Source organism: Python bivittatus, unplaced genomic scaffold (genome assembly GCF_059951505.1).
Source record: "Python bivittatus isolate LINGU-HERP-01145 unplaced genomic scaffold, Pbiv_v1 ctg000340_np1212, whole genome shotgun sequence".
Taxonomy (NCBI): Eukaryota; Metazoa; Chordata; class Lepidosauria; order Squamata; family Pythonidae; genus Python; species Python bivittatus.
Window position 1 is genome coordinate 777,945 of NW_028277056.1, and position 140,072 is coordinate 918,016.

The 140,072-nt window shown below is 50.9% G+C and overlaps 11 protein-coding genes, 2 non-coding genes and 2 pseudogenes across 13 annotated transcripts; 4 read left to right on the forward strand and 11 right to left on the reverse strand.

The window, feature by feature from the left end:
- Positions 1-7,908: 7,908 nt before the first annotated feature.
- LOC107326622 (olfactory receptor 51V1-like) lies at positions 7,909-8,859 on the forward strand. The gene has a single exon (XM_088140869.1). The coding sequence runs from the start codon at positions 7,909-7,911 to the stop codon at positions 8,857-8,859; it is 951 nt and encodes a 316-aa protein (XP_087996995.1).
- Positions 8,860-17,004: 8,145 nt separating this feature from the next.
- Positions 17,005-17,967, forward strand: LOC148216013 (olfactory receptor 52P1-like). Its single transcript, XM_088140835.1, has one exon. It carries the CDS (start codon positions 17,005-17,007, stop codon positions 17,965-17,967), a length of 963 nt encoding a protein of 320 aa, XP_087996961.1.
- Positions 17,968-36,748: 18,781 nt separating this feature from the next.
- Positions 36,749-37,699, reverse strand: LOC103056687 (olfactory receptor 51V1-like). Its single transcript, XM_007444903.2, has one exon. The coding sequence runs from the start codon at positions 37,697-37,699 to the stop codon at positions 36,749-36,751; it is 951 nt and encodes a 316-aa protein (XP_007444965.2).
- Positions 37,700-49,370: 11,671 nt separating this feature from the next.
- Positions 49,371-51,523, forward strand: LOC103065213 (olfactory receptor 51G2-like). The gene has a single exon (XM_007444485.2). It carries the CDS (start codon positions 49,374-49,376, stop codon positions 50,346-50,348), a length of 975 nt encoding a protein of 324 aa, XP_007444547.2. The 5' UTR covers positions 49,371-49,373; the 3' UTR covers positions 50,349-51,523.
- An 8,986-nt stretch (positions 51,524-60,509) lies between these two features.
- RPS11 (ribosomal protein S11) lies at positions 60,510-62,896 on the reverse strand. Its single transcript, XM_088140351.1, has 5 exons — positions 62,740-62,896; positions 62,516-62,647; positions 62,334-62,409; positions 61,910-62,039; positions 60,510-60,678 (listed from the first exon to the last, which is right to left on the reverse strand). Exons 1-5 carry the CDS (start codon positions 62,752-62,754, stop codon positions 60,555-60,557), a joined length of 477 nt encoding a protein of 158 aa, XP_087996477.1. The 5' UTR covers positions 62,755-62,896; the 3' UTR covers positions 60,510-60,554.
- On the reverse strand, positions 61,529-61,623 carry LOC112543028 (small nucleolar RNA SNORD35). The gene has a single exon (XR_003086491.1). It is a non-coding gene; the product is annotated as a small nucleolar RNA SNORD35 (small nucleolar RNA).
- LOC103065453 (small nucleolar RNA SNORD35) lies at positions 62,120-62,207 on the reverse strand. The gene has a single exon (XR_003086492.2). It is a non-coding gene; the product is annotated as a small nucleolar RNA SNORD35 (transcript).
- Positions 62,897-65,958: 3,062 nt separating the features above from the next.
- On the reverse strand, positions 65,959-69,561 carry LOC103051084 (olfactory receptor 52P1-like). The gene has a single exon (XM_088140350.1). It carries the CDS (start codon positions 68,063-68,065, stop codon positions 67,115-67,117), a length of 951 nt encoding a protein of 316 aa, XP_087996476.1. The 5' UTR covers positions 68,066-69,561; the 3' UTR covers positions 65,959-67,114.
- Positions 69,562-73,475: 3,914 nt separating this feature from the next.
- Positions 73,476-74,480, reverse strand: LOC103058988 (olfactory receptor 52J3-like). Its single transcript, XM_007444690.2, has one exon. The coding sequence runs from the start codon at positions 74,478-74,480 to the stop codon at positions 73,476-73,478; it is 1,005 nt and encodes a 334-aa protein (XP_007444752.2).
- Positions 74,481-81,416: 6,936 nt separating this feature from the next.
- Positions 81,417-82,372, forward strand: LOC148216015 (olfactory receptor 52K2-like; annotated as a pseudogene).
- An 11,209-nt stretch (positions 82,373-93,581) lies between these two features.
- On the reverse strand, positions 93,582-94,580 carry LOC148216016 (olfactory receptor 51G2-like). The gene has a single exon (XM_088140870.1). The coding sequence runs from the start codon at positions 94,578-94,580 to the stop codon at positions 93,582-93,584; it is 999 nt and encodes a 332-aa protein (XP_087996996.1).
- A 6,626-nt stretch (positions 94,581-101,206) lies between these two features.
- On the reverse strand, positions 101,207-102,163 carry LOC148216017 (olfactory receptor 51G2-like). Its single transcript, XM_088140836.1, has one exon. The coding sequence runs from the start codon at positions 102,161-102,163 to the stop codon at positions 101,207-101,209; it is 957 nt and encodes a 318-aa protein (XP_087996962.1).
- A 9,226-nt stretch (positions 102,164-111,389) lies between these two features.
- On the reverse strand, positions 111,390-112,379 carry LOC103052661 (olfactory receptor 52K1-like). The gene has a single exon (XM_007445374.2). It carries the CDS (start codon positions 112,377-112,379, stop codon positions 111,390-111,392), a length of 990 nt encoding a protein of 329 aa, XP_007445436.2.
- Positions 112,380-119,922: 7,543 nt separating this feature from the next.
- LOC103048664 (olfactory receptor 52K1-like) lies at positions 119,923-120,911 on the reverse strand (annotated as a pseudogene).
- A 5,854-nt stretch (positions 120,912-126,765) lies between these two features.
- LOC103048439 (olfactory receptor 52K1-like) lies at positions 126,766-127,722 on the reverse strand. The gene has a single exon (XM_007444067.1). It carries the CDS (start codon positions 127,720-127,722, stop codon positions 126,766-126,768), a length of 957 nt encoding a protein of 318 aa, XP_007444129.1.
- Positions 127,723-140,072: the final 12,350 nt, after the last annotated feature.

Genomic DNA, 140,072 nt, shown 5'->3' on the forward strand with positions numbered 1-140,072 from the left:
CGCCCTGGAGCAGTCCCAGGGAGAAAATCCATCAAGACCAGACAAGGACCAGAGGACAACTACCAGAGATAAGAAGGTTAACAGTTACTCGCCATGCAGTAAGTCACATGTGACCAGCAACCGAACAGGTCAGTGAAGGGCTGAGATGATGTGAAAAGCAATACATGGTGGATGCTTCTGGCAATGGAGAAAAGGACAAGCGGTACAGGGCTCTGTTAGAAGACCCCAATCCATGCATGCAACTATCACCAACAGAGAGCTCCTGTCTTCCCCAATCCTTGAAAATTCCCTGAGCCTGGGTGTAGCAGGGCAAGGCGGTATGCATGTGTATGCACATGTGCACGTGTGACGCTTAAGCAATTGTAAATAATAAAGCGTTTGTAGGTTAACAGAGACTCTCCGTGTGCCGTGTGTTCCCTGGAGACTTCATGACTGCTTAAGATCCTGAACTCGTGTGTCTCCACTGAAAGTCTGTAACTCTAAATGGAGGCATTTCTAAAGGGCCAAACTGAGATCTTCTCTCAGCCAGCCAATGTCTGTGGAGTCCTTGGCATTCTCTGAGCTTGGTTCTTTTCTTGCAAACATTCATTACCCAGCTAGGTAACATCTTCAGTGCTAGAATGGGATGGGGTTTGCTTATATACAGTGGCACGCCCTGCCAGTGTTGGTGGGGGTGGGGGTTTTGTTTTGCTCCTCTGGTAGTTCTTTGATTGGCATATGTTTGCTGCTTGATTGTATAACTGGTGGTAACCTCTGCTTATCTGGGCGATGATTGCGGGTGATTGATTGCTGGTGAGGCGATCTTCTGGCCTTTTGTCTCTTTTGAATGGTATGTAGATGCTGTTTATGTGTCTGTTAATTGCTGCTTTGTAGAGATAAACAGCATCTACATACCATTCAAAAGAGACAAAAGGTCAGAAGATCGCCTCACCAGCAATCAATCACCCGCAATCATCGCCCAGATAAGCAGAGGTTACCACCAGGCACACAATCAAGCAGTGAACATATGCCAATCAAAGAACTACCAGAGGAGCAAAACAAAACCCCCACCCCAAAGCAAGGGGGACTGCTAAGATCCGCATGCCCTCCTAAAAGAGAGAGTGAGTGTTTATGAGCCACTAAATAAGCCAGAGTTGGGTGTTTGGGCTGACATAAGGGTGACATCGGAGACTCAAAGGTGCAACACCCAAGAAGTATGGCAAGGAAGGCCGAAGGGGCCAGGGAAGGACTGCATTCTCACTCTTCATCTGGTGAGCACCTCATCTGGAATGGGTATAAGTCCTGTACCTATTCTCTGATCAACTGGGGCTGGCCTGATGACGTTTCAGCATCCGGACACCAAGACCAGTGCTTATTCACCTGTGAGGCTTTGCTGAGGTTTCAGGGATCAGAAAGAACATAGGAGGCGACCCAAGGTGCCAATAAGAAAATTGGAGGTGGGCAGAGTAAGATTTGAGAATGTGGTTCTCTTGGATGCACCCTTAAACACTGGAAACAGTTTGGAGGGGATCCCATGACAAAAGAAAATTTGAAGTTTTACACCAATTAGAGGATGGAGCAATGTGTCCACTGAGTGGCAGTTTGAAATATAATGACATTTTACAGCTGTATGTGTTTTGCAAAAGAAATGGGAAGTGGGAAGAAGTTACGTATGTCAGTGCTTTTATGTCAGGGTTAGGGTTAGGGTTAGGGTTACATAATTCTTAAACCCAATGGCTTGCGTTTTGGGAAACAAAAGGCTCAGGCCCCAATTTTTATATATACCGGAATGCCCCTTACCTCTGTTGGGAAGAGATCTGTTGTGTGAAATGCGGGCAGAATTAACGTTTGATGAGAATAAAGTGACATTGATTGTGCCGATGGACCAAGGTTGGAGGGTGCAAGTGGCTCTCGTGCAATTGCCTCCACCTGAAAATAAAATACCGACAGAAACTTTGGATGCTGTGGTACCTTGGGTGTGGGCAGATGAAAAGGCGGGGAGAGCAAAGGATGTGATCCCAGTACAAGTGGATTTAAAACCAGGAACTGTGCCCCCCAACGTGAAACAGTACCCATTAAAATGGGAAGCAAGGAAGGGGCTCCAGGCTATAATCAAGAAGTTCATCGCCTATGGGTTAATCTGGGAGTGTAACTCAGTCACAACATTCCAGTATTAGCAGTACAGAAGCCCTGCTCTACTGAGTATTGTTTCGTGCAGGACCTAAGGGCAGTGAACCAGGTGACGGTTACACTCCACCCTGTGGTGCCGAATCCATATAATCTGCTTGCTACCTTACCACCTGGGGGAACGTGGTTCTCAGTGTTGGACTTGAAAGAGGCTCTCTTTTGCATCCCTTTGGCTCCGAATAGCCAGGAGATTTTCGCTTTCCAATGGGAAAGCCCAGACACATGATACAAAACTCAGATGTGTTGGACTGTATTACTTCAGGGGGTTAAAAAATAGCCCCACCCTTTTTGGCAATGCACTAACAGCAGACCACCAGCAGTGGAACCCCCCCCCCCCGGAGGGTGACATGCACTTGCTTCAGAACATGGATGATCTGCTGGTTTGTACAGAGACTAGCCAAGCTTGCGACCAATGTACAATTGCACTGCTAAACTTTCTGGGACAGGCAGGCTACAGGGTGTCCAAAACTAAGGCTCAGATTTCACAAGAGACTGTTACTCATTTACGGTACACTACTTCTAAGGGACAGCAAGCATTGCTCCCAGAAAGAAAGGACACCATTTGCAGACTGGCTGAACCAAAAACCCGGAAGCAATTTAGGGTTTTTTTTGGGTATGGTGGGTTTCTGTTGTATCTGGATCTACAGTTTTGGGGTAATGGCAAAACCCCTTTATGAGGCTATCCAAGGAAAAGGCTGTGACCCATTTGAATGGACCCTGGACTGCAAGTTTGCTGGGTAGCTGGCATTGCCCCATGGCATATTTCTTGAAGATAATGGACCCAGAAGCAGCAGGATGGCCAGCTTGCCTATAAACCACTACCACCATGAGTATTTTAGTAAAAGTTGCAGAAAAATGGACTCTTGGCCAACCAATTACTATATAGGTGCCAAATTCGGTGCTAACAGTGCTGGAACAGAAAGGAAATCATTGGCATACTCCAAGCAGGATGGCCAATTGTCAGGCAACACTCCTGGACAATCCTAAACTTTACTGTAGCCACCAGCACCACACTTAACCCCGCAACTCTCCTGCCACAAAGAGAGCAGGGAGAACTTGAACATGACTGTGTGTGAGTGATTGAAATTACCTTCTCCAGTTGCCCCGATTTGAAAGACACCCCATTACATAATGCAGAGCTAGAGTATTTTGTGAATGGCGGCAGCACGGTAGTCCAGGGAGAAAGAAGAGCAGGATATGCAGTGGTCACACAGTGGGAAGCGGTAGAAGCCAATCCTCTACCCCTTCACGCCTCAGCTCAAAAAGCAGAATTGTTGCAATGATTCGTGCTCTCTCCCTAGCTGCTGATAAGACAGTTAATATTTATGCAGATTCTCGATATGTTTTTGGCATTTTACACGTGCATGGTGCTTTGTGGAAAGAAAGGGAATTACTGACTACAGCTGGTAGCAGTCTTAAACATGTACAAGAAATCTTGATGTTGCTGGAAGTTATAACCTACCCAAAGGAAGTAGCTGTCATGCATAGCAGAGCACATCAGAAAGGAAGTGACCCTATCACTAACGGAAATCGAAAGGCTGATTAGACAGCTAAGGCAGTGGCCCTTAAAGATATTTGGAAGGCCAAGATTGAAGCCTTAGTGCCTCAAGTTATTTTACCAGATGACCCACAGTACACTGAGAAGGAGCAGCAAGCAATAGGTTGGAAAGCTGTCCGGTGTTCCGATGGTTGGCTAGAGACTCCCTCAGGAAAGATTGTGGTATTGAAAATCCTTATATGTCAAAGGATACAGGACCTTCTTCAATCTAGCCATCAAAGCGCAACTGTAATGGAAGACCAATTGTGAGCCCAGGACTATATGTGGAAGCTGAACGAGTGGTAGCACAGTGTGAAATCTGCTTAAGGAATAACCCTAAAATTGTGAGGAAAAGTCCACCGGGGGCACAACCAGAAGGAGCAGGGCCCGGGGACGCCTGGCAAGTGGCCTTCACAGAATTGCCTAGGACACAAGGATATCGATACCTGCTTGTTTTTGTGGACATGTTTTCAGCATGGCCCAAAGCCTTCCCCTGCAGGACCAACAAAGCCAGAGAATTGACCAAGCACTCACTAGCACAGATCATTCTGAGGTTTGGGGTGCCCCAAATTGTGGGATCAGATTCCAGGCCACACTTCGTCTCCCAAGTAACCCAGCAAGTGTCAAAGGCCTTGCAGATTCGCTGGAAGTTACATTCTGTTTGGAGACCTCAGAGCAGTGGGTAGATTGAACGAATGAACCAGACCCTCAAGCGTCACCTGCCCAAATTCTGTCAGGAAGCCCAATTAAACTGGCCACAGGCTGTACCATTAGGCTTAATGAGGGTTAGGGTATCACCTAGAGGAATTAACCCTTTGGAAATTCTATATGGGAGACCCTACCCAGTGGCTTCACTAGTGGCACATGGTACTCAGATGACTGTTGGGGGAAAAGAGATGCTAAAATATGGTCTGCCTTTCTACTGCCTTTTCTTCTCTCCACAGATATACTCATGCCCACCAGTCTCTGCCCTTAGATGCTCCAGTCCACAAAATCAGACAAGGAGATCAGGTCTACCTAAGATCCTGGAAAGACGAAACTCTGCAACCACAGTGGAAGGGACCATTCCAAGTGTTGCTGACAACCCAGACATGTCTAAAACTAGCCGGAGTCAAGCTGTGGATTCACTATACCAGAGTAAAGCAGGCAGCAGAACCAGACACTCCACTGGGAGAGTGTCCAAAAGCAGTGGACAATTGGACCTGTAGAAGGTGTGAAGTATTTGTTCAAACAATAGGTGAATGGGCAGTGAACTGGGACCTTACCCATCTTTAGTACAACACCACATTCTTTTCAAACTCCTTCATATGTACCCCCTGTATATGTAGGTAAACAAAGCAGACCCCCTATGTTATATGAATATTGGGTTCTTGTTACTGGAGAAATCGATAACAGACTCTTTTTGTACCTGCCCTTTGAAGTGAGGCAGATCCCTTTGGGGCACCTGTTGGTGATTTACTTGCGGTTTGGTTGCTTCTTCTTTCCACTGCCTGTGCCTGGGGCATTGAAACTGACTAGGTGGAATGGTGCATGCCGTGCCAGGCTGAACCTGACAGAAGTAAGGCAGATCCATTTGTGGTGTGGGATCAAAACGCAGGACACAAATGCAGAATAATCAAGGCTTCACTGCAGTGTTTATTGAGCAGTACATACTGGAGGGGGACCCCACCAGAAGTTAGTGGGAGCCACTCCCCCACAGGCAAAATGGATGCTCTGATATTTATACAGTTCTATGAGAAGGGGAAGGGAAAAAGAACGTATACGTATACACATACATATTCATATGATGATGCAGGCATACCTATATAAGCAATAGTTCTCAAGTTACTCTCTGCCCCTCTGTTATCTGTTAACTGCTAGTAAAACAATAGTGTCACAGAGAAGAAGACACAAATTAGTTCAAGGTGCCAAATGCCAGGAAGAAGGCATCCTTCCTCAGGGCAGATGCCCAGGTTGCTATGGGGATGTTTGTGATAGGAGTTTACAATCGGCCTGGTTCACATCAGCTTCAAGGATGCTTCCATATGCCTTTATGTTTCAATCTTATTAAGGCGATCCCATTCATCTGAGGCCTCTAAAACTTGTCTTTTTCACCCAAAGATTCACCCAAATATATATTTTTCTCACAGTGGGATGATTAATGGCAAGTGAATTGAAGCCCCAAATTTGGGTCTTCGGTCCTCCTCAACTACCCCCACTGGGGATAGTGACTTTTCAAGGGAGAAGATACCCCACAGAATGGTGGATGGTAGTTGCTAAAATAGGGCTTGAGATGGGATTTTATTTTGACCTATGTATGTATTCTGGAGAGGGTGTGGTCCTAGACTTCAGCCCAGGACCTGCTCTAACCCTCTAAAATGAGAGAGGTCCCAATTAGCCCCTGTGGAAAAGTGATCATTTCATAGGTGAGCGCCCAACCAGGGTTTTCTTGTTAAAAAGAGAAGCTGTATCTAATCCTTTTATAGCCATGGGAAATCTTTATCCAGCCCATGGAGGCACCTTGGTTTATTCCTATTTGTTTAATGTGGAGCTTATTCTTTTACTTTGCACCCTGTGTCTTGGATAAACCTCGTTCAATACAACGGCCTATCTGTGTCTGCCCAGTAATGTGCCAAGATGAAAGAGCCAGAATTTGTGATTTCCCTGGGTTCAAAACCTTTACTTGGTCATCTTATAGGCTGCGCCCAGGCTGCGAACACCAAGAGATTATGGCTACGGGGCAAATGGACACCTCCACTGCATTGCATTCTCACCTCGGATAGGGAAGGATGAAAGGACCCAAGCTTTCTGGGACAACATAGAGTCTCTGGCATGGCCTTCAAGGCAATATTTGTTCCCACTTGGGAACTTGCTATTGGGTTTCTGTTGCTCACTTTGCATGTTCTTTGTATTGTTTCGTTTGCGGATTTGACGCAAACTGGAGACGCCTTATATGGCAAGTAAAGGTCAGAACTAAAGAAATCAACTTCTTCAAGTCCCTCAAAACCTGGTTATGCCATCAGGCCTGGGGGCCCTTAGGGAGCGGTAAGATGCTGAGGTGGCTCTGTTGTTATTTATGTCTGCTGTTCTCTCTCAGCCTTGTGCTTTAAATATTTTTAAAAAAAAAATAATTTTCTTTTATATATTAACTTTTTTACTGTCTTGTTGCAGACCACCCAGAGTCACTTTCTTGTGAGATGGGCGGCCACATAAACTTGACAAATAAATAAGTAAGGCAGACCATGGAGATGCTCAGCAACAGCTTAGCGAGGCCCACAGATGATAGACTGGACGATGAAGCCATCCTTCTTATGTTAGGACACTCCCATTCTGGGATTGCAGCCCTGTTTGTTGGCCCTGCCTTCACCTGAGAGACTGGATAAGGCGCCTCTGCTGAGGCCCAGGGCTGGGAGTTGATGGCAACACAGGGAGCCAAGCGACCGTGACTCAGTCTCCACGGGATTCCCCCTCTAGTCTTGGCTGCAGAGTCACAGATGCCTCACCTCCATCACCATCTCCCTTTTATAAGGACTTGCAGCAATCCAGTCTACCTCCAGTGCTAGGAGTGACCCTCCCTCCAAAGAAGAAGAGGGAAACCAGTCGGCTTTTCCATTCCAGCTTCCAGCACAGCATCTCTCGGTTCTCTGGTGTGGAGGACAGCCGAAGGCCTGTTGAAAGAAGCCTTGCCTCGATGCGCTGAAGCAGAAGACATTCCCCATTCTAAAAAGCAGGAAGAGGCTCCGCTTCTTGGTTCCAGAAAAGTTGCTGCTGGGTCCATCTTCTAGCCCAAGAAGAAGTCAGGCAAGATCTTCAAGGGGCCCCGGGCTCAAGAGTTCTTCAGTGAAGGACATTCGCCAGGAGGTTATGCGGTAGTCCAGCATTCTACGGGGATGTGGATTTCGTTCCATCCTTCAGGGTGAGCCCTGAGCATTTCCTGCCACGCGAGATATCAGGCCAGAACACAGAACTGACGTTTTTTTCATGAAACCTGCCTAAAGAATGGAAAAGCCATACCACCCTGGTCCTTTTTTGCCGCTGTATCACACCCTTCTGCACCCTTTGCCCTCTGTGCTGTGGCCTTCTCTCTCTCTGTTCTTGCTTTTCTGTCTCTGCAGGGAAACAAGGTGCATGAGGGGAGGGTTGGTGAGGGGAGGCCAAAGCTTGGCACAGACAAGGGCATTAGGAGATCCATGAAGGGCAGTGGCAGGTGCTCCTCGTGACTCACCATGGCATCGGTTGCCCTTACCAATGTCAGCATGGCAGTGTTTGCCCTGGGTGGCTTTCCTGGGCTGGAGTCCGCTTACAGTTGGATTGGCATCCCTGTCTTCTCTGTCTATTTGGTCACCATGCTAGGCAACTGCACCATTCTCTATATCATCTGGGTAGAGCCAAGCCTGCATCAGCCCATGTATCACTTCTTGGCCATGCTGGCTGCCACTGACCTGAGCCTCTGTGTTGTCACGGTACCCACAGTGCTGGGTGTCCTCTGGTTCCAGCTAAGGCAGATCAGCAGTCAAGCTTGCATTGCTCAACTCTACTTCCTTCACTCCTTTTCCTTCATGGAGTCAGCTGTGCTCTTTGCCATGGCGATGGACCGCTTCCTGGCTATCAGCTCTCCCCTGAGGTACTCCAAGCTGCTGAGCACCACCAGAGTCACACATATTGGCCTTGCCCTCCTTTTGAGGAGCACTCTTCCCATAATACCTCCCATGTTTTTCCTTGCAAGGTTCCCCTACCACCCAGCTGCTAGATTGTCTCACTCCTACTGTCTGCACCAGGACCTGATTCACTTGGCTTCCAGTGACACCACTTTCAACAACATTTATGCCCTCAGCCTTATCCTCCTCACCATGGGCTCAGACCTCCTCTTCATTCTCATTTCCTACAGCCTAATCCTGAAGACAATTCTGGGCATGGCCTCCAGTGGACGCAGCCCTCTCAAGGCCCTGAACACCTGCGTTTCTCACATCTGTGCTGTCCTGGTCTTCTACATTCCTGTGCTTGGGCTCTCTATAGTGCACCGGTTTGGGCAGCACGCACCACCGCTCCTCCACATGCTCATGGGCAACACCTACATCCTCTTCCTGCCCCTTATGAATCCACTAATTTACAGCATCAAAACCAAGGAGATCTCTAGCCGGCTCCTCCGAATGCTCAGGAACCTCTGGACGATTTAGCAGAAGGGAAGGCAAGGGGGCCTAAGCTCTGCACAGGAAGAGAATGGCACACTTCTCTTCTTTGCCTCCTGCAGGCAAATCCTTGAATTGTTAAGTGAAGTGGCAGTGACCTCTTCCATCTGTTGACCACCGTGTTGTTCTGCAGATTTGCTGGCTTGGTTTGGTTAGAACCTCTACAAATTCTATGTCTGTTGCTTGCCATATTTGCATAGATATTCCATCAATTCCTATGGCCTTCTGACTTTTTAGCGATCAGAATGCCGATCTAACTTCATCTTCTACTACGAGAGGTTCTTATAAGTAGGGAATATTTTCTAAGCTATCTTGCATAAGAACATAGTTACTGTACAGAATTTCAGTATACTCCTTCTATCTTTGATCTTCTTGGAATCAGTTACTCTCTGGGATCCTCGAGCATACTAATTCAGGCTGGGAACCTGCTTCTAAGTTTGGAGATCTTTTGAAAGACTTTCTTTATTTTTCTATGCCTGTTTCCATCTTCAGTGTCTTTATAGATGTTCTCGTAATACTGCTTCTTGCCTCTTCTAACCGCTCTCTGAAACTCTTTGTCCCGAGGGGTGCCCCATCCTCAGATTTCCTGCCATGGGGAGAGCAGTCTTGTGCTGTGCCACTGAGAGCACAGAGACGGGCCAATGACTCTTTGCAGGCCCAGATTTGCATCCTGCTGACAAGGTGGACAACCTCAGTTGCTACTTGAACAACAGCAGGCCAGGCTTTCTCAACTGAGTCCCCATCCAGATGTGCTGGCTGTGGTTGGAATTTGAGGGACTGCAGTCCCAATGTATCTAGAGAGCATCAATTTGGAAAAGACTGGCACATGCTAAAGTTGCAATCCTATGCTCAGACTTTCCCAGATGTAAATCTCACTGAATTCAATATGACCTTCTTCTAATCAGGCATGTGTTGGAATGCACTGTCAGCAATGGATCCGGTACGGGTTGAGTGGAGTTTTTCCTAATCCCCTTGGTTCCTAATAATTTAAAAGGGGACAGAAATGTTCCACCTCTTCTAAGGAATGCCTAATTTTGAGCCCCTCTGTCACATCCACCTGCACGTTCACACTTCCCGTTTTCTATAAACGCGTGCTTCCAATATTTAATTAAATTATTAATTAGTTAAGCTACATAGAAATTGCCATTCGTGAGTTATAATGTAAGATTGTTGTCTGTTATATGCTCCATGTTTTGTGCTTTTGTTTTCAGGTAGTTTGTGTTGCCAAATGCAAAAGAGTGCCCTAGGCATGTGTATCTCAGAGAATGCTGTATTGCTGTGCAGTTGAGCATTCTGGCTGCTGAATGCAAACGTTTGCGCTTGTTCTTCATTGAGCTTTGCAGCAAAGACTGGGTACTGTGCAACTGGACCATGGAAAGGATTCAGCAGGTGCATTAAGCAAAACCTAGGCTGTCAGGCTGCCATTTCTTGTTCTGCAAAGTCTGCTGGTGCCCTCCCTGAGAAGAGACAGAGCCAGCAATCCAAATCACTCACCCGTCACTTGCTCACATCACATGGGCAAGGGGATTTTCTAAATGTGACACTAATTTTCCTGAGTACAAAAGCCACACCATTCATGTGCAAATGCACTGTCCCAGGAAACTTCTGGGTTTGTGGAACCTGGCGCGTGACGCCCAATTAACATGCAAGGCGGAAATGTCTTTTAATAGCTTTATTCTGCAGATTAAAGGGCACTTGGAAATTAGCTTTCAAAGCAAGCGTGAGTGCTCCATCTCAAGCACGGGAATTTAAACAGCTACTATCAGAAACTCATGATATCATCAAACAGAAATATAGTTAAAACACTTCTACGAAGGTGGGTCCTAATGCCCAGGGTGGGCGCTGGTTGTTGCTGAGGGAAATATGAGCTGAGCTACCAGTCCCTTATCTATATAGATTAGAAACACTGCCTTCTACTCTTCCATTGCTAAATGATGAGGTCGTAAAGTGCAACGACATCACTTAGCGATGGCAATTCCTGCAGTCCCCGTTGCTATCGTTAACCGAATCCCACGGTTGTTAGGCAAGGCAACTTCATGCCAGCTTCCCACAACCAAGTCCATGAGAAAACTGGCAGGAAGTTGCAAGTCCCACGAGACTCACAAGCAGGCCAGCAAGGAGGGTGGGAAGGGTGTAAGGGAGGTGTGGCAAGGCTTGGTAAGGTGCATGGGGGTGCGAGGGAGCCATGGTGAAGCTCTTGGAAGGTGCGCGGGGATGTGCAATGGAGCCAGCAGTGTTGGGGAGGCCTGGAGATGCTTGGCAATGAACGGGGAGGATAGGCACACAAGATGGATTTGTGTAAAGGCCTTCCTGGTCACACCAGGCAGGGGATGAGAACCCTGGAGGACCCCCAAATGGCACACCATCCAGAACAAAAGGAGGGAAGCCTCCAAATCAGGGGCCCTAAAACCCATAGCTGCATAGCCTTGCTAGGGTTGAACCAAAGCCTCTTCCTCCCCATTCAGTCCCTCAGAGCCTTCAGACCCTCAGAACCTGTGTCTGCTACCTTGAAACAGAACACCAATGGTAGATATATCTTTGCAGCATCAGATTTTCTTTTTCCCTCAGGCCCACCTGGACATCCTTCTAGCTTTCATCCAGATGCCTCCTTAGCCCCAGGGCTGCCCATCATGGGTGACTCTTCTACCTACAAAATTCAGCATCATGCAAGCCATGGTATTCCCTGTGACCCTCTATGGAAGTGGAAGTTGGACTTGAAGAAGCAAGCTAGGTGTCAGATTCAGCTGGCGCGGCACAGCTAGGAACTTGCCCAGCCGTGCTTAGTCAGTTTCACCACTTGAGCACTAGCAAGGAAAGGGGAAGTGAGAAACCGCAAACTGATTAATGGGCCAGCTGGTGCCACTTTACTAAACCGCAAGTGGATACTTTGTGTCAATGCCAAATTGCCCTGGGCACTGCAGACAAAGGGGAGAGCAGCGGATTAGAGATAAAGCAATCAGCGCGTGATTGGGAACTCCTGGCTTTGCGAGCAACAGAAAGACCCAGCAACTACAACAACAACGCCATCGATAGAAAGCAATCAAGAACACAAAAGAGCTGGACTGAATCTGGCATTTGAGTAAAGGGGGGGATTTGTTGTTTAGTCGTTAAGTCGTGTCCGACTCTCCGTGACCCCATGAACCATATTGCGCCAGGCCTTCCGGTCCTTCACTGCCTCCCTGAGTTTGCTCAGTTTCATGCTCATTGCTTCAGTGATGCTATCTAACCATCTCATCCTCTGCCGTCCTCTTCTCCTTTTGCCTTCAATCTTTCCCAGCATCAGGGTCTTCTCCAAAGAGATCTCTTGTCGCATTAGGTGACCAAAGTATCTGAGCTTGAGCTTCATTATCGATCCTTCCAATGAGCAATCAGGGTTGATTTCCTTTAAGATTGACTGGTTTGATCTCCTAGCAGTCCAGGGGACTCTCAAGAGTCTTCGCCAGCACCACAGTTCAGAGGCATCAATTCTTCGGTGCTCAGCCTTCTTTATGGTCCAGCTCTCACAGCCATACATTACTACTGGAAAAACCATAGCTTTGACTATGCAGATCTTTGTCGGCAAGGTGACGTCTCTGCTTTTTAATATGCTATCTAGGCTTGCCATAGCTTTCCTCCCAAGGAGCAAGCGTCTTTTAATTTCATGGCTGCAGTCTCTGTCTGCGGTGATCTTGGAGCCCAAATAAATGAAGTCTGTTACTGCTTCCATTTCTACCCCTTCTATTTGCCAGGAATTGATGGGTCCAGATGCCATGATCTTAGTTTTTTTAATGTTGAGTTTCAAGCCAGCTTTCGCACTCTCCTCTTTCACCTTCATCAAGAGGCTCTTTAGTTCTTCTTCACTTTCTGCCATTAGGGTGGTATCGTCTGCATATCTGAGGTTGTTGATGATTCTCCCTGCAATCTTAATTCCAGCTTGTGATTCTTCCAGCCTGGCATTTCTCATGATGTGCTCTGCATATAGGTTAAATAAGCAGGGTGACAGTATACAGCCTTGTCGTACACCTTTCCCTATTTTGAACCAATCGGTTGTTCCATGACCGGTTCTAACTGTTGCTTCTTGGCCTGCATACAGATTTCTCAGGAGACAGGTAAGGTGGTCTGGTACTCCCATCTCTTTAAGAATTTGCCACAGTTTGTTGTGATCCACACAATCAAAGGCTTTTGCATAGTCAATGAAGCAGAAGTAGATATTTTTCTGGAACTCTCGTGCTTTCTCCATGATCCAGCGAATGTTGGCGATTTGATCTCTAGTTCCTCTGCCTCTTCGAAACCCAGCTTGTACATCCGGTAGTTCTCGGTTCATGTATTGCTGAAGCCTAGCTTGTAGGATTTTGAGCATAACCTTGCTAGCATGTGAAATGAGTGCAATTGTGCGATAGTTTGAGCATTCTTTGGCATTGCCCTTCTTTGGAATTGGAACGTAAACTGACCTTTTCCAATCCCGTGGCCACTGTTGGGTTTTCCAAACTTGCTGGCATATTGAGTGCAGCACTTTAACAGCATCATCTTTTAGTATTTTAAATAACTCAGCTGGAATACTGTCATCTCCACTAGCTTTGTTGTTAGCAATGCTTCCTAAGGCCCGCTTGACTTCACTCTCTAGGATGTCTGGCTCAAGGTCAGCGATCACACCAGCATGGACATCAGGGACATTAAGATCTTTCTTGTATAGTTCTTCTGTGTATTCTTGCCACCACTTCTTAATCTCTTCTGCTTCTGTTAGGTCCCTGCCTTTTTTGTCCTTTATCATGCCCATCTTTGCACTAAACATTCCTTTCATATCTCCAATTTTCTTGAAGAGATCTCTAGTCTTCCCCATTCTATTGTTTTCCTCGACTTCTTTGCATTGTTCATTTAAGAAGGTCTTCTTATCTCTCCTTGCTATTCTCTGGAAATCTGCATTCAGTTGCTTATATCTTTCCCTTTCACCCTTGCTTTTCGCATTCCTTCTTTCCACAGCTATTTGTAAAGCCTCATCAGACAGCCATTTTGCTTTCTTGCATTTCTTTTTCTTTGGGATGGTTTTAGTTGCTGCCTCCTGTACAATGTTACGGACCTCCATCCATAGTTCTTCAGGCACTCTGTCTACCAAATCTAATCCTCTAAATCTATCCATCACCTTCACTGTGTACTCACAAGGAATATGATCTAAGTCATACCTGAGTGGTCTAGTGGTTTTCCCTACATTCTTCAATTTAAGCCTAAATTTTGCAGTAAGAAGCTCATGATCTGAGCCACAGTCAGCTCCTGGTCTTGTTTTTGCTGTCTGTATAGAGCTTCTCCATCTTTGGCTGCAAAGTATATAATCAATCTGGTTTTGTTATTGACCATCTGGTGATGTCCATGTGTAGAGTCGTCTCTTGTGTTGTTGGAAAAGAGTGTTTGCTATGACTAGCTTGTTCTCTTGATAGAACTCTATTAGCCTTTGCCCTGCTTCATTTTGTACTCCAAGGCCAAACTTGCCTGTTATTCCGATTACTCCTTGACTTCCTACTTTAGCATTCCAATCCCCTATAATGAAAAGGACATCTTTTTTTGGTGCTAGTTCTAGAAGATGTTGTAGGTCTTCATAGAAGCGGTCAACCTCAGCTTCTTCAGCATCAGTGGTTGGGGCATAGACCTGGATGACTGTGATGTTGAATGGTTTGCCTTGGATACGCACTGAGATCATTCTGTCGTTCTTGAGGTTGTACCCCATTACTGCCTTTCCCACTCTCTTATTGACTATGAGTGCAACTCCATTTCTTCTAAGGGTTTCTTGGCCACAGTAGTAGATATAATGGTCACCCGAATTAAATTCACCCATTCCCGTCCATTTCAGTTCGCTGATTCCCAAGATGTCGATGTTCAATCTTGTCATCTCATGTTTGACCACATCCAGCTTGCCTTGGTTCATAGATCTTACATTCCAGGTACCTAGACAATATTGTTCTTTACAGCATCGGACCTTCTTTTTGCTTCCAGATACATCCACAGCTGAACGTCCTTTCGGCTTTGGCCCAGCCGCTTCACTCTTTCTGGAGCTACTTGGAATTGCCCTCTGCTCTTCCCCAGTAGCATATTGGACACCTTCCGACCTGAGGGGCTCATCTTCCGGAGTCATATATTTTAGCCTTTTAACATTGTCCATGGGGTTTTCTTGGCAAGGATACTGGAGTGGGTTGTCATTTCCTTCTCCAGTGGACCACATTTTGTCAGAACTCTCTGTCATGACCTGTCCGTCTTGGGTGGCCCTGCACGGTATAGCTCATGGCTTCACTGAGTTACGCAAGCCCCTTCGCCACGACAAGGCAGTGATCCATGAAGGGGAAGGGGGGGGATTACTGCGGGTAATCTGTAACCAAGCAATGGGGGCTAAGCATGGGAATGGGGAACTATAAATTGTATTGTAAAATGTGCCAAGCCAGTCCTAGCTTTGTCTGTAATTACGTACATTATGCTTGAGTAAACTTCTTTGCTGAACACACGTGTCATGAAAGTTTCTCTGAGTCGAATGGGGTAAACCTTACACTAGGAAGAAGACCATGGACAACCAAGAAAACCAAATGATGGATCATCAGACAAATCAACCAGAATTCCTACTGGAGGGCCAAACTATCCTACTTTGGACACACCACACCGATCAAGCTCTCTGCAGAAGGCTCTAATGCTGGGAAAGGTGGAAGGAAAGAGAAGAAGAGGACGACAACGCCTGGATGAGACACAGTCAAGGCATCACCTGAGTGCTCTCCCTGATTCAATGGTTGCGTTGGACACCAAGAATGAAGCTGATTTTATTCCTTCTTCCGTTTATTGTACTCCAGATGCTAAATAGCACCATGAGGCTCATCCATTACAGCTCTATTTAGATACAGGTTTTAAAAAATGTACTGTGCGTTTTTCATGCCGTGATTAATAGAATGCTCCCACTAACTCCCTTGCACAATACTCAGTTCTTCTCTGAACACCTGGGTTTGTCTCAGCGCGAGACACAATTCTCTTCCAAGCTCTCCTGATCAAATGGGATATGCTTTGGACCAAGGCAATCTTCCAATTCTTTGTGAAGCGTAAATTCAATATCCCTTGGCCTTCTGTAAGTGAGATGGCTTAACGAACAGGGTTTTTGTTTTCCGCGACCTGAGAAGGTCACATAGAGAGGGGGGTGTTTGCTAGTCCTAACCAGCACCATATTTTCTCTTGCACTATTTCCTTGGATTTTCAACACAGTGGAGCAAAGGAAGAGAAAGAGCAGTGTGCTAGTGTGTTGCCTTAATGCATCAGGGGGAACAGGAAAAGCTGGATTAACAGGGTGACTAAGGAGGTGGCCCCCCAGTCCCCCCTTGTGCCCAACTGCTCCTCCTGCCAACGGGCCGTGCCAGTCTGCAGAGGCTCCTGCTCACTCAGCTATCTTCAGGGCCAGCAACGCTGGAGGGGGAGCTCTTCGACCGCCCTCCCCTTGTCTCCAGTGATCTGCGTACACACATCCCAATCTGCTGGGCCTTCTGAGAGCCCCCAAAGCAGCCCGCAGCTTCTCCTGAGAGGCAGGCTTAAAGAACAACAAGGTGGCAGAACAGCAGCGACATGCTGAGGGTGGGAGCTGGCCAGGATCCCGCTTGGGCTGTTCAAGCCTATAAAGACTCCTTCCTCACGGAAGGAGCAACACTGGTGCTACACAACCAGTGCCCTGGAGGATGCACGACACCCCCATTCTACAAGGACTTGAGAAAGGCTGTTGCTGCCTGGTGAGTTTTTCAAGCTCGGCAGATGCAACAATCCAGGCACCCTCTTGGCTAGGGCAGTGGGCTGCCCGGTCCAGTTCCCACATCCGCAGCCAACATTTTTCAGCTCATTCGTAAAGCTGTACCTTGAATCCCCCCGGCCCACTGCTGCCACTGTGGGACCGGAGCTGCCCGCTTCTTTTGAAGCTCCCCCAATTTTCCACTGGAGACGGGTTCTGGGCAGGGCACAGGGCTGGCCCACGCCATAGTTTAGCATGAGCAAGACTTCTGCAGTGTCGAAGGAGAGTAAAAAAGAGAAGGGCTCCTGCAGCTCCAAGCACTTCCCACCTCTCTGTTCTTCTGCTCTGATTGACAGGTGCTATGATCTTCAGTGAAGCTAGTGGCCGAAGTGGTTGGTGCATCTCTGATGATCTGAATGATGGTCAATTTGACATACTCCTGGCCTTCTGCCTTTGTGTTGCAAGGCATCCCAGGGTTGGAGGCATATCACAGGTGGTTCTCAGTGCTAGTCTGCATCAGCTATGTGATCATTATTACTGGGAACTGCATCATTTTACTGGTGATAGCATCAGTACCAGCACTCCACAGGCCCATGTTCTACTTGCTCTGCATGCTGTCCACTATTGACTTAGCAAGCTCTACCTCTGCAGTGCCGAAGATGCTTTGCATCTTCTGGTTCCAGGCTGGGGAGATCCAGGTTGATAGCTGCCTGATCCAGATGTTCTTTATCCATGCTTTGTGTATTATGGCATCAGCAGTGCTCTTGGCCATGGCTCTAGATCGTTACGTGGCCATCTGCTTCCCTCTCAGATACACTTCTTTCTTCACGGGCTCACTAGCTGCCAAGATGGGGGTAGCAAGTGTTGTCAGGGGAACCCTGTTGATGTCTCCATTTCCTTTCCTGGTGAAAAGGCTGTCCTTCTGTCGGACAAATGTTATTCATCATACGTACTGTGAGCACATGGCTGTGGTGAAGTTGGCCTGTGGAGACACCAGCATCAACCGTGCCTACGGGCTAAGTGTGGCCCTGATCGTCATTGGAGGGGACTTTCTATGCATTGGCCTCTCTTACTTCTTCATTGTCCGTGCAGTGCTCCGTCTTTCTTCCATTGAGGCCAGGTTCAAGGCCTTTGGCACCTGTGCTTCCCACCTCTGTGTCATCTTCATCTCTTATACCCCAGCACTCTTCTCTTTTTTCACCCACCGCTTTGGCCACAATGTCACTCCCCATATTCATATCCTACTGGCCAACCTTTACCTTCTCTTTCCTCCTATGTTGAATCCCATTGTGTATGGAGTGAGAACCAAGGAGATTCGGGAACAGATCATTAGAATATTTCTGCCAAGCAGGAACATGGTCAAATCCAGATCTGTCTGAATCGGTGCTCCCCAAATCTTCATCTCCCTCTTGCCACATTAGCTGCACCTAGACAGTGTGATAGGTTGGGGATCCATGGAAAAGTAGGCAGTGTTTGTAGGCTGCCAAGGTTCCTCAGCTATACAGTGGACTTACCGTTGTCTTCTAGAGGTCCACCAAGCCATGCAGATGATAGAAATTGCTTTGGCTAACAGTGATGCCGAAATGTATAATGTCCAGAATTTCTCCAGTCACCGTGCTTGCTTATGCCATTGTTAATGTTCAAGAAATAAGACATTGGGAGAAACAGGTGAATAGAGTTTGAGGACAGATGCAGATGTGCAGTGTGGACAGATGGACCTCTGCTCAAATCCTGCTTGGGTCACTCAGAAGGAACTAGACAGATCCAACTCAGGAAAAGCAAAGAAGGAAGCCTCTGCACCAGGTCTGGCTACTAACTACCACAAAGAAGAATCGCCCTGGAGCAGTCCCAGGGAGAAAATCCATCAAGACCAGACAAGGACCAGAGGACAACTACCAGAGATAAGAAGGTTAACAGTTACTCACCATGCAGTAAGTCACATGTGACCAGCAACCGAACAGGTCAGTGAAGGGCTGAGATGATGTGAAAAAGAATATATGGTGGATGCTTCTGGCAACGGAGAAAAGGAGAAGCAGTACAGGGCTCTGTTAGAAGACCCCAATCCATGCATGCAACTATCACCAACAGAGAGCTCCTGTCTTCCCCAATCCTTGAAAATTCCGAGCCTAGGTGTAGCAGGGCAAGGCGGTATGCATGTGTATGCACATGTGCACGTGTGACGCTTAAGCAATTGTAAATAATAAAGCATTTGTAGGTTAACAGAGACTCTCCGTGTGCCGTGTGTTCCCTGGAGACTTCATGACTGCTTAAGATCCTGAACTCGTGTGTCTCCACTGAAAGTCTGTAACTCTAAATGGAGGCATTTCTAACAGGGCCAAACTGAGATCTTCTCTCAGCCAGCCAATGTCTTTCTTTGCTTCAGAGCAACAGCTGAACCTTAAATGCCAGCAAATTATTATGGCCAGGTTGTTCATGAAGATAGAAACTTTGACACCATGTTTCTGATGCAGTTCCACAACAGCTGCTGCTTCTCCAACTCAGAACGGAAACAGCCCTGTTAAGTACATTGTCAGCAGACCAAATGCCCAAAGCCAGCCATTTTCCAGGCCTATGCGCAGATGTTATGAGGGGTGACCCCTTTACCCATTTACTGACTCTCCTGTATGGCTGTGATGCCACAGATGGATTTGAGTGATCAGCTGGGCAGCCACCAAGTCTCCCAGAATGGTGGACCAAAAGGCTTCATGCAAACCTTTTCTTTTGGGGTAGGTGCCCCCTCATTTTATGGAAACAGTTGCTAATTGCAAGGTTGATATCACATGAGGCTGCCCACAGATACGACTTGAGAAACTTTTTCTTCACATGTATAACCACCCAGTCCAAATCTAGGTGTTGTCCTACTTTTGGTAGTCACTTTCCATCACCTGCAGACATTAGCTTAAAGCCCCTGAGATCAGGTTTTAAACATTTTCTTCCCTGTCCTCCTGTAGTGCCAAGGGCCCCTTTTGCCATGGGCCCCTCAGCTCTAAAATCCATCCCATTGTCGAAGAATCAAAACCATTCCTGTTGGCCCCAGCTGTGCAGTTCATTTCCAGTATTCTTCTTCTCTTGCTGGGCCATGTCCTCCAAGAAAAAAAATGTTACTTGTGCCCCCAGTTCCTCTCCTTACTGCTTGCACTTTGTAGATGATGGGACAGCCTGTTTTAATTTAGTTTACAATGCATTGTATTGATAAACTACTTTTATCCATGTATGCTTTTGTTTATTATTTAAGCGCGTACTATGTCTTGTATCCATTGGGAGTACCTTGACCTCTGGGCAACTTGCTTGTTGGGTAGATATGACAGCAATAGATGAAACCCAAACCATCTGCCTATCTATTTAGGAATGCTAGCTTGGTAAGGTAATAGGACCCTGGTACTGAGTTACTTGGGAATGTTAACAATGAACAATTAACTTCCACCATTCTGGGGAGCATCTTCTCCCTTGATAAATCACTATCCCCAAAGGGGGTGATTAAGAAGGACCCAAGATCATAATTTGAGGCTTCAATCCCCTTCCCATTAATCTTCCCAAAGAGGGATCTGCCTGACTTCAAAGGGTAGGTACCAAAAGACTTTGTTATCGATTTCTCTAATAACAGAACTCAATATTCCTATAACATAGGTCATTCGTACTGTTTATCTACATACACGAGGGGTACATATGAAGGAGGTTGAAAAGGATGTGGTACTGTTGTAAAGGATGGATAAGGTCCCGGATCACCGCCCATTCACCTATTGTTTGAACAAATACTTCACACCTTCTACAGGTCCAATTGTCCACTGCTTTTGGACACTCTCCCAGTGGAGTGTCTGGTTCTGCTGCCTGCTTTACTCTGGTATAGTGAATCCACAGCTTGACTCCGGCTAGTTTTAGACATGTCTGGGTTGTCAGCAACACTTGGAATGGTCCCTTCCACTGTGGTTGCAGAGTTTCGTCTTTCCAGGATCTTAGGTAGACCTGATCTCCTTGTCTGATTTTGTGGACTGGAGCATCTAAGGGCAGAGACTGGTGGGCATGAGTATATCTGTGGAGAGAAGAAAAGGCAGTAGAAAGGCAGACCATATTTTAGCATCTCTTTTCCCCCAACAGTCATCTGAGTACCATGTGCCACTAGTGAAGCCACTGGGTAGGGTCTCCCATATAGAATTTCCAAAGGGTTAATTCCTCTAGGTGATACCCTAACCCTCATTAAGCCTAATGGTACAGCCTGTGGCCAGTTTAATTGGGCTTCCTGACAGAATTTGGGCAGGTGACGCTTGAGGGTCTGGTTCATTCGTTCAATCTACCCACTGCTCTGAGGTCTCCAAACAGAATGTAACTTCCAGCGAATCTGCAAGGCCTTTGACACTTGCTGGGTTACTTGGGAGACGAAGTGTGGCCTGGAATCTGATCCCACAATTTGGGGCACCCCAAACCTCAGAATGATCTGTGCTAGTGAGTGCTTGGTCAATTCTCTGGCTTTGTTGGTCCTGCAGGGGAAGGCTTTGGGCCATGCTGAAAACATGTCCACAAAAACAAGCAGGTATCGATATCCTTGTGTCCTAGGCAATTCTGTGAAGGCCACTTGCCAGGCGTCCCCGGGCCCTGCTCCTTCTGGTTGTGCCCCCGGTGGACTTTTCCTCACAATTTTAGGGTTATTCCTTAAGCAGATTTCACACTGTGCTACCACTCGTTCAGCTTCCGCATATAGTCCTGGGCTCACAATTGGTCTTCCATTACAGTTGCGCTTTGATGGCTAGATTGAAGAAGGTCCTGTATCCTTTGACATATAAGGATTTTCAATACCACAATCTTTCCTGAGGGAGTCTCTAGCCAACCATCGGAACACCGGACAGCTTTCCAACCTATTGCTTGCTGCTCCTTCTCAGTGTACTGTGGGTCATCTGGTAAAATAACTTGAGGCACTAAGGCTTCAATCTTGGCCTTCCAAATATCTTTAAGGGCCACTGCCTTAGCTGTCTAATCAGCCTTTCGATTTCCGTTAGTGATAGGGTCACTTCCTTTCTGATGTGCTCTGCTATGCATGACAGCTACTTCCTTTGGGTAGGTTATAACTTCCAGCAACATCAAGATTTCTTGTACATGTTTAAGACTGCTACCAGCTGTAGTCAGTAATTCCCTTTCTTTCCACAAAGCACCATGCACGTGTAAAATGCCAAAAACATATCGAGAATCTGCATAAATATTAACTGTCTTATCAGCAGCTAGGGAGAGAGCACGAATCATTGCAACAATTCTGCTTTTTGAGCTGAGGCGTGAAGGGGTAGAAGATTGGCTTCTACTGCTTCCCACTGTGTGACCACTGCATATCCTGCTCTTCTTTCTCCCTGGACTACCGTGCTGCCGCCATTCACAAAGTACTCAGCCTGCATTGTCAGAGTCTGCACACTCATTCCCAAAGTTCAGTAAATCTTCTGGAATCTAATTAGTTCCAGTAAAGATTTCTTTATTAAGAGAAATATACAGCATCTATAAGTTGTTGAGTCTAAGCATTCCTAAGCAAAACCTTCCCTTTTAAGCCCCCTTTTCCCCCCTTCTACTTTCTTTTCCCGCTTGAAATTCTTCATGCCTTTCTCCTAGTCTCACGGTTGCTTGACCTTGTTGGCACCTCTGCAGAGATAACAGTAGCACCTGGCTTGGCATCTTCCTCCCCCCTTCTCCTAATTTTGATGCCAGGAACAAGCAAGCAGGCCTCCAATTAACACTTTAACCATTTAACTCTCAAGTATGCATTGCTGGTCTAAATTAAATGAAACTATGATTTCTAGCTTGTGTAGATCCTGATATGCATTGGTGATGGGGTGTCTTTCAAATCGGGGTAACTGGAGAAGGTAGTTTCAATCACTCACATACAGTCGTGTTCAAGTTCTCCCTGCTATCTTTGTGGTAGGAGGGTTGCGGGGTTAAGTGTGGTGCTGGTGGCTACAGTAAAGTTTAGGATTGTCCATGTCAGGTTCGGTCAGCACGAGGTTTCAGGGAAGCACGGGGCTGCAGGGAAGCTCGCAACCAGACCACGCGGAATCCACCGGCGGTAGCTAGCGGGGAAAAGAGGAACCGAAAGCGCCGCTAATTAACGAGCCACCTGCGGCCAGCTAAACAGGAAAACCGCAGCGGAAGCTTTTAATTACGAACTGATAACGGCGCGAGCAAGCAAGGAACGGGGCCGCAGGGCAGCGAAACAAGATCGCAACGCAGCACAGAACCTGCGGTCTGCACGTAGCAGGGAGGGGCCAACCCAGCCGGAGGGGGACTGGCAATCAAGGACAATGGACTCTGACCGACCCTGCCATCATGAACGATCAGGGGGGACATTGGGGGCCTAATAGCCCACAGCCGCAACGCGATCACGAGGCGGGAAAAGCGCGGGAAGGGGGAATATAACAAGTGATGCAATTGTACCAAGCCAGTCCTGGCTTTGCTTGTGACTACTACGTTACGCATGAGTAAACCTTCTTTGTGAACCACACGTGTCACGAGAGTTTCTCTGTCGAACGGGGCAAATCTCACATAAAGCCAGGACTCACCGTCAGCGCTACCCGGTACCACCGAGGAGCGTTTTCTTTCTCAATACAGGCATGACCAGCGACGAGGAATCCGTGGGTCAGCTGGAGCGCGAGGGATCCAGGCTCGCGGAAGGGCGGTCGGAGCCGCCCGGGAGCGACGGGGCAGCGGCCAGGGCCGGGCGCACTCCATCCGAGCGGTGGTCGATGGGCGTGAATCAAGGACCAGACGATTCGGGCGTTACGATGACCCGGGGTTCGGGATTCCGGAACCGTGAGTGGAGCGAGAAATTCGCCCGACTAGAGGAGAGAGTCGAGCGACGCCTAGACGCCGTGGAGGCGATGCTCCAGACCCTACTACAGAGAGTGGGGCCACCGGCGGTGAACGAGGAGGCGAGCGACAGGGGGCGGTCCGACACCCCCGCCGGCACCACCCACGGCGCCCCGGTCGGAGGACCAACGGGCGGCAGACGCCCTGAGACTTCGAGGTATCACTGGGAAGTTCTCAGGGGACCCCGAACAGCTGCCGCACTTTCTGACGCACGTCAGGGGGTTCATGCAGAGGGGTGGTCACCTATTCGCTAGAGACGAGGACAGGGTATCCTACGTGGCCGAGCTGCTAGATGGCCAAGCCGCCAGCTGGGTGATCGGGCTGTACGATGCCAACGCGGCGGAACTACGGAGTTTCCCGGACTTCATGCAGGCGCTCCGGGACAGATTCGAGGACACATTGAGCGCCAAGCGGGCGGAGGACGACATCCTACAATTCAGGCAGCGGGGCAAATCGGTATCGGAATATGCCCTGGAGTTCCGGAGGTTGGCCGAGAAGCTCGCGGACTGGCCGGAGTCCCTGAAGGTGAAGTATTTTAAGAGGGGACTCAACCCAGAGATCCTGGAACGGGCACTGGGGCGGGACGACCCGGCCACAGTGAAGGATTGGATCTGGCTGGCCGGAACGGCGGAATCGGCGTGGCGGCAGATCCAACAGAGCACAAGACGACGGGACCAGACGAGGGACCGGCCGAGGGAGAGGACCCCGAGGAGAGACGGAGCGGTCGACGGCAGTCCACCGGGAGGCGAGAGGCGACCAGAGCCCCGAATCTGTGTTTCCGATGCGGAGGCAGAGGCCACCGAGCGGCGCAGTGCCCGACGGAGCGGGAAGGCGCCCCACCACGGCCCGAAGTCAAAACCCCGCGTGCGAACGGGAAAAGGACCGGTGACCGACCGCGGAAGGGGGCAGTGGCGGCGGTGACCGAGAAAGGACGCGGGGGTGGTCGACCCCGGAGACAGCATCCTCCGGAGAGGACTCGGAGCCGGCGGGAAACGAGGCGCGCTCGCACTGAACGGCGTCCCAGTGCGAGCAGGGGAGTCGAGGCGCGCGGACCCAATAGGAGACGAGGACTGCCCACCGTTCCGGGTGAGGATACACGTCCGGGGGGTGAGATCCGGAGGGGAGGCGCAGCTACGGGCGCTACTGGACTCGGGCTGCACCCACTGCTTGATGCACCCAGCGGTGGTCTCGGGGCTCGGGCTACAGCTGAGGCGCCTCCGGGAGCCCATTTCATTCAGCCAGTTAGATGGCACGCTGGCAGGGGGGGGGCCAGCTCAGTATTACACCGAGCCGGTCCAGATGACGATCGGGAGTCACCGGGAAGAACTGAGGTTCGTGGTGGTCCCGGTGGCTGACTACGCGGTGGTATTCGGCTTGGCGTGGCTGCGGCGGCGGAACCCACGAGTCGACTGGACGGCGGAGGCAGTGCGGTTCGGGGTCGACAGACCGGCGAGGGGCGAGAGCAGAGGGGACCGAGCCGTGGAGACGGAGGCAGCCGCAACCACCGGCGGACAAGCGGAGGGTCCGGGACACCGGGAGACGGGGCGAGAGCAGATGGGGCCCGAGACCCGGGCGGCAACAGCAACAGCAGCAGCAGCAGCGCCGGGACCCCGGAGACCCGCCACGATCCCGAGGCAAGGGGAGGCAGCGGCGACTGGCGAGGCGACCGCAAAGCGAGGGGCCGGACCCGGGGAACCCCCGACGGGCGGCGGAATCCCGAGGCAGTATCGAGACCTGGCGGCAGCGTTCGGGGAGAAGGAGTCTGACCAGCTCCCACCACACCGGCCCAGTGATTGCGCCATCGAGCTAGAGCCAGGAGCGACCCTGCCTAAGCCAAAAATGTACTCCCTGTCAAGGAGGGAGATGGGAGCCCTGCGCGAGTTCATAGACAAGAACCTAGCACGGGGATTCATCCAACCCGCGAAGTCACCATTAGCGGCCCCGGTGTTATTCCGGGAGAAGAAGGACGGCTCGCTCCGTATGTGCGTAGACTACCGGGGGCTGAACGCAATCAGCACGGAGTACAAATACCCCTCCCCCTGATGAAGGACTTGATGTCGCATCTGTCGAAGGGGAGGGTGTTCACAAAACTGGACTTGCGCGAAGCCTACTTCAGAGTTAGGATCCGCGCAAAAGATGAGTGGAAGACGGCGTTCAACACCCCGCTCGGAAGCTACCAGTTTTCCGTGATGCCGTTCGGATTAAAAGGGGCCCCGGGGGTATTTATGCAGCTAATTAATGAGGTGCTGCACGACCTACTCTACCGGGGCGTCCTGGTCTACCTGGACGACATCCTCATCTACACCGAGACCCTGGCGGAGCACGTGAGCCTGGTGCGCACGGTGCTCCAGAGACTGCTGAAGGCACAGCTGTACGCAAAGCTCTCGAAATGCGAGTTCCATCGAGAGCAACTAGACTACCTCGGCTACCGAATATCCAGCCGGGGAATTGAGATGGACCCGGCGAAAGTAAGGGATGTCCTGGGCTGGGAAGCGCCGCGAACCCGGAGGCAACTCCAAAGCTTCCTAGGGTTTGCGAACTTCTATCGTCAGTTCATCCCGAACTTCGCCCAAATCGCCCTTCCCCTAACTGACCTGCTAAAAACCAAGGGCACTGGGAAACCCCCCAAGCCCAGCATGGCACTCGCGTGGACTGCAGAATGCCAGGGGGCGTTTGAGGAACTAAAACAGCGGTTCACCGCGGAGCCGATCCTGCGCCATCCCGACCCAGACCGGCGGTTTATAATACAAGTGGATGCATCAGACGTGGCAACGGGAGCAGTCCTGCTCCAACCCAGCCCGGAGTGGGCCATCCACCCGTGCGCCTACGCCTCCCGCAAATTCACCGAGACGGAGAGGAGGTGGATGGTGTGGGAGAAAGAGGCGTACGCGGTCAAGTGGGCGCTGGCCACGTGGAGGCATCTACTGGAGGGGGCAACTGAACCGTTCGAGGTGTGGACGGACCATAAGAACCTCGAGGCCCTGAAGACCCCGCGTAAGCTATCCCCCAAACAGGCACGGTGGTCCCAATACTTCGGGAGGTTCAGGTTCACACTGAAACACATCCCCGGGAAGCGCAACTTCTTAGCGGATGGACTGTCTCGCATGCCCCAGCACGCCAGCCTACGGGAGGAGATCGTGGACTCCGTCATCCCCGCCAGCAGGCTGGCTGCAAAGGCGGTGACCCGAAGCCAGACCAAGGGGGAGCGACGGGACGCGGCGTCTGAAGTAAGGCAAGGGTTCGCGGAGGCAGCGGAGCGGGACGGTTGGCTCAAGCAGAACCGAGAGGCGCTAACCGGCCAAGAGGGGTTGTGGTGGCACGAAGGAAAGCTGTACGTGCCCGAGGGTTGCCGACGGGAGGTCATGGAGAGAGCCCACGACAGCCGGAGCGCGGGGCATTACGGCTTCGTAAAGACACTCCATTTAATCCGGCGGCAGTTTTGGTGGCCCACGCTCCGGAAGGACGTGGAGGCGTACTCAGGGGGTTGCCCGGTGTGCGCAACAGCGAAAGGAGCCAAAGGCAAACCTAGAGGCCTACTCCAGCCGGTAGCGGAACCCGACGGCCCTTGGCAAGAGGTCGCCATGGACTTCATAGTGGAGCTCCCGGAGAGTAAGGGGAAGACCGCCATTTGGGTGGTCACGGACTTATTCTCCAAACAAGCGCACTTTGTAGCGTGCCGGCGAGTCCCCACGGCCGAGGGGCTGGCGAAACTGTTCGTGCAACATGTCTACCGACTCCACGGCGCACCTCGACGTATCGTCAGCGATCGGGGCGGCAACTTCATCGCGCGGTTCTGGCTTCCTCCGCGGCGCACCCGCAGACGGACGGAGCCACGGAACGCCTGAACGGGGGGCTCGAACAGTACCTGCGCTGCTACGTGGGGCACCAACAGGACAATTGGGCGGAGCTACTACCATTCGCGGAGGTGGCATACAACAACGCCGTCCACAAGAGCACCGGGTTCTCTCCGTTCAAAGTAGCCACCGGGAGAGAATTCGTCCCCATGCCGGAGCTGCCTCAGCCGGAATCCCAGATCAACTCCCTGGACGCCTGGTTCGCCCAAATCGACGAGACCCGGCGAGCGGCGCACGCGGCATTGCAAAGAGCCAAAGCCGACTACAAGAAGCACGCGGACCGCAAGAGGCTCCCCGAGGAAAAGTGGAAAGTGGGGGACCAGGTGTATCTGTCAACCAAAAACCTAAAGACGCACCAGGCATCGAAAAAACTCAGCCCGAGGTTTGTGGGGCCGTTCCCCATTTCGGAGATCATCAATCCGGTGACCGTCAGGCTGACGCTCCCGAAAAGCCTCGGGAAGATCCACCCGGTGTTCCATTGCAGCCTGCTAAAGTTGCACCAGCCGGGGAACGCCTGGCACAAGGCGGAGGGAGTACCACCACCCATCATGGTCGGGGGAGCAGCATTTCGAAATCAACCGGATACTGGACGCCCGGAGGCACAAGGGGCAGACCCAGCTCCTAGTGCAATGGAAACATTTTCCCAAGTCCCACAGCGAATGGGTGAGTAAAACCCACATAAGGGCGCCGGACCTAGTGCGGGACTTTTACAGGAAATACCCCGGGAAGCCGAAATAGGACCGAGGGGGGGAGTTGTCGTCAGGGGGGCGGCATGTCAGGTTCGGTCAGCACGAGGTTTCAGGGAAGCACGGGGCTGCAGGGAAGCTCGCAACCAGACCACGCGGAATCCACCGGCGGTAGCTAGCGGGGAAAAGAGGAACCGAAAGCGCCGCTAATTAACGAGCCACCTGCGGCCAGCTAAACAGGAAAACCGCAGCGGAAGCTTTTAATTACGAACTGATAACGGCGCGAGCAAGCAAGGAACGGGGCCGCAGGGCAGCGAAACAAGATCGCAACGCAGCACAGAACCTGCGGTCTGCACGTAGCAGGGAGGGGCCAACCCAGCCGGAGGGGGACTGGCAATCAAGGACAATGGACTCTGACCGACCCTGCCATCATGAACGATCAGGGGGGACATTGGGGGGCCTAATAGCCCACAGCCGCAACGCGATCACGAGGCGGGAAAAAGCGCGGGAAGGGGGGAATATAACAAGTGATGCAATTGTACCAAGCCAGTCCTGGCTTTGCTTGTGACTACTACGTTACGCATGAGTAAACCTTCTTTGTGAACCACACGTGTCACGAGAGTTTCTCTGTCGAACGGGGCAAATCTCACAGTCCAAGGGTGTTGCCTGACAATTGGCCATCCTGCTTGGAGTGAGCCAGTGATTTCCTTTCTGTTCTAATACTGTTACCACCGAATTTGGCACATATATAGTCATTGGTTGGCCGAGGTTCAATTTTTCTGCAGCTTTTACTAAAATATTCATGGTAGTGGTGGTTCATAGGCAAGCCGGCCATCCTGCTGCTACTGGGTCCATTGTCTTCGAGAAATATGCCATGGGCCGATGCCAGCTACCCAGCTTCTGTGTTAAGACTCCAGCAGCCACCCCCCCTTTGTTCATGTACAAACAGCTGAAAAGGTTTTGTCAGATCAGGCAAACCCAGGGCAGGGGCAGACATCAATTTCTGTTTGGCAAAATGCAAACTTGCTGTCTGGGGTCCATTCAAATGGGTCACATACTTTTCATTGGATAGCCCCATAAAGGGTTTTTGCCATTATCCCCAAGCTGTAGATCCAGATACAACAGAAACTCACCATTCCCCCAAAAAACCCTAAATTGCTTCCAGGTTTTTGGTTCAGCCAGTCTGCAAATGGTGTCCTTTCTTTCTGGGAGCAATGCTTGCTGTGTAAGAAATGCCCCGTTTGTCAAGAGAAACTCCCGTGACACGTGTGGTTCACAAAAGAGGTTTACTCAAGTGTAACGCAACAGTTACAAACAAAGCCAGGACTGGCTTGGCACATTTCGTTGTACAATTTATAACTCTCCCCTTTCCGCGGTTCGCCCCATCATCAGGTTATAAGCTATGGATTATCGATACCCCAATAATCCCACTTAATGTTCCAAATGGCAGGTTCAGCCAGTATCCCATTGTCTTAGATTGCCTGCCCCTCCGGCATGGGCTTGTTTCCTCGGGGTTCTTTCAGTTGTGCGCCAAACCGGGGTTTGCTTGATCGCGTGGTGATCACCATTCCGCGGCTCGCGGCTTCGTTCTTTGTCTCATATGCGCTGCTCATCACGGGGGATACAAAACTTCCACTCTGTGGTTTCCTTGTTAAGTGGGTGCAGGTGGCCGATGAATTAGCCATGGCTCATACTTCCTCTTTCTCCCCGGCTTGCGCGTGGGCGGTAGAATTGGCTCAGCGCGGCTGACTGGGCTTCCTAGCAGTGCCGTGCTGGCTGAACCTGATATGCTGTCCCTTAGAAGTAGTGTACCGTAAATGAGTAACAGTCTCTTGTGAAATCGGAGCCTTAGTTTTGGACACCCTGTAGCCTGCCTGTCCCAGAAAGTTTAGCAGTGCAATTGTACATTGGTCGCAAGCTTGGCTGGTCTCTGTACAAACCAGCAGATCATCCATGTTCTGAAGCAAGTGCATGTCACCCTCCGGGGGGGGGGGGGGTTCCACTGCTGGTGGTCTGCTGTTAGTGCATTGCCAAAAAGGGTGGGGCTATTTTTTAAACCCCTGAAGTAATACAGTCCAACACATCTGAGTTTTGTATCATGTGTCTGGGCTTTCCCATTGGAAAGCGAAAATCTCCTGGCTATTCGGAGCCAAAGGGATGCAAAAGAGAGCCTCTTTCAAGTCCAACACTGAGAACCACGTTCCCCCAGGTGGTAAGGTAGCAAGCAGATTATATGGATTCGGCACCACAGGGTGGAGTGTAACCGTCACCTGGTTCACTGCCCTAGGTCCTGCACGAAACAATACTCAGTAGAGCAGGGCTTCTGTACTGCTAATACTGGAATGTTGTGACTGAGTTACACTCCCAGATTAACTCATAGGCGATGAACTTCTTGATTATAGCCTGGAGCCCCTTCCTTGCTTCCCATTTTAATGGGTACTGTTTCACGTTGGGGGGCACAGTTCCTGGTTTTAAATCCACTTGTACTGGGATCACATCCTTTGCTCTCCCCGCCTTTTCATCTGCCCACACCCAAGGTACCACAGCATCCAAAGTTTCTGTCGGTATTTTATTTTCAGGTGGAGGCAATTGCACGAGAGCCACTTGCACCCTCCAACCTTGGTCCATCGGCACAATCAATGTCACTTTATTCTCATCAAACGTTAATTCTGCCCGCATTTCACCCAACAGATCTCTTCCCAACAGAGGTAAGGGGCATTCCGACATATATAAAAACTGGGGCCTGAGCCTTTTGTTTCCCAAGATGCAAGCCATTGGGTTTAAGAATTATGTATTCCCTCTATTTCCAGTGGCACCTACAATAGGCACCGTCTCTCTACCTAATTGTCCATGTGGGGCAGTTAGTACCGAGTGAGTAGCTCCAGTGTCAATCAGGAAGTCCACTAATTGGTCCCCAAACTTCACTCTAACCAGGGGCTGTGTTGGGGAGATGTAAAGTGTCTCAGTTTTCACCCCAGTCCCCCCCAGTCTCGCAACGTTATTCCCATCATTCTTGAGCCCCATCTCTGCTCTTTCTCAGCATCTTTTTGTTGTTTTGTTTTGTTTTTGTTTCTGGGGACAATCCTTTTTCCAGTGTCCGTCTTCTTTACAGTAGGCGCACTGGTTTTGACCTATGCATGGTCCAGTTCCCTGGCCCACTCCCTCTCATCCTGCTGGGATTCTCTGTTGCCAGCCTTTCTGATCTCCTGTAATTGCGGCAGCTAGAAACATAGCCTGTACCCTTGCTTTTCTTTCCTCTCTTGGGCTTTATCCCAGTTTGAAAAGACTTTATATACAATGCCAGCCAATTGAGAGACATTCATACTGGCTGCACCCTCAACCTTTTGCAATTTTTTCTCTTATTTCGGGTGCGCTCTGCCCCATGAACAGCAAATTCACCATCCTTGCGTTCGCTGGCTCCTCCGGATATAAATCCGTATACTGGATTTAAGGCATTATAAAATCTTTCCAAAAAGGCACTGGGATTCTCATTCACCACTTGGGGGATCTCATATATTGTTGAAGTGTTTCTCTGTTTTGGGGCACCATTCTTCAACCCAGTCAGGAGGCAAGACCGATAGTGTCTTAACCTGGTCAAGCCTGCTGCATTGTTAGGATTCCAGCTGGGGTCATCAGGGGGAAACAGTTGGTCTGCTTCTGATAGTCCACCATCTTGATCTCTTCTAACCTTAGCTTCCACCTTTGCTTTGTCAATTCCCATTCTCTTTTCCTCAGGCGTCAATAGGATGTCTAGCAGACTCTCACAATCCGCCCAATTAGGAGAGTGAGTTTTAAAGATTGAGCTGATCAGATCATACATTCTTTTTGGATCCTTCTGGTATGGAGGGGCATTATTTTTCCAATTATATAAGTCAGCAGTAGAGAACGGATAATGACTGAGCACAGTCTGGGGAGCCTGTCCCTGGGCCACCTGCTGTCCTGGAAGGGGCATTTGTCTCAGCGGATATATTCCAGACTCTGTAAAATGCCCTGGAGGAGGCCTATTCGGTCTTAGGCCTCCCATCCTCCCACTGCCTCTTCACATTCTGCTGGCACTGGTGGATTCACCTGTGCAATTTCGGTTATAACCTCTGGGTTTTGGTTATTTGCGTTTTGATCTCCCGGAGCGTAAGGCAGGGGAGCCGAAGGTGTTTCAAAATCCTCCCTCCCTGCATCATCTTGCAACACCTTTAGCTCAGATTTAATCACTGGAGCTATAATCCCATACCATCCTTGCATCTCCTTATTTTTCCACAATGACATAAAAGCACTGACATACGTAACTTCTTCCCACTTCCCATTTCTTTTGCAAAACACATACAGCTGTAAAATGTCATTATATTTCAAACTGCCACTCAGTGGACACATTGCTCCATCCTCTAATTGGTGCAGCAGCCAAGCTGTTTGGCAGTAAAACTTCAATTTTTCTTTTGTCATGGGATCCCCTCCAAACTGTTTCCAGTGTTTAAGGGTGCATCCAAGAGGACCACGTTCTCAAATCTTACTCTGCCCACCTCCAATTTTCTTACTGGCACCTCGGGTCGCCTCCTATGTTCTTTCTGATCCCTGAAACCTCAGCAAAGCCTCACAGGTGAATAAGCACTGGTCTTGGTGTCCGGATGCTGAAACGTCGTCAGGCCAGCCCCAGTTGATCAGAGAATAGATACAGGACTTATACCCATTCCAGATGAGGTGCTCACCAGATGAAGAGTGAGAATGCAGTCCTTCCCCAGCCCCTTCGGCCTTCCTTGCCACACTTCTTAGGTGTTGCACCTTTGAGTCTCTGATGTCACCCTTATGTCAGCCCAAACACCCAACTCTGGCTTATTTAGCGATGGCTCATAAACACACACTCTCTCTTTTGCAGCATTAGGAGGGCATGCAGATCTTAACAGTGTAAGAGTCGCAGCATTCATCACTGATTAAAGGCTCTGTGAGACGCAGGCTCGTACAAAGCAATTTACTCAGGTGTAATGCATGTGTTTACAAACAAAGCCAGGGTTGGCTTGGCACAGGTTACATAGCATTTTATAGTCTCCCCGTTTCCCGTGCTTTGCAGGTCCCGCCTGCTAACCGCCGCTGCCCGCCTTTGCCCATCCTTGGCTCGCCCCTTGCCCTCGGCTCTCCACGCCCCAGGCCGATGGCAGGTTCAGCCAGGGTCCTTTGCTTTCTGCTGCTTTGCTTACGTCGCAGGTCCCATGAGGCTGACTCATGATTGCTCTTGATGGGCGGCTGAGCGTGGCTTGAGCTGCGGAGTTTTTGTCTTCATTGTCGGCTGCTTGCCTGTGGCGGCTAGGGAAAGTCCGTTTGTTGCAAGGTAATTGATTCCTGCCGCGGGTTGATTGCCACCACCTGTCGGCAGTTTACTTGCGGTTTTGCACTTCCTCTTTCGATCCCCTGCGCCTGAGGCAAGGAAGCTGACTAGGCGTGTTTGAAATTGGCTAGGGAGAATGGCGGCTAGCTTGGAAGGTGTGTGCCGTGCCAGGCTGAACCTGACAAACAGTCTCTCTTGCTTTCCTGGAATATCCCAATCACCACTCAATCCCAGCTCATGGTAGCCTGTTTGCAGCGGAAACCGCTCAACACACAGCCCGGGTAGCCCACCGGATATTTTATATTCAGGGAACGCATGCGCACACACACCATTCAACCATTCACTTTATGTTTATCGGTGTGCACTGTTGAGTCTGATGGCTGACAGTCTGGGATCGGCTTGGCAGAACCAGGCAAGGCCTTTAGGTGTAGCCCCGTTTGGTGGGCCAGAAATTGTTGTCCCAGAAAGTGTGGATCCTTTACCTGGCGTGCAGGCCCAAGAAACCACACCAGATAGGTGGACAAGAATAAAGCTTTATTTGCAACCAAAAGGTTGCCCAGTAGTAAGTTCCAAATGGGCACACCCCTGCCCAGGGTGAACACACTTTTATACAATTTTGAACAGCGTACATAACTGTAGACTAATCAAAAGGCATACATTCCTTCAACATACATTCCTACAAACCAATCAGGAAGAGCAATGTCATACATACATTCTTAGTAATCGTAGTTAACATAGTTTTAACTGAGGGTTAGGAGGTAAAGAGGTGCCTTAAGGTTTTATCTTATCCAACATTCCCAAGTAACTCAGTACCAGGGTCCTATCTATTACCTAACCAAGTTGGCATTCCTAAATAGATAGGCAGATGGTCTGGGTTTCATCTCTTGCTGTCATATCTACCCAACAAGCAAGTTGCCCAGAGGTCAAGGCACTCCCAATGGATACAAGACATAATAATTATATTACGCGCTTAAATAATAAACAAAAGCATACATGAATAAAAGTAGTTTATCAATACAATGCATGACTTAAACTAAATTAAAACAGGCTGTCCCATCATCTACAGAGTGCAAGCAGGAAGGGGAGGAACTGGGGGTACAAGTAACGTTTTTCTTCTTGGAGGACATGGCCCAGCAAAAGAAGACGAATACTGGAAATGAACTGCACAGCTGGGGCCAACAGGAATGGTTTGATTCTTCGACAATGGGATGGATTTCGGAGCTGAGGGACCCCTGGCAAAAGATCTGCTGCACTTCAGGAGGAATGTGTTTAGAAGAGTCACTTTTTGTGAGATGGGCGGTATCTAAGTTTGAAATATAAATAAATAAATAAACCTGACTTCAGGGGCTGTAAGCTAATGCCTGCAGGTGATGGAAAGAGACCATCAAAAGTAGAACACCTAGATTTGGACTATACATGCGAAGAAAAAGTTCCTCAAGGCGTGTGGGTAGCCGCATGTGACATCAACCTTGGTGGCTGCCCAATTGATCTACCCTCCCAATGCTGGGCATTGATTATGGGGATGTGGCCAGTATGGGAAATGACCCCTTCCCCTGCTCTTCCTGACGGGAATGACCCATCCCACAACTGATAAATAGAATCAAACTTTTTTAAACATGTAAAGAGAGGATATCAACGTTCCTTTTTAATTATAAGTAGTCATATATGAAGCATTCAATGGAGCAGAGGATAAAAATATAGAGCATCTGAAAATTTTTTTGGGTGGGCCTACTACAATACCATGAGCTTTGAGCAAATTGGAGATGATACTGGAGCAACTCTGATGGGTCAATTTGCATAAAGCACACAAGGTCCAAAAGTGTATGGAGACAATGTTCCCCAGAGGCAATAAATTAACCTTCAATACATACAAACTATAAAAGTGAAAATTAATCTGGCACAATATTTCTAGCTAAATTTGCTCCTTATTCCTTAGGATAACTGAACACCTGGAGCAAATGCTCCAGTGTTTCCGTGCTTTCTCAGTCCTCTTTCTGGCAGCTTGTAGATTTTTTCCCCAGCCTTGGCACACCATGGCCTCTTCCTTTCCTCCAGGAATTCTCCTGTGGTCTCTCAAAACCATTATTCTTCTTTGGCACAAAGGGAGCAGATAATAGCAAAGACATGGCTAGAGGCTGACTTTGAAACAGATCATGCATTGCTCATGTTCAAATTCCAGGTTAAGCTAAAGAGGATGAAAGCTAACCCTTTTCCACCATATGGTCTTCAACATATACCCAACATATTCAAGGGGAATATCAGAAATCTCTGTGAAATCCTGAACCTCATTGACAGAGAACCAGAGGAAGTGTGGAATGAACTTACAGAAATTGTTAAAGATGAATGTGAAAATAGACTGCCAAAGAATGAAGAAACTGAAGAAAGCAAGCTGGATGTCAGAACAAACCATGGAAATTGCCAAGAAGAGAAGAGAAGCCAAAGGTAAGAAAGACAAAGATCTCAGAAAGGAACTTAACAAAGAGTTCCAGAGAGCAGTTAGAAGAGACAAGATGCAGTATTACAACAGCATCTGTAAAAACACTGAAGATGAAAACAGGCATGGAAAAATAAGCAAAGTCTTTCAAAAGATCTCCAAATTTATAAGGAGTTCCCACCTTGAATGAGTAAGCTCAAGAATACCAGAGAAAACTGATGCCAAGAAGATCAAAGATGGAAGGTATATACAGAAACTCTGTATAGTAAATATGTTCTTATCCAAGATAGCTTAGAAGACATTCTCTACTTACAAGAACCTCTAGTACTAGAAGCTGAAGTTAGATCAGCATTCTGATTATTACCAAGTCAGAAGGCTAAAGGAATTGGTGGAATATCTACAGAAATATGGCAAGCAACAGAAGAAGAATTTGTAGAGGTTCTACTCAAACCATGCCAGCAAATCTGCCAAACGATATGGTGGTCAACAGATGGAAGAAGTCAATCTATATTCCAATACCAAAGAGAGAAGACTTAAAAGGATGTGTAAATTATCATTCAATACCCTTAATTACACATCCTAATGAAATGATGCTTAGGATTATCCAATGCAGATGAGAGCCCTACATGAAAAGAGATGCCAGATGTTCAAGCTGGCTTTAGAAAAGGCCAAGAAACAGGAAGCTTTGTAGATGATGCACATTGGATAATTGAGAAAGCAAAAAATATCAAATAGAATCAATACATGGTTCATTGATTATAGAAAGGCCTTTGATTTTGTCGATCATGTCAAGCTGTGGAATGTGCTTAAGGAAATGGGAACCCTGGAATATCGCACTGTCCTTATGCAAAATGTATTCACAGGTCAGGAAGTCACAGTGGCTACACTAACCTCACTAGAAGATTAGTGAGAGAGGGTCATTCTAGCCACTGCTTAGTCACTTAACAATTAAAGGATTTGCCTGCAGGAGGCAAAGAAGAGAACTGTGCCATTCTCTTCCTGTGCAGAGCTTAGCCCCCCTTGCCTTCCCTTCTGCTAAATCTTCCAGAGGTTCCTGAGCATTCGGAGGAGATGGCTAGAGATCTCCTTGGTTTTGATGCTGTAAATTAGAGGATTCATAAGGGGCGGGAAGAGGATGTAGATGTTGCCCATGAGGACGTGGAGGAGCGGAGATGCATGCTGCGCAAACCGGTGCACGATAGAGAGCCCAAGCACAGGAATGTAGAAGACTAGGACAGCACAGATGTGAGTGATGCAGGTGCTCAGGGCCTTGAGAGGGCTGCGTCCACTGGAGGCCATGCCCAGGACTGCCTTCAGGATTAGGCTGTAGGAAATGAGAATGAAGAGGAGGTCTGAGCCCATGGTGAGGAGGATAAGGCTGAGGGCATAAATGTTGTTGAAAGTGGTGTCACTGGAAGCCAAGCGAATCAGGTCCTGGTGCAGACAGTAGGGATGGGACAGTCTAGCAGCGGGGTGGTAGTGGAACTTTGCAAGGAAAAAGAAGGGGGGCATTAAAATTAGTGTGCTCCTCAGAAGGAGGGCAAGGCCAATTTGTGTGACTCTGGTAGTGCTCAGCAGCTCAGAGTACCTCAGGGGGGATTTGATAGCCAGGAAGCGGTCCATCGCCATGGCAAAGAGCACAGATGACTCCATGAGGGAAAAGGAGTGGAGGAAGTAGAGTTGAGCAATGCAAGCTTGACTGCTGATCTGCCTTAGCTGGAACCAGAGGACACCCAGCACTGTGGGTACCGTGACAACACAGAGGCCCAGGTCGGTGGTAGCCAGCATGGCCAAGAAGTGATACATGGGCTGATGCAGGCTTGGCTCTACCCAGATGATGTAGAGAATGGTGCAGTTGCCCAGCATGGCGACCAAATAGACAGAGAAGACAGGGATGCCAATCCAGCCGTGAGCCGATTCCAGCCCAGGAAAACCACCCAGGGCAAACACTGCCATGCTGACATTGGTAAGGGCAACCGATGCCATGGTGAGTCACGAGGAGCACCTGCCACTGCCCTTCATGGATCTCCTAATGCCCTTGTCTGTGCCAAGCTTTGGCCTCCCCTCACCAACCTCCCCTTGTGCACCTTGTTTCCCCGCAGAGGCAGAAAAGCAAGAACAGAAAGAGAGGATGCCACAGCACAGAGGGCAAAGGGTGCAGAAGGGTGCGATACAGTGGCAAAAAAGTACCGGGGTGGTCCAGCTTTTCCATTTTTAGGCAGGTTTCATGAAACAACCATGAGTGCTGTGTTCTGGCCTGATGTCTTGCGTGGCAGGAAATGCTCAGGGCTCACCCTGAAGGATGGAACAAAATCCACATCCCCGTAGAATGCTGGACTACCGCATAACCTCCTGGCGAATGTCCTTCACTGAAGAACTCTTGAGCCCGGGGCCCCTTGAAGATCTTGCCTGACTTCTTCTTGGGCTAGAAGATTGACCCAGCAGCTCCTTTGCTGGAACCAAGAAGCGGAGCCTCTTCCTGCTTTTTAGAATGGGGAATGTCTTCTGCTTCAGCGCATCGAGGCAAGGCTTCTTTCAACAGGCCTTCGGCTGTCCTCCACACCAGAGAACCGAGAGATGCTGTGCTGGAAGCTGGAATGGAAAAGCCGACTGGTCTCCCTCTTCTTCTTTGGAGGGAGGGTCACTCCTAGCACTGGAGGTAGACTGGATTGCTGCAAGTCCTTATAAAAGGGAGATGGTGATGGAGGTGAGGCATCTGTGACTCTGCAGCCAAGACTAGAGGGGGAATCCCGTGGAGACTGAGTCACGGTCGCTTGGCTCCCTGTGTTGCCATCAACTCCCAGCCCTGGGCCTCAGCAGAGGCGCCTTATCCAGTCTCTCAGGTGAAGGCAGGGCCAGCAAACAGGGCTGCAATCCCAGAACGGGAGTGTCCTAACATAAGAAGGATGGCTTCATCGTCCAGTCTATCATCTGTGGGCCTCGCTAAGCTGTTGCTGAGCATCTCCATGGTCTGCCTTACTTATTTATTTGTCAAGTTTATGTGGCCGCCCATCTCACAAAAAAGTGACTCTGGGTGGTCTGCAACAAGACAGTGAAAAAGTTAATATATAAAAGATTTTTTTTTTTTTAATTTACAGGACAAGGCTAAGAGAAAACAGCAGACATTAATAAAAGTCACTATCCCTAGTGGGGGTGGTTGAGGAGGACCCAAGACCCAAATTCAGGGCTATGGAGCTATGATCCCATACCATCCTTGCATCTCCTTATTTTTCCACAATGACATAAGAGCATTGACATACGTGACTTCTTCCCACTTCCCGTTTCTTTTGTAAAACAAATACAGCTCTAAAATTTCAATACATTTCAAACTGCTGCTCAGTGGACACATTGCTCCATCCTCTAATTGGTGCAGCGGCCAAGCCGTTTGGCAGTAAAATGTCAGCTGGTCCCCTCCAAACTGTTTCCAATGTTTAAGGATGCATCCAAGAGGACTACATCCTGAAACCTCCCATTTTCTTTTTGGCACATTGGGTGGCCTATTTTCTTTCTGATCCCTGAAACCTCAGCAAAGCCTCACAGGTGAATCTCTACTGGTCTTGGCATTTACTGAGAACCAGATACTGATAAAGCCCAGCCACGCTTCACAGGTGAATGTATACTGTTCTTGGCATCTGGATGCTGGAGGCTGATTGCTTCTGGCTGTGCCTCACAGGTGAATATGTACTGGTGGTGGTGCCTAGATGCTGAAACCTCATCAGGCCAGCCCAAAATGGTCAGGTAGTAGGTCCAGGACTTATACCCATTCCAAATGACCAGATGAAGATTGAGAATGTTTTCTTTCCCTGGCCTCTTCAGCCCTCCTTTCCACACTTCTTAGGCATCTCACCTTTGAATCTCCAGCGCCACCCTTATGTCACCCCAAATGCCCAACTCTGGCTTATTTAGTGATGGCTCATAAACGCTCACTCTTCCTTTCACAGTGTTGGCTGGGCACGCAGATCTAACAGTCTCCCTTGCTTTCCAGGAGCATCCCGATTACTGCTCAAGACAAGCTCATGGGAGCCCAGGTGCGGCTGAGACTGGTTGACACACAGCCCAGGGGTCCAGCCAGAAGTTTATTCAGGGAAAACACCCACACATCTGGCAACTACTCACTTTATATTTACCAGTCCGTGCTGTTGGGTCTTTCAGCTGACGCTTTGGGATTGGCTCGGCAGAACCAGGAGAGGCCCTTAGGCGATGTCCTTCTTCAGGTGCCAGAAATTGTTGTCCCAGAAAACTTGGGTCCTATACCTGGCGTGTAGGCCCAATGACTCACACCAGATAGGTGGAAAGAAGTAAAGCTTTTATTTGCAAATAAAAGATTACCCGGTAGTAATTTCCAAATGCCCCTTCATGGATCACTGCCTTGTCGTGGCGAAGGGGCTTGCATAACTCAGTAAAGCCATGAGCTATACCATGCAGGGCCACCCAAGATGGACAAGTCATGACAGAGAGTTCTGACAAAATGTGGTCCACTGGAGAAGGAAATGGCAACCCACTCCAGTATCCTTGCCAAGAAAACCCCATGGACAATGTTAAAAGGCTAAAAGATATGACTCCGGAAGATGAGCCCCTCAGGTCGGAAGGTGTCCAATATGCTACTGGGGAAGAGCGGAGGGCATTTCCAAGTAGCTCCAGAAAGAGTGAAGCGGCTGGGCCAAAGCCGAAAGGACGTTCAGCTGTGGATGTATCTGGAAGCGAAAAGAAGGTCCGATGCTGTAAAGAACAATATTGTATAGGTACCTGGAATGTAAGATCTATGAACCAAGGCAAGCTGGATGTGGTCAAACATGAGATGACAAGATTGAACATCGACATCTTGGGAATCAGCGAACTGAAATGGACAGGAATGGGTGAATTTAATTCGGGTGACCATTATATCTACTACTGTGGGCAAGAAACCCTTAGAAGAAATGGAGTTGCACTCATAGTCAATAAGAGAGTGGGAAAGGCAGTAATGGGGTACAACCTCAAAAACGACAGAATGATCTCAGTGTGTATCCAAGGCAAACCATTCAACATCACAGTCATCCAAGTCTATGCCCCAACCACTGATGCTGAAGAAGCTGAAGTTGACCACTTCTATGAAGACCTACAACACCTTCTAGAACTAGCACCAAAAAAAGATGTCCTTTTCATCATAGGAGATTGGAATGCTAAAGTAGGAAGTCAAGGAGTAATCGGAATAACAGGCAAGTTTGGCCTTGGAGTACAAAATGAAGCAGGGCAAAGGCTAATAGAGTTCTGTCAAGAGAACAAGCTAGTCATAGCAAACACTCTTTTCCAACAACACAAGAGACGACTCTACACATGGACATCACCAGATGGTCAATACCGAAACCAGATTGATTATATACTTTGCAGCCAAAGATGGAGAAGCTCTATACAGACAGCAAAAACAAGACCAGGAGCTGACTGTGGCTCAGATCATGAGCTGCTTACTGCAAAATTTAGGCTTAAATTGAAGAATGTAGGGAAAACCACTAGACCACTCAGGTATGACTTAGATCATATTCCTTGTGAGTACACAGTGAAGGTGATGAATAGATTTAGAGGATTAGATTTGGTAGACAGAGTGCCTGAAGAACTATGGACAGAGGTCTGTAACATTGTACAGGAGGCAGCAACTAAAACCATCCCAAGGAAAAAGAAATGCAAGAAAGCAAAATGGCTGTCTGATGAGGCTTTACAAATAGCTGTGGAAAGAAGGAACGCAAAAAGCAAGGGTGAAAGGGAAAGATATAAGCAACTGAATGCAGATTTCCAGAGAATAGCAAGGAGAGATAAGAAGGCCTTCTTAAATGAACAATGCAAAGAAATTGAGGAAAACAATAGAATGGGGAAGACTAGAGATCTCTACAAGAAAATTGGAGATATGAAAGGAACGTTTAGTGCAAAGATGGGCATGATAAAGGACAAAAAAGGCAGGGACCTAACAGAGGCAGAAGAGATTAAGAAGAGGTGGCAAGAATACACAGAAGAACTATACAAGAAAGATCTTAATGTCCCTGATGTCCACGCTGGTGTGATCACTGACCTTGAGCCAGACATCCTAGAGAGTGAAGTCAAGTGGGCCTTAGGAAGCATTGCTAACAACAAAGCTAGGGGAGATGACAGTATTCCAGCTGAGTTATTTAAAATACTAAAAGACAATGCTGTTAAAGTGCTGAACTCAATATGCCAGCAAGTTTGGAAAACGCAACAGTGGCCACGGGATTGGAAAAGGTCAGTTTATGTTCCAATTCCAAAGAAGGGCAATGCCAAAGAATGCTCAAACTATCGCACAATTGCACTCATTTCACATGCTAGCAAGGTTATGCTCAAAATCCTACAAGCTAGGCTTCAGCAATACATGAACCGAGAACTACCGGATGTACAAGCTGGGTTTCGAAGAGGCAGAGGAACTAGAGATCAAATCGCCAACATTCGCTGGATCATGGAGAAAGCACGAGAGTTCCAGAAAAATATCTACTTCTGCTTCATTGACTATGCAAAAGCCTTTGATTGTGTGGGTCACAACAAACTGTGGCAAATTCTTAAAGAGATGGGAGTACCAGACTACCTTACCTGTCTCCTGAGAAATCTGTATGCAGGCCAAGAAGCAACAGTTAGAACCGGTCATGGAACAACCGATTGGTTCAAAATAGGGAAAGGTGTACGACAAGGCTGTATACTGTCACCCTGCTTATTTAACCTATATGCAGAGTACATCATGAGAAATGCCAGGCTGGAAGAATCACAAGCCAGAATTAAGATTGCAGGGAGAATCATCAACAACCTCAGATATGCAGACGATACCACCCTAATGGCAGAAAGTGAAGAAGAACTAAAGAGCCTCTTGATGAGGGTGAAAGAGGAGAGTGCAAAAGCTGGCTTGAAACATTAAAAAAACTAAGATCATGGCATCTGGACCCATCAATTCCTGGCAAATAGAAGGGGTAGAAATGGAAGCAGTAACAGACTTCATTTATTTGGGCTCCAAGATCACCGCAGACGGAGACTGCAGCCATGAAATTAAAAGACGCTTGCTCCTTGGGAGGAAAGCTATGGCAAGCCTAGATAGCATATTAAAAAGCAGAGACGTCACCTTGCCGACAAAGATCCGCATAGTCAAAGCTATGGTTTTTCCAGTAGTAAGGTATGGCTGTGAGAGCTGGACCATAAAGAAGGCTGAGCACTGAAGAATTGATGCCTCTGAACTGTGGTGCTGGCGAAGACTCTTGAGAGTCCCCTGGACTGCTAGAAGGTCAAACCAGTCAATCTTAAAGGAAATCAACCCTGATTGCTCATTGGAAGGATCGATAATGAAGCTCAAGCTCAGATACTTTGGTCACCTAATGCGAAGAGAGATCTCTTTGGAGAAGACCCTGATGCTGGGAAAGATTGAAGGCAAAAGGAGAAGAGGACAGCAGAGGATGAGATGGTTAGATAGCATCACTGAAGCAATGAGCATGAAACTGAGCAAACTCAGGGAGGCAGTGAAGGACAGGAAGGCCTGGCGCAATATAGTTCATGGGGTCACCAAGAGTCGGACATGACTTAACGACTAAAGAACAACAACAATTTCCAAATGGCATACCGCTGCTTGGAGTGGACCATTTTTATTAAATTTTGAACAGCATACATGACCGCAGGCCAATCAAAGACATACATTCATTTTGCCTTCCCTATTTCCAGACCTGGAGAGGAAGAAGAAGATGACCTGGCAATTGCGGACCATTTCATCATAGATTCCTTCTACCGGTGAGTTGCCTATGGTTGCAGACTGTGGGTTTCCCACTGAAGACTGATTCTGCCCTCTGGGTGAGAGCCAGAGGAGGGGATTGGTGGGGCTGGGGTGAATGGAATGGGAGCCCTTGACCAGTTTGGGGGGGAGGGGAGGGGCTCCTGTGAGAGTGCATTGTGTGTGGGTGGGTGGAGTGGGGGAGGTGGTCGCTGGGTGCCCTGATGGCACTGAGAGCTAGTGAAACTAAAGTTCCTCAGGGTGCCTGGCTTCCCTTCTCCTTATGGATGGAGTTGAGGACAGTGGGGGGGGGGGTCCCTGGCCTTGGTAATTGGGGGGTCTGCGTTGGGGGATGGGCTGCCTTTAGGGGGATGGGGGCAGACCAAAGTATTATGGTGGTGATTGGCATGGGGAGATATGGTGGGAGACAGGGAACGGGCTGTTCTTGGGGAATGAGGGCCTGATGCCTTATACCAGTTTTGTATTCCAGCTCCTTGGTCTCAGCCCGTGCCCAGTTGGCAGACCTTCAGAGGCCCTGGTTTCCAGCTGCTGCTTCGAAATGCCAGGTCGGTCTGTCATAAGGCCTCCCTCATTTGCGATTTAATCATAGATGGGAGGGCCAACCTGTCATGGATCACCGAGACCTTGCTGGGCCCGGAAGGGGGAGTGGCCATTTTGGAGATTGACCATCTGGGTTACGGATGTGGCATCATCTGAGACCCCGGGCAGGGGTGGAGGCGTGGCGATTGTCATCCAGGAATCTCTTATGCCTTCAGGGGCACTGCACCACAGGTCATTGGATATGAGTCTATTCCTTCGGTTGGGCTGTAGGGATCAGTTGGGACTATTGCTATTGTACCAGCCTCCCTGCTGCACAGCAACCTCCCTGTCTGAGTTCCTTGACTCCATTTCTGGGTTAGCAGTAGAGTTCCCCAGACTTATGCTTTTGGGGGACTTCAATCTGTCTTCTCTAGGAATGGGACCTGAGGTGGGTCAGGAGTTCATGGCCACTGTGACGGCCATGGGCCTATCCCAGGTCATCCAGAGCCCGGCATGGGATATTGGTCAGACACTGGATCTGGTGTTGGGTTTCAGAGGGAGCTTGGGGCTGTTCCTGCTGGTCTGCTGCATAGTCCATCAGAAGCCATGGTCGCAATTTGGAACAGGAGGGTGGCTGAGGCTTGGATCGGATCGTGCTTTTACGACTTGTCCCCTCTAGTGGATCCTGTCACTCCCAATGGTTCATGGAAGATTTAAGGGAAATGAAATGAGAGAAGAGACGTCTAGAGCATTGCAGGAATGCAAGAAGGGATGAAGTTGACCGAACATGGGTTAGAGGTGCTATTAAGGCCTCATAGCGGTAAAGGTGTGCTGGCTTGGCCAGGGATCAGATTACAGCAGCTGCAAGGCCAGAAGCTGCTGAGATTCAGCATCCAAAGAACATAGCCCAAACACAAGATGTGGGTCAGGAATGCAGAGGTCAGAAAGTCAGAGTCCGGTCTAAGGGTCAAGAAGCCAAGGAGTCAGATTCAAAGTGTCAGCAGTTCAGCTCAGGAATGCATGAGTTTGTATCCACAACCAGCTCTCTGTCTTCCTTGTGTTTATCTTCAGCTGGCAGACTGTCAGATGCATCCTGGAAAGACTCAGAGTCCTGTGTCAGATGTCTGCGTGCCATAAGCCTAGCACTACGTTGCTTTTCCTTTAACTCAGCCCTCAGCCGATGCCTACTTCTTCCCACAGGTGATTCTGAAGACCTGAGGGCTTGAGTAGATTCAGCTGGATGCTGGCTGAGAGCTGGGGATGAGCTGCAAGGCCACTTCTTCCTCAGCCTCCTGAGAGTCCAACAGGGACAGCTCATCTGCTGACCCCTCACTGGAGTCCTGAGGAAGAGACTGACCTAGGACAAAAGGTGGCAAAGCAATAATACTTCTCCACCCTTATTATGTCTGCAGATAGCCACACTGGCCTTGTTTTGGGTGGCACATGCCCTCTTGGGTAGAGGGGGCTCAATGAACTTCTTGCAGAAGAATTTGTTCAGCATCTGTCAGGCAAAGTCACTCAAATCCACTTGCAGTAGGACCTTGGCCTTGTTGCCAGGAGGAACAAGGAATTGCCTGGGGAGGAGTCTTGATCAGATATCTGGGAATGGTTTGAACCTGTAAGACCTGAGGAAGTGGACAGGGTTCTTAGGACTGTGAGCTCAGACACCTGCTCTTTAGACCCATGCCCCTCCTGGCTTGTGAAAGCGGCCTGGGGGTGTCATGTGAGTGGGTTCTAGCAGCGGTGAATTCTTCTTTGAGTGAGGGGGTGGTTAAGGAGGCCTTGGTTCACCCCTTTCTCAAGAAGTCATTTCTGGACCCCACTACACTGGACAATTTTTGTGTACTATCTAACCTCCCCTGTTTGGGGAAGGTGGTTGAGAAGGTGGTTGTGCAACCGCTTCAGAAGACCTCAAATGAAGCAGATTATCTGGATCCCTTTTAGTCAGGATTCAGGTATGGGTATGGGATGGAAATGGCATTGGTGACACTTTTTGTCAGGCCCAGCCCAAGAACGACAATAAGGCAGTCCAGTCCCGTATAGTTCTTTTATTAGCTCGCACCTAATAGACAGAATCCCACCAGACTAAACCTATGCTAAAGCAACTAGTAGCTGTCAGATTCAGCCCAGCACGGCCAAACAGCGGCACTGTTTCAGTTTCACTACTGCTAGTCAGTTTCACTGCCTCAGGCATAGGCGGCCAGGAAAGGTAAACAGGCAACCACAAGTCAATTGCCGGCAGGTGGCGGCAATTTACACGGCCTGAGAACAAAGGGGAAACAGATACCTTGTAACACAGCCGGCTTCCCCAAACGCCCCAAGCAACGGCAACCATAATACTCAAGGAACTTGGCAATCCAGCAAGATCTACAACCAATTAAAAACCTCCGGTTTTACCCGCAGAAAAGCCCCATGAGCACGGCAATTACAAGACAAAGGAAGCAGGCTGAATCTGCCATTAGAAGAAAGGAGGGGGAGCTCGACAATGGAAGGGCGACCCAAGTATGGGCAGAGGCGGAAGCCAGTGGTACTGCGGGGTCAAGGGGGGAAATCCCATATAAACACTGTAAGGAACGTGCCAAACCAATCCTGGCTTTGTCTGTAACCGTTACGCATTACACCCAAGTAAAGTAACTTGTGTCTGAGCCTGTGTCTCACGAGGTTTTTATTCAGTGTTGAATGCGGCGATCCTTACAGTGGCTATATCCCATGAGATTCTAGGGAGGGACAGTCTCAGCCTCTTCACCTTCTCATGGTCCTGCTGCAGGCTGAGGAAGCACTTGCTCAGGAATGCTCCCCCTCCCTCCTGATAACCTTGATCCTCCATTCCAGTATCCTCCTCGCACATGTCTTCCACTACACTTTTGGATGATCTCTGGTGAGGACAGGATGGGGGTTGCACATCCATCCCTGCCCTACTTGAACCCTCTGACCATGGTATCCTCCTGGATCAACTCAGAGGATTGGAGGTGGGTGGCACTGTGTTGTGCTGGTTTGCTTCTTTTCTCTGCAGTCAGTTCCAGTAAGTAGTGATTGTGGGGGGAAGATCCTGCCCTCAGCCACTACTGTGTGGGGTGCTGCAGGGTTCGGTGCTCTCTGCCTCCTATTCAACATCTACATGAGGCTGCCGGGTGAGCTCATCCATCGCCATGGGGTCAGGTTTCATCAGTACGTTGATGATACCCAACTATCTATCTCTGTCCCCGGTGAATTAAGCAATGCCGTGAACGTCTTAGCCTGGTGCCTGGAGGCCGTGAGGGACTAGTTGGGGAACAATAGGCTTCAGTTGACACCTAGCAAAATTGAGTGGCTGTAACGATCTGCCACCCGCTGCTCCCAAGTCCAAGTGTACAGTTCCAAGGCATTGCTAAGACTAAGCCTCTGCGCGCCAAAAACTGTTTTTTCTCCTTTTTCCCTCCTTCACCCCCCTTTCCTCCTTAGTCTCCTGATTCACCTCCCGGTACGGCCTTGAGCATTCCAGCACCTGTGATAAGGAGCCATCTGCCTCTAACGGTGCTACATCTATTTACCCGCCATCCCCCTCCCCCCCACCTTTTACAATGGCAGAACTGCAGCATGCAGAAAGCAACTACCAACTGGCCAACAGTAAATTCTACTGTAAAATCTTGCGAGGATTCTGACAGTGGCTTTGAGTTTTCGGGCCTTTGCACTGTGCTCCAGTTGCACCTGTTGCTACATCAGGGGCTCTGCTCAGGGACTCTCATGCCCTAGTCACTTCCCGATTGCACTAATATAATGCTTTCTAAATGGGACTGCCCTTGAAGGGTATCCGGAAACTAGTACAAAATGTAATGGGATGGGCAGGTATGCGTGTGTCTAGAACAACACACGTTACACCTCTGCTCCACAAGCTGCATTGGTTACCAATCTGTTTCCAGGTCCAATTCAGGGTGCTTGTTTTAACCATTAAAGCCCTACACAGTATGGGGCCGGGTTATCTGAGGGACCGCCTCTCCGATTATATCTGCCTGTCCCATCAGATCCGGCAGAAGAGGCACACTACAGGTCCCATTAGCTAGAGAGCTCAATTTGGCAGGTCCCAGGAGGTGGGCCTTCTCTGCCATGATGCCCGCTTTATGGAACATCCTCCCTACTGAGCTGAGGACGGCCCCATCCCTGTTGAGTTTCTGGAAGTCCCTCAAAACCTGGTGATGCCATCAGGCCTGGGGGCCCCCAGGGACCGTTGAGATGCTGAGGTGCCTCCATTGTTAATAACATCTGCTGTTCTCTCTTAGCCTTGTGTTTTTTTAAAAACATTTTTAACATTTTTCTTTAACAATGATTGTCTTTTATATCTCAACTTTTTTAGTCTTGTTGCAGACCGCCCAGAGTCACTTTTTTGTGAGATGGGCGGCCACATAAACTTGACAAATAAATAAGTAAGGCAGACCATGGAGATGCTCAGCAACAGCTTAGCGAGGCCCACAGATGATAGACTGGACGATGAAGCCATCCTTCTTATGTTAGGACACTCCCATTCTGGGATTGCAGCCCTGTTTGTTGGCCCTGCCTTCACCTGAGAGACTGGATAAGGCGCCTCTGCTGAGGCCCAGGGCTGGGAGTTGATGGCAACACAGGGAGCCAAGCGACCGTGACTCAGTCTCCACGGGATTCCCCCTCTAGTCTTGGCTGCAGAGTCACAGATGCCTCACCTCCATCACCATCTCCCTTTTATAAGGACTTGCAGCAATCCAGTCTACCTCCAGTGCTAGGAGTGACCCTCCCTCCAAAGAAGAAGAGGGAGACCAGTCGGCTTTTCCATTCCAGCTTCCAGCACAGCATCTCTCGGTTCTCTGGTGTGGAGGACAGCCGAAGGCCTGTTGAAAGAAGCCTTGCCTCGATGCGCTGAAGCAGAAGACATTCCCCATTCTAAAAAGCAGGAAGAGGCTCCGCTTCTTGGTTCCAGAAAAGTTGCTGCTGGGTCCATCTTCTAGCCCAAGAAGAAGTCAGGCAAGATCTTCAAGGGGCCCCGGGCTCAAGAGTTCTTCAGTGAAGGACATTTGCCAGGAGGTTATGCGGTAGTCCAGCGTTCTACAGGGATGTGGATTTTGTTCCATCCTTCAGGGTGAGCCCTGAGCATTTCCTGCCACGCGAGACATCAGGCCAGAACACAGCACTCATGGTTGTTTCATGAAACCTGCCTAAAAATGGAAAAGCTGGACCACCCCGGTACTTTTTTGCCACTGTATCGCACCCTTCTGCACCCTTTGCCCTCTGTGCTGTGGCATCCTCTCTTTCTGTCCTTGCTTTTCTGCCTCTGCGGGGAAACGAGGTGCACAAGGGGAGGTTGGTGAGGGGAGGCCAAAGCTTGGCACAGACAAGGGCATTAGGAGATCCATGAAGGGCAGTGGCAGGTGCTCCTCGTGACTCACCATGGCATCGGTTGCCCTTACCAATGTCAGCATGGCAGTGTTTGCCCTGGGTGGTTTTCCTGGGCTGGAATCGGCTCACGGCTGGATTGGCATCCCTGTCTTCTCTGTCTATTTGGTCGCCATGCTGGGCAACTGCACCATTCTCTACATCATCTGGGTAGAGCCAAGCCTGCATCAGCCCATGTATCACTTCTTAGCCATGCTGGCTGCCACCGACCTGGGCCTCTGTGTTGTCACGGTACCCACAGTGCTGGGTGTCCTCTGGTTCCAGCTAAGGCAGATCAGCAGTCAAGCTTGCATTGCTCAACTCTACTTCCTCCACTCCTTTTCCCTCATGGAGTCATCTGTGCTCTGTGCCATGGCGATGGACCGCTTCCTGGCTATTGGCTCCCCCCTGAGGTACTCTGAGCTTTTGAGCACCACCAGAGTCACACGTATTGGCCTTGTCCTCCTTTTGAGGAGCACACTTCCCATAATACCCCCCATGTTTTTCCTTGCAAGGTTCCCCTACCACCCAGCTGCTAGATTGTCTCACTCCTACTGTCTGCACCAGGACCTGATTCGCTTGGCATGCAGTGACACCACTTTCAACAGTATTTATGCCCTCAGCCTTATCCTCCTCACCTTGGGCTGTGACCTCCTCTTCATTCTCATTTCCTACAGCCTAATCCTGAAGGCAGTCCTGGGCACGGCCTCCAGTGGACGCAGCCCTCTCAAGGCCCTGAGCACCTGCGTTTCTCACATCTGTGCTGTCCTGGTCTTCTACATTCCTGTGCTTGGGCTCTCTATTGTGCACCGGTTTGGGCAGCACGCGCCTCCGCTCCTCCATGTCCTCATGGGCAACATCTACATCCTCTTCCCGCCCCTTATGAATCCTCTAATTTACAGCATCAAAACCAAGGAGATCTCTAGCCGGCTCCTCCGAATGCTCAGGAACCTCTGGAAATTTAGCAGAAGGGAAGGCAAGGGGGGCTAAGCTCTACACAGGAAGAAAATGGCACACTTCTAATTCAAGCTGGGAACCTGCTTCTAAGTTCGGAGATCTTTTGAAAGACTTTCCTTGTTTTTCCATGCCTGTTTCCATCTTCAGTGTCTTTACAGAGGTTGTTGTAATACTGCTTCTTATCTCTTCCAATCGCTCTCTGAAACTCTCTGTTGAGTTCCTTCCTGCGATCTTTGTCTTTCTTGCCTTTGGCTTCTCTTCCCTTCTTGGCAATTTCCATGGTTTGTTCTGACATCCAGCTAGCTTTCTTCAGTTTCTTCATTTTTTTGGCAGTCTATTTTCACATTCATCTTTAACAACTTCTGTAAATTCATTCCATGTTTCTTCTGGTTGTCTGTCAATGAGATTCAGGAGTTCACAGAGATTCCTGATATTCTCCTTGAATATGTTGGGTATATGTTGAAGACCATATGGTGGAAACGGGTTAGCTTTCCTTTTCCTCTTTATCTTAACTTGGAGCTTGCACATGAGCAATGCACGATCTGTTTCAAAGTCAGCCTCTGGCCATGTCTTTTGTATTATAACTGAGCTCCTCTACTTCCTGGTACCAATATTCTCGTCAATATACCGGTGTAGGTTTTCACAGCTGGCGTCAATCAGGCATGCTTCCAATAATTAGTTAAATTATTAATTAGTTAAGCTACATAGACATTGTAATTTGTGAATTATAATTTAACATTGTCGTCCATTATATTCTCCATGTTTTGTGCTTTCGTTTTCAGGTAGTTTGTGTTGTCAAATGCAAAAGACTGCCTTATGCTTGGGTATTACAGAGAATACTGTATTGCTATGCAGCTGAGCTTTCTGGCTGGTAAATGGAAAATTTTGCATTTGTTCTTCATTGAGCTTTCGAGCAAAGACTGGGTACTGTGCAACTGGACCATGGAAAGGATTCAGCATGCACATTAAGCGAAATCTAGGCTGTCAGGCTGTCATTTCTTGTTCTGCAATGTCTGCTGCTCCCGTCCCCAAGAAGAATCGGGGCCAGCAATCCAAATCACTCACCTGTCACTTGCTCACATCACAAGGGCAAGGGGATTTTGTGCAAGTGACACAAATTTTCTTGAGTACAAAAATGAGATGGGCCACTAGGCGAAGTAACTGCGCCTCTTTCTACCACCACCCTGTTGCACTTTGGCACCACAGCACAAAAGGGTTTACCCTCTTCCATCCACATACACCCATTTGTTGCTGGAAGCCAGCTGGCAGCAAATGGGAGATCGGAGGGTAAACTGCTCCACACCCTCCCTTTGTGCCAAAGAAGAAAAAATGTGTGTCTTTGACAAACAACAGGAGAATTCCTGGAGGAAAGGCAGAGGCCACGGTGTGCCAGGGCTGAGGAAAAAATCTACAAGCAGCCAGGAGGACCGAGAATGCATGGAAGCGGATGTTCGGTCATCCTAAGGAATAAGGAGCAAATTTAGCTAGAAATATTGTGCCAGATTACTTTTTCCTTTAATAGTTTATATGTATTGATTGTCTCTGGGGAACATTGTCTCCATGCAGTTTCAGTCCTTGTGTGTTTTATGCAAACTGGCGCATCAGAGTTGCTCCGATATCATCTCAAAGCTTCACATCACCCTGTGGTAAGCCCCCCCCAAATTCAGATGCTCTATATTTTTATCTCCTGCTCCAATTAATGCTTCACACGTGACTACTTACAATTAAAAAGGAATGTTGATGTCCTCCCTTTACTTTTTAAAAAGAGTTTGATTCTATTTATCAGTTGTGGGGTGGGTCTCTCTCCCCCCTCACGAGGAGCGGGGGAAGGGGTCATTTCCCATGCTGGCCATGTCCCCATAATCAACGCCCTGCCTCTTACTTATGGATGGCAATTTGGAGGCCGCTCAATGCCCTAATCACACTGGGTGGCTTACGAGGAAAGGAAACAGCGTATATCAAAAATTAATGCAGCCGACTGGAAGACCAACTCCATATCACACACACATATCCCCCCCACACACACACACATATCCCCCCCCACACACACACACTCAACCCCCCCCTATCCCAAGGCCAAGGAGAACCACCAAGTTTTAATTGTTTATGGACAGCCAATAAGGTGGGAACAGGGCAACCACATGAAAGCGGTAGGGCTTCTCCCACCCAGTCATGCCCACCATTTTCAAGCCAAGGACCATCCCTGTGGGTGCCCCTGATGCCACTGGTAATGACCCAAGCAGAGAGATTAAAATAATATTTTTATATAAGAAAATGTCTGCAGGAAATCTGTTTCCGTTTATGACTTGCTCCAAAAACTTAATTTGCCCCATCACGATGGGCTTTTCTACATCCAGTGAGGCCCAGATGGCTACTTCGGGGGATGTTCGGTCCTCCAACTGGGTGAATTCTCACAGGTAATGCCTTCTGTGGCCTATGTGCCCACAGTGGTAAAAAGATTGCCGTGGGCATTTAACAGATACTGGCCCATTGATCACATTTCTTGGTTTAAGAGTAACAGTTAGGTAGGCTTCATAATATGATGGAGGTAAGGCCTGCTGGATCAGACCAAGAACCCTCCTAGTTCAGCAACTATTTCTTGCAGGGCCAGCCAGATGCCTCTGGAGGAGTGGGAACCAGGAGACAGAAGCTGATCCCTTTCTCCAGCTGGCACTGGGAGGCTCCGTGCTCCCAATTAAGAGGTCATGCTGAGTCTTCAAGACCACTTGCTCCTGAGTTTGCCCCATCCCGTTGGACTGAGATCCACATCTAATGCTGACCCTAAGGACTCCTATGGATTAATGAAGTGGAATGTCCTCCAAATAAGCAACAGGATGGTGGGAAAGGAGTGACCCTGGAGTCCCCTTCCTGCCATCCTAAGGACCTCCTGTGACCATAATGGAGGAAGCCTCTGGTGATTTGGAGGCAGGGAACGAAGGAGAATTGGGGGGAGGGGGGGCAAGCTAAAAGACCCTAACCCAAATACCTCTTCCCAAGGAAAGCAAAGCATTAGCTCAGCTAGGCAAGTACCCCTTCCTGAAATACATTTTCCCCAGGAAACCAAACTCTCAGCTTAGCCATGAAACAAATACAGTAAAGCCACAGCGTTCATGTGCAAATGCATAGAAAAAAGTACAGGTAGTCCTCGACTTATGAATTTCTATCACCAAGCGATGCGGCATCACTTAGTGATGGCAGTCCCTGCAGTCTCAGTTGCTGTTAACAGAATCCCACAGTCATTAGGCGAGGCAGCTTCCTGCTGGCGTCCAACAACCAAGTCAATGGAGAAACCAGCAGGAAGGTGCAGGTCCCAGGTGGCTTGCAAGCAGGCCAATAGGCAGGTCAGTGGCTGCTGTCACGTGTGGGAGGGCACAAGGATGCAAGGGTGGCACGGCAAGGCTTAGGGAGGGTGCGTAGGAGGCGCTATGAGGGTCAGGGAGGCTGTGCAGGGGTGCATGGGGGTGCGAGGGAGGCACAAGGAAGGTGCAGCAAGGCATGGCAAGGGCGCAACGGGGTGCACAAGTAGCTGGTGCAGCGCGATTGCGGAGGGACTGGGGGAGATGTGTGGGTGGGGGAGACTTACCCCAGCAACTTGCAACCTTCCTGCTGGCTTCCCCACTGACTTTCTGGGCAAGCCGGTAGGAAGGTGATGGCCTGTACTGGCTGTTGCTGGGCAGAAAAGGGGGTTATGAAACCGAGGGAAAAGGAGGGAGACCCAGGGCTAATGGTCAGGACCAGACGAGGCCGATTCTGCGGTTTGGCTGGTGAACTATTGTGACCTCATGGCAAAAGCACCCTAAAACCACGCCTCCTAGGATATTATAATTGTGTTATAATTGCACCCCCCTCGTGTATTATGGGATAGGCAAGGTGCTATACGCAATTTGTATCGAGCGTTGGCCAGTCGTATTCCTTCTCCCCGTTCGAATCTTGCCCAGAAGGCCTCACAGGCCAGGCCCTGAGCACGCTTCCTGGCAGGGCCCTCGGATGGCCCTCCTTTATGGCTGCCAGAACAGACCGGTTGGGTTGGGTCTCTCTCGTCCTGCGTGTTATTGGGAGAGCCTCACGCCGGACTCTCGTAGCCACCCAATGCTGGTTTTCCGGCCAGCAAAGATTGCAAACGGTGATCACGTGATTGCAGGGTGCTGCCACCATTTGTACGTGTGAACCAGTTGCCAATCAGATGACTGTGGGGGTGATGGGATGGACGGAAGCCCAAGGACCAGTCATAAATTCCACTGATTGAGCACTGTTGTAACTTTGGTCGCTGAAGGAATGGTCATAAGTCGAGAACTACCTGTATATTACATCAGATGTCAAAGCATGTTATTTTTCATCCAAGTCATCGCCTTCTTTAACACCACCGAGGTGCCTTCTAATTAGTATTTGAGATTATTCTTGGATTTCATTTCTCGATCTGATTTTCCCCACCCTCTCATTTCATGCAGATTTCTTTGGCAATCAAGACCCCTTCTGCAGATAAAAATGTAAAGTTTCCAGATATTTAAAGCCATGGGGGGTGGGGGGGCGGAACAATCCTCAAACCCCACCCCCCGAAATTTGGAGGCAACCGTGAAGGAAGGGCTGCGCTATAGAAAGCACTGATTTTCAAGGGGAAAACCTGACAACGGGGAGAACACCCGGCGGGCTCGGAACACGCAGCCCGGTGAAACCAGCGTCATTTTCTGAGTCTGAAGTACAGGTACGTCCGTCCACTCTGCGACCGCTCGGAGGTATGGCGGCGCTGGAGAAACGGCCCGAGCCCGGCCACGCCCCCGCGGCCACGCCCTCGCGACCCGGGCGCCGGACCCCCGGCAGGCGTTTGCCTCGGGCGCCTGGGCGCGTCACGCGAGCGACCTCGGGGTCCTTACGCGAGCGGCGCGCGCGGGCCGCCCGGCCCCCGCGGTCACGTGCGCGGCATCCGGGTCCCCCGCGCCTCGCGAGGGCCGGCAGAGGCTCTCGGAGGCGGCTTCGGCCCGGCGGTCCGCGCCCGTCGGGGCCCCTGCGCGGCGCCCGGCTGCTTCCCCCTGCCGCTGCTCGGGCGCGCTGACGGGGCTGCGCAAGTCCCGGCTTTTCTTTTTCCTCTTCTTTCCCCCAACGGCGGAATCCAGGGGGAAAAAGAGAGAGAGAAATTCGCACCCGCGGGGTTTCCTGGCGGCCTTGCTGAAAGCCCCCCCTCCCCGCTCGAAGCCCCCCCTCCTGAAAAGCAAAGCGAGAAAAGCGGCTCCAAACAGCCGCGCCGCGGGACGGGGAGAGGCGACCGGCCGCTTCCGCGGGAGGAGCGAGCGGGCGGCTCCGTGGTGCTGGCGGAGGGCCGGCCCGCCCGCCCGCCTGCCGTTCTTCCCCTTGCCTCGTCTCAGTCTGGTTCTCTTCCCTTCCCGACGCAACCACCTTTCCCCCAACTTCTTTCCTGCTGGGAGGGGGACCGCGGACTCCCTGGGGGCCTCCGCGCGGGCAGAAATGCCCGCGTGGTGCGGATGGCAGAGACCCCCCGGAGGGCCAAGTACTGCTGAGGCGATATTATTTGCTGTCTGTCTGTGCTCTAAACTCTGATCTTCAACTCTGCAAACTATTTTTATGACTTTTTATCCCTTCCTGTGAGCCCCGGCTTTTCCTCACGAACGGACTCTATGTAGAGCCCAACCTCCCCAGTTCACCCTCTCCAGTTGTCAGGACTAAGATTCGGTCTTGCACGCGCTGTCCGCTAACTAGGAAAAAAGTGACCATGAAGAGGAGTGAGGCAGGGAGCCACTTAAGAACAAAGACAGACTGTATAGACTAATAAAATAAAAGAATTAAAATGCGTTGCTCCTAGCAATGACCATTGGCATGAGTTTATCCAGGGAATGAAATTTTTAGCAGACAAGGAAAACACACTCTTACACTACTGCCTTCCCCCACCATAACACTGAGGATAAATCATTCTGAACCAGTTAAACTATAAAGTTTTTTTTCTTTTTTTCTTGTTTTGGCTGGTGATGTCTTCAAAGGGAAAGAGAAAGAGTCCCAGTTCAGCTGAAGGAGGAAGCAAGAAACAAAGAAAAACCATCAGTCTTGATATGAAGATGAAGATCATAACGTATGACAAGGGAAGACGGTGAATATTACAGCTCAAGAAGAAGGGCTGGCCCATTCCACTATCTCCACTATTTTGAAGGATAAAGAAAGGATCAGAGAGGTAATGAAAATATCACCAGGAACAAATGCAATTGTAACACAAAATCCCTTGATTTAGAGGTTGATGCTGAGGATGTGACAAATTTGATAGCCTACACTGAGGGAGAGCTTTCAAACAAAGATTTAGTAGAACCACAAGAACAATTGGAAGGACCAGGGGTTGTGGAAGAAGAAGAAGATGATTTTGAAGGAGGAGGAGAAAATGAGAAGTACAGCCCCAAAAGTTCACTGCAAAGGGATTGGCTGATGTCGTCTCAGGTCAGGCGTTATCAAAGCTTTATCAAAATAAGAAAGGATGGGTGCAAATGCAGAACGTTTTCTAAAGGTACATAGGGTTGCATGAAATCCTAAATTGTCATTATGAAATACATGAAGAAGAAGAAAAAAAACTCTGCAAACCACACTTAGTGGGTTCTTTAAGGAAGTTAATCCTTCCTGGAGTCTACTTCCCTCCCCATCGCCCTCCCCATCCACAGGAGTAGAAGGCCCAGATGATCCTCACCCATCAGCCAGTTATGCCAGCGTATCCAGTGTTTCCCAAGACATGGAAGAAGATTAATCTTATCCTGTATTGATGTTTACAAGTACTGCAATTGTAAAATGTGACTTTGCAGTCTTTTTTATTTTTTGTACTGTTAACACAATGTTGTTATGCCTAATAATACTTACATTAAGTATTGTTATTATGTTATCTATGTTATTAAAGTACAGTGGTACCTCTAGTTACGAACTTAATCCGTTCCGTGACTCTGATTGCAACTCGAGTTGGTCTCAAGTCGAGGTAAAGTTTCCCATAAGGTTCAGTGTAAATCCGTTTAATCCATTCCACCCTCTGAATTCGGTCGCACCACAAGGCAAATTTCCCCATAAGGTTCAATGTAAATACGGCTAATCCGCCCTCCGAATTTGGGCGCACCCCGAGGTAAATTTCCCCCATAAGGTTCAATGTAAATACGGCTAAACAGTTCTGAAACATATGCATTTTATTTTTAAACCTCAAAAACCTTCCAAACGGCACAAAACACACCACAAGCCTCACCGAACGTCTCCTTGCTACCATGATCTCGCCCACAGGAAGCCGCAACCGCGTGGCAGCAGGGAAAATGGCCGCGGGTCCGGTTCGTAAGTAGAGGCAGAGTTCGTAAGGAGAGGTAAATTTTTAGGGTCGGAGCTGGTCGTATCTCAAAAAATTCGTAAGTAGGGGCGTTCGTAAGTAGAGGTACCACTGTATTTATTATATATTATGTTATTAAGGTATTATGTATTTATGTTATTAAAGATGTTTTAAAATGTTAAAAATTTGTTCAATTCATTGAAGGATAACAGAAATTGATTACTGTAGAATTAAATATGTTTTAAGGGGGGAAAGTGTTCTGAACTGTTCAGATCAGCCCTTCCCATCCTGGTGCCTCCCAGAGAAGTCTTCAGGTTCTAGAATTTCCAGCCAATGTGGATCTTACCACTGTACTGAAATTCTAGTCCCAATGTAGCTGAGGGCCATCTGGTCAGGAGAAGCTGGTTTATTGTTTTGATTTACGGTACTGCATATAATCCTATATGCAAGGGCATCTCCCTGGAGTTGTTGGGGGGGGGTCAGATATTGTACATCAAGATGATAGTTGTTACCATGAGATTGAAGTCCCACCTTTTTAAAAGTGCATTGAGATACAGTACTGTACAGTTCTGTAAACCTGACTGGGTTTGCATGCTGCACTAAGCCATCACAGTTGTATTGTAGTCTAATTGTACACTGCTCAGAGTTGGTTTTGAAATGGGGAGGCCTTATAAATCAAAATTATAAGCAGATATAATTAAAAATACAATAGAAAGGCAGAATCAACAGCTTCCAACTAGCTATGCTAGAAAACTAGAAAAATACATTTTTAGGATCCATCTGAAGGCTGAGATATCTAGGGGCCGTGAGGAGATCCATTAGAAAAGAGCTCTGGATCTGTGCAACCAGTGTTTCTCAACCTTAACAACTTTAAGATGTGTGGACTTCAAGGTTGGGAAACACTGTTCAACCAGCAGCCAGAAGTCCTCTCTTAAACCCAGCATCCACACTCTTATGTTTGGAATGATGTTCCCACAATGAATTATGTTGCCTGCAATGTATTAAGGTACTAACCATGAAAGATGCTGTGTGGCTTTTGCAGGGAGAGCAGCTGTGACTAGCTATAGTAAATATTTAGTAATATGAATTTACTACATACTTGAGTTTAGGATCTTATGAACTCGTACTATATCAACATTGTATGAAATGTAAGTTGGGTGTGGTCACGTGATGCCTCACTTAACAACTGTATCACTTAACAATGGACTTTCCGATCCCTGTGGTTATGACCCAAAGGCTACCTGTACTGTCTTTGTAGTCCTGCTCCTTTTCCTCCGTTACACCCTAATGGCCTCACTGACCTCGCTAGGCACATGATGCGTTATACCCGTTGAAATGCCTGGCTGCTATACCTAATCACCTGTATGTTCTAATTTGCTGCAACTGTAATCTCACCCCCCTTTAGGCTCATTTTGCCTCCAGCACTATCATAAATGAATCTGCTTGAATGTGCCCTGGTCTCTGGTTCAAACATACCTGGGAGGATTCTCTTACATTAATAGATGAAAAGTATCGCACAAGCCCTAAAATAGTCAGATTACAGGAAAGAATAAAGACAACCCTCCACCCCCCTTTCATGGATATGTGCAATGTGCCCCTACCCCTCCACATCCCCCAAATGTGAAGTATTCAACAGCCCCCCATCCCATCTTAACGTGGTGGCTGGTTCACACAATGCGTTAAACCTGAGAATCCCCACTCCCATTTAGTCTGCCACACTTCTTACACAGCCTGCTGAGAACGCCTGGCTTCTTGGCCAAGAGGGTGGGCCCCCTCCTCCAATATGAACCCCCAACAGGGGTGGCAGATTTGGGCAGGACAGAGGGCCTGGAGGGGAGGGAAGCAGCCGGGCCGAGGAAACAGTATTGGTTTAGCCAGGGAAGCGGCCAGGATGGGAATCTCTTGGGAGAGGCAGGAGCAGAGGAATTATTTTTCCTGATGGAGAAGAGTCAAGACTATAGGAAGACAAAGGCAGGGAGGAACCCACCATCCCAGGAAGACACGATGGCGCCAGCAATGCTTCTTGGACGAGGAAATCCTGCTGCACACGGTCCTGAGAGTTATTAGAGCTACTTGAAGGTATCAATAAGCTGCAGCATCCCTGTGTGTTTTTCTGCACCTTTTTCTCCCTGGAAGTGGAGAAGAGCAAACCCCCAAGCTTGGCGCTTTGTGCCCTGACCCTGGAGAACAGGATGGTGGAGGGAAGAGTTACACGGAGCTCCTCCAGGCCAGCCCAGTTCCCCACCACCTGGGAAGGGGACCCTGGGATCCCCCGGGGAGGAGGGAAGAGGTGCTACAAGCTGGAAGGGGCAGATCCACAAAGCCACTTGGAAGTATAACCCTTTCAAGCTGCACACAAATCTGGGCTGAAAAACAGGCAGCCTACACAACGGAGGTAGCAATTTAAATGTCCCCTTTGGGCCTGGGCCAGACTCGCAAACTCAGTTAACCCATCAGTAAAATGGCACCATGTCCCACTCAGTCCTAAGGGAGCTCATGTCTTTTAGAAAGGGCTGGAGGTGGTCAGGGGAAGAGAGCAACGACTGGCAAATTCCCCTGCCATGCTTCCACGGGTCTGGGCAATCCCAGGCTTGTTCAACCCTCCTCAGAAAAGGTCTTGGCCCATTTACTTAAAAACCGAAGACTTCCTCACAGAAAAGCCCTCCAGCTCGGCCGGCAGCTGACCTTGCTGTGAATCCTTTCATTAGCACTTCCATTCCCTTCTTCCCAAGGCCCACATCATCTCCCTTGCACAGAAAACGTGAGAAGGTGCAGGGCCCCCACTGCTTCTTCCCCCTGGAGCCATGGAATCAGGTCTGCAAAGAGGTGTTTTTGCACCCATTTGCTTGCTCTTTCAAATGTTGAGGAATGTTCCTGCCTTTAACCAAAAGACAGCACTCAAATCACACCAACTTGTTTATTGATACAAATAAAACTACAAATAGCCTTTAAAACTTCTGGAACTGTTTCTTGGTGCCAGCAGCCTTGGTCACCTTGAGGACATTGAACCGGACGGTCTTGCTGAGTGGGCGACACTCTCCCACCGTCACAATATCCCCAATCTGCACATCCCTGGGGGGGAGGAAGAGGAAAGAGCTTTAGACTGGCTAGACAAGAAATCAAGGCACGCTCGGAAGCAGCATCCATGAATGCAGGAGCAGCAGGTGAGGCTTAAGCTGCCCAATTTGAAGGTAGCTGCCTGCAAGTCAAATGCAGTTTGTGGCAAAAGAGAAGGGAAGCTGGGGAGGAATCATGCAACATTAGCCACATTCTTCTCCAAAGGCCAATTTACACATAAAACATTGAGTAATGTTTGAGTAGGGGACGCGGTGGCGCAGCGGCTTAATGACGCTGAAAGTTGCCGGCCAGAAATGGTCGACGCTTCGGCGGTTCGAGTCCAGCCTTCGCGTTAAACAGGGTGAGCTCCTGTTTCCTCCCCAGTTCCTGTCAACCCAACAGTTCGAAAACTTACGTGAGTAGATAAATGGGGAGTCTCACTCTGGTGGGAGGAAAAATGCTGGCAGCGGCTTGCAAAAAAGGAGTTGGAAGCAGTTGCCGGTAAGCGCGAAAAACCGCACGCGCCCGAAAAGGGCGCGAAGCAACGGAAACCCCACCTCCTGCGCTTGCCAGCTGGGCTCTGCCCTAGGAAGGAGGCTCTGGCAAACCACTTCCGAAAACAGTTGCCTTGAAAACTGCAAGGACTCGTCCAAGCAGTCACTGCAGGGTCAGCAATGACTGAGCGCAGACGAAAAAAAAAGTTTGAGTAAAACAGTATTGAGCTGAAAGGCAGATGTGCAACTCCAGGGCCTGAACAGGGGCACCAAAGCATGGTGGGCACGCAGGGCCAATCCCACTGTGGCTTGGGGAAGGTCTGCCAAGTTGCCAGTCACTTTGTGGCCATGACAAGCCAAAGCAGAGCAAGCTCTTTGGTTCAGTGAGTGCCAGATTGGCGCCTTCAGCAGCCCCCCATTCACCTGAGGGCTCTGCAGACCATCGTGAGTTCATACATCATTACCAACAGGCTTGCTTTAGGCCAAGCAGGCTCAGGGATAAAACTGCAGGCAGCCATTGCCCCACCTTTCAAGGCAGGAGGCAGGGGGGATCACAGCATAACCCTTCGGTCTTTCTGCGGGCACGACCAAGAGGTGTGTGCTACCTCTGCCGCCTGACGCAGGAGGAGCCGCCCTGGGCCCTTATGCGATGCGCAACGGAGAAAAGAACTTTGCGAGGACCCCACGAGGCTCACTGGCCCCCGTTGCGAGCCCTCAGCGCTCTGGGGGAGCCTCTCCCAGCGCTTCCTCACCTGAAGCAGGGAGACAAGTGCACCGACATGTTCTTGTGTCGCTTCTCGAAGCGGTTGTACTTGCGGATGTAATGCAGGTAGTCCCGGCGGATGACGATGGTGCGCTGCATCTTCATCTTGGTGACCACCCCTGGGGAGGGAGGGAAGGCGGGTGAAGGCCTCCCGAGGCGCCCCACCACCCCCAGGGCGAGACAGGAAGGACCCGAGGCCGGCGAGGCATCAGTTTGGCCAAAGGGCAGCGTCGACAGCGCCCCTTCGCGGGGCTCCGCAGACCATCGTGAGAAAAGCATCCCTTGCCTCGGCGGCCTCGGGGGAGCCGAAGCGCGGCCTGGTGCCCCCCCCGGAGCACCCGGGAGGGCGCTAGCGAGCAAGAAGGGGGAAAGAGGCCGGGATCCGGGGGCGCCCTCCCTCCCTCCCCGCCTACCGGAGAGGATGCGGCCCCGGATGGAGACGTTGCCGGTGAAGGGGCACTTCTTGTCGATGTAGGTGCCCTCGATGGCCTGAGAGAGAGAGGGGGGGGAGAGAGAAAAAGAGAGAGGGAGGTGGGGGCGTGACCCCCGCGGCCGCGGCCCAGCGCCCCACCCGCCTCCCCGCGCCCGCGGGCACCTCCTTGGGGGTCTTGAAGCCGAGGCCGATGTTCTTGTAGTAGCGGGGCAGCTTCTCCTTGCCGGTGTCGCCCAGCAGCACCCGCTTCTTGTTCTGGAAGATGGTGGGCTGCTTCTGGTAGGCCCGCTCCGTCTGCAGGGGCACAACAGGCTGGTCAGCGGGACGCCGCAGGGACCCCCGCGGCCCACGGCCCCCCGCCCCGGCCCCGGCCCGCCGGCGCCCACCTGCGTGTCCGCCATCTTGGCCGCGCGAGGCGAAAAGGGACTGCGCGCGGCACGCCGGGAAGTTTATCCTCGCGGGGGGAAGTGACGCCCCTCTCCCCGCCTCTTCCGCCTGCCGCCCGGCCCTATTCCGCTGCCGTCGCCGCGGAGACGCGAGGGAGGGCCGCCTCCGGAGGGGCGGGCTCCAGCTGTCGGAATGCCCCGGCCAGCTTTGCCGCCGCGGCCGACGTGTGAGGAGGCGGCGGCGGCGGCAAAGGCCTGGCTGAGCGCGGCCCGCGCAGGCCCGGGGCGGGAAGGCGCGGCGGGAGAGCGGCGGCCTCGAGCGGCGGCGGGGCAGGCTGCTGGGGCCCCGGCAGCGAAGGCGCTTGTGGCGCGCCGCCCGGGATGGGCGGGTGGCCGGGTGGATGGGTAGGTGAGGCCGATCCCGCCGCAGGGGAAGGGCCGCGTGGGCTCGCGCAGGCCGCCTTCCGCCCGCAGTCGCACGGCCTGGCCGCCGCCGGGCGGGACCACCAGCCAGACGGGCGGACGTTCTTCCGCGCCGGTATCGCCGTAGGAGGAGGGCCGAAGGGGCGGCGTCAGGCCGGGGCTCTGCTCGGCGTCTCCAGGCGGAGCCGCTGCCAGCTGGGCGGCTTCAGCGGCTTGATTAAAGCGGGGGCGGCGGGGGGGCCGAGCCCGTAACGCCCGGCTCCCCGGCCAGTTAAGAGGGGAAGGGCGCCCGGCTCCCCCTCCGAGGTGGAAGTGCCGGGGCGGGTGAAGGTGAAACGGCGCCCGTGGGGAGGGCAGGGCAGGGCAGGGCAGGGGGCGGCTCTGCGGTGGACACGTCCGCGCCGGCGGCGACGATCCGGAACGGGACTTGGGGATCGCAGCGGGCAGCTCAGTGACCACGCAGGGCCGCTGTAGGAAAGCCCGGCGGGGCCCATCGGGACACCCTGAGAACAGCCCCCTCGATTTTGCGGGGCTGCGAGCCAGTCTGGGACCTCTCGAGGTCGCCGGGCCGGGGAAGGCCGGCCCGACGGTGCCAGGTTCGCTCTTGAGGTGGCCGCGCTTCTGCACTGGGGGGGCTGCTGTGCGCAGCCCGGGAGGGGCCTCGGTTGTTGCTTCCGTCTGCTGAAGTTGCAGCCCAGGCCAGCACCCTGACCCGGTGGACGTTCCCTTCCTCGCATCCATAATCTGTCTTCCTTTAATTTCAGTCCTTTATTTTATTTTATTTATTTTTATTTTTTATTTATTCAATAAATTTCTCACCCGCCCATCTCCCTCCAATGGGGGAACTCTGGGTGACTCACACTGAACATTAAAAACATAAATATATATAAATACATAAAACATCAGTTTAAAAGCATTTCTAAAAAAGGGGAAGGAGAGTCCAAGAAAATGAAAAATCTGAGGCTGAGGACAGAAGGCCTCTATGGGGCTAGCCATCCCCACGCTTGAGGTATTCCCTCCCCACCCCACCCCAGGTGGCAGAGCCAGGTCTTCGAAGCCCTCTGGAAGGCCAGGAGTGAGGGGGCCAATCGCACCTCCGGGGGCAGGATGTTCCAAAGGGTGGGGATGAGCTACCGCAGAGAAGGCCCACCCTCCGGACCCCGCCAGTCGAAGTTCTTTCACCGAGGGGGTCCGAAGCCTGCCCTCTCTGTGTGATCGGGTGGGAGGGGTTGAAGTCATAGGGGAGAGGCGGTCCCTCAGGTAACCTGGTCCCATGCCATGTAGGGCTTTAAAGGTGATAACCAACACCTTGAATTGGACCCAGAAGCAGACTGGCACCCAATGCAGCTCGCGGAGCAGAGGTGTTACATGGACCCGCCTTGGGGCTCCAAAAATAACCCGCGTGGCCGCATTCTGGACCAGCTGTAGCCTCCGGATACTCTTCAAGGATAGCTTTTATTGCATGCCCTGCACTCTGGCATGAGAGAGTAGAGGTCGTGCCGCCTTCTGGGTGACAGCTTTCTGATATTTGAAGAGCACTATCCTCCTCCCCGTCCCCCCTCCATCATTTCTCACACCCAGCTCCTCATTTCTCTTCGTAGGACAGTATCCTTAGAGGTGCCTCCGTATTACTGCAGGATATTCAATTCCTGTTCGCTGCATTATTTATTTAGGCAGCATTTATGTTTCTTTCATCCTGAAATTGCTACCACTATAATTCTAGCAGTCCAAGCAGCACACAATTACTCGTTTTTAAAAAATTAATACATAAACTATGTCTTTAAAAGGAAGGAAGCAGTGCCAGCTTTTACTCTACAGAGAAATAGACTGTATAGAGAAAGTCATCAAGTGATGACTTCCTTGAACAAACGGCCAACCATCTAAGTGGGGCTGGGGGGTGTTTGCAGAGAGCAAAAGGGGATTGGTGAGCAGGCCGCCTCTCTGCCCTTGCCCTGGCGCCAGAAGGGTGGCTCTAGGAGCCCTTCCGGCACCTCTGCAGTCTTGGAAGAGCCTTTGCAGAGCAGAAATGCTGGCAGAGCATCGCAGCTGGTCTTGGGGATGATGGGAGCTGCTGCTTGATACATGTGGAAAGCACCAAATTTGGGAGGGCTAGACTGACAGTCTGTTTGCCGCTCATACCTCTGGGGAGAGAAACTTTTGTTTGGGCTTCTTCAGTTTTCCTATCCAGTAAGCCTCCATCAATGGCTGCCCTTGAAGTTCAAATCTTCCAAAGGAGGCTTCCAGCATAGGCAGTTACAGTATAAATCAGGTTACAAGTTTTAAAACATAGAACAACATACATGGATTTTTAAATCCAAGTGCCAAAATATGATAGTTGTCACAAACAGCATTTAGCTCAGTAAGAATGGTAAAATAAAATGAATAATTATGAGTGGGTCTAATGCTATGCATCAAGCAACTTAAACAGTTCTTCATCTGGGAGAGCTGTTATTGGTGGGGTACAGATGTCACATGTACTGGTGTGTCAGGAATGACGATTTCAAGATAAAGCAGCTCCTGAACCAAACCCTCCTAGCTTGAACTTGACCAGGTAGCCCAGAGTCCAAAGCCAATGCCAGCATCTTCCTGCCCATGAGTCGGGCTAAAGTTGAGGATATGTGCCCAAGCTTTACCCCAATCTCTCCATGTGCCTATTTGTAACATTGAGCACCAAATTCTGCAGAGGGCTTGTAGATGCATTCATCTTAAACACAGACCCTTGCGGATTTTGGAGGTGCAGAACTGAAGACAGCAACTGGGTTGGGGGAGGGCAGGGGCAGGGGAGTTTTGCTTGTGTGCCCATATTACCCCTCTAATACACAAATAAGTTCCTAAACTGGGTCTTTCACTGAGAAATTACAGCATTAAACATGGACTCTAAGCTTCTATCTAGGGAATCCAGTTATACATGGAGTAATATTTAACCTAATTATGCTTGGGTGGATCCTTTTAGCCATCTCACAACTGCTTTTAAACATGGATCCAAGAATTTTATAGCAGCGGCCCTGGCATGTGATAATGACATGAGTTATGGGTTGACCCAAGTTGGAATTATTTGCATACTTTAAATGAGTGACTATGATGTAGAGGTTTTCTAAGCACCAGTTTCGGAGCCTGTTCTCTTAGAAGGAGTGGAACCTTAATAAAACTGCCTCCTAAGCCTAAGCAAGACAACCCGTCTAGCAAACTACCGTAGTTAATGGTGTCAATATCTACTAAGAAGTCCAGAAGAACAAGAATTTTGAACTTTGCTTCTCTTTTCCCAGTTTTCCTCAGGATAACCAAGACTATTTCTACCCCAGATTGAGCCTAAGACCAGATTGGAATTCATCTAAATATTTGAATGAATTTACATACTTATCCTAGTTTTTGCATACTCTAGAAAGAGATGGTTCTCTTAACCCTGTGGGAAGAAAGGGTAAGAGTTCTCCTTGAGGTGAAGCTGTTTGAACAACAAAGGAGGGAATGGTTCATTCATACACACTCATCCTCAGGCCACTGATGAGTTCTGTGGGCCTGGTAGTGACATAAGAGTCCAAAAGGGCCAGCCAGTCCAGACGGAAACACGCTGAGTCAGAAAGCCATAGGGAGTTCCCAAAACCAGCCATGAGGTGTGAGGCTCCTATTGCGTGTTTTGCCTACTGTAGGGACATCACTAAATTTATGGACAATCTCATGCATTTTCTGTTGACAGACATTAAGTTCTTCTAGAGTAGGGCACTTTTACATACAGTAAGGACTCTGCGCCACTTTGAAAGCAGCTTGAGACCTCTGTGATCCCACGGTGTTGGTGCTGAGCGCGAAGAGGCTTTTTACTACAGAACCTGCTGCAGCTCAGGACTGGGACGGTGGCTTTTCCTCCTTGTTCTCAGTGTTTCAGCTGACTGTAAACTGTTTTTGAGGGATCGGAGAGCGGAAGCAAGAATAGTGTAGAAAGTCCTTGTGAGATCCTTCATGGAAGGCCTTTCCTCCTAAGAACAATGGCAACCACTCTGTCACGGATCTCCTTGGTCTTCACTCCATAGACAATGGGATTCAGCATGGGAGGAAAGAGGAGGTAGAAGTTGGCCAGGAGAATGTGCACATGAGGCAACACGTGATGGCCAAACCTATGTGTCAGTATGGTGAAGAGAGCTGGTGTGTAGGACACCAGGATGACTACAACATGAGCGGCACAGGTGCTGAAGGCTTTGTAGCGGGCATCTCGTGATGGCAGAGCCAGGACTGCCCTTGTAATCATGCAGTAGGAAAAGGTGATAAACAGCAAATCAACCCCAACCACAAGGAGTGCTACAAGAAGCCCATAGACCACATTGGCCAGGATGCTTGAGCAAGCCAGTTTCACCACAGCCATATGTTCACAGTAGGTGTGAGCAATGATGTTGGTTTTGCAGTATGAAAGGCGTGCCACTAAGATGATGATTGGGGCAATGAAGATCATGCCTCTCAGGATCACCACAATGCCAATCTTGGTCAGCAGTGGGGTGGTTAAGATGGAATCATATCTCAGGGGGCTGCAGATAGCCACGTAACGATCAAAGGCCATGGCCACCAACACACTTGATTCCATGACAGAGAAGGAATGTATGAAGAACATCTGGGCCATGCAGGCCTTGGAACTGATTTCTCCAGCTTGGAACCAGACTATACAAAGCATCTTGGGCAGGGTGGAGGTGGACAGGACCAGGTCTATGGTGGCCAGCATGCAGAGGAGGATGTACATGGGCTTGTGGAGTCTCTGCTCTGTTATGATAACGTACAACATGGTGCTGTTTCCTAACAGTGTCACCATATACATTGATGAGAGTGGGATGGAGATCCAATAGTAAGAGGTTTCAAGACCAGGAATACCCAGCAGGATGAAGGAGAAGGGAGTGCCATAGCTCTCATTAAACACAAACATTGTTCCTTGGGGGCATTGTGCACACTGGATACACGGATACCTTCGTTATCTGCTGCAATGGAGGGAAAACCACAAAGCAGAAGGTGATGAACTTCCTGTTTGTTGCACTCTAAACAAAGGTCCACCTGCCATATCATGCTGGTCACCACTGAGGTGTGCCTTTGATTGATTAATCTCCACTGGGATCCTTTTCAGATGGACTTAACAGCAAACTCAACATGCCTTATGTTGGATCTCAAGGACATTTCAAAAGACTTTGTTAGCACAAACAAAATAAAACACAGTCTGGGAAGCTGCATCTTTGATTAGAGAATCAGAGGTTCACCTTCTTCCTAATGGTTTCTCTGCCCAATATTTTAAGCTGTCTTCCCCATCAGATGGTGCTTCTGGGATTCCAAAGGGGAAACACACCAGGACCTCAGTTCAGGAGGCTCTGCACAAAGTGGGGTTTTTTAGCCCCCTAGCAATGCAGAGATGCCCTATGCTCTTCCCCCATGGTGTGTGGAGAAGCGATAGGAGGCTGATGCTTGTGGGCCAAACCTCTGATATATGCCCGCTGCACTGCTTTGTATGCAAGCAATAACCCCAGTCTTTACACAGTCCTTATTTAAGGCCCGTGAAATAGCAACAGCAACTCCTCCATGAATTAAAAATCAGAAAGGAGCCCAGAGGGCCAACAGTGATGGGCTGTAGCTAACCCCCGTTTTTTCTCCTCAAAGGGGGTCCTGAAATTGCTTTGAAGCTTGCAATTTGATTTACTTACTTTTCTAGCACTTAGAGGTGTCAGTTCAAGACAAAAAAAGTAAGTTCGAAAGGCCAGCTGGGGGAGGCGGGGGGTGCGGTCGGGGGATGAAGACAACAGAGATTCCCGCCGGCTTCTCTCTTTCTCTGAACTAACAGCACTGAAGCCTGGCAGTCTGTTGCTCTGCACCAGTGAGATGCTGGCTGTGCCAGAGCCTGGGGGCCGGTGACTAGGCACCCCTGCCTTACTCACCGGTCCTGGCCGCGAGCCCTGCCACAAGCAACGGGAGGAAGAATTAGCCGCTCTTTCCCCTGGGCTCCTCCGGCAGGCTCCTCTCAGGGTTTGAGGGTGAGGAGCAGAGATCGGAGCGCATATCTGCGCTGCCTCCACCTGTGCTGGACTGTGCAGAGAGAGCGGCGGTGTTCTGCGTGCCTCCTGGGGGTTCCACCCTGGACCAATCGCTGAGCTGCTTTTTTCTCCCCCCCCCCCAGGCACAAGACTGCACAGGGAGGAGGGGTGGGCTTGTGTTCTCCTTGTGGTTGTGTGCCCCCTCCCTACATAATCTGGGGTGGGCAACCTGCAGCCCACGGCCTTCTGGGGCCTTCAGGGCTCTGTGTTGTGGCTCTTGCAGCCCCCTCTGACCACGAGAGCTGAAAGCTCACAGCAGAACCTCTGGCCACTGGGAAGTAGGGAGCACGTGGCAATGGTACTGTAAAGCTCCAATGAGTAGATCCCATTGAAAACAGAAAGACCCCCACTCCCACCCCAGCCAGCTAAAAGGTTGCCCACCCTAACAGAATGTAATGCAGGCAGGTGAACTGGTAATGAGAGGAGGAGGAGGAGGAGGAGGAGGAGGAGGAGGAGGAGGAGGCAGCCACCATAAACTTCATGGAATCCCCCCAGATGCCTCAGGGTCCAGCTCAGCCACCTGGAAAGAGGCCTCCTGTTTTAGCTCGAGCCAAAGTCGAGGCCATGTTTGACCTGGCTGCGTCTTTCCATCTTCACGTACAGCCATGACACTCCTACTGGGACAGAAGAGCCCTGGCCACCTGTCTTCCCCTAGCATGACTGAGTCCCCAATGCTTGTAATGTTTTTTTGACAGAAAAATGTGTCCATCTACATTCCTCTTGGATTGCTGGCTGCTTCCTGTGACCATAATGCCTTCTTCTCTTCAGATCCTGGACCTGTCCATATAGCTCTGTTACTCCTGGTTGACAGAACTCCTCATCCTGGTACAGTACCTCTTTTGTCTTACAGCTCCTCGAAACTAAAACAATCCTTATTTACAGCACTTTATTACAAGCTTTGAACCTCGCACCTCTCCCAGCCAAAGTCAGAGATTGCAAACCTCCACTCTGTGCCTTGGCCGCGGTTCATCACAAGCCTTTGTGATACCTAGGCTGACTTTCTCAAAACTGGGCCACACCTGTGATTCTTGATGTTTTCCCTGTAAAGGATATCTCTCCCGGCTTTACGGATAGCATGTATCCCATCAATTTGATCAATAAAATTACTTTGGTTCTTTTCCATATCTCCTGAGGTGGGCTCTGGAGCTGCTCCTTTGATTTATCACTGCAGGTCTTGTCTTTGTGCTTCTGAAAGTGCCAACATCTGGGATTATAACAGAGTGTCATGCCTTTTGGGGAAGTCACTTATATGATCTGGGGGTGACTGCTCTAGCTACAATTTCTGACAGCCAATTTTTTGGTGTTAATCCTGTATCCATGCAGGTGAACCACCTGGTTCTGATTTTGCTTGATCTCTTGGCAGCTTTCAATACCATCGATCATGGCATCCTTCTGGACTGGCGACAGGACCTCTAACACCGCCAGCCAAGAACATGGGAGGAGCTGATGCCAAGCTTTAGGCTGGTGCAAATATTTCTACCCCATTTGTTGGAAGGGTGCTTTGGACATACAAAAGCGGAGGGTTAACTCAGCAGAGAGAATCCATGTTTGAATGGGAGGGAGCCTCCTTGCAGACTTGCCCAGCAAACCACCTCTTCTGGGGTTCATGACAGAGATGGCGTTTAATGAATGCTAAGTCTAGGTACATGCAGTCCATCTGAAGGCGCTGGTGCATGGAAAGAGCGCAGCAGGATAGCGTGGATTAAAACGATGATGTGCAAAGACCAGAGGTGATCAAAGGAAGACAGATGGCTAAAGGGAGCAAGAGCCTGCCAGGACATGAACTTCCATGATCAAGAGCACTCACCAGTTTGGACACAGCATTCCATATTATGGTAGCCATACTCTACCTCCAAGAGGAATGTAGACTGAAATGTAAATAACACCTGTTAATTAAAGGGTTGTTGTTGGTTTTTTTGTTTGTCTGTTTGTGGTGCCTTTGCATCATTCTTGACTCCTGGTGACTGCCTGGACAAGTCCCTGCAGTTTTCTTGGCAAAATTTTAGAAGTGGTTTGCCCCAGCCTTCTTCTTCCTGGGGCTGAGGGAGAGGGACTGGCCCAAGGTCACCCAGCTGGCTTCATGCCTAAGGGATGAGTAGAACTCGCTGTCCCCCGGCTTCTAGCTTGGTGCCTTAACCACAACACCAAATGGGCTCTCTTAATACATACTAAGAGGGAAGAAATGATTGAAGAGGTGGAAGCAGTAGGAACCTTGGGGGAAAGCAGCTGTAAGATCCAAGAATTCACCATATTGCTACAGAGCTGACTTCAATAAGCTAAAGGAATTGGAAGGGAAAGTGCAGGAAGGTTGAAACTGAAAAGCAAACAAGGCCCAAAGAAAAGCAGAATACCAGGGAAAAGCCCTGGTATGGGAGGAGGGGGTCAGGGTGGCTAAGAGTCAGAATGAACTGAGGCGTGCAATGAATGCCAAGAAGGACAGAAAAGGGGCTGGGGACATGTGCAGGACAAGAAGAATATCAAGGAAGCAGTCTCCTGGTTGGAGAAGGTGGCAAGATGGCGACAGGCAACAGGAAGGAGCAAGAACTGCTTAATTCCTGTTTTGTATCTGTCTTTTAGCTAGCGGAAAAATTGGTCCCACCTCTCAGAAGGTGGGTTATGGGCAGCAGAAGATAAATGTAGGCCAAAATAGTCAAAGAAGCGGGGAGAGAGCCCCTAGCTGCTTGGAATGAATCCAGGCCTCTGGGACGGGGTGGATGACCTCCTAGGATGCTACAGGAATTGGCAAACCATGAACTAATCTTTGAGAACTCCTTTGGTACAGGAGAAGTGCCAGAAGACAGGAGAAAAGCCAACATTGTTCCAAACTTTTAAAAAGGGGGGAAAGTGGACCCAGGAAGCTACAGAACAGTCAGCTGGACCTCAGTACCTGGGAAAAGCCTAGCAAAGATAATCAAGCCATGGGTTGCAAACATTTAGAAAGAAACAAGGTAAATACTAGAAGCCAGCATGGATTTCTTGAAAACAGACCATGTCAGACAAATCTTAATGCTTTTTTTTTTACCAAGTGACTAGATTAGTAGACCAATGGAATGCTGTGGATGTAATATACCACCCAGAATCACTGGGAGTTGGGCAGCATATAAATTTAATAAATTAGTGGTGGTGGTGGTGGTGGTGATAGTGTAGAATCAAAACACAGGACACAAAGGCAAAACAATCAAGGCTTCCCTGCAGTGTTTATTAGGCAGTAGGCACTGGAGGGGGACCCAGCAGGGGTTAGTGGGAGACACTCCCCTGCAGGCAAAAGGGACGCCCTGATATTTACACAGTTCTACAAGAAGGGGAAGGGGAAAGAACGCACACGCGTACATGTTCCTATGATGACGCAGGCAGACCTAAGTGACAAGACTTCTCAAGGTACCTTCTGCCCCTGTTCTTCTCTGCTGTCTACACGGACAGGACAACTGCTATCTACAAGGAAAGCAACAGCGTCAGAGGGGAGGAAGCAAACTGTTCAGGGTGCCAACTGCCAGGAAGAAGGCCTCTTCCCTTACGCTGCTAGGGGGATGTTCGTGATAAGGAGTTTACACCAGCCTGGTTCACACCAGCTTCAAGGGTGCTGCACGTTCCTTTATGTTTCAGTTTTACGAAGGCGATCCCGTTCATCCGAGGCCTCTAAACACTTGCTTCTTTCGCCCAGGGATGTCTTTTCCTCACGGATAACGCACGAGATACGGCCAACGCATACTAATCTCACGGCATCATTCGTAACGCGGAGAAGTCAAAAACGGGAGAGAGCGAGCTCCTTGCCGTTGGAAGGAGGGCCTTTGTCCCCCGCTGCCAAGCCTGTGCCGTTGCCTTTGGAGAGCTCCACTCTCTCCTTCTAGCGGGACCCCCCTCCCAATTCGCACCTGTAAAATCGTAGACTTTGTCTTGCGGCAAGAGCTGTGGAGCTTCTCTGCAAATAAGACTGGTGCTCCTTACGCTTTTTGTTTCAGTCAGAAGGGAGAGGTTTATCTTTTACTGCGTATTTACTGCAAACATTTACCATTTTGGATTGGTCGGAGCTCTTCCATAAACAAGCTACTATTTCAGGCCTTTGTGAACTCCTCGGGCCTCAGAGTCAGCCCGTCAGCAGCCAGAGTCGGCGTCTGACATTCCCGTGTTGGAGCATTCAGTTAATTCAGTTAACGTCTCTTTCCACCCGAAGACAAAGCCACATCCGATTACGGGGTGGTGGGTGTTATTTCCTCCGCAGTAGACTGTGGGAAGCTGAGGCTGCTGCCTCACACCCTTCACCTACCTGAAGGCGGCGACTCTTTCACACGATCCAGAAGTCATTTCACGGGAGCCTGCCAACGTGAAGCCCTTGAGATGGAGCATTCGGAGCACTCGTACCCGGATCTCCCTGGTCCTCACTCCGTAAATGACTGGGTTGAGCATCGGGGGCAGAATGACATAGAGGTTGGCAACGAGGATGTGGGCAAAGTGGGGAATGTTGTGTCCAAAGCGGTGGGTGAGGAAGGAGAAGAAGGCCGGGGTGTAGAAGACAAAAATTACAGCAACGTGGGAGCCACAGGTGCCCAAGGACTTGAGCTGGGCCTCTTTGGAGGAGAGCCGAAAAACAGCCTGCAGGATCTTCATGTAGGAAATGGCAATCAGGATCAAGTCCAATACAAGAAAGGAAGCAACGAAAAGGCCATAGATAGCATTGATCCGGATGTCTGCGCAGGCCAGCTTGGCAATGCCCATGTGCTCACAATAGGTGTGGGCCATGTTGATGTGGGCTCTGCAGAAAGGCAGGCGTTTTGTCATAACCAAAATTGGCAACATAAGAATGGCAGGCTTTAGGATTATGCCCAGGGATATCCAGATTATTTGGTCTTGTGTCAGGATAGTGGAATACCTCAGAGGGTCACAGATGGCCACGTACCTGTCGAAGGCCATGGCCAGCAATACCGCAGACTCCATCCCTGTGAAAGTGTGGATGAAGAACATCTGGGCCAGGCAGGAATCAAAAGTGGTCTCCCCCAGGCCAAACCAGAAAATGGCCAGCATCTTGGGCAGGGTGGTCATGGAGAGACCCAGGTCTATGAAGGAGAGCAGGCAGAGGAAGTAGAACATGGGCTGGTGGAGGCTGGCTTCCGTCTTCACAACGAAGAGGATGGTGACGTTCCCCAGAAGAGCAACGAGGAACCCAGCACAGAAAGGGATGGAGAGCCATCCATGTACCTCCTCCAGCCCTGGGACACCCAGCAGGACAAACATGGGAGTGTAGAAATGGGTGCTGTTGGGGAGCCACATCCTTTCACAGGTGGGTTGCTAGGTGTTGTTCCCTCCTACAATCCATTTCATCTCTGCCTACAACAGCTACACAGTCACTGACCATTCAGTAAATCACACTGTCTTGGCTGGTCAAGAAATCCTGGTCTTCACTGAGTATTGCTACACAGATGCACACTGGACAAAGAATTGCTGGGTAGGGGCTTGCAGGCACGTCCAGGCAGAGAAGCAAGAGACAGCTAGGAGGCTTAGCTCCGGCCTTCGAGAGAGGGTGGCATTTATGCCATCTCCTTAAAAAGCTCAGAAATCCCTCCCACCCTGGCTGGAGTCTCAAAGGTGTGGAGACTAATTCCTGGCTGTTCTTTGTCCCAAATGGGCTCCGACCATCTGGAGAGGTTTCTATCAGGAGCTGGTAGCCTTTCTTCCAGACAAACAACGTAGGGAGTGTCCTACAGGTTTCCTTCCAGCCTCCTCAACACACACTGAACCAAACTGAGTGAACGGAGTGTTCGTGGAGGGCATATTGAGTCCCTACACCCAGTCGCGTAACCATGGTTAAGACTGACCCAGCTTAATGTGTGTGCAAGTACATTTTCTGGGTCTTTCTTCGCTCCCTCCTTCCTGCAGCCTCCCATTCTGGTCAAGTACAAACGTTTTAAAGCAACAGAAAAAAGCCCCAGATAATCAACCGATCACAGCCCCACCCATCAATCACCATCAAATAGCTTGGAATGAGAATCATCCCTCCCCAGGAGCTCCCCCAAAGAGCCAGGATTTAACTGCTTTACAGAAACCTCACAGGAAGGGCTGGCCCTGCAACTGGGGGAAGGCTGCTGCTTTACCTGTTGGGTGAAGACAAGTCATAAGTATTTTCTTCTCCTTAACTTTTTTCCTTAAGATTTGTGGCTATTTGCAAACGTCAAGGTTACCTTCTTGAGATGGGACAATTAACTGAAAGCACCTGGGCTGCCTTGCACAGGGCACACTTGTCTTGTCTTGCATGCACAAATGTTACTAATGGAAAGCATGCATGGGCCATGAAGGCTGATTCCCAAGAGAGGAGTGGTGGGAAAGTCAGTGGCAGGTTGGCGGCATATGATGGCCAAGTATTGGTGGCTGAAGAGTTGGCAAGCTGGAGAGCAGCTTGGAGACTGCTGAAAATCATCAGGGAGGATTCCAGGAAGGAAGGAAGGAAGTTGAAGACCCAGAGGAGGATCTTGAGGTGGTGGAAAATGGGGAGACATGAGGCTCCTATATTATTCTTCCTTGTCACACTCCCTAATGGTTGCATCCTGGTAATGCTAGGGACCCTGTAAAGATTGGGCAAGCAAAGAGGGAAGGTTAGTTGCTGGGGCAAGGAGTCCCAGAGGAAGGGGACAAGGAAGGGAGAGGAAGAGCGGGGAGGCAAAGGAACAATCCTTGGAAGGTCTCAGTGGGGTGAGAAGCAGGGAGAGACCTCTAGTTTTCTCACAGACGGTGCTTTGCAAGAGTCCGAGTCCTGATTACTTAACTAGACAGCGGGGTGCTGAAGTGGACAAACACCCAGAAGCTTAAACTGAAAGAAGAGAGATCCAGGAGGACAGAGAGTAAGAAAACATTTTTTCTGTATCACAGTGTTTTTAGAGGCTATAAAAAAATAAACCCACCAGAAAAGGACCTTAGGAAATCCTCCAGACTGAGTCCCAAAAAGAAATTCCATGGCACTCCTCATGCCTCTTGGTTGTGTATTTATGAGGCTGCCTTTGCCACAGCTTCTTGTGACCCAGGACCCTTGGAAACCAATGCCAGCAGTAAGGAGGAGGAGGAGGAGGAGGAGGAGGAGGAGGAGGAGGATCATCAGCCCCTGGGCCAACTGCCAGTGGTTCCTCCACCTGGAACCTGCAGCTTCTTCCATAAAATCCAGAAATATGGCTCTGACTCCCACTCCAGTGGGTTGACTTAATGATCAAATGGTAACCCAGGAGACAGGGTTACCTAACGAGGTGGAGTATCCCCCTTGAGGGCCCCCATTTCTCCTCAGGCTCCACCACCTGTCTAAGTCCTCTCAAGACTGTGGGAAAGAGAGCTATTCCTTTAAGGACGGTGGTGCTATGGAAGGATTCTCCTGGCCAGACTGTGATTCCTGTTAGTTGCTCCAGAATGTGGTTGAATTCTCTTTAGCTGCAAGGTTGCTTTCTTTGCTCCTGGGCCATCATCTTGGCTCCGTGCTGTACTCTAGCCTCATAAATCCATGGTTCAATTCATCTTGAACCCATGTACTCCAGGTTGCTTCACCCATCCTCTGTCTCCTGCTGGAGCCATCACTCAACGGGTTGGTAGAAGCCCTGAAGAAGCAGGACAGAGTTCTACAAGTACAGGAAAGACCTAAGTCAGAATCAGGCAGAGAAATTCCTCCATTCCCCCCCCCCCCTGTTCTTGTATGATCTGAAAAAAAAGAATTTGCTTTGCAAATTTGGACTGAAGACCGGGTCTGCACAATATGGCACACTGGGCTGACGTGGGTTTAGCTAGTACACTGCACACAACACACAGTGCTCTTGGCATGTTGTGAGAACTCAGCTGCAGTGGGGGTGGGGTTGTTACAAACAAAGGCCTGCCAGATCCCTTTCTGAGCCCCTGGTCTGATTTCCAGGAGGTCGAGGGCGGCAGGCGAAGGAGTCTTATCAGGCAGGCAGCTAGACTGATTCCCCCCTTGTCTACAGTCTGCAGGGGGCTGAAGAGGAGATCCCCCTGCCCCAGGACTCAGCTTTGAATGAATAGTTCTAGTTTTCCCTTTTCTCCGGGTTACCAAGCCAAGGCTACCGCTGACCCAACTAATCAAACCTACTGACCACAATCCCTTCCTTCTGTTTCATGCTGGAAGAAATGAGACTGCCAGAAGGAGCCTGGGAAGAATAGCAAGGGACTATGAGGAGCTAAGCAGGAAGGCAAAGGGGTTTGGAACTTCGGTGGTCTGTTCATCCATGCTGGCAACTGAAGGTCGTGGCCTGGGAAGGGAATGGAGAGTTCTGGAAGTGACCCCTGGACGAAAGGATGGTGTCGTCAAGAAAACTTTGGATTCTTGGACCACGGTCTACAATATTTACAGAAGGGCTTCTGGCACCTCACACAGATTGGGAATAACATGTTTGGAAGGCAGGGAGAAGTGAAGCTAGCCATATTAGCAAAGACTTTTACATCTGGGCTTTCAAGGAGATAGAACCAACACCTCCCATCTCCACTTCAATGAGCTCAGACGCTTCCCTTCATTACTCCTTAATATTTATGTCATTGGCTAGTTGAATCTCGTCGGAGTGCCTTCCCATTCGCACATCTGGATGCTCCCCCCTCAGTGGTACTGTGGGCAGATTTCATTCTATTCCTTATCAAGAACCTTTATGTATCTGCTCTGACTCTGAAATTGAAACAGCAGGGCACGGACCTCTGAACGGCCCTTATTTACCGCCCTTGGAGGGCAGAGGCAATATCCCCTCTTACTGTAAACCATCCAGACGGCTCTCTCATGGCAATTGTGTGCTACCTACTGAATAACCGGGATCGGGGAATCTCTAGAACCGCAGCCGGATTTTCTAATTACAGCCATGACAATCTGAAGCTTCTGGACTCGATTGTTCTCCCAAGTGTGCTTAGCTCAGGGATGAAGGGGATTTTAATGCGCATTTGTTTTATGCATCTTTTGCTTTTGCTCTTGTCTTAATTCGTGTGCACTTGGTCTGTCGCCATACTGTATATTGAACAGATCCCCTGTGACACTCCATGGACGCAAAAGTTGGACTTTAAAGAAGCAGGATAGGAAGAGTATTGACGCCTTTGAACTTTGGGGTTGGAGAAGACTCCTGAGAAGACCACGGGCAGCCAAGAAAACACTGATGGATCACTGAACAAATCAACTCAGAGTTCTCCCTCGAGGCACAAATGACCAGGCTCAAATTATTCTACTTCGTATCCTACACACTACATGAAGGAGAACAGTTTAGGGATAGATCCTCATGGAGAGAATTTATCTATGTGGTTGCTAGGAGCTGAAAACATTAGTATGGCACGTAATGAAAACTGAGAGTGCCAGTTTGGTGTAGCGGTTAAGGCACCAGGCGAGAAACCGGGAGACTGTAAGTTCTAGTCCCTTCTTAGACATAATGCCAGCTGGGTGACCTTGGGCCAGTCCCTCTCCCTCAGCCCTAGGAAGAAGAAGGCCAGGTCTAACCGCTTCCAAAAAACCTTGCCAAGAAAACGGCAGGGACTTGTCCAGGTGGCTGCCAGGAGTCAAAACACTGCCTTGAAGGCATACACACAAAATCACACAAAACCTAATTCTGCATCTGGATTTGGTTCCCTTCCCTTCCCTCAACTCTTCTCCAGCGACTGCCATGGTGTGCAGGTGTGGGTAGAAGTGCACTAGTGGTGGAAACCAGAGAAACAACCCCCCTCCAGGCAAGTTGGCACCAAGAACAATCTTGCCTCAGATATTCTTGAGGGGGGAGGGGGGCATTTAAACCTCTTAATAACGTTGCCTTGTCTAGCTGATCCAAGGACCTTTGTACGTTCTTCACTGCACAGCGTACGTTCGATTATAATGTAGCCTATTGCAGGGAATTAAGAAATCTTTTGGTCATAGATTTAGTATTTGTTCCAGCCTCAAACTTTCTAGGTTGTTGCTGCAGACATATTGTTCTTTTGTTAAGTAAGCCAGGACAGGAGCGCCACAGGGATCTGATGCTGCTTCCAACATGGTGCCTGCATGTGTGTAGGCACGGGAGAGCCCCAGGCAGTAGATGGCTAGGTCCACCACTCTGTTTCCTGCAGCACCTTTTTCCACATCAAAGGAGATGGAGGAGAAGGAATCTCGTCTACTTCAGGGATCAAGCTGCACCAAAGCAGACAACGCCAGCCTTTTCTCTTGCAGGCACCGGCCCATTTCCTGAGGCTCCCCTCCCTTAGCTGTAAGCCACAACTCTCCAAGTGGCATTTACAGAACCTGCCACTCCAGATATCTTGGAATGGGAAGGGCTGGGGGCTAAACTGGATCCTTCTGCAGGCAAAGCAGGGGGCCTCCTGCACCTGAGGAACTTTGTATTCCACCCCATCCTAGGGGTTCTACTACTGTTTGGAGAAAACTGCCCTGGAAGCCTTCCTGAGGGTCAGGCAGGTTCGAATGACTCAGGGGTTCACATGATGCCTTTAGATTTCGGGCCCAGAAGTAGGATGGGGTCAAAACTGGGCCAGTATCAGCCCCTTCTGATTCATCTTTAAGTCTGAGATGGGGTGGTAGAACTTCCTACAACGGAAGTCCAAGTGAAGCCTGGCTCAAGAAAGAAAGTGTGAAGATATATTTCTTCCATTCCCTGAAGAAGGTTTAAAGGATCTTTCCTGGGATCTTTTTACTCCTCCCTCAGTAGATGACTTTTTAGTCCTCCCTCGGGGTTCTTCATGGGTGAATTTAGGACACAGATGTTGGCAATGGTAATGTGGACCCTGCAAGCAGCCCCATGCCAAAGTGGTGGGTGAGAAAAGAAACAAATGCTGGATTATACAATCTCAACATCAGACATAGGGGAGCCACAGGGGCTGAGCAATTCGATTCATGCCTCTTTGGAAGGAAGCTAGAATGGTGTCCAGAGGCTCATGATGCAGGATACAGTGGAGAAGAGGAAATCCAGACTTCTCATTAGAAAAGACCCAGTCAAGCTGCAGAGGAGAGCATCTGCACCCAGGGCCATGAGCTCACACTGAGGTGACCAGTGACATCCCTACAGTAAGGGAGCTGCATGAATAGAAAAAGGCACATGACCACAATCCTTCAGATCAAAAGGGACAAGTCCACCTCAGAAATGGCGCTTTTTAAATTGGAAAAAGCCATTCAAGAGCACCCCAAAATCTTGGTAAGTTACACTCATTGAATCCCTGGCCTCTTCCTGCACCCCTTATACAACCAGCCGAAGTGTTTTGTCTGGTAATGTTTTCCTTACACAAAAGCACCGTCCCCAGAAGGAACTAATCTGAGGGATGAAATTAGGGGCCATCCATGGAGGATGGCAATCAACCCCCTCCCCATCCCAAATGCATGGGGCAGTCCCTGTGAGACCGAGAACTCTGGATTAAAGGACCCGTGGCTGCAGTCCGCTTCAGGGCGCTTCTGATGATGCTCAGTTCTTAGCTCCTGGGAAGACTCTCTTGGCCTCCTCCTTCCTGAGAAAAGGGCCCCAAGAAGCCCCCTCCTTGCCAAGGATCCTGGCTATGTGATGCAGTTGTAGGCTGATTCTTTCTCTCTGTGAGGTTATACGTGGCCAATCTCAGCAGGTGGTGCAATTCCGTTGGGATCTGTTTTTCACTCTGAGCAGGTGGTGCAACTGTGCTGGGATGTGGTCTTCCCTCGGAGCAGGACTTATATACCTCATGGACCTAGAAGCTGCTTCTCCTTTTCTCTCCATGCAGCTGGTTGGGCTGGAAGCACAAGGAGGTTTCTTCCTGACACAGGAGCAGGTAAAGGGTTGGGGAGGGCAGGGGAGGGCATCACAATTGTCTTTGTAGTGCATGATCCTCAGGCTCATAATGGGAGGGGGGAGTTGAGAGGGACCTTGTTTACCAGTCTTGGGGTGAGTTCATGAGAAAGGGGAGTCTTCTCGCACGACCGTCTCTGGTCTACAGTCCCTCTGGCAGCTGCATGAGGTTCTCCTAGAACTCTTCCCTACGTAGGTGAGTGGGAAGGAGCAGAGATGTAATGAGACCCTCCCAACCACGGGCAACGAGTCTCTCTCAGGATAAAGATCCACTGTCTGATGAAGGATCATGCCCTCCTATTCTTTTGTCAGTGGTGAAGGACTGGGTGGCACCAACAGGATCGGTCCATGCTTGGCCTCTTCTTGATGGATGAACAATGTGTGGAAATCCTTCTGTTTCCTTTCAGGATCTGAGAGCTGTCATGTGGTAGAGTTGAATGGTCCCACCACCGATCGGAGCATGTCATCCCCAAATTGGACCACGCTCCACCCTTCCTCCTTTATTCTTCTTGGGATCCCAGGCCTGCAAGATTTTCATATCTGGATCTCCATCCCCTTCTGCTCCATCTATGTAATCGCCCTTTTGGGGAACTGCTTTCTTCTGGGGGTTATCAAGAGTGAGCCAAGCCTCCATGAGCCCATGTACTTGTTCCTCTGCATGGTGGCTGTTGCAGATCTCATTGTCTCCACCTCCACTGTACCCAAAATGCTCAGCATTTTCTGGTTTCAGGATAGGAGCATCCATCCTGATGCCTGTTTAGCCCAAATGTTCTTGATCCATTCCGTTTCCATCATGGAATCTGGATTCTTTGCCGCCATGGCCTTTGATCGCTATGTGGCAATATGCAACCCACTGAGGCACTCTGCCATCTTGACCACCCGTGTCATCGCTAAGGTGGCTTGGCAGTTTTGATCCGAGTGACTGTCCTCCTCTGCCCCCATCCCTTTCTCCTCAAGTGGCTCCCATTTTGCAGGGGCAATACCATCGCTCACACCTACTGTGAGTTCATGTCCCTAGTGAAACTGGCATGTGCTGACACTCGGCTTGCCAACGTTTTCAGCTTGATTGTGGCCTTTCTAACAGGTGGCCTGGATTTAATCTTCATCATGACATCCTACATCTTGATTCTCCAGGCAGTGTTCAGGCTTCCCTCCAAGGAGGCACGTATCAAATCTCTTGGCACTTGTGGGTCTCACTTCTGTGTGATCTCGATATTGTACACTCCAGCATTTTTCTCCTTTCTTACTCACCGATTTGGCCACAGGATTGCTCCCAGTGTCCACATCATCGTTGCCAACCTCTATATCCTGGTTCCACCCATGATGAATCCCATCATCTATGGTGCAAGGACAAAAAAGATCCGGGAAAGCGTCCTTCAGATCTTCTGGATCTCATTTTCAGGAAATGGAAAGTAATGTTTTGCCTGTCTTTTTAGGATTCCTGGAGTCCTAAAACAGTAATCCTAAGATTACTATTAGTGTCCTAGGATAAGTATACACTTATTAGCAGCAGTTGTTTAGAAGGGTAGTGAATTTGGAGGCAACTGAGGGTACCAACTTTACCAGTTCTCACCAGGAGGCTGCTGGTCCCCAGGAAATCCTCCCCACTGCTGACAATTCTACTCCCTTCTCCAAGATAGGTTGTTACAGCTTTTCTCCAGGCAAGGAAATGGAAGAGGGGAACTTGTAGAGGAGAAAGACAGACTGAACTTTCTGGGTTGCTAAAGCTTTCTTGAAGAACACTTCTAAACCAGTAGCAAAGGTTTTCTCCTCCTTAATACCCAAAAAGGGAAACCCTAACTTAGTTAAGGCAGGGGCCCCTTGATACTGGCTTCTGGGAGATGAGGGTGGAAGGGGCCTCTCGCCCTCCTGTCCTAGCTTGGAATCTCCCCAGTGCCCACCATGGGACACGGACAGCTAGACCTGCTGGGCCAAGGGGCTGATCCAACCATTGCTGTCTTTAACCTCACAGTTCACAGAAAATGGCCTGGGAGATGAGGCAACTTGGGGGAGAAAAACATTATGACCACCCCCATCCTGATCCTGTCAGAGATCATCTGCAAGGGTGATCAATGCCATCTCGTTACTATATCCTTGCAACGGAGAATTCCAGCTGAATTTTAGGATGTTTAAACTTGGAAGCAAATCAATAATACAGAATTATTTTGTTACTCTTCTGGAGCATTCTAGTCCATCTAGGGTCACAACGTATGCCAATTGTCAAGAATTGTCTTCTGTTTTTACACCTTCTCCAATTCACCTCTAATCTGGGACAGGAGGACAGGAATTTAGAAGTTATTAAAATATATCTCCATGATTTGTAGTTGGCTGCATGAATTTTTGCTTCCCAATTCTTCAGTAATACCCAAACTCATAGAATCATGATGTTGTAGAATTGGGAGGGGCCATTTAGGTCACTGAGTCCAGCTAAGGGGTTTTTCCTCCCCAGCTAAATGTAAGGTCTAAAATGCACAAATGTATAGGGAACTAGACAACCCTGTGACCAGAATGAACATTAAATTTTAGGCTGCCTGTATTTTTTTTTTTACCCCAGTGCTGGATGGTCCCATGATCATCTAAGAAGAGTATATATCATAAATAGAAAAATAATTGTAGTGGCAAACGAACTTCAATAATTAGTCAATATTTACTTACCTAAATAGATAAACAGAATGACCACGGGCGGGCAAAAAAGCAGAGGGAGCAGGAGTGACTTCCGACTTCCTGCCGGCTTCCCCACTGACTTTGCTTGTGAGAAGCTGGCAAGGAGCGGCAGAAATCACAATCATGTGACGGTGGGGATGCTGCAATGGCCACAACTTTGCGAATAAATCTGGTGTGAACCTCATGGAAATTTCAATTCCACAGGAGTAATGGGTCCTGGATTCTTTATCCATTCTTTAAGTTAGCAGATTTTAGCTACCTTGATTCAAAAATGGCTGCAGTATAATGCACCGTTTGGGCTAATTTGAGGGTACAAACAGACAGACAGATAAACCCAATGAGAGTTTTAGTAGTATATAAATGATCTTTCTTTGGGTGGGTGGGAGCGAAGAGACTGTGAACCCAGGATTGCAGTTCTACTAAACTGATACCGGAAAATAGTTTGAAGGCGTTTTTTTTTTTTATCATGACCTGTTAATCAGCCACAGAAAGTTCTAGTTCTTTCCTTTCTATCTCCAGGTTGTTGAAGAACATAAGTATCCCATAAATGATTTAGTTAACCTCTTTAATTCTTGCCAGGACACCCCGTGAGACATGAAGAAATGGCTAATGAGAGCAAGATCTCCATGTTCCTTGACCTTTGTGTTGATTTATTGATGGACGAGGTACCATCAAGTTGGTTAGCGACCACATTTCTCCAGGATGATTTGCCCTCAGCCCAGCCTTTAGGCCTCTTTTTGTCAGAACCTGCATCACCCAACTGTTGTTGTTTTCCATTGTATTGCATTCGTTGGGAGTTGGATTGATTTGTTTCTGCTGTGAGATTTGCCCCGTTCGACAGAGAAACTCTCGTGACACGTGTGGTTCACAAAGAAGGTTTACTCATGCGTAACGTAGTAGTCACAAGCAAAGCCAGGACTGGCTTGGTACAATTGCATCACTTGTTATATTCCCCCCTTCCCGCGCTTTTTCCCGCCTCGTGATCGCGTTGCGGCTGTGGGCAATTAGGCCCCCCAATGTCCCCCCTGATCGTTCATGATGGCAGGGTCGGTCAGAGTCCATTGTCCTTGATTGCCAGTCCCCCTCCGGCTGGGTTGGCCCCTCCCTGCTACGTGCAGACCCGCGGGTTCTGTGCTGCGTTGCGATCTTGTTTCGCTGCCCTGCGGCCCCGTTCCTTGCTTGCTCGCGCCGTTATCAGTTCGTAATTAAAAGCTTCCGCTGCGGTTTTCCTGTTTAGCTGGCCGCAGGTGGCTCGTTAATTAGCGGCGCTTTCGGTTCCTCTTTTCCCCGCTAGCTACCGCCGGTGGATTCCGCGTGGTCTGGTTGCGAGCTTCCCTGCAGCCCCGTGCTTCCCTGAAACCTCGTGCTGACCGAACCTGACATGCCGCCCCCCTGACGACAACTCCCCCCCTCGGTCCTATTTCGGCTTCCCGGGGTATTTACTGTAAAAGTCCCGCACTAGGTCCGGCGCCCTTATGTGGGCTTTACTCACCCATTCGCTGTGGGACTTGGGGAAATGTTTCCATTGCACTAGGAGCTGGGTCTGCCCCTTGTGCCTCCGGGCGTCCAGTATCCGGTTGATTTCGAAATGCTGCTCCCCCCCGACCATGATGGGTGGTGGTACTCCCTCCGCCTTGTGCCAGGCGTTCCCCGGCTGGTGCAACTTTAGCAGGCTGCAATGGAACACCGGGTGGATCTTCCCGAGGCTTTTCGGGAGCGTCAGCCTGACGGTCACCGGATTGATGATCTCCGAAATGGGGAACGGCCCCACAAACCTCGGGCTGAGTTTTTTCGATGCCTGGTGCGTCTTTAGGTTTTTGGTTGACAGATACACCTGGTCCCCCACTTTCCACTTTTCCTCGGGGAGCCTCTTGCGGTCCGCGTGCTTCTTGTAGTCGGCTTTGGCTCTTTGCAATGCCGCGTGCGCCGCTCGCCGGGTCTCGTCGATTTGGGCGAACCAGGCGTCCAGGGAGTTGATCTGGGATTCCGGCTGAGGCAGCTCCGGCATGGGGACGAATTCTCTCCCGGTGGCTACTTTGAACGGAGAGAACCCGGTGCTCTTGTGGACGGCGTTGTTGTATGCCACCTCCGCGAATGGTAGTAGCTCCGCCCAATCGTCCTGTTGGTGCCCCACGTAGCAGCGCAGGTACTGTTCGAGCCCCCCGTTCAGGCGTTCCGTGGCTCCGTCCGTCTGCGGGTGCGCCGCGGAGGATAGGGCTTGTTTCGTCCCCACCCGCTTCAGGAACTCCCGCCAGAACCGCGCGATGAAGTTGCCGCCCCGATCGCTGACGATACGTCGAGGTGCGCCGTGGAGTCGGTAGACATGTTGCACGAACAGTTTCGCCAGCCCCTCGGCCGTGGGGACTCGCCGGCACGCTACAAAGTGCGCTTGTTTGGAGAATAAGTCCGTGACCACCCAAATGGCGGTCTTCCCCTTACTCTCCGGGAGCTCCACTATGAAGTCCATGGCGACCTCTTGCCAAGGGCCGTCGGGTTCCGCTACCGGCTGGAGTAGGCCTCTAGGTTTGCCTTTGGCTCCTTTCGCCGTTGCGCACACCGGGCAACCCCCTGAGTACGCCTCCACGTCCTTCCGGAGCGTGGGCCACCAAAACTGCCGCCGGATTAAGTGGAGTGTCTTTACGAAGCCGTAATGCCCCGCGCTCCGGCTGTCGTGGGCTCTCTCCATGACCTCCCGTCGGCAACCCTCGGGCACGTACAGCTTTCCTTCGTGCCACCACAACCCCTCTTGGCCGGTTAGCGCCTCTCGGTTCTGCTTGAGCCAACCGTCCCGCTCCGCTGCCTCCGCGAACCCTTGCCTTACTTCAGACGCCGCGTCCCGTCGCTCCCCCTTGGTCTGGCTTCGGGTCACCGCCTTTGCAGCCAGCCTGCTGGCGGGGATGACGGAGTCCACGATCTCCTCCCGTAGGCTGGCGTGTTGGGGCATGCGAGACAGTCCATCCGCTAAGAAGTTGCGCTTCCCGGGGATGTGTTTCAGTGTGAACCAGAACCTCCCGAAGTATTGGGACCACCGTGCCTGTTTGGGGGATAGCTTACGCGGGGTCTTCAGGGCCTCGAGGTTCTTATGGTCCGTCCACACCTCGAACGGTTCAGTTGCCCCCTCCAGTAGATGCCTCCACGTGGCCAGCGCCCACTTGACCGTGTACGCCTCTTTCTCCCACACCATCCACCTCCTCTCCGTCTCGGTGAATTTGCGGGAGGCGTAGGCGCACGGGTGGATGGCCCCCTCCGGGCTGGGTTGGAGCAGGACTGCTCCCGTTGCCACGTCTGATGCATCCACTTGGATTATAAACCGCCGGTCTGGGTCGGGATGGCGCAGGATCGGCTCCGCGGTGAACCGCTGTTTTAGTTCCTCAAACGCCCCCTGGCATTCTGCAGTCCACGCGAGTGCCATGCTGGGCTTGGGGGTTTCCCAGTGCCCTTGGTTTTTAGCAGGTCGGTTAGGGGAAGGGCGATTTGGGCGAAGTTCGGGATGAACTGACGATAGAAGTTCGCAAACCCTAGGAAGCTTTGGAGTTGCCTCCGGGTTCGCGGCGCTTCCCAGCCCAGGACATCCCTTACTTTCGCCGGGTCCATCTCAATTCCCCGGCTGGATATTCGGTAGCCGAGGTAGTCTAGTTGCTCTCGATGGAACTCGCATTTTGAGAGCTTTGCGTACAGCTGTGCCTTCAGCAGTCTCTGGAGCACCGTGCGCACCAGGCTCACGTGCTCCGCCAGGGTCTCGGTGTAGATGAGGATGTCGTCCAGGTAGACCAGGACGCCCCGGTAGAGTAGGTCGTGCAGCACCTCATTAATTAGCTGCATAAATACCCCCGGGGCCCCTTTTAATCCGAACGGCATCACGGAAAACTGGTAGCTTCCGAGCGGGGTGTTGAACGCCGTCTTCCACTCATCTTTTGCGCGGATCCTAACTCTGAAGTAGGCTTCGCGCAAGTCCAGTTTTGTGAACACCCAACCCTTCGACAGATGCGACATCAAGTCCTTCATCAGGGGGAGGGGGTATTTGTACTCCGTGCTGATTGCGTTCAGCCCCCGGTAGTCTACGCACATACGGAGCGAGCCGTCCTTCTTCTCCCGGAATAACACCGGGGCCGCTAATGGTGACTTCGCGGGTTGGATGAATCCCCGTGCTAGGTTCTTGTCTATGAACTCGCGCAGGGCTCCCATCTCCCTCCTCGACAGGGAGTACATTTTTGGCTTAGGCAGGGTCGCTCCTGGCTCTAGCTCGATGGCGCAATCACTGGGCCGGTGTGGTGGGAGCTGGTCAGACTCCTTCTCCCCGAACGCTGCCGCCAGGTCTCGATACTGCCTCGGGATTCCGCCGCCCGTCGGGGGTTCCCCGGGTCCGGCCCCTCGCTTTGCGGTTGCCTCGCCAGTCGCCGCTGCCTCCCCTCGCCTCGGGATCGTGGCGGTTCTCCGGGGTCCCGGCGCTGCTGCTGCTGCTGCTGTTGCTGTCGCCGCCCGGGTCTCGGGCCCCATCTGCTCTCGTCCCGTCTCCCGGTGTCCCGGACCCTCCGCTTGTCCGCCGGTGGTTGCGGCTGCCTCCGTCTCCGCGGCTCGGTCCCCTCTGCTCTCGCCCCTCGCCGGTCTGTCGACCCCGAACCGCACTGCCTCCGCCGTCCAGTCGACTCGTGGGTTCCGCCGCCGCAGCCACGCCAAGCCGAGTACCACCGCGTAGTCGGCCACCGGGACCACCACGAACCTCAGTTCTTCCCGGTGACTCCCGATCGTCATCTGGACCGGCTCGGTGTAATACTGAGCTGGTCCCCCCCCTGCCAGCGTGCCATCTAACTGGCTGAATGAAATGGGCTCCCGGAGGCGCCTCAGCTGTAGCCCGAGCCCCGAGACCACCGCTGGGTGCATCAAGCAGTGGGTGCAGCCCGAGTCCAGTAGCGCCCGTAGCTGCGCCTCCCTCCGGATCTCACCCCCGGACGTGTATCCTCACCCGGAACGGTGGGCAGTCCTCGTCTCCTATTGGGTCCGCGCGCCTCGACTCCCCTGCTCGCACTGGGACGCCGTTCAGTGCGAGCGCGCCTCGTTTCCCGCCGGCTCCGAGTCCTCTCCGGAGGATGCTGTCTCTGGGGTCGACCACCCCCCGCGTCCTTTCTCGGTCACCGCCGCCACTGCCCCCTTCCGCGGTCGGTCACCGGTCCTTTTCCCGTTCGCACGCGGGGTTTTGACTTCGGGCCGTGGTGGGGCGCCTTCCCGCTCCGTCGGGCACTGCGCCGCTCGGTGGCCTCTGCCTCCGCATCGGAAACACAGATTCGGGGCTCTGGTCGCCTCTCGCCTCCCGGTGGACTGCCGTCGACCGCTCCGTCTCTCCTCGGGGGCCCTCTCCCTCGGCCGGTCCCTCGTCTGGTCCCGTCGTCTTGTGCTCTGTTGGATCTGCCGCCACGCCGATTCCGCCGTTCCGGCCAGCCAGATCCAATCCTTCACTGTGGCCGGGTCGTCCCGCCCCAGTGCCCGTTCCAGGATCTCTGGGTTGAGTCCCCTCTTAAAATACTTCACCTTCAGGGACTCCGGCCAGTCCGCGAGCTTCTCGGCCAACCTCCGGAACTCCAGGGCATATTCCGATACCGATTTGCCCCGCTGCCTGAATTGTAGGATGTCGTCCTCCGCCCGCTTGGCGCTCAATGTGTCCTCGAATCTGTCCCGGAGCGCCTGCATGAAGTCCGGGAAACTCCGTAGTTCCGCCGCGTTGGCATCGTACAGCCCGATCACCCAGCTGGCGGCTTGGCCATCTAGCAGCTCGGCCACGTAGGATACCCTGTCCTCGTCTCTAGCGAATAGGTGACCACCCCTCTGCATGAACCCCCTGACGTGCGTCAGAAAGTGCGGCAGCTGTTCGGGGTCCCCTGAGAACTTCCCAGTGATACCTCGAAGTCTCAGGGCGTCTGCCGCCCGTTGGTCCTCCGACCGGGGCGCCGTGGGTGGTGCCGGCGGGGGTGTCGGACCGCCCCCTGTCGCTCGCCTCCTCGTTTACCGCCGGTGGCCCCACTCTCTGCAGTAGGGTCTGGAGCATCGCCTCCACGGCGTCTAGGCGTCGCTCGACTCTCTCCTCTAGTCGGGCGAATTTCTCGCTCCACTCTCGGTCCCGGAACCCCGAACCCCGGGTCATCGTAACGCCCGAATCGTCTGGTCCTTGATTCACGCCCATCGACCACCGCTCGGATGGAGTGCGCCCGGCCCTGGCCGCTGCCCCGTCGCTCCCGGGCGGCTCCGACCGCCCTTCCGCGAGCCTGGATCCCTCGCGCTCCAGCTGACCCACGGATTCCTCGTCGCTGGTCATGCCTGTATTGAGAAAGAAAACGCTCCTCGGTGGTACCGGGTAGCGCTGACGGTGAGTCCTGGCTTTATGTGAGATTTGCCCCGTTCGACAGGGAAACTCTCGTGACACGTGTGGTTCACAAAGAAGGTTTACTCATGCGTAACGTAGTAGTCACAAGCAAAGCCAGGACTGGCTTGGTACAATTGCATCACTTGTTATATTCCACCCTTCCCGCGCTTTTTCCCGCCTCGTGATCGCGTTGCGGCTGTGGGCAATTAGGCCCCCCAATGTCCCCCCTGATCGTTCATGATGGCAGGGTCGGTCAGAGTCCATTGTCCTTGATTGCCAGTCCCCCTCCGGCTGGGTTGGCCCCTCCCTGCTACGTGCAGACCCGCGGGTTCTGTGCTGCGTTGCGATCTTGTTTCGCTGCCCTGCGGCCCCGTTCCTTGCTTGCTCGCGCCGTTATCAGTTCGTAATTAAAAGCTTCCGCTGCGGTTTTCCTGTTTAGCTGGCCGCAGGTGGCTCGTTAATTAGCGGCGCTTTCGGTTCCTCTTTTCCCCGCTAGCTACCGCCGGTGGATTCCGCGTGGTCTGGTTGCGAGCTTCCCTGCAGCCCCGTGCTTCCCTGAAACCTCGTGCTGACCGAACCTGACATCTGCCACTTGTAACTAAGGGGGGGCGGGTATGGCTGTTAATGGTTGTAAGGGGAGTTGGGAAGCAGCTTAACCATATATGGGCAATTTAGACTGGCTTGATTGCCGGCCAGGCAGCTGGGGCCCAAAGAGCCCGGAAGAAGCTCGGGGAGGAAGGAGAGATGTCAACAACAGGTGAAGAGGAGTCACAACGCCAGGTAATAAGGGGAGGGGGGATAAATAGAGGGAGGTTTACCCAAGGCGTTAATTTTAGCAATGTTCTGTTTACAAGCTACATGTACACCTTAATAAAGAAGTATTTGTCTGAACCAAGACTGGTTGCGTGAGAATGCTTCAGAACTGAGAGTTGGACATCGTGGACTTGACATTTTGTTACAAGGTCTTTGTCATTCACAGCAAAGCAGCTGATGCTATTCCACATTATCTTACTTGATCCTGGCAGCCGCCTTACACGTTTCATCCCAAACTAGCTCTAGAGAGACGTGAATGGCCACAATGAGCAGCCTCCTGCTCTTGAAGATACAGGAGTCGGGTGATGTTCTTGTGACACAACACAACTGATTTGAGCAGCAGCCCCGAGGGGTGTACTTGTGAAGGACTGAGAGGTTTGGTAGGATTAACCTAATAAGGGCAAGAGAGGAGCTGCAGAACCAAGGTCCTTGATCTACTCCCATGGTCTTTGTGGCTTGTTTGCAATTGTTAAAATTGCCCTTTGCAAATTCAAAGATATTTCATAGGTGAGGAGCAGTGAACATTCCCCAGGGGCTCTGCGTCGGAGGGTGGGCCGGGTGGGCACCGATACAGACACACGCACACAGCCAGCACTTAAACGCATGAAGAATTTTATTCTGGACACGAAGATGCTTTGCCAGTAAATGAGTGCGATCTAATCATATGTGCAAGTGAAAGTATTATTTACGAAAACCCAGCACGTACGGAGGCCTACAATGTAAGAAATAAGCCACTTAATCTTCTCCCTCTCATGTCTCTTCCCCTCACTTTCTGCCTGAGCATTCAGCTTCTTCTCTCCCTCCTTATCTCAATTACTGATCCTGGAATACCTGGGAGTTTTCTCCCGGCTGGCGTGTTGCCAGACAATGCCTTGAACTCACAAAGTTCCACTGTCCGGCATCTGAATCTCTGTCCGCACAACACAGTCCATCCTCCTGGTCTTTCCACATTCTCACAAGCTGCTCCAGGCTTTCATCCCACTCTTCCTCCAGGCCCCAGGGCTGGAACCACTGGATTTGGCAGGCTGGGTCGTGCCTCCACTCCACCCCACATTAACCAGGTGGTGTTCTCTCCAGCAGCTGGTCCTGCAGCAGCTGGCATATCACCTCCCCTCCCTGCAGACAAAGCTGAAGCCTCACAGACAATACCTAATCATCCACTGCAGCGCAAAGATGCTTTTGAGATTAGCTTGAGGGTTTGAACTTGTGCTTTCTTCCTCCTGCCCTTCCACCATAATCTACTCTTGAGGCATCACTCACTGGGCTTGGGCAGTTGTGATACATCACCCTAAGGGTCTCTCTCGCATCGGAACCACTGGTTACCACCTTGCCAGACCCCAGATGACACTCTCACGGTGGTTCAGATGCTCCGCTAATCAGGTGGGCCCACAGCTGGCTGGCCAATCACAGTTAGAGAGCCAGCATTCATGGCTGTACCTTGAGCTGGACAGCGGCAACCAGTGGGGTCCCATGGGGGTGCCTCTTGGGGCCAGTATTATTTAATATATTTTCAATGACCTGGATAATGGGGTTGAGGGGCTTCTTGTCAGATCTGTGGAAGGCATAAAACTGTGAGATCTGGCCCAACAGCCAGATGACCAAATTTAACCTGGACAGATTACCCTGCAGAGGTTGGCCCAAGGGAACAAGATGTCTTTCAACAGGGAGAAAGGAAAGGTATTAAATTTAGGGAGGAAAAATATAGCGGCACCCATACAAAACAGGGCTTCATAGCTTGGTAGCATTAGAGAATTACTTGGGTGCGGTTCTTGATAACAAACTGAGCTGGAGCCACCCATGGGAGGTAGTGGATAGACGGTTGCTGCAATTCTGGGCTGTGTCAGAAGAAGCATCATATCAAAGACGCTCAAAGTCCTTATTTCCCTCTGCTCTGTGAGGGTGAGGCCACCACTGGAGTACCATGCATAATTCTGGGTGCCATATTTCCAGAAGGCCATTGAGAGGTTAGAACACATTCAGAGAAGGGCAAGAAAGGTGATACGGGGCCTTGAAGGTGCCCTATGAGGACAGAATGACGGAACATGCAATGTTGAGTCTTAAGAAAAGAAGACTAGGGGGAGACATGATAGCCATGTTCAGGAACATAAAGGGAAGCCACAGGGAAGATGGCCAAGAACTCTTTTGCATGGCCTCAGAAACTGGGAGCAGAAATAATAGATGCAAGTTGCAGTTGCCTAGGTTTCATTTAAACATAAGGAAAAACTTTCTGAAAGATCAGTATGGCAGCGGAACAGTCTCCTTACAGATCTTGGTGGTTTTCCATCTTTGGACATTTTTAAGAAGAGGCTGAACAAAGATCTTTTGTGGAAGTTAAATTGGTTTTCCTGTACACTACAGAGTGTCAGATTCAGCCCAAGAAACTCCACGGGATGGTTCTGGAATTGCTGTTACTTTATTAGCTTACACCTGCTAGACAGAATCTCGCCAGGCTAACTCTAACTCCCAAAGTCTGCAACTAAACACTACGAATTCCTTAGGGCGGTGCCAGTCTCATCCTCTTTGCTTTCACATGCTCAGGCTGTGGGCTCAGTAGATGCTTCTCCCCATGACCTTGAACCTCCTCATCCAGGTCCTCCATCACAAGAGTGTTTGACTAGATGACCCTTGTGGTCCCTTCCAAATCCACTGTTCTATGAGTCTATGAACCTTTATGTTCTCTACACTACTGATCACGGCCTAGTCCACAGTAAAAGGCCCTCTGAAACTTTTGGAAGACTTGACCTGCCTTTCATGATATTTTCACCAGGGGATTTTAGACAAGCATAATTGGTATTAAGAACAGAAGCTTCTGGTGTTGGTGTACCACCTGAAGAATATTTGGGTTATCCTGGCCCGGATTTGCTTGGTTTTTACACTGTATACAATGGGGTTCATGAGGGGCGGCACCAGCAGGTAAACATAGCCCATAAAAATACGGACAAAGAGCGGGGACTCTTTCCCAAACCTGTGGATCACAGACAAGCCAATCATTGGTGCGTAGAATAGCAAGACTGCACAGATGTGAGAGCCACAAGTGCTGAGGGCTTTGAGGCGGTCTGCCCGTGTATTGATGCCCAACACAGTCTTGAGGATCACAAGGTAAGACAAAAGGATAAGGAGTGAGTCCACCCCCACCGTGGAGACAATGACAAACATACCATAAATGCTGTTGACAGCAATGTCCGAGCAGGCCAGCTTCATCACCTCCTGGTGGAGACAGTAGGAGTGGAAGAGGAGGTTGACTCGACAGTAGTGATACCTTCTGAGAAGGAAGGGCAGCGGGAAGATCAAGGCCACCCCTCTGACCACAAACGCCAGTCCCATCTTCCTTATTCTTGGCATGGTCAAGATGGAGGCATATCTGAGGGGGCTGCGGATGGCCACAACGCGATCAAAAGCCATGGCCAAGAGCACCGAGGATTCCACAAATGAGAGCGAGTGGATGAAGAATAGCTGAGCCAAACAGGCACTAAAGCTGATACTTCTGGCATTGAACCAAAAGACGCCTAGTATGGTTGGCATGGTGGAGATGGATAACCCAAGATCTGTGATAGCCAGCATGGAGAGGAAAATGTACATGGGCTTGTGGAGGCTTCGGTCTGTTTTGATCACAAAAAGAATAATAGAGTTCCCCAAAACAGAAATGAGATAGATGGAGCAGAATGGGATGGAGATCAAAATGAGGTTGGATTCCATACCCGGAATCCCAGTCAGCCAGACCACTGATGGCTTTAATGTGGAACTATTCTGGAATGCCAAGGGGTACAAGGCAGTCTCAGGAACACCCGGCATGTTCCTTCAGATGGTGAATGACTCCTTTTTGACTGTGAGCATGGCAAAGTGGGCTTTCAAGCTGAGATTGGGAAGGGCCCAAAGAAACATCTGGGGTTTCTCCTGACTTGCTCCTTTTCATTTCTTGTATGGATCTTAATCCTGAGAAAAACCAGAAGGATGGGTATTAGTTGAGATGCATTCCTGGAAACAATATGGAAAATAGGCACACGTACATACATAAAGGGTGTTATTTAAACCCTTCCCAGTAACAGCAGGAAATTGATTTTCCTATTATGTATCAGGACCTAAAAAGGTTTTAAAACCACCAACTAAACTTGTCTATCAGTTTAATAAGATGCCTTTATGTTTGTGAATTAAAGACATTTGCACATCCCCTATTTTGCATAATTTGTTTCGCTTCTTGTAATCACATGATTTCTGCAGTGCCTGACGGCATCTCCTTGACTTTAGGGTTTCTTCTGGGTGATGCCAATATTTCACCCAGCCCATTTCTCTTTCTCCGTTCCTAGCTATGTGCTCGGCTGGGAACATCAGACACCCAGAGAAGGGCTGCTTGGTTCAGATCAGAGGTCCACCTAGGGCAGCAGTCGGGTCCCACTGGGAGCGAACAAGACAAAAGTACAAAGGGGTCACCTTCGAGAGGGCGGAGCTGGCGTCGCGGCGATACGGCGGGCGATCGCAGCTGATATCTCCTCCCCCGGACGGTCCCGATGGACCTAAGCCGTCCCGTAGAGATGGTGAACGCAAAGGGCGCGTCCCGCGGATCTCAGGGACGCCGCAAGTCCCAGATCGATCCCAGGAGAAGCTCTTGAAGCCGGCGGAGGAGAGGCAGCCAAAAATGGCTGCGAAAGCCGGGACAGCTCCAAAGGAAGATGGAAGAGAGGGGTGTCAACTGGGTGAGATGGACTTTTACTATTCAACTATTCTTAGAGAACACCTTAAGTAACTTAAAGAGATTTTTAAAAGTGAAGAAAAGTGGATTAAGCGGCGAGATTGAACCCTATTAAAAAAAAAGAAGGGGGAGAAAATTTTTCTTTTCAACTTTCCCTTTTTAGTGGAATTGACAAGATGTTTTTCTTTTAAAAAAATATATTTTTAACTGGATTGGCTTTCTCTTTTTAATACTCAATAACTCTTTATTTTAAGCCTTTTTTTACTAAGATTTCTTTATTGTTATAAGAAATTTATATCTTTTTGACTTTGAAATGGGGAAAGTGGAGTTAAGAGAAAGTAAATGAAAGAAAGTTGCACTGCCATCTGGAGGCTCGATTTAGTGCTTTCTTTTTTCATTGTGACGCACGCTCAAGGACTCTGTGCTTTCTAAAAAGATAGTGGGATGTGCATGTTTATACAGGTGCCATCCGTAACTATAAACAAGAAAGTGGAGTTGAAAGCGATTTTGAAAACATTAAGATGGAAAGTTTGAGCTAGTCACAAGAGCCTTGATTAGTGGCAGTAGCTCTTTTTTCTGCTAGAAGCTCTGCTTTGCTCTCTATTCCCCCCCCAGATGGATCTTTTTTTTAAAGAGGCTTAGCCTTTCCCTTCTTTTTCTTTTCTTTTTCTTTTTCCTTTTTTCTTTTTTTTTTTCTCCTTTTGCTTCTTTTTTTCTCTTATTTTTGGCAAGAACAAAGATAAAGAATCCTTTGACTCAATGAAGGTTTATCAAGATAATAGACTATACGAGAAACACAATGCAGAAAAAGATCTTTAAACTATTGAGGATGACTATAAAAAATTGGAAGAAGAGCTGCAGAAATTCTCAAAAAAAAAAAAAGAAAAAGAAAAAAAGATATTAAAGCTAAAATGGACTTAATTAAACATAAAATGGGATCATTGGAAAAGGAAGAAATAGTACAAGAAATCAGAAACATTAAACAGAATTATTGTGAGGCCTATAAACTGAGAATTAAAAGGGTTAATCAACTGATAAATGAAGAGAGACAGATTTGTTCTTGGCACTGAGGGTGAGAAAAAGATTATACAAGATCATAATGGAAAATTGTACTAAGAGAATGCACAAAAAGAAGAAGTAAAACAATATTGAAAGAAACTATTGCAGATGTTTAAAGAAAAAATCAGGGGAATACAACAATGATGGAACTGACAGAAGCTTCCAAAAGTAGAATGTTCAAAAGGACATTTATTATTGCTTTCTCTTATCCAATAATATAGAAAAAAGGAATGAACAGCCAGATATTTTGGGATATTGAATGAAAAGGGTGAACTCAAAATTATGCAAGCGCTGGAATAAAGTATAAATTTGAGATATATAGTTAAAAATTGTATAACATGTAGTGAAGAATCTGGTTAGAACTGTAACCTGGTTAGAACTGTAATTGATACTGTAACTGATATTGGTTAGAACTGTAACTCTTAAGAATTGGAAAAATTAAAAAGTACTTATGCAGGAGGAAGTTATTCAAAATTATGGAATGTGCAGAGATGAGTTAAATTGAGATTTGAAATTAGAGTAAGAAGATAAGTAATTTTATATGACACGGGATTTGCTTTTATTAATGATTAGATGAGAAAATATAGTAATGTAATAGATTAGGAAATTTTATAATAGAAATTTGATATTAATTATTATATATATACACATATAATAGATGGAAATGTATTACTAATCCTATTGAAAGTTAAAAATTTTTGTAATATATGACTTTATAGATTAGCTATGAATGATTAATAATTGTTAATTGATAAGTATATAAGTATATTTTGAATAGATGATATGAGAATTTAAGATTATGAAAGGGGCACCAACGAGTTTAACTGGTTGACACACGGTATAAAATGGAAGATGCTTTTTTATGCCTTTTTATGTTTTTGTTTGTTCATGTTTGTTTTGTGTTTGTTGTAAAAATAAAAAAAACATTAAAAAAAAAAAAAAGATGTGAGGACTTCGACTCCCAGAATTCCCAGTATGCTGACCTAGACTTTTAAAATGCCAACAGCATTAGCAGCCACAGCTAACTTGGTGATCTTAAATTCCATGACTGATTTCCCTAATCCCTCTCCCCAGACGTTCCTGGAGCCAGGCCTCATACCAGAAGCAGAACATTTCTCAATCTCCTTTCTCCACCCTACGCCTGATGTTATAGACCTCTGTTGTATATTCACATGCCTGCTTTTTCTCCAAGAAGAAATCTAGCTTTTCCCTAGGAAAAAGTGCTCCAGCCCTTTGAACATTGGCTTCTTCCTCACTCGTACCAAATCTCCAATAGCTTCTCCATGTCCAGCCTACGCAGAGGCTTTCAGTCCTTTCTCATCTTCCAACCTTCCACCGACCCAGGCTTCACAAAAATTCAGAGTGGGTTTGGGGAAAGGCAAGGGCGACAGTCGGGGGCTAGAAAGGAAGAGACAGAAGGAGCTGAGGGGTCTGAACCGTGGGAGGATTGAGGAGGGACCTGATGGCATTTTCCAAGGAACGGAGAGGAGGTCAGAAAGAAGAAGGTCAAGACTCACCCCCTCTTGTCCTGGCGCGGAGAACTCCCAACAGCGGGTTTACGCTGCAGGGAGGCAGATTCTGGCTCAGTATGAGGATAACCCCAAAGGCTGCAATTCTAGGGCTCCAGGAAGGAGACCTGCTTTTTACCCCGCTGATGCTTTCACCGAGCGGCCCCCGCCCCACCAGAGTCCCTTCCGGTCAGCCCCCTCCGGTTATCCCATGGATGCCCATCACTCTGCACTCACCCCCTCAAGCCGCGTTTGCCACCTCCAGCTCTTTGGCAGCTCTTTGCAACCCGGTTTTGGATTTCACGTAGCTCAACAGTTTGGAGCCACCTGAAAATCGGGCGGCTTCACAGCTCATCTCCAGCTGTAAATCCTTCACGTGGAAGTCGAAAATCACAGTTGCCCAAAGAGATGCCGCTGGGGAAACCACAGCCCTCCCGCATAAGATCTGCCTGTTTGTTTTGCCATTTCTGTATTTATTGTTCCCCACTAAACGGCCGAAGCCAAACAGCGAATTTGAGCAATCAGTCAATTGTCCGGTCTTGCTCCATACGCAGGATCATAAACCAATCAGAAGGGCTGCGTGTGCAGAACACGCTAAATCAGAAAGCAGCGAACCAAGGTTAACGCTCCCCAGGCTGGCATGCTGCATGGATGCTGTTGCCAGTTCTTTGACTGACCTGGTTGAAGGGCATCGTATGCCCACGGATATCAATTTATCTGACCTCATTATGGCGAAGGGGGCTCAGGAGCATTCCCTCCTTTCAAAAAGCCTTTCAAAAGCTGAAATAAACTGGACCAGGGTTCCCACGTTGCACCAAGTGGCTATTTGCTTTAACTCTAGCTGTGGAACAAGGTTTGTAGCCTCTTGGGGCGATCTGAGCATTGCCCCAAGCCACAGCCAGCTGTACACAGCAGGGGTTCTTGACTCGCTTTGCCTCTCCCTGCCCTCCCACGCAGCTCCTGCGGACCCAGACAGACCGTTGGTGCACGGCTGCCCTTTGCTGAAAGGGCACAGACAGCTCGTGAGCGATTCTCCCTCAGCCCTCCTTCGATGGCCTCTGGGGCAGTTCCCCCGCCACGGGCTGACCCGGGGCGCCTTCCCCGCAGCCTGCTGGCCAACAGCCTTCCTGGTCCCTTCCACCCAGCCAGGGAAGACACGGGGGGGCTTCGGCCCTCGCGAGATGGCTGTGTGGACGGATTCAGCTGCCTTTATGAACCTCCCCGGCAGGGTGTGTGTGTGCGTGTGTGTGTGCCTCTGGTGGCCTTCCTCCCAGGGAAAGCGGAGGGAAGCCCCAGCGGACCAGTCCCCCAGGACCTCATCCTCCTAGGTGCCCGGGCGCCACGACGCAGGTGATGGGTAAGCTGACGGCCGCTCTACTTGCAAGGGCAACCGGGGCCCCACGGGGGGCATGGGCCACCCCCTGCCAGGAGGTGTGAGGTCAGAGAGGGGCAGCCATGGAGGGCCATTGCCCCCTTTGGGTCCACTGGCCTTTCCAAGGCCGTGGTCCCCCCCCCCCAGAAAAAGACAGCTTCAAAACCAGTTGAGTCGGGCTCGGACAAAAAGAAAGGCTCTCTGACCTGGGCGCTTTCGTCCCTCGGCCCCTCTCTCAGCAGGCTTTGGGGCACCCTGCGGGGAAAAGCCCCCCTGCCCTTCCTCTAACCCTGATTAAATGACCTCCCTCCACCCCTTGCCACAGGAGCTCCTCTCAGACAGGCACCTCTTTAGTGCGTAGCTAAACAGGCATGGGTTGAAGAGCCCCGAGAGAGCAAGGAAACTGTGTGTGTGTGTGTGTGTGTTTGTGCATGTTCTTGATTGTGTTACAAACCAAGTGCTGTGTTCCCTACAATGGCTCTGGGGTGGGTGCGTATACGAGAGAGAGGAACGGGTGCAGGAATGTGCGTTTGGCTCCTCGCCTTCCTCTGCCGGAAGAAGAAGAGGGTCCGCTTCTTGGGCACCCGGCTGTGTGCCTGAATGGGTGCCCTGAACTGGGGAACTCCCAAAGGGAGCCAGTCCGGGTAGTGGCGGGGAGGCTGGTGGGACGCTGACTTGGCAGGCGTCCCGCCGGGAGAGGGACTGGGGGGCAGGCTGCCCGCGCTGCTGCTCCTGAGCCCGGCTCTTTCGCTGGCGCTGGCCTCGCTCTGGGCCACCGCATCTCACCGCGCCAGCCGGCTTCTCCTGCCCCGCCAGCTGATTTCAATACTGCCAGCCAGCAGGGTGGCTCAGCGGGGCTGGGTTCGGTCAGCGAATTCGCCCATTTGCAGGGTTTGCCCACTCAGCAATGTGGAGTTTTCTGGCTGGCTGTGATTTTCTTTCTCTCTTGATTGTTTTCGTTACTAATTGTAAGCTGCCCGGAGTCAGTATAGAGTCTGGCGGCCTAAATAAATAAAAGTTTCGAAGGAAACTTTGCATGAGAGTCTTGATATGCCCTTCTCCAGTTATGCGTAACGGGAGGAGGAGGAGAAGCCGTTTTAAAGGCAAGACAGGACGGCCTTGCTCCATGCTGGCCACAGCATCTGCCTTTTGCTGAGCTGGGATCCCCCACAGGAGAACCATGCCCAAAGAAGATGAACAGTGTGTATGTGTGGAGGGTCCTCCTCCTTTGCTCTCCTAGAACGTGGTGTGCCTTTATGTCTCAGAGTAGAGGTCTCACAGAGCAAGCCAGGAGGTAGATCAGTTCCAATAACTTTATTAGAGTCTATCTACAAACACAGGGAGAGGGAGAGAGGAAAAGGAAGAAGGGAGGAAGGAAGAAAGAAGGAGGGAGGGAGGGAGGGAGGGAGGGAGGGAGGGAGGGAGGGAGGAAGGAAGGGAGGAAAAATAAAAGAAGGAAGGAAGGGAAAAGGGGAAGAAAGGAAGGGAAAAGGAAGGAGGGCAGGGCAGGGCAGGGCAGGGGAGGGCAGGGGAGGGAGGGAGGGAGGGAGGGAGGGAGGGAGGGAGGGAGGTCAATCTTATCTGCTAGCCAAGAATTTGGGAGGTTCAAAATAGCTCTTTGAAGGTGAATCTCAGCTTTTCAGTAACTTCTGTCCATCTTATATATACTGTTTTTTCACAGTATTTCGTACACACTTTGTTCCGTACTCGTACTTTTCCTTCTGTTTGATGTTTTCAGTTCTTTCTCAAGGAAACAGTAATAAATGTCCTTGGCCAGCACCCGAAGCTAATTCTAAGAGGCCATAGTTGACTCTTTACTTTTCAGGAGACTATGAAAGATCCTCATCCGAATCTGTTTTGTTCTTATGCTGTATACAATGGGGTTCATAAGGGGTGGCACTAAAAGATAGACATTGGCCATGAGGATGTGGACCACAGGAGGAGCATTTTTCCCATATCGATGGATCATTGAGAGTCCAATCATTGGTGTATAGAAAGTTAGGACCGCACAGATATGGGAGATGCAGGTACTCAAGGCTCGGAGGCGCTCAGCCTTAGAGGCAATGCTTAACACAGTTTTGAGGATCATAGTATATGACAAAACAAGCAGTACAGAGTCAAGAACCATAGAAGACACCACCACCATCAAGCCATAGATGCTGCTGACTCTTCTGTCTGAGAGCACCACCTTCAGAATATCCTGGTGCAAGCAGAATGAATATGAGAGTACATTCATCCTCCCATACTCCAGAAGCTTTAGGAAGAAGGAAGCTGGGAACACAAGTATGGCAGCTCGAATGGCCACTCCCACCCCAATCTTGATGACTGTCTTATAGGTCAAAACACTTGTGTATCTTAGAGGATTCCAGATGGCCACCAAGCGATCAAAGGCCATAGAGAGTAGAATACCGGACTCAGCAATGGAGAAAGTGTGGATGAAGTACATCTGGATCAAGCAGGCATCAAAATGGATCACACGGTGGTTGAACCACAGGACACTCAGCATGGTGGGCAAAGTGGCAAAGGATAAGCCCAGGTCTGAGAGCACCAGCATGGAAAGAAAATAGTACATGGGGGTGTGGAGAGTTTGGTCCATCTTGAGGACAAAGAGGATGGTGCAGTTCCCTGTGATGGCCACGAGGTACATGGAGCAGATGGGGAGGGAGATCCAGAGGTGGTGTTTTTCTAGCCCAGGAAAGCCTGTCAGGAGGAAAATTGGGGGGCTGGCAGTCTGATTAGAGGATGCCATAATGCTGGCCTGAGAATCTCTCCTGCTGTCTCTGATGTGTGCTTTCAAAAAAAGAAAAGGAAGCCATGTGGTGAATGAGCAACTCAAAGATCCTCACTTCTTTAGCTGCCCAGCTGAGACTTTTCTTCTAATATATTTATTTATTTGGACACATTATGCAAAGACCCAGCTCTCTGGAGAAGGCTCTAATGCTGGGAAAGGTGGAAGGAAAGAGAAGAAGAGGATGACCAGCAGTGAAGGGGATGGACTGAGGCACAGATATGGAAGACCTGAAGGGTCAGGTTGGGGACAGGTCGTCATGGAGAAAATCTACTTATGGGGTCTCCGAGTTGGAAACCAACTCGATGGCACATAATCAATTTATTTCCTACAGTTATATATCACCTGACTCCCAGGGACACTGGGAGACTGAAAAAGCAGGGAGAGTTAAACCGAAAACCTATTTTCTCAAACTTACAGTTTTTTTAAAAAAATATACTTCATTAGCCATGGATGTATTAGCCATCACAACTTTGCAATATAAATTTAAAAATTAAAAACTGCCTGGAGAATTACATAAGAAACAAACCATATTGGTCAAAATTCTTTTGCCTTACCCCTTTGTCATTAAGGACGAATTCAAGCCAGTTCCTTCAGTATCCTGCAGGAACTAATGTCATCCGCAGGGCCTGGGGAGTTGAAGGCATTCAGATAGCTAGAAGATCCTTTATCGCATCTTTTCTGATCTGCACTCTTTTTTTTTTCAGTATCCCAGCAGCTTACCCTGCCACATAGGGATCATCATTATTTAACAAACTAAAGGGGGCAGGGGAGGAAAGATGAAAGAAAGAAAGAAAGAAAGAAAGAAAGAAAGAAAGAAAGAAAGAAAGAAAGAAAGAAAGAAAGAAAGGAAGGAAGGAAGGAAGGAAGGAAGGAAGGAAGGAAGGAAGGAAGGAAGGAAGGAAGGAAGGAAGGAAGGAAGGAAGGAAGGAAGGAAGGAAGGAAGGAAGGAAGGAAGGAAGGAAGGAAGGAAGGAAGGAAGGAAGGAAGGAAGGAAGGACTCACCGTATCACTTCACCCTGCCCATATATCCAAGACAAGCAGCCCAGACAACATGTATTAAGTTGGATGCAGTTCTCATAAGGGAATTACAACTGATTGAAAAGAGCCTCTGGTTAGAGTCCTTGGAAGAGGCTGAGTCAGGCTAGAGCCGTGGGAACTCCTTAGACCTTAGGTAAGAAAACCCCAAAGAAGAGATGGTCCTCTCTGGTCCAGGAAAAGGTCCTGCAACATCCACAAGGCAAGTGTTTTTATGTGTTTTATGTTTTAGGGAGGCACTGGCTGCTTACACCAGAGGAAATTGCCCTGGGAGCTGCTCAAGGCAATGTTCTTCATGTCAGGTTCGGTCAGCACGAGGTTTCAGGGAAGCACGGGGCTGCAGGGAAGCTCGCAACCAGACCACGCGGAATCCACCGGCGGTAGCTAGCGGGGAAAAGAGGAACCGAAAGCGCCGCTAATTAACGAGCCACCTGCGGCCAGCTAAACAGGAAAACCGCAGCGGAAGCTTTTAATTACGAACTGATAACGGCGCGAGCAAGCAAGGAACGGGGCCGCAGGGCAGCGAAACAAGATCGCAACGCAGCACAGAACCCGCGGGTCTGCACGTAGCAGGGAGGGGCCAACCCAGCCGGAGGGGGACTGGCAATCAAGGACAATGGACTCTGACCGACCCTGCCATCATGAACGATCAGGGGGGACATTGGGGGGCCTAATTGCCCACAGCCGCAACGCGATCACGAGGCGGGAAAAAGCGCGGGAAGGGCGCAATATAACAAGTGATGCAATTGTACCAAGCCAGTCCTGGCTTTGCTTGTGACTACTACGTTACGCATGAGTAAACCTTCTTTGTGAACCACACGTGTCACGAGAGTTTCTCTGTCGAACGGGGCAAATCTCACATAAAGCCAGGACTCACCGTCAGCGCTACCCGGTACCACCGAGGAGCGTTTTCTTTCTCAATACAGGCATGACCAGCGACGAGGAATCCGTGGGTCAGCTGGAGCGCGAGGGATCCAGGCTCGCGGAAGGGCGGTCGGAGCCGCCCGGGAGCGACGGGGCAGCGGCCAGGGCCGGGCGCACTCCATCCGAGCGGTGGTCGATGGGCGTGAATCAAGGACCAGAGGATTCGGGCGTTACGATGACCCGGGGTTCGGGGTTCCGGGACCGAGAGTGGAGCGAGAAATTCGCCCGACTAGAGGAGAGAGTCGAGCGACGCCTAGACGCCGTGGAGGCGATGCTCCAGACCCTACTGCAGAGAGTGGGGCCACCGGCGGTAAACGAGGAGGCGAGCGACAGGGTGGGCGGTCCGACACCCCCGCCGGCACCACCCACGGCGCCCCGGTCGGAGGACCAACGGGCGGCAGACGCCCTGAGACTTCGAGGTATCACTGGGAAGTTCTCAGGGGACCCCGAACAGCTGCCGCACTTTCTGACGCACGTCAGGGGGTTCATGCAGAGGGGTGGTCACCTATTCGCTAGAGACGAGGACAGGGTATCCTACGTGGCCGAGCTGCTAGATGGCCAAGCCGCCAGCTGGGTGATCGGGCTGTACGATGCCAACGCGGCGGAACTACGGAGTTTCCCGGACTTCATGCAGGCGCTCCGGGACAGATTCGAGGACACATTGAGCGCCAAGCGGGCGGAGGACGACATCCTACAATTCAGGCAGCGGGGCAAATCGGTATCGGAATATGCCCTGGAGTTCCGGAGGTTGGCCGAGAAGCTCGCGGACTGGCCGGAGTCCCTGAAGGTGAAGTATTTTAAGAGGGGACTCAACCCAGAGATCCTGGAACGGGCACTGGGGCGGGACGACCCGGCCACAGTGAAGGATTGGATCTGGCTGGCCGGAACGGCGGAATCGGCGTGGCGGCAGATCCAACAGAGCACAAGACGACGGGACCAGACGAGGGACCGGCCGAGGGAGAGGACCCCCGAGGAGAGACGGAGCGGTCGACGGCAGTCCACCGGGAGGCGAGAGGCGACCAGAGCCCCGAATCTGTGTTTCCGATGCGGAGGCAGAGGCCACCGAGCGGCGCAGTGCCCGACGGAGCGGGAAGGCGCCCCACCACGGCCCGAAGTCAAAACCCCGCGTGCGAACGGGAAAAGGACCGGTGACCGACCGCGGAAGGGGGCAGTGGCGGCGGTGACCGAGAAAGGACGCGGGGGGTGGTCGACCCCAGAGACAGCACCCTCCGGAGAGGACTCGGAGCCGGCGGGAAACGAGGCGCGCTCGCACTGAACGGCGTCCCAGTGCGAGCAGGGGAGTCGAGGCGCGCGGACCCAATAGGAGACGAGGACTGCCCACCGTTCCGGGTGAGGATACACGTCCGGGGGGTGAGATCCGGAGGGGAGGCGCAGCTACGGGCGCTACTGGACTCGGGCTGCACCCACTGCTTGATGCACCCAGCGGTGGTCTCGGGGCTCGGGCTACAGCTGAGGCGCCTCCGGGAGCCCATTTCATTCAGCCAGTTAGATGGCACGCTGGCAGGGGGGGGACCAGCTCAGTATTACACCGAGCCGGTCCAGATGACGATCGGGAGTCACCGGGAAGAACTGAGGTTCGTGGTGGTCCCGGTGGCCGACTACGCGGTGGTACTCGGCTTGGCGTGGCTGCGGCGGCGGAACCCACGAGTCGACTGGACGGCGGAGGCAGTGCGGTTCGGGGTCGACAGACCGGCGAGGGGCGAGAGCAGAGGGGACCGAGCCGCGGAGACGGAGGCAGCCGCAACCACCGGCGGACAAGCGGAGGGTCCGGGACACCGGGAGACGGGACGAGAGCAGATGGGGCCCGAGACCCGGGCGGCGACAGCAACAGCAGCAGCAGCAGCAGCAGCGCCGGGACCCCGGAGACCCGCCACGATCCCGAGGCGAGGGAGGCAGCGGCGACTGGCGAGGCAACCGCAAAGCGAGGGGCCGGACCCGGGGAACCCCCGACGGGCGGCGGAATCCCGAGGCAGTATCGAGACCTGGCGGCAGCGTTCGGGGAGAAGGAGTCTGACCAGCTCCCACCACACCGGCCCAGTGATTGCGCCATCGAGCTAGAGCCAGGAGCGACCCTGCCTAAGCCAAAAATGTACTCCCTGTCGAGGAGGGAGATGGGAGCCCTGCGCGAGTTCATAGACAAGAACCTAGCACGGGGATTCATCCAACCCGCGAAGTCACCATTAGCGGCCCCGGTGTTATTCCGGGAGAAGAAGGACGGCTCGCTCCGTATGTGCGTAGACTACCGGGGGCTGAACGCAATCAGCACGGAGTACAAATACCCCCTCCCCCTGATGAAGGACTTGATGTCGCATCTGTCGAAGGGGAGGGTGTTCACAAAACTGGACTTGCGCGAAGCCTACTTCAGAGTTAGGATCCGCGCAAAAGATGAGTGGAAGACGGCGTTCAACACCCCGCTCGGAAGCTACCAGTTTTCCGTGATGCCGTTCGGATTAAAAGGGGCCCCGGGGTATTTATGCAGCTAATTAATGAGGTGCTGCACGACCTACTCTACCGGGGCGTCCTGGTCTACCTGGACGACATCCTCATCTACACCGAGACCCTGGCGGAGCACGTGAGCCTGGTGCGCACGGTGCTCCAGAGACTGCTGAAGGCACAGCTGTACGCAAAGCTCTCAAAATGCGAGTTCCATCGAGAGCAACTAGACTACCTCGGCTACCGAATATCCAGCCGGGGAATTGAGATGGACCCGGCGAAAGTAAGGGATGTCCTGGGCTGGGAAGCGCCGCGAACCCGGAGGCAACTCCAAAGCTTCCTAGGGTTTGCGAACTTCTATCGTCAGTTCATCCCGAACTTCGCCCAAATCGCCCTTCCCCTAACCGACCTGCTAAAAACCAAGGGCACTGGGAAACCCCCAAGCCCAGCATGGCACTCGCGTGGACTGCAGAATGCCAGGGGGCGTTTGAGGAACTAAAACAGCGGTTCACCGCGGAGCCGATCCTGCGCCATCCCGACCCAGACCGGCGGTTTATAATCCAAGTGGATGCATCAGACGTGGCCACGGGAGCAGTCCTGCTCCAACCCAGCCCGGAGGGGGCCATCCACCCGTGCGCCTACGCCTCCCGCAAATTCACCGAGACGGAGAGGAGGTGGATGGTGTGGGAGAAAGAGGCGTACGCGGTCAAGTGGGCGCTGGCCACGTGGAGGCATCTACTGGAGGGGCAACTGAACCGTTCGAGGTGTGGACGGACCATAAGAACCTCGAGGCCCTGAAGACCCCGCGTAAGCTATCCCCCAAACAGGCACGGTGGTCCCAATACTTCGGGAGGTTCAGGTTCACACTGAAACACATCCCCGGGAAGCGCAACTTCTTAGCGGATGGACTGTCTCGCATGCCCCAACACGCCAGCCTACGGGAGGAGATCGTGGACTCCGTCATCCCCGCCAGCAGGCTGGCTGCAAAGGCGGTGACCCGAAGCCAGACCAAGGGGGAGCGACGGGACGCGGCGTCTGAAGTAAGGCAAGGGTTCGCGGAGGCAGCGGAGCGGGACGGTTGGCTCAAGCAGAACCGAGAGGCGCTAACCGGCCAAGAGGGGTTGTGGTGGCACGAAGGAAAGCTGTACGTGCCCGAGGGTTGCCGACGGGAGGTCATGGAGAGAGCCCACGACAGCCGGAGCGCGGGGCATTACGGCTTCGTAAAGACACTCCACTTAATCCGGCGGCAGTTTTGGTGGCCCACGCTCCGGAAGGACGTGGAGGCGTACTCAGGGGGTTGCCCGGTGTGCGCAACGGCGAAAGGAGCCAAAGGCAAACCTAGAGGCCTACTCCAGCCGGTAGCGGAACCCGACGGCCCTTGGCAAGAGGTCGCCATGGACTTCATAGTGGAGCTCCCGGAGAGTAAGGGGAAGACCGCCATTTGGGTGGTCACGGACTTATTCTCCAAACAAGCGCACTTTGTAGCGTGCCGGCGAGTCCCCACGGCCGAGGGGCTGGCGAAACTGTTCGTGCAACATGTCTACCGACTCCACGGCGCACCTCGACGTATCGTCAGCGATCGGGGCGGCAACTTCATCGCGCGGTTCTGGCGGGAGTTCCTGAAGCGGGTGGGGACGAAACAAGCCCTATCCTCCGCGGCGCACCCGCAGACGGACGGAGCCACGGAACGCCTGAACGGGGGCTCGAACAGTACCTGCGCTGCTACGTGGGGCACCAACAGGACGATTGGGCGGAGCTACTACCATTCGCGGAGGTGGCATACAACAACGCCGTCCACAAGAGCACCGGGTTCTCTCCGTTCAAAGTAGCCACCGGGAGAGAATTCGTCCCCATGCCGGAGCTGCCTCAGCCGGAATCCCAGATCAACTCCCTGGACGCCTGGTTCGCCCAAATCGACGAGACCCGGCGAGCGGCGCACGCGGCATTGCAAAGAGCCAAAGCCGACTACAAGAAGCACGCGGACCGCAAGAGGCTCCCCGAGGAAAAGTGGAAAGTGGGGGACCAGGTGTATCTGTCAACCAAAAACCTAAAGACGCACCAGGCATCGAAAAAACTCAGCCCGAGGTTTGTGGGGCCGTTCCCCATTTCGGAGATCATCAATCCGGTGACCGTCAGGCTGACGCTCCCGAAAAGCCTCGGGAAGATCCACCCGGTGTTCCATTGCAGCCTGCTAAAGTTGCACCAGCCGGGGAACGCCTGGCACAAGGCGGAGGGAGTACCACCACCCATCATGGTCGGGGGGGAGCAGCATTTCGAAATCAACCGGATACTGGACGCCCGGAGGCACAAGGGGCAGACCCAGCTCCTAGTGCAATGGAAACATTTCCCCAAGTCCCACAGCGAATGGGTGAGTAAAGCCCACATAAGGGCGCCGGACCTAGTGCGGGACTTTTACAGTAAATACCCCGGGAAGCCGAAATAGGACCGAGGGGGGGAGTTGTCGTCAGGGGGGCGGCATGTCAGGTTCGGTCAGCACGAGGTTTCAGGGAAGCACGGGGCTGCAGGGAAGCTCGCAACCAGACCACGCGGAATCCACCGGCGGTAGCTAGCGGGGAAAAGAGGAACCGAAAGCGCCGCTAATTAACGAGCCACCTGCGGCCAGCTAAACAGGAAAACCGCAGCGGAAGCTTTTAATTACGAACTGATAACGGCGCGAGCAAGCAAGGAACGGGGCCGCAGGGCAGCGAAACAAGATCGCAACGCAGCACAGAACCCGCGGGTCTGCACGTAGCAGGGAGGGGCCAACCCAGCCGGAGGGGGACTGGCAATCAAGGACAATGGACTCTGACCGACCCTGCCATCATGAACGATCAGGGGGGACATTGGGGGGCCTAATTGCCCACAGCCGCAACGCGATCACGAGGCGGGAAAAAGCGCGGGAAGGGGGGAATATAACAAGTGATGCAATTGTACCAAGCCAGTCCTGGCTTTGCTTGTGACTACTACGTTACGCATGAGTAAACCTTCTTTGTGAACCACACGTGTCACGAGAGTTTCTCTGTCGAACGGGGCAAATCTCACACTTCATCCATGTCGTCTGTAAAGAATTCCCGGGAGCCCAATAATGATCAGGCTTCTGCCCAGCAGACTGGATAGGAAACCTTTAAGCAGGCCCACAGAATCCAACCACTTCTGATAAGCAAATGTACTGCAGGAAAGCTAAGAAGCTATTAGGAAAGGGTTCCAGTAACTGCTGGGTGTCAAATGCAAGCACTGTCCATAATGGAGTTTATGTTCACTCCAATGTTCACTAGTCAAAGTCAAAGATGGGGAGCAAAGTGGGAAATAAACCAGTTATAATATCCCACCAGTCCCCAGAAAGATTTAGCTTCCTTCCTTGTTTTTGGAGCCTTGACTTCATTCAGAGCCAATATCTTCTTTCTATCTAATTTCACCTCTCTGTTCCCTGCCAGAATACCTAAAGTTCTTTATAGCCTACATGACGTTTTGTTGGACTGACTGTAAGACCAGCCTTTTGAAGACTGGTTGCCACTTTTCCCAAATGCTTTAAATGGTCTTCCCAGCTTTGGCTATAGACCATGATGTCATCTAGGTAAGCCTCATACCACGTTTCTCAGCCAGGTAAGATTTGGTCCATTAATGTTTGGAAGGTGGCAGAAGCTCCATGCAGACCGAATGGCATTAGGGTGATCTGAAATGTTCCCTTTGTCAGGTTCGGTCAGCACGAGGCTTCAGGGAAGCACGGGGCTGCAGGGAAGCTCGCAACCAGACCACGCGGAATCCACCGGCGGTAGCTAGCGGGGAAAAGAGGAACCGAAAGCGCCGCTAATTAACGAGCCACCTGCGGCCAGCCAAACAGGAAAACCGCATGTTCTACCAAATCATCTGTACGAGGCACTGGGTAGCTATCAAATTTGCATATTTTATTGATCTGCCTCACATCAGCACAAAATCGTATATCACCAGTAGGTTTAGGAGTTAATACAATAGGAGAACACTAGTCACTGTATGATGGCTCCATGATTCCCAGTTTCAACATTTTATCTATCACCCCCTTTAATATGGCTCTTAAATATTCTGGCACTCTCTAGGGTCTTTGCCTAATGGGACGAGAATCTTCTGGATCTATCCATTCTCAGTCAGGACAGTAGTACCAGGCATCAGTAAATTTCTGAAAATTTTCTAGAAATTCCTTTAAATCTTCTTTTGGGAGTAGAGTTAACTCAGGATTCACATCCACATCACTTTTTTCTTGTCTTCCCCTGTTCTCATATTCCAGGTCTCTGTTTAAAGACCCTCAGCAGAAGTCAGGCCCCCACTTCCCAAGGCCATCTGGTCAATGGTTGAACACCATTAAGAAACACTTTTAGATGACCATCTGGAATCTATACTTGGTATAGATTATTTAAATCTTCTATTTTTTCATTCTGTTTTCTGGAATGACTCTGAAGAATTCTTCCCCCTTCTCCTACATGACATCCCTTCAGATACTGAGGTCTTCTCTTCTCCAAGCAAAACATTCCCAGAGCCTACATCCATTCCTCGTCAATTTCTCCTTCTGGCCCTCTTAACATCATGATTGCTATACCCTGGACACCCCAGTCTGTCGGTGTCCCTTTCAAAATCCAGTGCCCAGGACTGGACGCAATATTCTTGGTGCTGTCTGATCAGCACAGAATAGGGAGAATCAAAGAGGTCTCTTGATCTTGACTAGGACTGTATTCAGTATCAGGTTTATAGAATTCTAGTCTGTAAAACTGAATCTCAACCTTATGAATGTGTGCTTCCTTTACAAGGTTGCCTTTCGTAAGACTTGCTGGTGGAAGAGATGGAGAGCTCTCTCTCGAATCTGCTTTGTTTGTACCCCATAAATGATGGGGTTCATCATTGGAGGGAAGAGCAGGTAGAAGTTGGCCAAGAGGATGTGTATGTAGGCAGGAACGTGGTGGCCAAACCTGTGTATGAGTGAGGAGAGAACCACAGGAATGTAGAAAACCAAGATGGTGCATACATGAGAGAGGCAGGTACCAAAGGCTTTGTACTGTTCCTCCTTCATAGCCAGGCTCAAGACAGCACTGAGGATCTTGGCATAGGATAGAACAATAAAACCCAAGTCAAGGCCCACAATCAGGAGAGCTACAAAGATCCCGTAGATATTATTGAACCGGGTGTTGGAACAGGCCAGCCTCACTACTGCCATGTGCTCGCAGTAGCAGTGGGCAATGGTCAGTGAGTGGCAATAGGACAGTCTCTGCAGCAGGAGGGGCAAGGGGAGCATCAGGGCAACTGCCCTCATCAAAGCCACCAGCCCAGTTTTGGCTACCAGCGAATGGGTCAGGATACTGTGGTACCTCAGAGGGTGGCAAATTGCCACATAGCGGTCAAAGGACATGGCCAAGAGCACTGCAGACTCCATGATGGAAAATGTGTGGAGGAAGAACATCTGTACCAGGCAACCAACCAACCCAATCTCTCCAGCGTTGAACCAGAAGATGCCCAGGGTTTTCGGCATGGTGGTGAGGGACAAGACCACATCAATGGAGGCCAGCATGGAGAGGAAGAAGAACATGGGCTGATGGAGACTCGTGTCTGTCTTGATCACATAGAGAAGGCTGCAGTTACCCAGGAGGGAGATGACAAACATAGAGCAGAAAGGGATGGAGATCCAGTGCTGAACATGTTCCAGGCCAGGTATTCCAGTCAGGAAGAAAACCACGGGCTCCAAGGCTGTGTGATTGCGCACTGATCCATTATAAGATCCACTGAAAAGTTGTTTCATTTCAAGATGTTCTTCAGTGGGCTTTTCTCGCACAGACAGCACACACCCGATGGGGGGACGAGCTCTCAGTGAGGTTTGGGGCTTGGGAGGTTGCCTTCCCTTCTGGCATCAGAAGCAGAAATGCTGTCAGCAAAACAGAACGTTAGCCCAACATTCATCTTAACCCGCCTTCTATCTCTGACTAATCAGTATCCTTCATGAACTAGTTTCTCTAGCACCAAGCAGAAATTAGACGTAAGAATTTAGGATTTCAAGCACCCCGTTCTGTCACCCGTTCAGGCAGCAAAGTACTTTCCACCAAACTCCAGGACTCTTGGAAACAAACAAGAAAAATAACGAATTCTCAAACAAAAGAATACTGCAGCTTTCTTTGGACCTGGACCTTTTTTTCTTTTCTTTTCTGACCTGGCTATCTGGGCAGTAAGTCACATTGCATGTTTGAAGAAATCATCAATAAATAACTGCCTTGCCTAACTTCTTCAAACACTCTCAGACCATCAGTTTTCCAATTTTGCAATCCTTGTTCCATCAGGATAATCCTGAAGCAAATTCGTTAAAGAACAAGAACAACAACAACATTCTGGTATTCTGCTTCCTTCTGGAATTAGTAAATTTTATGTGGTTGACTACACTGGAAGGTATTTGATCTCTTTTCCTGAATAGGCTCATAATGTTACTGCAGTTTTTGCTGACTGGTTAACCTCTTCTTTTCCTGCTTTTCAAAAAATCTGTTAGTCTCTAATGATTGCAGGAGTGAACAGTTCAAACCCTCTTGATATACACAGACAGATAATTTCGTTTTCTTTCATCACTCTGTATCACTTGAAATTCCTGTTGTTTTCCCATGGAGCGAAGAAAAAGTAACTCTACAGAAGATGCCTTCCATATGAAAGAGAGGGAGAGAGAAATACACTTAGCTTGCATTTAAAGTCAAACTTAAATTTTCCATATTCAAACCAAGTCAGAAACTGAAAATCTCTGTCTTATATGATGGGGTTCACCAATCAAAATAACCACCCTTCTTAGAAATGTGTGTGTGTGTGTGTACGTGTGTGTGTGTGCCTTTGAGTCACTCTTGACTCCTGGCGAGTGCCTGGACAAGTCCCTGCAATTTTCCTGGCAAGGTTTTTTGGAAGTGGTTTGCCCCGGCCTTCTTCCTGGGGCTGAGGAAGAGGGACTGGCCCAACGTCACCCAGTTGGCTTCCATGCCGAAGGGATGACTAGAACTCACCGTCTCCCAGTTCCTAGCTGGTGCCTTCACCGCCACACCAAACGGGTCCCAATTCTTAGAGAAACATCAATAGGACTGAGTTCTAGTCAAGCTAGTTGGTAAATTCCTGTTGCAACCAATGGATCAACATTTGGTTGATCTGAAGAAAAAATGGACCATGCCCCTGTGGGAAAAACACTAGTAATAAAATACATACATACATACATACATACATACATACATTATTATTATTAAGGATTTTGATTCCAATATTAAAATCTAATACAAACTAAACTTAAAGACAAGAGAATAGAAAGGGGTAAAAAGTGCAAAAAAAAAAAAGAGAGAGAGAGAGGCAAAAGGGAAAAGTAAGACTATAACAAAGAGGAAAGAAATATATAAAGAAGGGACTTCCAACCTTCATCACAACAAGTATAAACAAATTTAGTGACTCTTCACCCCCTCTAAGGTCACAAACATTTGTCTCTTCATCCCAGATCCCATCTCTTATCTTTAAACAAATCCATAAAAGGTCATCTTTTCAGTCCTGGTGGCAGCAGAAAGTCCATAAAGGGTTGCCAGAAGTAACAACATCTTGTTTTAACCTGGATCAAATAAACCAACTTTACATTCCTTCTTTTTACTTCTAACAGTCTTAATCTTTAGTTCATTCAAATATTGCTGTAGGATTTGATTTCTCTTCATTTCTTCTTTGTCCCATTGCACAGAGTGCTTCAAGGCTTTAACAAGCCTCTTTTGTAAATCCAATAGGAAAAAAATTATCCAGGTCACTCTCTTGGTCTGTCATTTGTATTTCCCTTTTAAATTTTAAAACCTTAGCCAGTTTCTTTTGGAGATCCAGTGAAATGTCCTTTTCTAAGTCATCCTCTGGGCTTGTCGGTTGTAAATCCACTTTTGATACCCTCTGTGTCTTGTCAGATGAAAGTTGTTGTATATCTGTCATTTCTTTAATAACATCTTTTGGACATAGTTTATCCACAGAAACAGACATCATTACTGACATTGTTGATATCGTGGCTACTATTTTCTGATTCCATCCTTCAAAAACCTGCTTTAATATATTTATCGTTAGAACATTTTGCAACTTTTTACAGGTTTGTAAATCTTTCCTCTGCCTAAAAACTTTATTTCCCTCTAGTGTCCAGTTTCTGAAATCATGAAATTGCTATGTGTTATAAAAACCAAAACTGAATCTTTCCCACGAGAAGCTGTTTGTTCTTTATAATTAATTCCAAAATTAGTGTATTGGCCATCACAACTATGCAATATAAATTTAAAATTTAAAAAGGGGAAAAATTAAAAAGTGCCTGGAGAATTATATAAGAAATGAACCATATTGGTCAAAATTCATCTGCCTTACCCCTTTGTCATTAAGGACTAATTCAAGCCGGTTCCTTCAGTATCCTGCAGGAAATAATGTCATCCTCAGGGCCTGGGAACCTGAAGGCATTTAGATAGCTAGAAGATCCTTTATTGCATCTTTTCTGATCTGCACTCTTTTTTTTTTCAGCATCCCAGCAGCTCACCCTGCCACATAGGGATCATCATTTTTTAATGAACTAAAGAGAGAGAGAGAGAGACAGAAGGGGGGGGGGGGAGGAAAGGAGAAAGAAAGAAAGAAAGAAAGAAAGAAAGAAAGAAAGAAAGAAAGAAAGAAAGAAAACTCACCGTATCACTTCACCCTGCCCATATATCCAAGACAAGCAGCCCAGACAACATGTATTAAGATGGATGCACAGGGACTTATAAGGGAATTACAACTGATTGAAAAGAGCCTCTGGTTAGAGTTCTTGGAAGAGGCTGAGTCAGGCTAGAACCGTGGGAACTCCTTAGACCTTAGCTAAGGAAACCCCAAAGAAGAGATGGTCCTCTCTGGTCCAGGAAAAGGTCCTGCAACATCCACAAGGCAAGTGTTTTTATGTGTTTTATGTTTTAGGGAGGCACTGGCTGCTTACACCAGAGGAAATTGCCCTGGGAGCTGCTCAAGGCAATGTTCTTCATCCATGTCGTCTGTAAAGAATTCCTGGGAGCCCAATAATGATCAGGCTTCTGCCCAGCAGACTGGATAGGAAACCTTTAAGCAGGCCCACAGAATCCAACCACTTCTGATAAGCAAATGTACTGCAGGAAAGCTAAGAAGCTATTAGGAAAGGGTTCCAGTAACTGCTGTGTGTTCACTCCAATGTTCACCAGACCGTCACATGTGGACAAGTGCCTGGGAATGAGCTGAATTCTGAGTTTGGTCTTCACTGGTGTTTCACGTCACCATCACATGAGGAAGAAAAGGTTGACTGATTTTAAATAGGGATAGCATATTTGGGCTACAAAATCCAGGCAACCGCTGACAGCAAAGAGATGCAGAAGACTCTAATGGTCAGCTGGATCCTGTAGCCCAGATCTAACTGGTCCATTTTGAGCATGTGTTAAGTACAGTATTGCATCAAATGCATTTCATACCTGCCAAGAAAGGGCCAGGCCTTCCTAAAGATGGGGACTATTGGAGGTTGACCAAGAGCTGTTACCGTTGTTATGATTACAGGAAGGCTTTTTTCAGGAGGAAACTTGCTCTTTTAAGGTGAGTGTGAAGGTCCTTCTTATAAAAATTCAGTCACCCCTCCCTGGATTCAGGTAGGCATTAATATCCTCAGAGGGCCATGGCCACACCAAAGAGCTTGCTTGTACAAGCCGCACAGTTAAAGAGCAGGAATGTTTCTGAAGGTGCCACTAAATGCCAGATCAAAGGAAGGGCATGTTAGGCAGAGTGGAGGTATGAGTACATTCCACACCAAAAATACACACCAGCGTTAGAGAGATTTAAAGAATGCAATGTCTTTATCTTGTTCTTCAAATAAATCCAGCCAGAAGTTATAAACCATATCTGGTTGTTTACTGATAAAAATAAAACTACATAAAATACAAGTTTCATACGAAACATAGAAAAATCACTTCTTCTCATTTATGTGGCATCCAAGACTTATCCAATACAAAAGTTCAACTCAAAAGTCTCTAGCCAACAATTCTCAGAGAAGAGGTACACTACTTAGTTATTAGTTACAACTACATAACCTATAAAATGATTACATGATGACTAAAACCCTACTAGCACTGAAGCATACAATCACCCACAATTTGTATTGTCGAAGGCTTTCATGGCCGGCATACGATGACTGGTGTGGGTCTTCCGGGCTGTGTGGCCGTGTTCTGGAAGTTTTGTTTCCTAACGTTTCGCCAGCACCTGTGACCGGCATCTTCAGAGTGCAGGAGCACAGACAGGCATCATTGACGCCCTTTCCACGATGGCACCTGCCTTCCGCTGCCCTCAGGATTCTGGGGTGCCGCTTCCTCCTCCCAAGCCCCATTGATGCGTCTGGAAGCCGCGTTCTGCCCAAGCGGATCCATTCCCAACTTGCTTGACTCGGGCCCCGAAGGGAAGAGCCGAAAAGTCAAGGTGACATCTGTGAACATGCAGAGTCCTGTCCCTTGTGGCATCTGTTATCTTGCAACACATGCAAATGGGGGGGGGGGGCTTTGGTTGCGCCTGCTGCTTTTGCTTTTTGACCCCCCTCGCAGACCTTCTTTTAAGACCTCGACCTTTCTGGGGTTTTAGCCTCAGCTGGGAAATAGCAAGCCCCCTGCATGCTCCCGTCTCCCGCGCCCCTCCTTTCACGCTGTCGTATAAAAGAGTATAAATGATCAAAGTCAACATGCAGTTAAGGTAATGGCTGTTTTAGGTTAGTTACAATCCTAGACGATGCCCGTGTGCAACGTGAGTTAAATTAGCGTTAACTGTGGCTTGTTTTCTTGGACGTTTTTCTGACTGTGTTGCGTGAACTCAGCCAACCTGTGGATTGGTGGAATTGTACTACCACGAACAATGATAATAATAAGCACCCACCAGTTCCCACTCTCTTTTGTGCTGCCCCGCAGCCATTCAGAGTCTGCCCACCTGGAATGTGGAAAGGGAGCAGTGGCCTGCTAAGAAGGGGGTCCAGAGGATTCCTTGTTTTTCCAGGCACCTAACTTCTGGAGATCAAAGGGACCTTGTTTCCTCTTAAAGAGCTTCAACAAGTTCTTCCACCGTAGATACCACAGATCAGAGGACTGACGGCCCAAGAAACACGCGATGCTCAGCAGGTTGTGTACATCTGGTGGGCAGGTCTGGCCACGTGGAAGACAATGGAAGAGGGGATGCAGGAGGAGTGGCTGATGAGTAGGACCGGAAAGCGGGTCCGGAGGTGTGGAAGGCCTTGGGCCATGGAGGAAGTGATGCCATCTTCAGGGGTGTCATGAGAAACGTGCTACAGGAAAGGATGAGGAAAATCAGGTCAGGAAATGAGGAGGATGTCTTCTCGGTGTGTGGAACTGCAAGGCCCACAGCCACCCAACCAGTTTGGGCTGATGGCAGTTGTAGTCCAACACTTTTGGAACAGATCAGGGAAGGGACGGCTGCGGTGGCTTGATCGGGAGGTCAACAAGATCAAGATGGCGGCTGCCACGGCACAATCCAAGCCCACTCCTCTTTTGCATGCGCTGTGCGTGCAGCACAGCTTTTAGAAAGGGGGTGGGCTCTAATCACACAGTTGCAGTTGCCATCTTGGCTTCACCGACCCCCTTCCCACACATGTTGCTGAAGGAAGATCCCCTTTAGAAAGGTGTGGTGGGAGAGGAGGTCCCCTAAACAAGTTCCTTAGAGTTCCTTCCCCTCCTGAGGAATTCAGGATGCGGGTGACCTTCTCTGGGACTGCCTCCCCCCCCATTATGGAAGGCTCCCCTCCCAGAAGAATGCGTAGCCCCCTCCCCTCTCTTGCTGTCGCTTCTTAAATAAATTATAGCACTTTTCTTCCAACGTGTTGGATGACTAACTACGGAAGTCTCTTTTGGGGGGTTTATCCAGGGTTTTATCCTGCTTTTCTTTGGCGGTTAATTTCTGGTTTTGCTATTGACTTGGATTTAGTCGTTATATTTTCCTTTCTGCCTCATGCTGTGGGTGGCCCGGAGCCCTTTGGATCTGCAGCGGGGTCTCAGCACTGCGAAATAAGCGAAGCGACAGGCGGAAAGCTGCCGCCCGCTCGCAGGGAATCACCCTGTAGACCAGGGTTCCCCAACCTCAGCAACTTTAAGATGGGGGGACTTCAACTCCCAGAATTCCCCAGCCAGCTCCACCCGTCTTGACGTTGCTGCGGTTGAGGAACCCTGCTGTAGACCGGTCACAGGTGCGTCGTTTTCGTGTTTTCTTTTCAGTGCTCAAGGAGAACGTGACTTCGCCTTCAGCCCCTTCACACCTCAGACTGTTTCCACAAGGGAGCCACATCGTGGCTTTTTTTTGCCCCCCCCCAGCCCCCGGATGCTCCCGTCGGGGAAAGCCAGCCTTGGGAGCTCTCCAGCGGCCGCCAGTGGCAGGTGCCATTGGCGAACGAGGGTTGTTGATCCACTGGACCTTAAGCCTCCTGGCTCCCTTTGTCCCAGGCAGCCTGGAGGCACAGGAGGAGGCAGGGGTTGCGCCTGCCAATGGTGACGGTCAAGGACTCCTGGGAAGGGAGAAGGCAGAAGTCCTGGGGCCAAGGATGCGCCGAGCCGTTCCCTGGACCGCTATTCCTCAATCAGTCAAGAGCACATGCCGCAAAATCAATTTGCAGTCGTTTTCCGCATAATAAGCTAGGAATAACATGTTACGCTTAATTTTAGGCTACGTGAATTTTGATTCTAGCATTACTTTTCATCCTGTCAGGTTTTTTTTAATTCATTAAAACTTTTTCATGGCCCCAGAGCTTTTGTGCCTTTGGATAATATGAGGATGGTGCTTTGTGCCCAAATGCAGAGTGGCTCCCCCAGTCTAAGTGGTTATTCTCAAGGCTCCTGGAGGGTCCGGGGGCATTTAAGCAATTACAACGACTAAGGAACCCACCTCCTTCTGGCGGAAAGGGCCCAGACTTTTAAGTGTTTTAAAGACCTCAAAGTTCTATGTGTGAAAGAATCATATCATGTGAGTAAGTGTAAAAGTAAAGAAAATGTCCGCTGAAATATGGCAACTCAATATAAGAGTGACCATTATGCCAGAAATATATTATTGACATAAAAAAAGTTAAGTGGAGCAAAGATACTTCTGGCCCTGTTGCATGTCACGTTGTGTTGCCTTCCAACATTTGTCCTTCTACGTACTGCTGACGTGTTCCTCTTCAACAGTTAACCATATCAAGGAAGGTGTAACATCAATAAGTAAATATGAACCAAATTACCCCAAGGAATGTTGCAGAATATGAACTAAAAAAGCATGTTCAGTTGTGGCTGAAGAACTGCCATTGATAAGAAAACTCAGCGCCTTTGGTTCACAGATGCCCCTTTGAAGTGTCTAAAGAGGGGATTGGTTTTCTGGAAAAGTTTCAGAAGGTTTACTCTAATCTCCTTGGTTCTTACACCGTAGATAAAAGGGTGGATTGTCCAGGGGAAGAGCAGGTAGGTTGCACTGATCAGGTTGTGGACGTCTTGGGAGGCAGATTTGGCCAGTCGAAAGACGACGGACGAGGAGAGGCGGGAGGAGTAGCCAACGGCAATCACAATCAAGTGGGTGCCACAAGTGCGGAGGACTTTGTGACGGAGGTTGCCAGAACTGATCTTCAGAGCAGCGTGGGCAATCCGGCTGTAGGAAGCCAGGAGGAGGCCCAGGTCAAGGATTACGTCAGTGGATCTTATGGCCATTCCTACCCTCTTGGGATGTCGGTACAGGACAACCTCATGAGGGCCATGTGCTCGCAGGCAAAATGGCTGATGACATTTGAATGGCAGAACCGTGCCTGGGAAGCCAAGACCACCACTGGCCCAGCAGTGCAAAGACTTCGCAGCAAGGAGGCGAGAGTCAGGAGGATCAAGAGCTTGCTGGTCATGAGGTCCGCATAGCGCAGTGGGTGGCAAATGGCCAGGTACCGGTCTAGAGCCATCATCAGAAGGACGTTGCAGTCTAGGACTGTCGTGAAGTAAAGGAAGAACATTTGCACAAGGCATTCAGTCAGGGAGATGTGGCTGGTGTGGAGCCCCAAGCTGAAGAGCAACCTGGGAAGGATGGCAAAGGTCCCACAGAGGTTGACCGTTAAGAGCAAGGCGATGAGCAGGCACATCGGGGAATGGAGGCTCTCCTCGGCCTTCACCGTATAGATCAGGACAGAGTTGGCAGTTGCGATGAGGACAAACAGGCAGCAGAAAGGAATGGCAAGGAAGGGCCGGAGCTCCTGGAGGCCTGGGAATGGAAGGAGGGTGAATTCCACGTAGGAGACATTGGCTGTGCCGTTCTGGATCTCTGCTCCCATAGCCTGGGGATTGCTGGAGGGCCTGCTTCAGACCGCTGATGTGTCTTGACTCTGAAAAGAGCAATTCCCTTCTGGTCAGTCCCAGGTCGGGCAAGCATTCGCAGAGCAAGGAGTGGAGGCGACGCCGAAGAGAAAGCCAGCTTTAGGCTGCATCAGCATGAGTACAATTTCCAGATCTCAGGAACCGGTCATTCCACACTGTTCTGCATGGATCAGACCCCAGCTTGACTGCCGTGTCCCGTTCAGGGCTGGGAGAAACTAGAGTCTGTTGGGAGACAGGCAGGGAGGAGATTGGAAAGGGACTCCTGTGAAGCAAGGTTGGAGACCTGGAGAAGCTTTGCTTTGGGAAGTCTCAAGAGGAACAGGAGAGTGTTCTCCGGCGGTGGCAAGAAGGAGGTTGAGCCCTTTCCCTCCATGCCAAAGTGCAGCACGTGGAACAAGGGATTTAAGTCACAGGGAAGCAGATTCCCATTGACTGCTTGGAAAAACGTCCCAGCAAGGGCTTTATCAGAACACCGGGAGACAGCCAAAGGCAGGGCAGACGGCCACTTTCCTTGGGTGCTCTGAGCAGGAATTTGGACTCGGCCTAAGCGACCCCTTCAGACTCGAACACCCTATGAAAATATCAGCGGATTAATGTCTGGACTGTTAGCTGAGGAAGTCCACTATCCACTAAGAAAACAAGGGGCAGCTGAGAAAGTGGAACGGAAGCGAAGGGAGAGAAATGTCTGAATTAGCGCATGGCGTAAACTGCATTGAGTCAGACTAGAGCAGTGTTTCTCCCTCTCAGCAACTTTAAGGTGTGTGAACGTCAACTCCCAGGATCCCTGGCTGGGGAATTCTGGGAGGTGAGGTCCGCACATTTTAAAGTTGCTGAGAGGGAGAAACACTGACCTGGATAGTATGACAGAGCTCCGCTGTTAACCGTGAGCCACCGTCACACTGGTGTTGGAATCCCCTTGTTCCGGAAGAGGAGCACCTAAAGCCACCAGTGACTCGCTCACTCGCTCCTCCGGCTTCCGAGCCGGGTGGTTTGGAGCAGACGTTTCAGGAGCGTCTCAGGATCGCTCGCGGCTTTATTCGGAAGCTGCGCTTGGGGATGTTTCTTAAATTAGGCCGGGACCTTGCCGTAGGCTGAGTCACAGCTCTGATCCATCGAGTGCAGCTTCCCTCAAGCTAACTCATAACCTCCAGCTCTGTACCTCTGTGCTGGCTGGGAATTCTGGGATTTGGGGTCCCCGCCCTTCAGGTGGACATTCGGTTGGGGCAGGTGCTCTTGAAGCCCCGTTTCTCCAGCCCGTTCTTGGCTGGTGGTGGCTCAGAGAGGGAAGGTGGGTTGGGTTCTGGACTGAACAGTGTTCTGGCTCTGAACATGACGTGTAATGGTGGGCTTGTGGGGGGGGTGAATTCTGCGCAGGGGATCTTGTTCCATGCATCTGAAGGCTTCGGGGCACACAGCTCTTCTCCGAGGGCTCAGCGGTTCTTCCTGAGCCTGTGCCGCCTGCCTGACTGGAGGACCTTGTCCCAGGGCGGGCAACGCCAGGGGCCCAGCTGCTGAAGGAGGACAGCCTGGGATGCTGGCCAGACGAAGCCCGCCTGTTGGCGGGAGGGTGGTCTGTCTCGCGGGGGCTTGAGGTGAAGAAGGACCGAGAGCAGAAGGGGGCTCTTGCCTGTCTGTGGCAAGGAACGTTCCTGGAGCTGGGACCCTGCCCCTGAGCGACTCGGGGGCCTGATCTGAATATTCGGACCGAGGAGGGCGAGAGGTTATTCCCCCCCGTCCATAGTGTGCCAGGTTTTTTAACACTAAAAGGCTGGGTGGGGGGGAGGCTCATCTTGGTCTCAACCTTTGCTTGGGTAACTCTGTGGCAGCGCCCGTTCAAGGTACTGAGCCAGGGAAACACGCCAGAAAGAGTGGAAATGCCCCTCAGACAATCAATCTTAGCGCGCTGGATGCTCACCAGGCGGATCCTCGGACAGCCGGCCTTCCGCCCCGCCCTTTCCCCCATTCTGGTCCTGAAATCTCTCGGCGAACCTTTGGCTTTACTCACCGCGATCCCGAAGAAGAAGAGCAGGCCACGCCAAATGCCCACTCGCTGCCAAAGCCCAGACGCCCGAGATCTTCTCAGAGAGAGTCCTTTTAGAGCCTCCGCCCAAAGGTCAGGCCTCCTTCCCCGGGATCAAGGCGGCCCCTGGGGGCTTTCTCCGGCTGAGGATGGCAAGCAGCCCTTCCCGAGAAGGGAAGCTAAGAAGTACCCAGGTGGCAGACGTGGCTCACCGTGCAGAGGTGCGGCAGCATGCCAGCTGGGAGTTGCCCCCCTGTGGGCTGCTGGGTCTGGGCTGAAGTGGAGAGGCGCTCCAGCCCACCCGTTGCCCTCATCCAGCCTCTACAAAGTGAGCGGAGGAGAGCAAAGCTCTGCCTGGTCCAGCTTTGCGCTTCCCTCTGTGGCCATCAGAGGCTCCTGGGAAGCCCATGCGTTGGGTAGGAAGGCATGAGCCCCCCCCACCCCCCAACTCAAGTTCAACGCCAAACGCCACTCGGAGGCTGCTGCATCTGAGGTGGGAGGGGGCAGAGTGACGGGTTTCATCATTGTGCTAAGCCATGGTTTCTTCAACTGTGCGCAGGAAGGCGACCGCCATTAGTGATTGATGGTGCGCCATCAAGTCATTGTCGACTCTTAGTGACCACATAAATAAAGCACAGCAATCGGTGCTTTGCACAAAATATTAAGCTATAAGTCAGGGGGGTCCACAGGGAATGGTAAGAAGTTGGGGGCCAACTGAGTGGTCCAACCGAAGCTCCCCCTGTTTTCATGTGCGTTGCACCTTCATGGCCAGCTTTCTGATTTTTGGCCCATACCATGCAGACTCCCTTGCCATAAATCATGACTTACAGTCACCAGTGCCCGGGTCCACTCGACATGCCAAGGCAGGCAAGACAACGACAATTTTCTAAAAGACGTTAGAAAATGAATGGCGCCATTTGTCGAGTTGAGGGCCATTGCAGCTCTGTGAAGAAGGGAATGCCCTACTGGGTGAATTCTGTTGCGTGAAAAATCCCTTCTTTATATCCCCCCCACCGCCCCCCGATTTTCCCTGCCTTCGTCTTCATTTGACAGCCCACTAGGTTTGGGTATTGCCGGAGCGTCGGGCCTGACTTCACACCCCTGCCTTGCCGGCCATGCTTTTCAAAGGAAAAATTCTCAGTGCTGAAATTCCAGCCCCTGGAACATCTTCCTCGCCCTGTTCTGATCTTCTCTAGGCTTTGTCAACAGCAAGGTCACCGCATTCCAAGTAGAGAGGTATAAAACGCACGCAGGTAATGGCAGTTTTATTCCTTTTGACGCGGTAGACTTTGCCTTTTCCGCCCGGGCTGCCTCGGCCATCCGCCTGTTCTGCTTGGGGCCCACCAGCTCGGCCCCCGAGTTCCTCCGGACGAAGGGCAGTGCCGGGGGCAGGCAAGGCGGGCCTCCTGGGGACCCGGCAGTGTCGTAGCCCAGCCTGCAGCTGCCAGCTGGCCTGGCCAACCCGGTGCTGCTGGCACTGCCTTGTGTTGGGAGGCGGCCGCCGAGGCAGCGATGCAGCTCCAGGAACGCCAGCCTGTCCCGGCCTTGAGTCCTGATCCCGGCGCGCCCGGATCCCAGCTGCTGAGCTCCTGCAAGGGCAGGCTCAGCAGAAGAAGCCCAAGGGCAGAAGGGCAGTGCTGGCATCTGGGGCTGGAAGACTCCCACATTGTCGAATATGCATTTACGCAGCACTTCAGTTCGGACTTTGAGTGGCTCACGCACCCAACATCCGCCAGTCAGATTAAGACGGTGAACGGTCATTACCAAAATCAAAGTACAACTTCCACTTATGCATCAAAGAACAAAAAACTAGACTCCACAAACAGCCCCCTGCAAGAAGGAAGAGCAGGTTCGCTGGGAAGAGCTGAGGGGGTTTCATGCATTTTTCAGCAACGCACCACCCCTCCCATGGATCTCCTCAAGCGACGGCTGCGATTTCGCTGCAAGACAGGAGACTTCCGCCTATGCACAGGGGCACCCCGGTAGTGGGGTGGCTCCACCAAGTCAAGCTGGAGGCTGCAATTGTGGGTCGAAGCCCCTCCCTTTTTACCTGCATGCGAAAAAGGGGGTGGGCTTCCGCCTCGTGGCCGTGACTGCCATCTCGACTTTTGTTTAACCCCCCTCCCCGCACATGGCCTTGCTTCTGTGTGCACAGAAGAACACAGAAGACACCAGAGGGTGTGATGCGGGTGATGCCTTCTTGTGAAGTGGGAGAGGAGGCTCTTTTAGGAACGATCTGGTGCCAACTGAGGAAGCGGGTCAGGGATGGCGAGCGTGCACGGATGGGCGGCTGTTCTGTGCGCCCGGCTATCTGCCGCTACGGCAAGGCCCTGTGGCCAACGGCTCTCTGAGAACGTGATTCCTCAACTTACAAATGTGCACGTGCCCATGAGGTCTCAGCGACTGAAGATAAGAAGGGGTTTCCTCCCCCTTCAAGGTGACTGGATGGCCAGTGTCTGGAAAATGTTGCCAGCTATAGAATTCCGCCATTCAGTTGGCAACGGTGGGGCGAGGACAGCTTCCAGAGGGCCGGGGGCACCACTTCATCTCCCAGCTCTCCAAGCGTTGGAGATGGGCCTGGTGCGGGAAGGAGGAAAGAAGGCGAGGGAATGAAGGGAAGGAGAGAGGAGAAGGAGGTGGTCTGCCGAGGAAAGGAAGGTGGAGGAGAAGAGAGAAGAGGAGAAGGATGGGGAGGAACGTAGACGCATCGGCTGGAAGAGGAAGGAGATTGGGTGAGAAGAGAAGGAAGAGACGGGAAGGAAGCGTTACAGGTGGCCAGGCGGCCTCATAGTCCTGCAGCCTGGAGAGGAACAACAACAGTCTTTGTGCAGGCATTTCCCACAGTATTATCCGTGAGGCTGAACCTTAGGGGGAAAAAAGGACCTTAGCAAATCTACAAAGGTTTGTTTTCTTTCCACTCCAGCTGGTATCCTGTGGCCATAGTCTTGTCGGCCATCTGGCTGGAGGGGAAGAAGGAAGAGTTAGACCGACATAACGCATTTGCAGAAGTCCATCCACCGTTTTTCCCTAGTGTAAAGAACCCCCCAAAGAGGCCAAACCCACAGATACGTGTTTGTTTGCTTGGTTTTTATTATTTTTTAATATGCATTTTTCTTATTTTGGGCCCTGAAAAAAAGAACTGGAAAAAGACTCAGTCTCTCTCCACTGTATGACGTTTGGGAAATGGAAAGAACTTTGTATTTCCTTAAGTACAGAGGTAGAAACAATGTCTCTGAGCATCCATGGAGTACCGTTGTCTCTTCACTGCACTACTCAACACGTGTCAACAGGAGTCCAGGACTAGAAATTAACTGCATGGAAGAGCAGAGGGTGTGTGCGTGCAGTCGAGGGTATAAAATGGGCTGCTAAATGTCTTACACCCTGCTGTGCTAAAACGTTGGACCCACAAAGATGGCAGGCAGGTTGATGGGAGAAGAAGGCCCTTCCCGTAGGTTTGTCAGCCTGGTCTAATATTTGTCACGAGAGAAGAGCTGACCTTCAAAGGAAAGGGCCTTCTGCAGGAGGATCCTGTGTGCTTGTTCACCCATTCTGCTGGATTCAGAGACATCCTGGGAACATTCTCCAGGTCGGTCTTTTCCCACTTCCCGTCACACGTGATAGACTCCAGTTCCCATTGACCATGTCCTTGGTCATGGTCATCGTTCCTTGACAGGAATTTCATCTGACCACATGTACTGTAGAAGGCTTTTCGCGACAGCTGCACCTTTGCATGGAACCCCTTTGGCAGATCTGTCATTTGATTCTGCTAACAGCGGTTCCTTTTTTCAGGCTCAAAGGAGCAACTTTCTCTGGAAAAGCTTAAGAACATTGTCCCTGATCTCTTTAGTTCTAATACCGTAAATGATGGGGTTGACAATCCATGGAAGGAACATGTAAACTGCACTGATGAAGTTGTGGACATCCTGACTGGCAGACTTGGCCTGGCGGTACACAATGGAGGAGATGACACTGCAAGAGTAGCTTGTGAGCGTGACCATGAGGTGGGTGCCACAGGTGTGAAAGGCCTTGTGCCAGAGATGGCCAGATGTCATATGTAATGCCACATGGATGATACGACTGTAGGAGCCCAAGAGGACACTGAAGTCAAAAACAATGTGGATAGATCTTGTCATCAGGCCTACAACCCTATTCCTGGAAGTATCACCACAAGACAGCTTCATCAGAGCCATATGATCACAGACAAAGTGCCCGATGATGTTGGACCGGCAGAACCTCACCTGGGAAGCCAAGATCACCACTGGGCTAACAATGGCCATACTGCGAGCAAGAGCCACAAGAGAAAGCACCACTAGGAGCTTCTTCGTCACAAAGTCCACATAGCGCAGCGGATGGCAAATTGCCACATATCTGTCCAAAGCCATGAGGAGAAGGACACTGCACTCCAGCACGAGGATGAAATAGAGGAAGAACATCTGGGTGAGGCATAACGTCAAGGAGATGTGGCTGGCCCCAAGCAGGAAACTGAGGATCATCTGAGGGAAGATAACAGTGGCCCCACAGATGTTAACCGAGAGGAGCAAAGCAATCAGCAAGCACATGGGCGTGTGGATACTCTCCTCCGCTTTCACTGTGTAGATCAGGATGGAGTTTCCAGCAAGAATGATGACGTAAAGGCAGAAGCAAGGAATGGCAAGGAGGTATCTGGCCCCTTGAAAGCCCGGGAAGGCGAGGAGGAGGAATTCTGTGTAAGAGGCGTTAACGGTTCCATTCTGGCTCCCACCAGACATCTTAGTGCTGCTGAATGATAAAGCGGTAGGAAAAAATAATCATTCTCAGTGCCTTAGAGAAATTCTTATGGACGAGAATAACGGAGGGCCCAGAGGAGTGCAGGGAAGTTCCTTGCTAGGAGGAGGACGTTGTCCAAGGGTTGTCCAAAGGACCCCCGCTGCACCTGCCAGCCATGAGGCCACTTACTGAGTTGCAGAATGCATTTGCTACCCTTTCACAGGCATGTCCCCCTGGCACGCTGTCCACTTCCAAGCCCCCTCCCCAAAGCGTTCGGAAGTCAGCCACGTGACTGTCTTCCCGTCTGCCGATCTTGGAGCGATCCAGTCCGCGCTCCCTTCAGGCAACTGGTAGGAGTGCAGCGAAGGTTATTGTTCCTGGGCTAAACTGGGTGTGCCATTTAAGGGTCTTCCTTCCTCACCTGAAAATGAGGCTCACCGTTTGCAAAGAAGAGCAGTGTTGCCAGCACGGAGAGGAGTCTTAATCCTTCTCCTACCGGTCTCTCCAAAACAGTTTCTGCTCTTCTCTAATGAGTTCCAGATCAATTAGTCTGGACCTTACAGGAGGAAGAACCTGTTGGGCGGTTTGGGGGCTGTTGTTCCTTTTCTGCCTGCCACCCCTGATAAAATCTCGTGTCCAGAAGGTTTTTGCCCAGCAGCAGATAAATTCACACGGGCAGGTCGTGCAAACGTCCAGTAATCAGCAACTCAGTTACATGAATATCAGCCAACAACTCAGCTAACATGAATACTGCATAGATACGTCAGGTGGAATGCATTCCAGGGCACCCTTGTTGTGATCATAGGACTCACTGGCCCGCGAAAAGGAAGAAGAGCTGGTTTTTGGAGTGGAGAGGCAGCCACTGGGCTTCCTGGTCAAATCTCTCTCCCCAGGTGTCTGTATTAATGAACTGTGGGCACTGAGATTTGAGGACTCCCCGTACGTTTCCCACTTTGTAGCTAAGCCACGCTTTCTTGCTGTGCCCTCAGTGAAATATTGCTCCACCGCCGGCCTTTTCATGGGCCGTGAAGCGTCTGCACGCTTCCCAAGGCTCTTCTCCTGACTTTAAGCCAACCCGGTTCCTTCCTTCTTTTTCTCTGTAATCTTCTCCCTCCTGCCGTCTTCAAGGATTTCACAAAGAATCGTCTTCTGGAGTAACAGCAGTCAAGCTAGATTGGAAACTAGAGAAGCTGCCCCGCCCGATCCCTTCCTGAGCGTTACGCAAGGCAGGTCTGTCCGATCCACTCCGCCTACTTACCTGCAGCTTCCTCAGAAACGCGCAGTAAGAGATTCACTGCTCGGTCCACGGAGAAGCTGCACGTCCAGGTCCTCCCGATGGTGGTTGCCTCATGCGGCAGAGATAAATGAACTCGGTCGCCGCTCGGTTGGAGTTCCTGCTCCCTCCTGGGGCCGTCGTGAGCAAGTCTCTTCAGGACACGTGGGGACCCTCGATACCCCCGGATGCCACTCCCGGAAGGCCCGTGGCCCAGAAGGGAGAGTGGGGACGAGGGAAGGGACCCAACGGGGAACGGCAGGCGTAAGTTAGTATTAAATAAAATACCCACAAAACATTTGCCTCCGGTGGGCTTCTGCCAGATGTTTCCAAAGGCACGAAAGCCGCGCTAAGCACCTCCACCCAACGCATCGTCCTTTTCTTAAGCAGAGATAGAGGCTGTATCAGAAGTTAGGCCCCCTAAGCCAGTCACAGTATGCTTTATGAATTAATATTTTTTTCCAGAGAAAACGTTACCGTATTTAGGAACGCTCAAAGATCGTACTGTACCTCAAACGAGTAAGGAAGTGTTTAGAAGAAAATAGCAATCAATCCAAACATTTAATTTATATAATGAATTGTTTATGGGGCCTGACTTTTGGTATACCCTCTGTGTGTGTGTGTTGCTCAGACTAATTTATTATCAAATGGGGCATCTGAAAAAAGAAAACGGTCCAATTTAAAAGGTAAGTACATCATTTAAAAAGTAGCCCTTCTCGCCGTATGAAAAAACCGTTAATACTTAAGAGCATCCCTCAGATTCTGGAGGCTTTCGTTGGGCAATACCTTTCCTCCCTTCCTCGGACTCTCCCAGCTCACCGGGCCACTTCCGGGCCGTTTTCTGATCCAGTCTGGGGCAGAGGAGGGGGGGCGGTGGCGACAGGGGCTGTGCCGCAGTCAGTGCCCGCAACCTGTAGGCCTGGCCCCCCGGCCGCTCTTGCGCCAGGCCCTCACCTGCTCCCAGCGAAGGTCTTCCTCGGTGCCAAAAGGGCAGGATCCGCAGAGAGAAAGCCAGAACGCGGCTCACGGCACGACAAAGCCGTCGCGGAGGAAGCCCCCGGGAGCTGCCCGAGGGAGGACCAGGCCTGGACGGGGGGTTAGGGGAAAAGGGAAGAAATGGAATCGAGTGTCTTGCAACAGGGCTGGGGGTCTCCTGGAGGGGCGCTGCCACGGAGGGGGACGTGGGGAGCGGCCCCGGGTTTATCTCTGCCTCCTCCTCCGATCGGGATTCGCACACGTAGCGTTTGCATAAAACAGTGGCATGACAGTGCTCTCTGACACGCGTTCGGGTTCCGATCCACACCGAGCTTCCACTGCGTCCCGGACTGCTGCGCGGGAGTCTCCGGTTCGAGAGCGAGTTCCGTCCCCACCGTCTGCCCCTGAGTCGGACCGGCACGTAGGCCGGACCACTATTCCGGTATAAAAGTGCAGAACTAGCGTTCTGTAACCGTTGGGCCCTGAACTCGAATCGCTGGGTGCTCAACTCAGATTTCGCCACAGCGGGCTCCGTCTATTTCCCAGATCCCTCGGAATCTGGCCGCTGCTCACCTCTCTGCCCCCCATGAAAGACAGGACGGAGCCCCCTCCTTTCTTTTTAAATACTAGCCCAAGAAAGAAACCTTCTTGCTCCTCAGCTGCTCGGCTTGTTTGAATTTCTCAGGACTGATGATAGTTGTTCAGACTGGCGGGATAGCTCTGATGAACAGAAGAAAGGCTAGTCTTCCATTCTGAGCCCCTTGGGACAGGATTTCTCATCTGGAGTTTTATTTGCCCCCACCTCCCAAATGCCAAATGCCGCAGCAGGATGACCGTGGGACAAGCGTTCTTCTGGAAGCAGCGGCTCTTTGCAGAAACGGAAAACCCACCGAAATGGGACAGGCGGCAGAGCTGGGAATTTCCTATCCAAATTCCCCTTTGCCTCATTTGTCTGTTTCCACGTACCTCACTATTTACTCATTCCAGTGACTCTTACGGTTACCCTACACTTTTTCTGCTGATGTTCTCTGCATTGGGACGGGTTCTCCTTCCCCGAGAATGACTCCTTTTAAGTTTCACAGCTTCCTGGACCCTTATCTAAGGTCACATTGGAGGAACGGCCGTGGGTCAATGGCCCAGTGTGTCGTGGGTTCAGAACACACCTGGGGACGTGGTGCACTCTGGTCGGTTTCGTGTAGCCGGCAGGTGGGGGAGCTTAGAATCCTCCTCGGCTCAGTCCGATCCCAGGAAGGGGGCGATGCTCTCCGTGGTGCAAGGTGGTGCCGCCCCTGGGTTTGGTCCACGCCCCTCCAGCTCCCTCTGGTGACTCGTGAGGACTCTGTGGCTGGATTTGGGAGGTGGCGAATGCTTCTCCGAGCGGGGACAGGGCACTGTCCGGCCTGCCTAGAAAGAGGCAGCGGTCTTCCTTTCCTGAAGAAGCCAACTCTCGATCTGGCCTTCTGACCACTTTCTCTAGCCTCCGGCCATCCCCTTCTAGGGAAGAATGAGGAGAAGGAGGTGGGGAATCAGCTGCAGGGGATCTGAGAAGAAGCAATCCGCTAGATCCCTTTCAGTCAGTATTGGGCCTACTGATCAAATGGGAATGACATTGGTCGCTGCGACTGAGGACCTTCTTTGGGACTTGAAGGGGGGAGCGTGGTCCCCTTAAAGCTCTCGGTGGCGCTTGATTCCTTCAGCTGTAGCCTCCTCCTGGGCTGGGATACAGGGCACAATGGCCCTGCTCCTACCCGAGTGGGTAGTTCCAGTCGGTGGTCACGAGAAGGCGAGGGCTCAAGCCCTTGATTACTCCAGCTGGGGTGCCGCGAGGCTTGGCATCTTCCCCTACGCTATTTAACGTCTAGATGAAACGGCTGGAAGAAGTTATTCATCAGTTTGAGGTGAGGGATCAGCAGTACACTGATGACCCTCAGTTATAAATTGCCACCCCAGGCTGAGCCGACGATGCTGTAGAAATTCTCTACTGATCTGCAGAGGTCGGTAGGGGCTCAGGAGGGAGCATCCAATGAAATCCTACCAAGACAGAGTTTCTCTTTGTCCACCCAAACATCTGGGTGATCTGGTAACGCTGGTATCGCTTTTGATGGAGTCATGTTCTCGTGAAAGATATTGGCAGGGATTTGAGTGTCCTCCTGGACTTCTGGCTCCTGCTTGAGGAGGACTGCAGGCGGAGGTCACGGCCAGGGGGGCGTTTGCCCAGTTCTGGTCGGGGCACCAGCTGTTGCCCTACCTGGACTAGGATGATCTGGTGCTGGTAACCCATGTCTTCATCGCCATTTAGTTGGACTACCGAAATACACTCTGCGTGGGGCTACCTTTGAAAACGACCCACAGCTGCAGCTGGTCCAGAATGTGCCAGCTGGTCTGTAGGAGGACAACTCCAGCCTAGTAGGGGGACATGGGTTCTTAGCAGGCTTCAGGCCCCGTTGGAAGGGCTGGTTATCACCTATAAAGCCCCAAATGGCCCCAAGACCTATCAGGAGCTGCCTTGCCAGATGCGAGTGCCTGTCCACTCTGAACATCTAGGGAGGACCTTCTGAGGCTCCACCCCCATGAGGGGTACACGGGGTGTGGTGGCCAGGAGGAAGATCTTCTTGGGAGTAGCCCCGTGTTTTAGAGCAGAGTACCCGATACACATTTGGGCCTGACCCTCTTTGCACTTTGCAGCGGTCAGAAGACCGTCCTCTTCAGACAGGCCTTTCATTTGGGATAACTCGGTGTGGTCAGTATTAATTGAATGTATTCTCAGTATGGCGCTGTTTTTATTGTGCTGATTGCTGCTGTGGTGTATCTGACAGAGTCTTTACCACTGGGGTGGGTTGTGCACTCTGCAGAATAAATAATGGATAAACCCTCCCTCGAATAAAGCGGGCAGAGGGACCCTCTCACACACGGCCATTTTCACTTCCTGGGTCAGACATTCCTCCCCTGCAACAAGCCACGTATTATCCACTGTTCTTCTTGCTGTTGATATGGCTTCCTTGCTGAGGAGAGTCGCTTTGGCGCATCTGGCCTTTCCCCCCAGCCCAAAGGGCGCTCTTGGGAGGGCCCGGCACATGGGATCCGGAGCCCCTCCGCTGCCCCCCCCGGCAGGCAGGGAGCTTCTGGAAGGGCAGCCAGACCTTCTTTTCCCCGCCTGCTTTGCTTGTCAACTCAGCTCGCCGGACACAGCCAGGCCTGGAGAGTCGGCTTCTTCCGCCCGGACGGCCTTCCCAGGAGAGCCGTGCCGAGCGCCGAGGCCAATTAGCTGTAATGAGCCGGACAATCCCGCCGGGCCGTCCAGGGCCGGGCGCAGCGGCTGGCGCCACAAGACCAGGGCTGTTGCAACAGTTGCCCCCCCGCTCCCGTGGGCCCTAATTTGCTGGAGAAACTTTTCTGGATGCGCTTGAGGCAACCTGGCTCTCTCCTCGCGCCCGCCCTGCCCGCCGGCCTCCCCCGCGGCTTTTGCCCAGAGTCTGCGGCCCCGAGGGCTTCCCTCGCGGGAGAACGGCTGGCGTGGAAAGCAGGCCTTTGCAGCAGGGAGCAAATCGGGGGCGGGGGGGGATGAGAAAGGCAAACGCAGACTGTGAAGGCCAGGAAGCCATTCCCGCCCCCCCCTTCGGTGAGCATCACTGGATCTTCCTTGGCCGCCGCGTTCCCGATTTGTCCACTCTCCCCCGTCTCTCTTTCTGCACCCTTTTGCAGACGCTTCCCCTTGAGCCCCTGTGCCTCCGGGGCCCGTCCACGGGCCTTTCTCAGAGTTCACCCACCTCTCGCTGACAGCATTGCTGTCGCAGGGGGCCAAGATATCAGGCGCCCAACCCAATAATGCTATAAAGCCCCAAGTTTAAGAGCGAGTAAAATTTTAGGAGTTTATAGCTGTGTTCTTTCGGTGTCATTTACTGTAACCGTCCTTCAGAAATGGTAACTGGAGCTGTACATTTCGGGCACTTGAGCTCCTCGGAGAACCCCTGGCCTGGGCGGCTTTTAGTTGCGCATCCATTTTCTAATCTAGGTTAACCCTAATCCAGGTTTAATGTCCGGCACATGCGTGTGCTGTGGGAACACAGGCACCGCACCTGTCTGAATTCGCTCGTGCATGAACGTACCACACGGAGCCAGCGGCACGCGTATAAAGGCAGGGGTCTGCAGGATTCACCGCTGCCGAGAAGCGATGTGCACCGCGTCCGCCAGAGGGCGGTGCGGCTCCACTGAGCGAGGCTCCAGCCCCGAGTGCGTTCTCTGCAGCGGCTCTCTGGGACCTAAAGCGATTCCACCTTACGCTGAACCTGCATTGCTTAATGCCGCCGTTTCACCAGATATTTACTCCCCAGACCCCCCCCCCAGTTCTCTGTTATGGCTTGCAAGTCTTCATATAAACTTCAGGGCTAAACCCTTCATTTGCTATTTTTTAAAAAAGATAAACCTAAAAATTCTGGTTGGTATCCTATTCCTGGTTGAATGTATGACAATCTTGGTCGGGTCAGGATTTAAATAAACTTGTCTCTCTCTCCAGTCAACGATGGGTAGGAACTCCTTCAAAGACAGGCCGGGACGCTGTTATGAAACGACGATTGTCTCCGAGCGCTTGGCCTTTCCCCGGACTCCGGGACCCATGTTCCAGAACGGAAGGGGTGGCTTGAGGGCTGGGCGCCCTTCCCGGCTGCAGCTCCCGGTCTCGGCCGCACCCACCTCCTCGCCCTCCTCTTGGCCTCCTGAGACGGGGCTGCGTCGCCAGCCGGGAAGGACGACGATGCCAGCTGGGCCCGGGGCCTGTTGGGCCCCTCCCTGGCCAGCGGCCGAAGGAGTCACAGGCCGGGTTTGCCTCCAGCCCCTGGCAGCCCCTGGCTCGGAGGTGGGGCCGTAAACGCTGCTCAGACCGGAGGGACCCCCTTCGTCGGTCACGAGGCCGGCGGAGGAATGGCGGACTCGCTGCGCTCCCTAGACGCCCTCTTGGGTGGGTGCCAAGGATGCAGGGGGTCGAGGAGAGAGGCGAGGGTCTCCAGAAAACTCTGACGAAATACAAAAAGCATCTCAGCGCCATCCAGAAAGCTAAAAAAAAATCCCCAAAGGAACTCTGAAGCCAGCAACGCACGCTGGTCTTTCAGGACAGGGTACCCAGGATGAGCGTGGGGGAACACGTGGGGTGTTGTCCCTGGGCAGGCCTGCCGGGACCCTTTGCCCTCCTCGCAAAGCCCCCCCCCCGGGTTCATTTTGCCTCTCCTTTTCGGTGGGAGGACCCCTTGGCCAGACAGTCTTCAGCACCGGCTGTCTGTCTCGGGACCGAATTCACGCAAGGCCGCCCTGGGGCCTTTGGTCACATGAGTCCCGGCTCCTCCTAGCCTTCCCAGGCCTTGCAGGAGCCCGGGGGGGGGCGGGGGCTGTGAAGATGCGGGCTCCGTCTGCCCATCTCCCATCCGTTCCCAATATTCACTTTCCTGCCACCTCATGTGCAACCCCTGGACTGCCATCCCCCTCTGGTTCGCTGCACTGGTGGCCTGGGGGGCGCGAGGGTGGGTCTCTTGGACCTTGGGGCAGATGCATGGAAGCCCAGAGCGCCCCGTCTCCCTCCTTCGCCCCACCCTTTTCACCTCAGAGCAGGGAAGGACGTGTGTCGGCAATGCCACGTCTGCCGCTTGTCCAGTCCTAGAGGAAGAGCCGCGGGGGCCAGCAAGAGCCCGGTTCCCCCGGAAGAGTTGCTGCCCATCCGCCTTCTTTCTTTTGTCCCCCCTTTTCATCCCCGTCTAGCGCCAAGGAAGTTGCCAGCACGGGCACTAAGCGCCTGCTTAAAGAGGGGTGACTTGCCCGGCCACCCACCGTCGCGAGCGGGTCGCAAGACCCCCCCCCCATGGAGAGCCATCGGTCTCTTTAGGATTCGATACGAGGCCTTCCGAGGGTGCGGCTCTTGCACTCAAGCCAGAGCAACAATGCATGCGTCGGCCATGAACAAAGCTCAGCTGCAGGATGCGCACAACATACTATGCCCGAGCCAGAGAGGTCCCCCTGTGGCTTAATAAGACGACATTTGAGCTGCCCACCAGCAACTTCCTCCTTCCCCCTGAAAGGAACCAGATAAAAAGCCAAACGAAGGTCCATGTCAAGGCAAGAGTGACCCGCCCGCTCGAGAGCCTGCAAAAATGTGCCCGGAACGTGGTTCCCGTATTTCTTCGCCTGCACGGATGTGGCCTGGGGAGCTCAGGGGTGGGACTGGCCGTCGGCAGGGGTGGGGATGAGGGCGGAGAAGGGGGGCTGGAGGGGCTCGTGGCGGGTCAGGCCCGCAACGGCTGCTCTGCCGAGGGCTTCTTCCAGCACCCGAGCCCCTGCAGAGCTCCAAATAGCAGTTGCCGGGAAGGAAGGGGGAGGGCCCCCCGAATGCGTCCAGTGGCCCCCGGGCGACCCAGAAGGCCGGCCGGATGCTGGGCTGAGGGCCCGTCCAGCCTGACGGCTCTTCGGGCGCCCTTGGGGATGTCAGGGGTGAGGAAGAGGCTTCCTCCTTCCGGGAGAAGGTGTGCCCTGACTTATTAGCAGGTCCTGCGAACCGTCCGGCTTCGTGTCTCTGGACGGACTCTGGTTAACTTTAGACGAGGCCTGGGGGGCGGGGGGGCACTCCAGAGGAAGTGCTGGCATTTGCGGGTACCTCTGTGTGACCCCCCCAACTGCCCCTTCCGCAGGGCCTTGGCAGAAGGGTGGGGCGGGATTGGCCACTTTGCAGCCACTTTCTAACGTCTCCCTCGGACCCGGAGATGTTCCTCGGTCAGCGGGTTAAGCTGCAGCAGCTGCTTCTGCAGGCCGAGCCCAGGGGTCACGTTAAACGTGTACAAAGTTTCTCCTAGTGACGCCTAATGAGATGAAATGTCCAGGGCTTAATTACTGGGCTGTCGTGCCCAGTTCCCTCGCGGCTGGCCGCCCTGGCCCAGCAGGCACTAACGAGGGCCGCGCTATTAACGGCCGCAGGAAAACAAAAGCAAGCGCGCCGTCTCCTGGGGTCCGCTTGACGGCGAGCAGGAGCGCTTGCTAGCCCCCCCGGCCGCTCGGCCCCAAGCCCCACAAGGGGAAGAGACGGTCCCTGAAGCCGGCCGACCAGAGGACCAGAGGAGCAGCGCGTGACGTGAGCTTGGACTTCTCCGCATCCATCCAGACAAGTGAGATCAGCCGTAACTAAGGAAGACGGGGCGGGGGGGGCGGGGGGTTGTCTCCTAGCGAAAGGGACCAAAGCAGCAGTCTGCACAGGTTCTCCAGCCGCCTCCGCCTCCCCCGGGACGCGGCTGACCGCCCAGCCCGTCCCGCAGCCCGTCTCCCAGGAGGATGGCGGCTCTTCTCGCCAGCCGCCAGACGGGAAATGCCAGCGCGGCTCTCCGCTCGAGGGAGCCCCCTTCGCACGCGAGGCCAGTTCGGCCGGTTCGGCCGTCCTCCGCCGTTGCTCACGTCTGAAAGCTGTGAGTTCGTAAAGGCCCCGGCGATTACGCGTGCCTCCTCCGCTGACCCAAGCTCTCGGCTGCCCGTGTGTGTGCAAAGACGTAGCAAAGTATAGATTATGCCACAGTTTTAAATAAACAGAGCTACAGGATAGAAAGAGGCCATTTGGATACGTGGGTATATGTATAGTGGGGCAAAAAAGTATTTAGTTAGCCACCAATTGTGCAAGTTCTCCCACTTAAAAAGATGAGAGAGGCCTGTAATTTTCATCATAGGTATACCTCAACTATGAGAGACAAAATGGGGGAAAAAATCCAGAAAATCACATTGTCTGATTTTTAAAGAATTTATTTGCAAATCATGGTGGAAAATAAGTATTTGGTCAATATCAAAAGTTCATCTCAATACTTCGTTATATATCCTTTGTTGGCAATGACAGAGGTCAAACGTTTTCTGTAAGTCTTCACAAGGTTTTCACACACTGTTGCTGGTATTTTGGCCCATTCCTCCATGCAGATCATCACTAGAGCAGTGATGTTTTGGGGCTGTCGCTGGGCAGCACGGACTTTCAACTCCCTCCAAAGGTTTTCCATGGGGTTGAGATCTGGAGACTGGCTAGGCCACTCCAGGACCTTGAAATGCTTCTTACGAAGCCACTCCTTCGTTGCCCGGGCAGTGTGTTTGGGATCATTGTCATGCTGAAAGACCCAGCCACGTTTCATCTTCAGTGCCCTTGCTGATGGAAGGAGGTGTTCACTCAAAATCTCACGATACATGGCCCCATTCATTCTTTCCTTTACACGGATCAGTCGTCCTGGTCCCTTTGCAGAAAAACAGCCCCAAAACATGATGTTTCCACCCCCATGCTTCACAATAGGTATGGTGTTCTTTGGATGCAACTCAGCATTCTCTCTCCTCCAAACACGACAAGTTGAGTTTAGACCAAAACGTTCTACTTTGGTTTCATCTGACCATATGACATTCTCCCAATCCTCTTCTGGATCATCCAAATGCTCTCTAGCAAACTTCAGACAGGCCCGGACATGTACTGGCTTAAGCAGGGGGACACGTCTGGCACTGCAGGATTTGAGTCCCTGGCGGCGTAGTGTGTTACTGATGGTAGCCTTAGTTACTTTGGTCCCAGCTCTCTGCAGGTCATTCACTAGGTCCCCCCGTGTGGTTCTGGGATTCTTGCTCACCATTCTTGTGATCATTTTGGCCCCACGGGGTGAGATCTTGCGTGGAGCCCCAGATCAAGGGAGATTATCAGTGGTCTTGTATGTCTTCCATTTTCTAATTATTGCTCCCACAGTTGATTTCTTCGCACCAAGCTGCTTGCCTATTGCAGATTCAGTCTTCCCAGCCTGGTGCAGGTCTACAATTTTGTTTCTGGTGTCCTTCGACAGCTCTTTGGTCTTGACCATAATGGAGTTTGGACTGTGACTGTTTGAGGTTGTGGACAGGGGTCTTTTATACTGATAATAAGGTCAAACAGGTGCCATTACTACAGGTAACGAGTGGAGGACAGAGGAGCTTCTTAAAGAAGTAGTTACAGGTCTGTGAGAGTCAGACATCTTGCTTGTTTGTAGGTGACCAAATACTTATTTTCCACCATGATTTGCAAATAAATTCTTTAAAAATCAGACAATGTGATTTTCTGGATTTTTTTTTCTCATTTTGTCTCTCATAGTTGAGGTATACCTATGATGAAAATTACAGGCCTCTCTCATCTTTTTAAGTGGGAGAACTTGCACAATTGGTGGCTGACTAAATACTTTTTTGCCCCACTGTATAAGGGCGTGCTGATGTGGACAGCGCAGGGCATTTGTATCCCCCCCATGATGCCCATCTGCCCATCTTGGGCACGAAGAGCTCGCAGCCGGCATGCCCACGGTGGGAAAGGGTGCGTGGGAGGTGTAAGGTTTGCGAGCCAAGGGGGGAAAGGAAAGGGGTGAGGCTGGATGACACGGAGACGATGGCTGGGAAACCGGGTCAGGGCTGTACTGAGCCCTCCCGCCCGGCTTTCTGTGCAGGAACAGTACAAATGCCACACGCGGCGCTTTCCAAGGGACAAGGATTTGTACACTTCTTCACGCACTTCCATGCAGGGCTTCCAGAATGAGTGAAGCCCCTGGAGACTCACACTTTCATTGTCACAAGTGATGGGCACCATTTTTTTTGAGATTTTTTTATCCCGCCTTTCTTATTTTTTATCAATAGCTCAAGGTGGCGAACCTACCTGATACTCCTTCCTCCCCCGTGTTCCCCACAACAACAACCCTGTGAGGAGGGTTGGGCTGAGGGAGAGGGACTGGCCCAGAGTCACCAGCCGGCTTTCGTGCCTCAGGCGGGACGGGAACGCGCCGTCCCTCTAGCCTGGTGCCTTCACCGCCCCACCAAGCTGGCTCTTTGCCCGATTTGCCAGATCGCCCCAAAATTGGCCAAAGCCAGCAGGAGGGGCTTGGGAACCCCTCGGATCTAGGCCCCCAGCGGCTCTTTACCTTCTCTGTGCCTCTGTAGCTGCCAGCGGCTGGTGCCACTCAACCCTTGCAGTCGATGCCGCTCCACCCCCCAAACAATCTGCACTTCTAGCTGGGTCTTTCCTTGCAACTGGGCCCCTGGGCAGCTGCCTCCTTGCCTCTCTGGACAGGCCCCCGGGCAGCGCCGCTCAGGAGGAGTGCCCAGGACCCC

Excerpts from the sequence above, each read along its gene's own strand:
- LOC103056687 (XM_007444903.2), bottom strand. The coding sequence starts at position 37,699 with ATGGCATCGGTTGCCCTTACCAATGTCAGCATGGCAGTGTTTGCCCTG.
- LOC107326622 (XM_088140869.1), top strand. The coding sequence starts at position 7,909 with ATGGCATCGGTTGCCCTTACCAATGTCAGCATGGCAGTGTTTGCCCTG.
- LOC148216013 (XM_088140835.1), top strand. The coding sequence starts at position 17,005 with ATGATGGTCAATTTGACATACTCCTGGCCTTCTGCCTTTGTGTTGCAA.
- RPS11 (XM_088140351.1), bottom strand. Across the intron at positions 62,410-62,515 it reads GCTTCAAGACCCCCAAGGAG|GCCATCGAGGGCACCTACAT; the intron begins GTGCCCGCGGGC and ends TCTCTCTCTCAG. Across the intron at positions 60,679-61,909 it reads CACTTGTCTCCCTGCTTCAG|GGATGTGCAGATTGGGGATA; the intron begins GTGAGGAAGCGC and ends CCTCCCCCCCAG.
- LOC103051084 (XM_088140350.1), bottom strand. The coding sequence starts at position 68,065 with ATGTTTGTGTTTAATGAGAGCTATGGCACTCCCTTCTCCTTCATCCTG.
- LOC103048439 (XM_007444067.1), bottom strand. The coding sequence starts at position 127,722 with ATGTCTGGTGGGAGCCAGAATGGAACCGTTAACGCCTCTTACACAGAA.
- LOC148216017 (XM_088140836.1), bottom strand. The coding sequence starts at position 102,163 with ATGGCATCCTCTAATCAGACTGCCAGCCCCCCAATTTTCCTCCTGACA.
- LOC148216016 (XM_088140870.1), bottom strand. The coding sequence starts at position 94,580 with ATGCCGGGTGTTCCTGAGACTGCCTTGTACCCCTTGGCATTCCAGAAT.
- LOC103052661 (XM_007445374.2), bottom strand. The coding sequence starts at position 112,379 with ATGAAACAACTTTTCAGTGGATCTTATAATGGATCAGTGCGCAATCAC.
- LOC103058988 (XM_007444690.2), bottom strand. The coding sequence starts at position 74,480 with ATGTGGCTCCCCAACAGCACCCATTTCTACACTCCCATGTTTGTCCTG.
- LOC103065213 (XM_007444485.2), top strand. The coding sequence starts at position 49,374 with ATGGCATCGGTTGCCCTTACCAATGTCAGCATGGCAGTGTTTGCCCTG.